The sequence below is a fragment of the Epinephelus lanceolatus genome, chromosome 1, assembly GCF_041903045.1.
Source record: "Epinephelus lanceolatus isolate andai-2023 chromosome 1, ASM4190304v1, whole genome shotgun sequence".
Classification (NCBI taxonomy): domain Eukaryota; kingdom Metazoa; phylum Chordata; class Actinopteri; order Perciformes; family Serranidae; genus Epinephelus; species Epinephelus lanceolatus.
Window position 1 is genome coordinate 24,117,856 of NC_135734.1, and position 107,021 is coordinate 24,224,876.

The 107,021-nt window shown below is 41.1% G+C and overlaps 2 protein-coding genes across 2 annotated transcripts; one reads left to right on the forward strand and one right to left on the reverse strand.

The window, feature by feature from the left end:
- The first annotated feature begins 12,144 nt into the window (after positions 1-12,144).
- LOC117257567 (caM kinase-like vesicle-associated protein) lies at positions 12,145-61,611 on the forward strand. The gene is made up of 11 exons (XM_033627846.2): positions 12,145-12,282; positions 49,338-49,445; positions 49,529-49,660; positions 53,851-53,925; positions 54,597-54,735; positions 56,908-57,028; positions 57,148-57,223; positions 58,430-58,566; positions 58,752-58,830; positions 59,442-59,529; positions 59,723-61,611. The coding sequence occupies exons 2-11, from the start codon at positions 49,351-49,353 to the stop codon at positions 60,068-60,070; spliced, it is 1,290 nt and encodes a 429-aa protein (XP_033483737.1). The 5' UTR covers positions 12,145-12,282; positions 49,338-49,350; the 3' UTR covers positions 60,071-61,611.
- A 9,075-nt stretch (positions 61,612-70,686) lies between these two features.
- Positions 70,687-83,258, reverse strand: pfkmb (phosphofructokinase, muscle b). The gene is made up of 22 exons (XM_033625434.2): positions 82,929-83,258; positions 81,605-81,678; positions 81,006-81,083; positions 77,943-78,132; positions 77,592-77,757; positions 77,458-77,502; positions 76,462-76,570; positions 76,264-76,359; positions 76,089-76,181; positions 75,843-75,968; positions 75,631-75,695; positions 75,472-75,535; positions 74,763-74,909; positions 74,607-74,677; positions 73,360-73,447; positions 73,071-73,223; positions 72,820-72,984; positions 72,678-72,739; positions 72,470-72,581; positions 71,480-71,579; positions 71,286-71,391; positions 70,687-70,923 (listed from the first exon to the last, which is right to left on the reverse strand). The coding sequence occupies exons 1-22, from the start codon at positions 83,011-83,013 to the stop codon at positions 70,782-70,784; spliced, it is 2,337 nt and encodes a 778-aa protein (XP_033481325.2). The 5' UTR covers positions 83,014-83,258; the 3' UTR covers positions 70,687-70,781.
- Positions 83,259-107,021: the final 23,763 nt, after the last annotated feature.

Sequence of the window (107,021 nt, forward strand, 5' to 3'; positions counted from 1 at the left end):
TCATGAAACTCTCTGCAGTTTTGTTGAAAGTATTTAAGTGATCACACGGGGTTGGTAAAGTAGATGGACTGGGGCCTGGTTACATGATCAAAACAGCAGATGATGAGAAGTAAGGGCTCATGTGTGTGTATCCAGGTGTTAACTGTGGGCATTCATGATGTTCACCTCTGATTCTGGAAGCCTTTGGTCATTCAAATGGTCACGTAAATGGACCGTGTGGTATCATTAATCAATATTGATCTTTTTTGTTAGTTATCTTATTGACGCATGAGATGTAAAGCAGCAATTTACTTTCCAATCTGTTGGTAATTGCCTCTGGAAACAGCTCTGCATGCCGTAAACAGAGGATGGTGGAGCTGATGGTGTCTAAAGCCTTCATGAGTTCAGTGAGTGAAAAAGCAATGGAATATGTGACACAAGCAAACATCTCTGTCATCGTACTTCCTCGCACACAACATGATTACAACAATGTTGGCATCCATCCAGTCTCGTGGTATGATCTCAGTCTGGCAGATGGACCCGAAGAGCTTGGCACAAGACACCGCTGATGACTTTTAGAGTAGCTCAGCAGAATTGTAGGGGAGAGTTCAAAATCTAGACGTGACTCATGTAGCCGAACATCAGGACATGGCCGGGGTCCTGGCGACGAATGGGCTTTGTACGATGAGGAGGGACAAATTGAAGTCCTGCGTGTTGCATTTGCATTCACTTTCCAATTTACAAATGCCTTTTTTAACTATAAAGTTGTAGTAAATCCATCTGAACAGTATTTTTGTTAGATGACAAAATAATATACTCCATGAAAAATCATTTTAATAATGAATTTTGTTTTGAACCACTGGCAGATACAAACAATAAAGGAAAACTGCTCTGAAAGGTAACGACTGTCATGTGTAATGTAAGCTGAAGTGACACTCAGATGCGCTCTCTCTCTCACACACACACACACACACACACACACACAGTGCAACAAACACAATCACAGTTGGAGACATGCAAATACATCTTATGATAATAAAACCATGTGAAGTACAATGTCCCTCTTTACAGTCTGTATGACCCTACATGGTAAAGAAGTCTATATTATGTGGTGCACTATATGCTTGTTACTGTATATGATGTTACTTCTAACCACATCACTGATGGACTCTGAACAGCCTCCACAGGGAGCCTGAGGTCTTTTTACAGTTGAATGCCAAACAATGACACTGCTGCAGGGCCCTCTCATAAACTTGACCACAGCTGGAGTTTGCTTCATGACGTCGTGCCAAACAGCCTGTCTGCTGTGAGTGAACCTGAGTATGCATGTATGAAGACTGAAGGATGTAAGAATTGTTCAACATTTTGGAAAATATGCACATTTGATTTCTTGGATCTTTAGTTGGATAAAGAGATGAACAGCACTCTCTTATCTGTGTGGTAGATATGAAGCTACTGCCAGCATCAAGTTAGCTTAGCTTAGCCTATAAAGTGGAAACAGTGGGTAACAGCTATCCTAACAAAATCTGCCTACCTATGTTATATCTGTTTTGCTTAATTCATACAAAAAAAAATAAGTGTAAATATGACACATTTCTGTTCTAAGGGGAGATAGGTGCTGCACTATGTCTGTGCACAGTCACTTCCTGGAGTCTCTGCTGGTTGCCTGGCAACTTCACAGTGATGACAAGATGACAAGACTGTGTATAAAATATACTATGCGAGATTTATCTAAAAAAAACCTCTCAATCATCACTTATGACCCACCTGAAGTGTGTGATGCTGCATTTATCTGCCCTCTGCCTGTATTTCCTTATTTGCATCTGATTTTCTGTGTTCAGGATGTTCATGGGCGTGTACCCCACAGAGCTCAGGTGAAGCTGAGCTTTATAAAAAGGTATAGACCAGATGCCAGACCGTAAGTAGCAGGCATCCAAGAGACGCAGTGCTGAAAAACGCAAGTAAAGCAAGGCGAAATGCCTAACCAGTGAATGTGGGATTGGCTTTTACTTTCACTTTCGCTGGCGAGCATGTTTGCAGACAGTAACTGACAATCCTGTACAGCATACCTTTAAGGTCTTTTCAGATGATGAGCGACTAAGAGCCTGCGTATTCACTTGATCACAGGAGCTCACTCAGCTGCTCATGTGAATAGACAGGTAAACAAGTGCACCTCGAGTTAACGCCAGGCACTTTACATGTGGTAACTATGGAAACAGCTTCTGTGCATGGCTGTATCAGCAGCACAACTTTATTTTCTTTACAGGCAACAACAAATGAAACCCAGTCTCAGGCTGATTTGTTGACATGGTGCAGTGGCAATCCTAGCCTTTGAGGAAAAGCCCCGACTGTTATCGCTCATTGCTGACTAGCATAGTCTTAATTCTACAACCCAGTTAAAGTTAAAACCACGCTGACGCTCTACCAATGCAAAAGCTCTCCTGTTTATGACGGGGTCATATAGCCTGTGGGGCCAAACCTGTGTTGTTTTGAAATACCTGACAAAGACCTGCAATGGTCGAAACATGTTGGCTCTTTTATGACTTAGCCACTACATTAAAGGCTATTGAATATTTCCTGGATTGCCTTCCTTTCGGCCCTCCCGTTTATGTCCCGATAATTGTTTAGAAAACATTTTTATCTATCCATCCATCCATTTTCATAACTGCTTATCCTCTTGAGGGTCGCAGGGGGGGCTGGAGCCTATCCAAGCTGACATGGGGCGAGAGGTGAGGTACACTCTGGACAGGTTGCCAGACTATTCGCACTCGCATTCACACCTATAGACAATTTAGAGTCACCAAATAACCTGATGTGCATGTCTTTGGATTGTGGGAGGAAGCCGGAGTACCCAGAGAAAACCCTGACATGGGGAGAACATGCAAACTCTGCACAGAAGGGAAATCATATCATAAAGGACAAGGATTGGTCTCACATAGAAAAAAGTTCAAGACATTTCAACTCGGGCATGTGCATGAGACGAGCATGACCGTGACCGTTTCAGTGGATTGCGCCTGCTTGTTGCTCCGCCTGTCGGATTGCCCGTGCCTCACTAACTGTCTGCTTGCCTAAATTACTGAGTGCGTCAATCACTCCCAGTTTTCAAAGACCTTTATTGAGCTTTAGAGGTGCTGGACAGAGGAAGGCTAGCTGTTTCCATCTCTGTTAAGCTAAGGTAACCAGCTGCTGGTGGTAGCTTCATATTAAACGTACAGCAGAGGGTGGTATCTATCTTCTAATTCAACTTTCAGCAAGAAAGTAAATAAGTGTTTTTCCCAAGTATTACAATTGATTTGTGATGTTATTATCATAGCTGAAGAATTTTCACCTCACTCACAGCCTTTCTCTCTTTTACAGAAGTTGCTTAAGTAACTCAGTAGAGCTTTATCACCACAGTGACCATGGGTATTCATTCATATAATCTAAACTAAGCCCTCAAAGCCTTTGACAAAAATGAGCTTACTGTGTTATTTCAGGATAGCCAGAAATAGCACAGAGAATCTTGGCAAGCACTGATATACAGTACCTGCCATAAATAAACAGACATGAAGATATTTGAACGTTGGAACAGCTTTTCCACTTGGCTGTATGCCTGCATTGAAAAATCCTCAGAGCTCGGCCAGTCAAATGTTCAATACAAACACATTCACCTGCTGGAGGGGAATCAGCTTTGCAGGAGAGGAGGGGTTAGGAGTACTCCCTTTGATCAGCTTTTCGTTTTAGCATAACAAAACTTTATCTTTTGTCACAATCTAATATTACATTTCTACACAGTCATCGTTCATCCCAAGTTAAACTCTCTTTGCTGCTGGGGAAGTATGAGATATCCTGGGATACTCTGGGATTTGTTCAGCGCTCAGAAACATTTAAGAGTTGGCATGCCTAATTCATTTGAAGGATTAAAAATATGACACAACGGCCTACATTTCTATTTTTACATTCTGACACCAGTTGCAATATAGACAACTAATCTTTGTCTTACATTGTATAAGCTGTCAATTCATAGCAGGTAAAATAATAAACATCATGCCAGCCAGTTCTACCCACAGTAACCACTCACTGTTGCTCCTGCCACGTTTTTGGCACCAAAATAGTTCAGGAGCACTCTCTCCTGATGTATTTTATAACAGAGTAAAAAAAACAGATCCTACATTTACTATCTGCAGCCTCTCCGTTGTTCTAATTTTAATTTCAATTTCACCATTGGCTATGATGCAGGATGCTAAAAAAAATCCGGCAAAGGGGAAGTGGATGGATCTGCAGGCTTTAAAGAGGCCTCTGAGTGTTGTGATGGGCTGTGATGGGAAAACATTCATCCTTCCTCTGGATGGATGTGACTCGCAATAACAATGTCAATGTCACGGAATCATATAAATTCATACATCCTTTTTACTCCCAGGAATAATGATACACGATTCTGTATGCTGGCAGAGAGGGAGAGAGAGAAGGAAGACAAAACAGCTATTGGTGAGTATGAAGCCACAAAACATGTCATGACTGAAAGCTGAGAGACAGTCATAATGTGTGTGTGACAGAGTGAGAGTGAGAGGGAGAGACTAAATTTACTGGTTAAAAACTTTCTTACATAAAGCATTGTAAAAACATGGTCTGCATGTATCTGTGCTGAAAAAGCGAAACATCTGCAACACTGGCATACATTTATCACAAATATTTTAATTTAATCCTCATATTGTTGTTGATGCCTGCAGCTCTGACCTTTAAAAGTGTCAGTAAAGTGTCAGCAGCACTCCCTCTGTAGGGGTGAAATCAAATCACGCTGTGCCCTTCATGACTTCACATCTCAGAATGGCTCCACTTGAAAAGCTTGTTTTCAGGAGATGCTGTCATGCAGTAGGGTTCTGCCAGAGGAACCATCTATTCATGGATGGTCACCAAAAGAGGAGGGTTTTATTACGGTGGTTACATCAGTTTTTCTGGCAAGTTTCCGTAATGAGGAACAGTACCGGTCTGACATTTATCACTCCAGCTTTTAAAAGACTGACGTTATGGTGCTGGAGAGCAGTGCTGGAAGAAATATTCAGATCTTTTACTTAAAGGTGCAGTGTGTAGGATTTAGAGGACATATTGACAGAAATGGAATGTAATATAGTAAGTATGTTATTTTAGTGTGTAATCACCTGAAAATAAGAAACGTGTTTTCGTTACCTTAGAATGAACCATTTATATCTACACAGGGAGCAGGGCCTAGTCCAGCAAGTCCACCATGTTGCACCACCATGTTTCTATAGCCCTTTTAGATAGGAATTGTGCAAGTTTGCAGGAAAGCCCAATCAGTCTTTTTTTCAGCATTGACAGTATAAAAACAAAATCGGGGAGTGCGGCAAAATGCTGCCTACCTAATTTTGTTTATACAGAATGCACCTTTTTCGGGGCAATGGGGGGCGTGAGCAAGTAACAAAACGTGTTGCTAAGCGTGTGACGTAAACAGAGACATGGGAGGGAAGCCGCGGCTGGTCAGTTCTTCTGCGATTCTCTTGTAAGTCAGCCCGATCTTTACCGTCCCCGTCATCTCCTGACGGTTAATGGCCTCTTCGTTTGCGAGGGCAAGGAGGGCGTGCAATTCCTTGTCTCCCCAGTTTCTCATCTTTACAGTGTCTGTCAGGTTTGTGTTTCCCTCTTGCTGCTAACTGCTCAGCTGTTTCCTGTTAATCCACCGCCAGTGGGTGACACGTGCGGCGTCATCAACAGCTCCTCCCACAAGTCATCAACAGCCCCTCCCGTTGTGGAAGTGCTGTTTAAACTAAAAGGGTTCTGCCAATATGACTACCCTACGAGGCAGAAAATTGGGCACCCTGGATCAACTTGCCAATCCAGCTCTGTGTGTCAAAACTTGCAGCTTGCCGTCAAAACGGCCCAACATTTGCGGAAAATCTGGCAGTGTGAAAGGGGCTTATGGTAGCCCAGAACAGACAAACCAGTGGCTCTGGATAGGGTCATTTACATTTTTGCATCAGCCACCATAGTTAGCATCCCCTCCACGACAAGAGCATCAGAAAAGCACTTTTTAAAAAAATGCTGCTTAAACTGCTTTATTTAGTATTTTTATTAGTTTAAATCAAAAGGTCAGTTTGTTTTGGAGAGGAACAGACCTCTGCAGATCATTCAGCTCCTGGTAAAAACCTCCTGAATGTCTGGATCTTAGGTTATCAGAGAAAATTGAGCACACATCAGCAGGTGCTGAGCTAGCGGCCCATCTTTGACATGCCAAACAGCATCACAGAAACACTTATTTGTAACATGAAACTGCTTTAATCAGTGTTTTTACTGGTTTAAATCACCTGGTGAATTTGTTTTGGAGAGGAAAAGACTTCCGCGGATAATTCGTCTCATCATTGAAACCTCCTGAACACTGAATTCTAACAGGGTGAAGACTCAGCTTGGGCTGCTCACCCAAGCTGAAACTTCTCTGTGCAGAGGTTAGCAATGTCGCCCCCCCAGCAAGAGTGTTTGGCAGGCTGTGTGGAGTTTGCATGTTCTCCCTGTGTCAGTGTCTTCACCCAAAGGTTGACTGGGGACCAGATGGTGTGAATGTGAGCGTGAAAGGTTGCCTGTCTGTATGTGTCAGACTTGTCCTGTACAGGGTGTACCCCTCCCAGTGTCAGCTGGGATAGGCTCCAGCCCCCCTCCCCCTGGTTAGTGAATAAATTAAAGAAGTTTTAGCTTAGTGAAATCTGCAGTCCTCACCACTAGGTGCCACCAAATCCCCCTAAACCTTACACTCTGTTCCTTTAATTTTATGTACAAGTACAAGTAGTGCAGTACTTATAAGTAAACACTGGAAATTCAGAATTTAAGTACATATGTGTTAGCAGCAAAATATCCTTAAAGGACCAAAAGCAAAGGTACTCATTATGCAGAATGGTCCATTTCAGAATAATTTAATATACTATATTTATAGACTATAATTGGTGATGCAATAATGTGTATCACTTTAATGTTGCAGCTGGTGAAGGCAGGGCTAATTTGAAATGCTTTATGTACTGCTGGGTGTCTCGTCCTATCATATTATACGGATTTATATTTGCATGAATAATCTCAATCTGCAAAGTAACTGGTAACTAAAGCTATCAAATGAATGTAGTGGAATAAAAATAACAATATTTGTCTCCAAATGTAGTGGTTAAATAGAAGCAGAACGCAGAATAAAATGGAAATAGTCTACTACAAATACTTCAAAATTGTACTTCAGTACAGTGCTCACAGTGTAGATGCACGTTATTACATTCCACCACTGCTGGAGAGCACCAAATGCTATCTAGCTGGTGACTGATTATAAAATCATCTTTTCCCCATCATCTCCTCAATATGTTCACAAACACAGAAAAATAACCCCTCTGATCACCCGTTGCTATAGCAACTCCAGCTTGAGCGCTGTGATGCTACAAGGCCATGGATGTCGTTGTGATATCAGGCGTTTGCAGTCAAACAGCACAGTCTGTCTGTGGCCAAAAGTACTGGGAAGACTACGGAAAAAAAAAAACATCGGGACAATGGTTGTGGACAGCAAATCATCAGAGAGACAAAGTTTTCAGGTAAAAAGATAAACAGCATGTATACACCATGTGACGTGAGTGTTGCAGGATGTGTGCATTAGTCAGATCAGAGTCTCGTGTCAATAAGAGCCATATGTCGACGCTCTGTGGCAGAACAGAGAGGAGATAAAACACATATTACAGCCAACCCTGGCAGCAAGAACTCATCATGATTCTGGAGCTTGGTGTCAATGAATTGATAACTAACTCTATCCTCTACTGTACCTCTAAGACCATGTGCCACAGAGAGTGCCCTTCAGTCACAATCAACCGCAGAGGAAGAAGTAATCAGTGAAGTCGCAGGTTGTCGATGGTACACTTGAGACACGATGAGGAACCGTGGGTCAGCCCTGAAGAACACGACATCCTGGTGACAGATCCCCAGCTGTCGCTTCTGTCCCAGATGACAGCTGAGTCGACGTTGTGCAATAACTACGGCTCGCTCCATTACATCACTGATATTGTCGTGACAGGACACCAAGTGACTGACTGTAAGTGTTGAGCACATCAGACATTGCTGAACACTTTTCAGTTGTTCCCGAGCACTTCAGCATAATCTAATCCTGTCTCGTTTCACACTTGTTAATATTCTGCCAGTCTGTTGTATATTCAAGCTTGTCTTGTGGACAGGCAGTACTGAGTGCAGTGCATTATCATAAACCTCATATAAATGACATTGTCACATCAAACATATATTCCTTTTGTTTTTTGAATCCTTCAATGTCAGCTCTTTCTATCATTGTGAAGCAGTATTCACCAAGCTCTGGACTGTTCACCCACTAAAAGGGAACATCAGCTGACAGGTTAGTTTTACACTACTGATTATGTGGTGTTGCAGTAGCAATCAGCATAAACTGCTCTGATGTATGCAAACAAATCAAAGTATGACGGTAAAGTTACTAAGCTCTCTTCGAACAGGTGAACTCAGTTGCAACTTTTGTCAAAGACTCTCTCTCCAAATTAAGACTCAATCATCAGTATTTAAAGAAACAGTTCAACAAAAGCTCTCACGCTTTCTAGCTGAAAGTAAGCTGAAAAAATTGACACACAGACCTGGGGAATTCATTCCAAGATTCAAATGGACCTGATAGTTCCCCCTATGTCAGCTTGGGTTTTCTCTGGGTACTCCAGCTTCCTCCCACAGTCCAAGGACATGTAGGTTAACTGGTGAATCTAAAATGGCCGTAGGTGTAAATGTGAGCGTGAATGGTTGTCTGTCTCTATGTGTCAGTCCTGACAAAGGTGTACAACGCCTCTCGCCCACTGTCAGCTGGGATAGAATCCAACCCCTAATAGGAAAAGCGGTTATGGAAAATTAATAAACAAATGAACAAGATAATACAGACCTGGTGCATGTCCAAGACCTCGATCTATTTTATGAACCTGACAAACCTGATTGCTACTAAAAAAGCTTTTCTACTGCTAAAATCATTTCAGACAGAAAATAATGTTTTTACCCATCTTACTCTGTGTAATGTTAAAAAAAAATGTCTGTTTTTATTTTATTTTATTGTCACTTATTTTGTTGTTGTTGTGTGAGCTGCTGTAATGCTTTCATTCTCCCAGGTTCGGAGATCAATAAACTGAGCTGACTGTCTCCTCCTCTCCTCCTTTTTGAGTTTTCTGGTAACTTCTTTTTCACCTCAGTAAAGAAGGGATCCACCTTTCCTTCGCCCTGCCTCCAGTTTGGTGGTGCTACTGTGCAACACTTTTTCTCCTCACTTTTGCCCTTGTAATTTGACCCTAAGTCAGCTTCATCATCATGGAAGTTATGCATATACAGTAGTACTTATGTGTTTATATCATGTCAGCGCAGATCACTGGTCTTGTTGGATCCACTCAGGTATCACCAGCCCATTCTCATTGCTGAATTGTCAAATACCGCCGCTTTGTCAGTGATTTTAGTGTCAGACACCAATGCAAAAAGGCACCTTTTGCAGCGGTATGATACAGCGCCGGGCGGTGTGTCATACTGCCGCAAAAGTTGTGGAAAGTCCTGGAAAGAGCTGGAATGTACTTATAGGATGGGTGGGAGAGTAGGTGATGTCATGACCTAGGGTCCGTACTGTCATTACATATGAAGCCACTGCCAGTAGCCGGTTAGCTTACCTAATCATCCTGGAAGCTGTGGGAAAAAGCTTGGCTCTGTAAAGACTGGTTTTACACTGGTTTTAAACTGGTTTCCAGTATGATAAGCTGAGCTAACCAGCTACTGTCTGTAGTTTCATATTTAGTGAAAAAGCATAAGAGTGGTATTAATCTTTTTGTCTAACTTTCAGCAAGAAAACAAAACATATTTGCAAAAGTTGAAGAACTCCTTCAAGCCCCTCAAGTAAAAAAAAAATGCGAAGACCTGCACTGTTTATCATAACTCAGCCACCAAAAGTTGGAAAACTAGTTCCCTGAACATATTTCACTGCCTTTTAGAGATGAGCAGCCCCGCTGTGCTTCGCTGCTCTTCTACCACTCCATCATGTGGAGTGACCAAGCCTGGCAAGCACATCGTGAATAGCCGCAGAAGCCTGATCCCGACTGGCAGGAGCTGTAAATGACCAGTATGGCAGCTTGGCCTCTCTCAGTGGTTGCAGATGGCACCCAGCGACACCGGGGTCAAAGCTTTGTCTGTGTCCCACCAAAAATACTCGTCCCAGGTGGGAGGCTCCATCTTCACCTGCCTCAGCAGATTTCAGCACATGTGGGTGAGGAGGCAGCAGTGTTCGGAGGAGGAGTGTTTGCTGGACGTGATGAAACAGAGACAGCTTTTACCTCTGCGCTGTTTGATGCTCAACAGGGACAAAATTTTGAATAAAAAATTAGCAATAATCATTAGAAAACCTGTTTCCAGTTTCTCTCATAACAACTGGATTCTTTTGACCTTTGATTTCATCGTTCTGAACATATGTGGGGCATCGTACAGTATCTGTCACAATGCGGAATAAACCATCTGCTCCCCACTGTCTCAATCCATGAGCATCCACTGTTTTCACTTCTTAGTTTTATCTATATGCTTCTCCTTATGCTTCATTTATGATGTGTGTGGACATGTGGCCCCTTGAGGGTTTGGATAAATCGCAGAATGTTAGAGCGTGATTTCATCTCCAAGAACAGAGGCAAGCTGCCCGTGCGTGATTTAAAGGGTTGATTCACCAAAACTACAGAAAAACATATTTCTCACATACTGCTAGGATATTCGCCATGCTGATTTTGGTTTTATTTGCGCAGCGCTGAGATATCCATCACTGAGATTTCTTCTGCCACAACAGCACAGGCTGTAACTGGACCATTTCCTCTGAGAAAATAGTACCTATAAAAACAGTTGACAGCTTGGTCTATGTATTATCCAGACTAACATTTCAGACACCTTTTCTGGAAGGAGATGTTGCAGCTGATTTCTTAAAATACATTTTTCCAAAGCTGCAAGCACCAAGTCAGGGTGATCTGTCTCATCAGTCTTACAGGAAACAGTCCTACAAACACATTTCTGCATTCATCTAAAACTCATAAACAGATCAGCTCGAGGAAACAAGCTTACAAAGATGATTGCATTGGCCAATTAGATAAATGAAGATAAATTAATTCTTCAGGTGCAGCCTAGAGAGCAGCAGCATATGATTGGCCAGCTGCTTTTTGGCAGTTGTCTGGTTCTGCAAACACATTGGCTAACAGCGTCACCTTGGCCTGAAAAATACCAACTAATGTTCCTGCCCTCCTCTTTACCTCCCCATTTTGCAAACCTCGTTTGCCTTTTTTAATGGAACATGTTATTGCACTCCCTTCATTCTTGTTATGAATAAGTGTTACTGTTACTGCATATTGTGAGAGGGAAAAATAGGGCACTGTAACAGCTCTGCCAGCGCCAGTCTTGTGTTGAGCTGCTTTTGGTCAACCTCCAGAGCTGCTTTTATGTCCACTTGAAGCAGGCTACAGTGGAATGAGTCTATATAATTGCAGGCATGTTAATTAAAACTAAACAAAACATTTTTTCTTAATTATATAGAGCCATATGTGCAAAGTTGCAGTGCAAGGTGCTTTACAGTACAACAATACAATAAAAATACAATAAAGCAGTGCAGGGGATAAAAGGCAAGGTCATAATAGAGAGGAGCAGATTAAAAATGGATTAAGATAAGGAAGTATTTTAAGATTGTGATGCCCTCAGCTCTTACTACAGGCAAATTGTTATGTCCAATTTGTGCAAACATTAATATTATACAATATTTTTCCTTTAAGGTTTGAGTCTTACAATTTGATTCATAGTGCGAACAACCTCTAAACTATATTTTTGCCGCACGGGTTGAAATGGTGGGTATAAAGTGACGGTGAGCGCAGGTGCATCCTCCACTATATGCTGGTTCCTCACTCAGAGCCCACAGGCTGCACATCGCACGCTGCTTGTGTACAGTATAAAATACGGTGCATGTTGAGGACGTGAGGATTTGAACGCGCTCAGTTTGTCTCTGACCCTTCTCCTCCTGTGTGCGCCGTCCTATCCGCTGTGCGCTCCGGACACTAAACTCCCTCCCCTCCCTCGCCTCTCCTCCTCACCGCGCAGAGCTCGACGCGCACAGGCACAACAGATGGTACAGTACTACAGGCTGCAGGCGCGCAAGAATTTCATGTAGAAGTACTTTTATTTCTCCAAACTTCACAGGAACGTTTAGCTTCACAGGAGTAGGGGGGGTTCTCCGAGGACAAACTCGACTTTGACAGTCACTGGATCCTACGTTTAGAGGCGGAATTTGGTGCCAAGGTAAGTTGTGATGTTTTCTGAATAGACGATCAGATTTCGGAATGAACTCAAAGCAGAATAAAACCTAAACAAAAGCACAAAGTGCGATCACTTGAAATGTATTTTCTCCGTTATCGATGTATCTAAATCAATTTATAACACTAACTATGTCAATTTAAGTTTGTTACATAATATTTGTACTGAATGAAGAACAATGGATTGATGAAATAGCGCTTAGGCGTCAATTAACCCACCATTGGATGTAATGCCCTGGACAAACATCTGAATGGAATTTACACCATTTGAAAAATCTGTTTTTAGATGTCGTTGCGTTACAGATTTTCACTCTATTGCAACAAAATGTTCTAAAACTAATTTAAAAATACCCATAAAAGAAAAAATGAAATAAAACTGAGAGTAATTGACACCAGTGAGATGCTTTTTGGCAAACTTTACAGCTGCAGCATTAATATGGTCATGAATTCAGGATGAATATAAAACGTCAGACCTCTTCATTATCCTGACTTCTTACAGCAGAATAAGTCCTATAGTTATTTCAGGAGTTCAGTGGCTCCACAGGCACACATCTGTGTAGATGCTGATGTTGCAGCTCTGTGGGGATGCTGCTGATGCCACAACATTCAAACGCACAAGGATCATTTTTAGTGACTTATGCTGAGCCTCCCACAGGGCCAACTTTTATTGTGAAAAACCGTACAGACACCACCATGTGAAAGGTCAGAGATGTTCTCTCGCATTGTCTATATGGTGGTTTTTCATGTCTTGTGAGAAGTGGCTGGGGTTAAAGATGGCTTAAAACAGGGCTACCTCAGGCGTGTTAGTATTACTCAACAGTGGCTGATGATACATTTCCTCTAAATATGAATGCAAGAAATCTAATTATGACTTTTACAAAAAAAATGAGTCCTATTCTCATTCTGCTGAAATGTGTAATGAGATAAAAAAAAAAACAAAAAAAACATTTTTTGAGGTTAATGCTTATCAAATAACCAACCACATACAAAAATGTAATTTTTTGTTATGCAAAACACAAGCACTGATGACCTTTGTAGACATTAAAATTAATTAGCTTTTTGGAAATGTGCCATAATTTCTGTTTTGCATTCTGCAAAGGCTCCAGTTCATGCTACCATCAGCATGCAGTGAACAGATAAGGTTTTACTGTAACAGCCTGTGAGACACTGACACTAATCTCTTTGAACTCTCGTATGCTCCCTTCCTCAGAAGAACATTAGAGAGCAGACACTCTGACATTTAGGATTTAATAAGACTTAGAATGATCAAGTCTCAATCTGCCTCTTGACATTCATTATTATTAATCAGCTGTTTAGACAGAACTTCAGGTCTGTACCTTTGGCAGTCTAGTAAACCAGCTGAGCCACACACTCAGATTTACACAGGAGAAAAAACCCTATTGTGGCAGCATTTCTGTCAGAGGTTAATGCCAGTCATCCATATGTCACATCCTAAAGGCTCTATAAGATGGGGGATGTGAACTGGGTCACCAGTGAGCTGTATGTAATGATTTTTTCAGTCCAAGAAGAGGTCCAGACCTGCGGTGGACCCCAGGTGGCCCCGTGGCAGCAGCAGCCACAGGGAAGCGCAGCACATTACCACATAGCCTTGCAATTTGCACACAATTAGATCTCCAGGGAGGGACTCTCAAACTTTGTGTTGCATCTGTTCTTGGTTCTGTGTGAGCTGCTGGCACGATAGAGAACTGTGGAGATGTGAGGATTGCTTTGAAAATGCGTCTAGATGTGCTGATAGTGGTGAAATAATTATGGTGAAGGTGATGTTTTAAATGAATGGGAAAAACTGGGAGGACAGTGGAGTAGGTTCTGCTGTATAAATAGCTGCGGGATCAATTTCTTGAAGTCTGCTCATTCAGATCTATCCTTTCTCTAGAAGTACTGCACCAAATACAATCCAATATACAATGTTTTTATTTCTTTCTGCTATTACAAGTCCTGTGGTTCATGTTGTACTGTGTATATGTATCCTTTGTATCTCAGATATTGCACATATATTTTCTTTTTCCTTGCATGTGGCTTTATTTCTGCTCATTAAAATTTTTATGGGACCTTTGAGAGTCCTCAGCCACTAATGTTCCTGTGCAGGAGCAACACGACAAACTAACTTTACCATGTGTGCTCTTACATGGTCAAGAGGTGTACTACGCTGCGTACTTGTACTAGATTGAAACCCACACTGAGCAGCAATATTGGGGCATAAATTGGTATATGCTGCAGCACAGATATGTGAAGGGCCAGTGAGATTATCCAATATCCGAGGTACTCTACTTTTCATTTGTCAAAAACACTCTAACAAGCGCAGACTGTGCATCCAGTGATGCTGTTTGTTTGCCTAACTTTAATGTGCGAGCCTGAGTGGGCAGGGTCATTTTCTCTTTGGAGAGTGAAGTGCACATTTTGACACTAAAGCACAGGAATTGTCGCTGGGAGGAGGCACTGCTGCTGACATTATTGGAGTGCCAGAGATGCTCCCAATGTGATATTTCATTATATTGTCGCCAGAGTTGTGAGAAAATAAGAATAGCGGGCCTCTGAGTATGAGTGAGGGACCTGTATTATACAAGGGACTGGAGTTTAATGACTTAAGTCAGAGACAACATCCCTCAAGTGTGGAAGGGTTAGATCTAAAGTAATAAGATAGGACTGGCTCTCTTTATGAGAACTGTAGTATGTGGACTGCAAGTGTAGTCTCTCGCTTTGAAGAGAAGAATCAAAAGCGTGTGGATACTCCGCCACTGCAGAGGCTGACTGTTGTATTGACTTAACATAACCCTCATAAATACAGATTTTTGCCATATAAACTGTAGATTTTTTATGACTCAAACAGCCGAACATATAAAATGCTACACTGAAGCGCAGAGGAAATTGAATAACGTGGTACATGCTTACTCATTTCCAAACAGCCTGCAGATGTACTCTGTTTCATAATTATGATGTCATGCAAATGTGAATATGTTGCCTTAAAGTGGAAATTGTTTTGTCTTAATGAAGTTAATGTTGATTGCACAGTGTAATGGCTATAGAATATGAATACAACAGCATTTAGATTGGTTCTCCATGAGCAGTATTTGTTAATTTGTAATGGGGAGAGGGGGGGCAGCTCATATTATGACACATAGTATTTTTGAACTGCCCATGGGAAGGATGATCATGTAAGAGCCCGTCCATTCTTGATGAAAAGCTCTGTTTTCACTGTCTACTTCACTCTCTTCAGGACACGCCATGAGAAATTACTGTGCTCAGACTCTTATTTCTTGACTGCTGTCTCTCGTCTCGTCCCTCCCTTGTGTGAATATCTCATATTCATTTCGCAGTATTGGCTCCTTTGAGTTGCTACATGTAAATGTATCGAACATTTTGAGTTTTGATACTTTTTGGAAAAAATACGGCATCAGTTTCTCAGTGACATTCCATCAAAGTATATTACTAGTGTAATGTAAAAGTTTACATTAATAAAGATAAAATATTCATTTTCATTTCTCGGCGCTGATACACCATCCCACTTGTGTGTCGGTAGGCAATGTAAGCTCAATATGATGTTACAAAAATGTCACAGACAAACAATCTGTCGCTGTTGAGGAGAAGGTAGACTTTCAGTTACCACCGCAGCCTTGTGATGCATTCATGTGGTGTCAGAATAATATGAAGAATATAAGGTCCACATCAAATTCCATAGCTCACCTTTGCCCTTTTATATCACCATGTTTTTTAATGCTCTGAGCAATAAAACAACACATCTCCTTCGTAGCATCCACGTTGTTTCCAAATCTCAACTTAGGGTGCTTTCACACCTGCCCTGTTTGGTTCGGTTCAATCGAACTCAAATTCGTTTGCTCCCTAAGTGCGGTTCGTTTGGGCAGGCATGAATGCAGCAATCGCACTCGGGTGCGCCCGAAAACAACTGGACTGAGACCTTCTCGAAGAGGTGGTTTCAGTCCCGTTACAACCAAACTCTGGTGCTTTTCATTTGTGGTGAGAACGTTTTCCAACCTCAATCTGAACCAACTGCATTTGCATTAATCATTGTTTGAGTTAAACAAGCATGAGCATGTTACAGTCCTGGAGGATTATTAATGTGCGCCTCCCCCTGTGCTGCCTTAATATGCACATTCAGCACATCCAATGCATCAAAACATTGTTTTTCTAGTTGGAGCCGCACCTCGTTTTCACACTGTATGGTTTGCCTTAAATGCAAGCAATATAGTCCACGATGACCAGCACTAAAGTCAGCCTGCATAGTTGTCCCTCCATTATGACATTAGAGAGAGTCGCATTCATCTTGCAAGTGTACTCTTCTTCAACGTTTTGTTTACTTCCTGGATTTTTCCCACATGGAAATTCTGACCAATCAAGAGCAGCTTTCTCGTGCAAGGCATTTGATCTGGTCAGCTTGTAAATTCTGCCGTGAGAACACGAACCAACTCTCGGCAATTACACAACTTTATAATAAAATTCATCCCTGATTCGGACCAAAGCAAGGCAACTCTAGGTCTGAAAGCACTCTTAAAGCCCCTAAACACACCAAAGTTAGAACAACCGCTATCTGAGGAGCATGTGAATGCTGCATTGACCTTGGCTGGCAGAGGTCTCAACTCAAACTGGGATTCATGAGCACTTGGACACTTGACAGGCTGACCTGATACTTACTGGGTGCTAAAAAGAGTCATTCAAAAACATTTGCTCGTTCATATTTGCCCATCACCTCTTATCACGCCTCAGACTGCCACCAGTTACAATCTCCTTGGAGAATGAAGGCTCAATTTGCATCACAAAGGAAGTGCATCAACCATTGCGCAACAGTGCAAAGAGGATAGGACTTTTATTTTTCCTGGTAGCTGTCAGTAGCTATTCCCAGTTATCAAATAGTATCAATAAAGTTATTTGCAGTTTCTATGCCCAGTAGTGGGCATGTTGAAGTAACTTGGAAAACAAAATACAAAGTGTTGTTGGTAGTTTCTAGGCGATCTGGTTGTGTTTGCGACAGTGGCGCCGACAGTAACACCACTTGAACACACAAAAGTGTCAGTTTCCACTTTAAATATCAAACAACATCCTGTAAACTGTCAAAATAAATCATGTAGACATTCAATACTTCATATGTGAAATGCTACCACCATTATCTCTGAATCAGTGTGGCATATTTTTGTTAATGGGCTCCATTTGATGCTTCTCCAATTTCACTGCTTCTGCTGTCCACCCATCAAACCCAGGCCAACGCTGTCCTCACATGACTCAAGCAGCCAAGCAAAAATAAGTGACGCCATGAAGCCAGAGACTAACTGCAGCAACACGTGTTATTTTTTTGTAGCCATGCATGCGCTCCTTCCATTTACAGAGGATCAATACCGTGCTGTGAGAAGTGAGTGAGAGTAAAATGAAGAGGATACCACAGTGAATAAATCCTGCCGTGATACCTGTAGCAGTTGCTGAGCGGTCGTGCCGCGTAACATCTGACATTAAGCTGTTAATCTCAACATGAAAGAGAAGACGCTCCCATTTGTGACAGAAATGATGGATGCATTAACAGTGGACACATTAAACATACAGCATTTGTATACATTTCTGGTTGCTTGTCAGCATCCTTGTTATAAGAGCTCAATCATGCACATACTGACTTGTTGTCTGCCCGTGTTGTATTAATCATTAAGTGTCAGCTAATGTCACTGCTTCAACACAAGCCATCACTCATCTTCTATCTGTTAACACACCTCACAACAGTTTATTATAAATATTATCAAGATTTTACTTGGTCTGTGGCGGTGTTTAGGTGGAGCCTGTCACCCAAGGTTTCCCAGCAGAACATTGTGTTGTAATAAGATGATCAATGTTATTAACTTCATCTGTCAGTGGTTTTAATGTTTTGGCTGATCTGTGTGTAACTGTATACACACAGTACGCATCTGGAAACTCAGTTTCTGGCTACATCTCAGCCTCCACAGACCACTGACTGTTCGGTACATCATTGTTGACTGTGGCCTGTTTGTTTCTCTCTTGGTTTTGCAGCTCCGCTGGTTCATTGCAGATTTGCCAAGTGTGTTTTGCCATTCAGTGTTGGTGAAGGAGGTGGTATCGTGAAAAAGTGATGTCAGTGAATATCCTCTGTTGGAGGGTCAGTCTCTCAGCTGTGTTATTCTGTTCTGGCTGGCTCCTTCTTGCCACAAGCGTCTGGGAACAAGTTGCTTAAATTGACGCCATTGTCAGTCATTATGGGTTTTATTCAACAGCAGTTATATTTTAATGGTATGAGGCACAGCCTGTACAGTTTATGAGGGGGAAAATTAGTGTCAATTAAAAAAATCAATGTAATCAATCTTTATTCAAGCAGTGGAACCACTAAAAAAATCAAACAGAAGGAGTGTTTTCTGCCCTCAAACCCTTATCTTTAGTGAAAGGGTTACTTGGCACCATGCAGCTTCAAAGAGCCACCCTGCCTAGCATCCACAAATAGAAAATTTGAAGGGGAATTTTAAATGGAAGTAGATTAATATTTCACCTCAACATTGATTCATGCTGCCACTGTAGACATTCTCTTCTGCGAGCAAGTTGCTTATGCAAAGGATGCAGTGACGATACCGCAGTCTTGATCTGGCACATCCTCTCCTTTCCACTGTGCATTAGAAGTAATGGGCCTCCTATGTGGAGCATTGCTGTCATCACCACTTAGTTCGTCACCCCAGCAGCCTACTCTGTCATTTTATCATTCACAACAGTAGCAGAGGTAACAGGAGTAGACACAATGAAGGCTGTTGATGGACGGAAGGTATAATTATTGATTTGTGGTGTTTGCCGACTGCGTCCTGAAGAAATAAGATGGCATTTTCCATGATATTTAGAGTGCGCAAGGTAATTTCTCAGGTGACATTTTATTCATTGACTCTACAGCATAGTTCTGCTCTATGCAAGACACTGATGAAATGTGTTGAAATTTCCAGTGCCATCTTCTGTTACCACCTAAAATCAAGACAAAAAAATACACTCAAGCTCCTTGAGAGGTAATGGAGGAGATCAGATTATTTTCTGAGGGAAAAATAGAAATGAAGCCTCCAGGTTCTGTTTGTCATGTTCCACGTGTCAGTCCCTGTTATTGAATTCTTGCTGCTGTTTAATATAGTCTAATCTAAATGTTATACCAGGCTCTACTTCATGTTGCACAGGTGAAGGACAGGGGAAATCTATTTTCATTAAAGTTGCATGACGGACCTTGAAGACAACCAGCAGCTGCATGACTACAATCGATGCTGCTCCCTTGTGCTCTGGTAGCTTGTCACCGTGGTGACACAGAGGAGATGTGCTTTGAGTTGACCCTTGATTCGTGACTTAATGGTGCTTTGGAAACAGCATGCAGAAATAGACTGCTGCTCTGTTAATCACCACCTTGATAGGGAAGCGTGTTTTCTGTTTTTGAGCTGTATTTTAAGCACAATGACAAGCTCAGCTTTGTCAGTTTGCAATTTGGAAAGGTACAGCAGTGCAGTTTTGGCTTCTGGCAAAACAGGAGGAGGAGGAGGAGGACGGGGAGCAGGGGCTTGGTAACAGAGCAGGCAACTATTGTGCAGACAGTATGCAATTAAATCTGAAATCTTAAAGGTCTGCTTCACTAGAGGGAGCAAAGAGTAGTAATTTTTTTTTTTTCTAAAGAACACAAATGAGTCATGTGTGCCCAGCAGGCTTGATCCCTAAGACTACATTGTATATTGCAAATTCGTGATTTACAAGTGAAAATGATGATTTAACTGTTTAATTAATGTGTAAGCCCACAACATAGAGGGTTAATGGGCATCTGCCACTAAGTTTATTGCCTCAGTAAAACAGGGCATTAAAACTAACTATTTTTGGCCGTTTGGGGGCAACAGAATAAGTTAACATATCTTCGCCTTTTAAAGTTGATATGGTGAAGTTGTGAGCAAACATTTGCTCACCTACACATCCAGTTAGTTCTAGTCTAGGTATGGAGGAATTGTTCATGTTTCTGTCCACCTGATGAATGTTTGTCCAATATTTACTGTCTTTTTGCTCTAGTTTTGTTGTGTCGTGGGTTTCTAAATCTTTCTCTTTTGGAGCTGCACACCCCACTCTTTGTCTCTCTCTCTCTCTCTCTCTCTCTCTCTCTCTCTCTCTCTCTCTCTCTCTCTCTCTCACAAACACACTGGTTGAGTTTATAAATACTTACTCAAAAACTCACTCAGAGCACACTTTGGCACAAACTGGTCAATTTGTTATTTCTGTTGGAATATATACCGTCTGATTATTCAGAGCACCACAATGTGTAGAGTGTAGACCAGAGCAGCAGAGCGCCAGCGCAGTGAAAGTGAAACTAAAGTGTTTGTTGATTGATATAGAAACATAACGCTTTATATCAACAGTGCTCTCATTTCAGTGTAGACACACACATTGACAACCACTGTCTATTGCTTTTCCAACGTACTCTAGATAAAACCAAGAGTCAGCCTCCGGAGCTGATAACCGAAGCCAACATGGAAAGGTGAAAAACTGCAGTTCTTTGAATGGCCACTTGAGGCTGGCTCCAGACGCAAGTCAATCCTCATAGACCCCCATGTTAAAATGCCCAACTCTACAGCAGAAATAAACATGTTTACAGCCTGGTACAAAAACAGTTTTGGTCTTTGTAGCTAATTTCTCTATTCATGACAACATACTGGGCTTGAATTTTTGTATGTATACTCACTCGTTTCCATTTAACTAAGGCTTAAGTTATACATAATCAAATGCAGGACCACTTTGAGTCTGTCTGTGAGGCATCACCTCACGTTCTCAGCTCCAACCTCTTATTCAAATATAGTCACTTCTGGCTTAAAAAAAGCCTGGTACACCAGGCTCCACTATGTATAGAAACTAAATTCTGTAGGAAGCAGTGCAGGTGGTTGTAAGCTTTTGTTGCCTCTGTCTGTCCCACACCTGAGTCCTCTGGTAGCCTGGAAAGATTAACAGTGTACATTACAGTAATACAGTAAACTGTGCTAAAGCCCTGGGCGCATTCTCACTATGTCTGCTCTTGTGTGTGTTGTGACAGAGGGAAGATATTGTTTGGGGAGGATATTGTTTATCAGAACCAGAAGAAGACGTTTTTGTTTCTCCCCTTAAGGTGATTCATTGATTAGACTAAAATGTGCCTTAATAAGATGCAGCAATATCGCACTGAATGAGATCCACTTTGTAAAATTTCTGTCAACAGATAAGGAGGAGGGAAACTGGGCTGAGGGAACAGGTGGTAGACATTAATGAGCTCATCCAATAAAAATCATTCAAAACAACTGTTCCTACTCCTCTTGTGTGAAAGACACACTAGTAACACTCATTCACGCAGTAATGAACATGAATGTTTTTCTCCCTGCTTGCTGTTCGAAGACATAAACACACCTCTTGGACCTCCAAAAGACAAACAAGAGAAAAAAAAAATCTCTAAATTTAGCGCCTTACAACATGCATCCTCCTCCAAAGCAAATGATGCTTCTCTCTGCATTGAGCAGAAACAGTACTGTACTATGATGCCACACTGAAGGACTGTGTAACCAAGGCAACTAACAACAGGCGCAGAGAATGGTCAGATTAGCCGGTGAAGTGTGAAGAGGAAGCATTTCACATTTTACATAAAGCAAAAGAAGCCAAGCTGCCGTACATCAAGGCAATGTATTAAAAGCTGAAATAAACCATTTCACCTTGGTAGGCATTACTTGTAGCCTCTGTGGTGCTTGTGGGGAGATTTCATGCTGAGCACAGATTCACAGAGGAATATTTTAACACCAGGCTCAAAGGCTGAAGGCATGTAGCTGAACACAGGGCAGGAGATGAGCTAATCACATACTTCAGTAAAAGAGCTCGGTGGAGGTGGATGCCTCCATTAGCAACAAGGATTCACACCTCAGTCATTCATCTCACCACCTCCCACCGCACTGACCCCCTGTCACATGTTCTGAGTCACCTGGCTCCTCGCCATTCCTCCCGTCTTGTTCTCTCAGCGTGGTACGTGAGCTTCTTTCTCTCTCTCCCTCTCTCCTCATAAAGCACACCAACACACCGAGAGCAGATTAACTGTATCACTGCCTAGACAAAGCAAGAAAACAGAGGAAAGTATATTTAGGTACAGACTGCTACTATTGACTGGAGGAAGGCCTCAGAGACGGGCTTTTTTCATTCACGTGGGACGAAAAGAAGCATGTGGTGGATAGTAGTTTTTTTGTAGAGCAGTGAGCCTGGTCTTCCAGCCACGTCACCTTATACGAGAAGGGCCAAGCATGCAGGGGACCAAACCCATAGGCTCTTTATGTTACAACCAATTTTCTCAGCAGGCATTCATGTTATGGACATAGATTTAAATGAGTCAGTCAGTTCAGACTGGCTTCATTGTGCCCGCACAGTTGCATGTTACTTCTGCCAGGAACATTGTCGTCATGTAGATAAAATCAGAACAGAGCCACATGTCACATATGAAATATGAGGCTGGCTCCAAAAGTGAGTCACTCCCCTTAGACCCCCATGTTAAAATGCCCGACTTTAAAACAGAAATAAACATGTTTACAGCCTGGTACAAAAAAAGAAAAAAAAGGTTTGGGTCTCTATAGCTAATTTCAATATTCATGACAACTGTACGGGGGTGAATTTTTAAATAACTCACCCGATAACATTTTATTAAAGCTTAAAGTTACACATATGAAAGAGCGGGGCTGCTTGAGCAACAGGCTGTCTGCGAGGACTCGCTAAGCTCAGTGAGTCAGATCCACCTCTTGCTCCTCCACAGCTTCAATCTCTCATCCAAATATGGTCACTTTTGGCTCCAAAAACACAAGATGGCAACGGCCGAAATGTCAAACTTAAAGCTTTTAAACAGGAGTTTACAAACCAGTGGATGACGTCACAGTAGCTATGTCTATTATTTATTTGGTCTATGGTTTTCTCCTGCAGGGCTCTAGTCAGCCTCAGTATTAATCCTCTTGGCATAACTAATGTCGGTACAAAATTTCATGGTAATCCATTCAATGGTTATTGAGACATTTTACTCGAAACCAAAATTATCAACCCAATGGTGGCACCAGAGGAAATTTCAGGCACCGGCTGTTGCCAGAGTCCGTACGATTCATTCTCTGAGGACCATGACTGTATCACGTTTGTAACATTTAGTCGCTTAGTCATTCTGGACCAAACTGGTGTGCTGACATCTGGACCAACAGACCAATATTGTGATCTTTGAAAGGAAAATTTTAACAGTAGGACAACTGGACAAACTGTACTTAATGGACCTTGTTATGTTTATCTTCTTTATTAAATATTTAATACAATTATGTGTTTTCAATATGCCATATATGAAAATATATGCACTCATGGCTAAAGTGACCATCTGGCAGACTGGGCTCTTTTTAGTAAGGTCGAAATGCCTTTTGGTCGGACACAACTGTCTTTTTTTTTCTTTTTTCTCATCTGACCGGCTCATAAACCAGGAAGATCGACCCCTTTTTTAAATTGACACTGGGCTGGTCCAATTACAACTTTAAACCCCTCCCCCTTTGGGCTCAGTGCCTTCATTAAGCAGCGCATCTGCAAAAAAGAGTGCCAAACAGGTAAGACAAGATGCAAGGGAGGCGTGGAGAACTTGCAGGCCAGAAAACACAGCTTCAGGCAGATCAGCGGCGTTGTTTGTCCTGCCACCTGGGCATCTGAGGCTATAGCCCTTAAGGGTTCATAAATAGCCCTGCACTTTTCAGATGCTTTTAGGGACTCGCTGCTCAGAGTAATCTTAGTCAGTGACTCCTGTGGTAGCAGAGTCGCTCCTTTTCCTCTCTCGCTGTGCGCACGCAGGCAGGAGTGAGTTACTATGGTTACTGCAGTCAGCGTTTCCAGGTCATTTTGTTGTTAGACTGTCACAGCCTGTCAAAATACATGCAGGTTTGAGTATGTGTGTGTGTGTGTTTGTGTGTGTGTGACTGATGGTCACAGGGGACACGTCCTCCTAAATATTTAGAATGTGCATTTGTCCCCCATTTGTTTCCTCCATTAAAAACATGAAAGTGACAGAGGTCTTTTATTTTGACAAACTGCTAAAACGCAACTTGTAGACGCATCAGTGCCTCCAGTTAAGTAGGTGGTGGCAGTGTGCAACCTCAAAAGCAACGGGTGCAATCTGCCATAAAACACAAAAGATGAGACAACTATGCATAATTCAATCAGGAAGTATCATGAATAAATTGATACAGGAAAGACAAAAAGCAGTCCGTAAAAATTAACCAGAATGCAGGAAATGCTCAAAATTTCTTGGAGGAGAGCCCCCAGACCCTCCACTGAATGAGTACCACCAAATGATTAAAACTTAGCGCCCAAGTATAACATAATATATGACTTACATCTGTGTGATTAGCTGTGGTTGGTGGGTCTGGGCCAAAATGCCAGGGGAGATTTTGTTGTACCAGTCCAGCCCTGTGTGTAATAAAACCTTATAGAAAACATAGGTACATGATAATATGGTATGAAATGGATATAAACATCACGTAAAACAAAATTAATACAGGATATTCATGTTAATTTCAGAAGTATGTGTGATTTACACGTGCTGCCTTAATTTTGCTGAGTGAATATAAAATAGTAGCCGCAGCAAGCGACTCTATAGCCCAGGGAGGACTAAAGTTGGGATCGAGGTCAAGTGTGTGTGTTTGTGTTCCTGCCAATTGGCTGAAGGGGGCGTGGTCATGGGAGTGGCCTAAAAAGACAATTAACTTCCAAACAGACTCACAGACTTGCCCAAGATTTTGTGGAAAGAGTGGTTATGAGCCAAAGACGAACTGATCATGGTATTGGGCAAAAAGGGGCAACACATGGATACATGTGGGTACATGGTTGCAGCTATTGAGAATTTGCCCATTTTCTCTCTCTTCCCACTACTTTCCTGGTCTTAAGGATGATTTCCCCCCAAAATTCTGAGTCCTAAAAGTAAGTTCTTTTGGCTCTAGCTAAATGTGAAAGAAAATTTACCTCATGGATTTATTAGAAAACATCCATAGCCACATACAAGACAGTAAGTAGGACTGAGTTGGAGTGCAGCACAGAACCAGTAAAGGTTTGGACCATGTTCTCTTCCCCTTTAACAAGGACAAATGTGATCACACTGAGGGTGTGAATCATGCATGGATGCCTAAAACAATTAAAGCATTGGCTGTAATACAAACTAGATGATGTTTTTTGGGCGGTTTGGTGTTTGCATGTGTGCAACAGGAAATGTAGCCAGCATGGGGAAAGGCTTTGCTTGGCTCTGCTGAGGAGCAGGTGGGGCAGACTGGTGGACAGGCGGTGCTGTGATTCCACTGGGACCATCAAGGCCATATGCAGGACAGCTCACCACCATTCATTGGCTCTATGCTTACAGTGGGCTGCAGCACAGGCACTGTACTCAACCTTGTCTGGAAACGTGTGGCAAGTAAAGTTCTTTCAAGTATATGTCACCTCTTAGAGATAGAGGCAGTCCTCTTCTGCTGTTTCACACATGACCACTGTTAAACCATAGAGTGGGCTGTTATCATGCATTTATAATCATTTGAAACGTTAAAGCCACTGCAGTGTTAGTCAGTCTTTATTCAGTTATGATTTTTTTACAAGCTACTCAACAACATCTGTTTACCTGAACACAACAAGACATACAGCTGTTCCACTCTACTGTAATTTGTAAAGCAGCTAGAAATTCAGTGCAAGCTGGCTTCTCTTCCCTAGTATCCAAAAGCACACAGCAGTGACACGGACCTAATTTTCATGAACATTCTGTCAAGAGAGATTACGCTTCCCTCATCCTGCTGGGTTTTCTCCCCCAGAGAAAATAGCTTGTAAATATAAAGAGGCTGTGGAGACTTACATCACATATTAAGCTAAGGTTAAAATGAAGCTCACTAACCTCTTTATGTTCTTGACAAAAATAGACAAAATCAGAATTATAATGTCCAAATTTTAAGGACTGCACTGGTGTGGTTATTAATCCTACAGGAGCTTTTTTTTTTGCAGCCAAAGCTTTATAAGCGATGCATAAAAATGAAGGGAGTTTTTATTCTCAAATATGACACAAGCAGTGAATTAACCTGCTCTCACTGCACTGCACATGTCTGAAATCATCAGGGTATGACAGCGTTTTAAAAACCTCTGCAAACATCTTGAATATTTATGCCTGCAGCATTCTTTCTGCGGGGCGTCTGTCAGGTCGTGTCTGATCTAATTAATGACTTTGCAGCAGTTTACCAATGGCTCATTTGCACACGGCTACTCAAGCCCGCACGTCATAGTTTGTGATGAATGGCTAACTTTGTTTATTCATTCAGTTAAATCACAGCCAGCATTTTGTTTGAGCAGCACAGATGAAAATTCTCACTAAGCTCCATCCTGGGAATTTACAGTACATCCATGATGGCAACCCCGCCTCTCCGCCCCACCCCCACAGCACACACACACAAAAACCGAGGAACCACTTATTTGATGCTTATTTGTGATGCTTTCTTGTACTCACAGTTGTGCCAGGGGAGAGTGTGGCTGTCAGATCAAGGTACTGTACTTTACACAGTTATTTCAAATTCTGTCGGCAACACATGCATACTGATCAGCCTCCAGTATTCCCTTTTAAAGAGAACTATGTCAATGGAAATCCTTAGAGAAAGAGATATTTAAAAAAAAAAAAAAATTTAAAATAACTTTGGACCTTATACTACATTCAGCCTATAAACTACATTACTGTACATGTATGTTTTATATTTTCCAGAAAACATATAATTCTATTTATTCCAGCACACGCTAATGCACTAAAGGTTTAGAGGGGTCGAGGTTATTTTAGTTTCTTTTTATTGGTTTTTAACCTTTTTTTATGTTTAGTTTAAAAACCTTTTCTATTTTTTTGTTTTTTCCTGACTTTTAAAAATGACTTTTTACTGTATTTTTGAAACTTATTGCAGCTTTGTTACACACTGCAGTATACACACTCGCACACAGACCATTGTAAGCAGTCCACTCATATTCTTTAGCTGATTAATTTTAAAAATTGCTGACTAGTAATGAGTTTGTTTTTGCTTCAGTTTTTCATTAGTTAAAATCAAAGATCTAACACCTTTTGTGTGGACACAAAAGATTTATTTATTTCTCTCAAATTCATTTAATCAATGTTAGTGATCACTTGCACATTTGCCCAGATGATCCATCCACCTGGCAGGTGTTGCATATCAAGATGCTCATTCACTAACATCGTTACTACACAGATGTGCCTTGGGATGATCACACAACACAATGCCACACATGTTGCAAGTTTTGATGGAACGTGCCGTTGACTTCCTAATGATAGGAATGTCCACTAGAGCTGTTGCCCATGAACTGAATGTTCATTTCACTACTGTAATCCGCCTCCAGTGTTGTTTCTGTGAATTTGGCAGTACATCCAACCAGCCACACAACTGCAGATCACATGTAACGACATTTACCCAAGAACTCCACATCCAGCGTCTTCACCTGCAAGATCATCTGAGACCAGCCACCGGAACAGCTGATGCAACAATTGACCCTTCACTTGGTCCCTCTACACACACACTGCAATGACACATCTGGTTGAATATTTGCGAAGTTTCCCTCTATATTCACTGTCCTCTGTCTGGATTGCCAGTAATGTGGCGTTTAACTTTTCTGTAGCCTGTAGTTAGTCTTCAGCTTCTACCTTTCTTTATCATTTTAACCTGTGCATATTGTAGAACCACTTTTTGCTTTTCCAAAAATTTGACATTTCTTCAGGGAGTTACAGTGTCGGTTCCATGCTTTCTCTGACAGCTTGACAGATTATCACAAAGGGGCAGGGCTAAGCAAAGGGTTCATGGATTTGCACAATGGAGGAATGTCTGCACAAACTGTCCCAAACCAGCCTCCTCAGGAAAGCTTTTCTGCGTGCTCGTCATCCTCAGCTGGTTCTTGACTTGAGAGCACTTCATTGTCATGAGTGTCTTGAATGGGCAACAGTTCACCTTTGATGGTGTCTTACACTTTAGAGAAGGGTTCTCTTCACAGATGAGTCCTGGTTTCCCCTGTTAACAAGGTTGTGAACAGAGTCCTCCATGATGGCAGTGCAGTTGTGATTGGGGTTGGCATAAATGAAGACAGGTGGTGGTTACATCAGATAACAAATGATTCTTAACCAAAAATGCATTTCTTTAGACCCACGCCTTTTTTCAAAATAAAATTATCCATTTTGGAGAGGCCGTTTATTGTGACCATCCTAGGACACACCTGTGTAATGATGTTTATTGTGGTAAAGATGCAAGTGCTCACTTGCATGCACAGAAGAAGTATTCAATCTTTTATTTGAACTCATGAAAAACAGGAACAAAAAAAGTGTGTTCCGATATTTTTGTTTTGATAGTGTCAACCCAGACACATGCAGCCATAAGAAATAAATGACTTGGTGCATTGAAATGTGGGGGCTGTGAAGCATTTCTACCAAAACAAATGCACTGAAAAGATCCCTCTGAAGAAATGTGAACTCTCCACAATGATTTATATTGATCAACACCCCCCTGATACACAGTGTATTGGCACTTGATACAACAATGCAATAAAACATGACTGATTATTCCTTAAAAGCAGAACAAGAATTCCCTGAATGTGAACAAAAAACACGCTGTTTCACAAGAGTTTGCCTCACCACTGGCAACAAGTGCAGCAATAAGGCAATTTAATCTCAATACAGTCAATACAATACTCAATACAATATGAGCTTGCAGAGCGTAGACAGTTACAAAATGTACATACAGTTCATAGATTTTTCATTCCCAGTGGCAAGTGAGGGGAAAAATTTAAGGAAGGATTAATAAAGGACATGATCTGACTGCTTTAGATTTCCATCCTTAACTGGGCTGCAGCATAAATTAAAACAGGAGAGAGAGTTGAGACCAGCATCACATTAACTAACACGAACTGATACAGTATCATTGTTCTGTTTTCTAGGCTTCTCTCCAAAGCAGCAAGCATTAGAGAGAAACTTCTCTTTGATTTCACACCAAGCCCTTAGACAACAACAGCTCTGCAGCAGTCCAACCCATCAGTTTCTATCCCCTCCAAGAACCTCGTACAGTACCATACTTCTAACAAGCAGCGGCATGGTGCCCTGGCCATGAAGTCTCTTCATGCTGTTGAGTTTTATTTGCTCTCTTGGAATATGAGAGAATTTAAATGAACATGCGGATGGCCTTCACAACTGGACTTGGATGCAGAGCTGAGAAAATCTAAAACTGGTTAGCTTGTGGACAATGAGGAGGCCTGTGTACAAGATTGAATCACTACCTCTTACTGCTTTTCATCTGTTTCTCTTCACTGTGCTGATCTGATGCTGGTTTCAGCTGGAGAAAAAAGGGTGGAGTGAGCCAGGTCGAATTCATACACATGAGTTTGCCCTGCACAACAACGTTAAACCTTCCACTGCAGTATTCCTGTTTTTGCTGACTCACTGGTTTAGTTGAATATCAAAATCTATTCCACCAGAGCTGGAGTTATGGCAGTTAGTCACAGGACCAAGAACAGCAGATCTGTACTGCACTGTACTGTAAAACATTCGCTTCACGCCGGATGTTATTGACCTGACTTAAATTAAGAATTCTCACAATTATATATTATTGTTAGCTTGCTTTTTCTTGTGCATATTTAAATACGTGTCAGCATAATTTGATCTTTCACATAACATGTTTTGAAGTATTTTGCTAAAAAGTGCAGCCTTTGCACTGCCCCACTCCCTGCAGATTGAGGCTATTTCATTAGCAAAAGCACATCACATGGAATGAATCTAAACCATACAGATACCCACATCTTCATCACACATGCATTGCCTTTAAGCAGTGTATTCATCATAGCGCATTCGGTTTCAGTTGTGCTGGACTTCAGACAAAACCCTCCAGATCTGCCTTGTTTTAAACATCAGGCTCCGGGTGCAGCAGCAGCAGCAGCCTCAGCCCCCCACCCCCCCCTCTGTCAAAGGCATTTTCATGCTCTGAACTTCCTATTTTCAGTTCAGTGAAACGATGATATAAGAAGCCTCCTCTCCCTGGTGGAGAATAGAGCTGTTCAAACTGAATGAGAAGAGAGAATAAAAGATGGAGCCAGCACGCAATGCTACGCAGAGATACAGCGGAAACTAATGAGAGCATTAGACACAATCTATTTACTTTACAGAGGGGAGGGAAAACACAACAGACTGTGTGAGAGCATGAAGAGGACGGTGCTGGGAAGAATTTGTTGTCACATTAAGAGTTAAGGGAAAATGTGGTCTATTTTGGTGTCTGCAGAAAAGACCTTGGTCTGTTTGCCAGAGAGATGATGTCAGCCTTGTATGGCTGTCTCTTTCTCTCTCATGAGACCGTGTTGCATTTTTATGGATTGCACCGTCGGCCCGTCTGTCAGTCGTTCAGTGGATTGATTGGTCCACCACTTTAGTCCAAACTGCAGTATATTAGCTATTTGTTTGATCACTATGACCTTTTATGCATTCATGGTTCTCAGAATGAATCCTGATGACTTTAATGATGCTCTGTCTTTTTATGTTGCGCCACATCCAGGTCCAAATTTTCACTTATCCACTGAAATATCTCAACATCTACTTGATGGATTAGCACCACATTTTATACAAACATTGAAGGTGTCCGGATGAATTCCACTGACTGTGGTAACCACCTGAAATTTCCTCCAGTGCTACCATGAGGTTTACATTTTGTCTTTTTTTGTGAAATATCTCGACAACTATTGGATGGGTTGTCATGTATTTTATACAACATTCATTCGTCCCCCCAAAAAAAGTTATTGCAAGTTTAAGCTTTGTTCAGAGAGAACGCTGAATCATTTTTTGCCTTCAGTTATTTGTGTCGTCTATTTGTGCAGTTAGTGTTTGTTCCCCACAAATATACAATATACCAACTGTGTAGGCATTAACTATACCCTTAGACTTTGACTCATTTCAGAATTAACTACAAAAGTGCTTTCAATAGGGTGCAGATCCCCACTAGGCGGCTGCCCAGGCTGATCACAGACATTCAGATAAATCTTGTAATTCCAGCAGATGCTCCCAGAGCTGATAGAAATAGGCTACACTCCTTGTCTATTTTTGACGGAGCCACGGCATGTTGATTGATTTCTCCTGCTAACAGGCACTGTATGTGAAATATAGATAGCCTACAATGTAATTATGAGGATGAATATATTTTTATACTAAAACACAGCCACAAATTATTGATTTATGTCATTCATTACAGGGTGTGTAATATTATTAACTTTATATGTAGGCTACAGCACAACAAAGTAGTGAAGAACAATAAACACAATTGAGATTGCCAAAAAATAAACCATTTAACTAAATGTCAAGGAAAAATCACCCAATCAACAAAATCCACAAGTCAACAAATCGGGCAGGCAAAACACTCCACTTTTGAAAAGCTCACGGTGTGGTATGAAGCTGTGCGGCAGATGGAACAAAGCTGGGTTGCAGCCAGACCGCGAGGAGCTCTGGTCAGTGGAATTGTCCCTCCTTACAGTCTACATGGCAGTGAGGATGAAGATTTATTCATCTCGTAACGTGCCTTAGTTTAGTGGATCATAAAATATCAGGGATGGAATCAAACTGCAGATGCTTTGGTTCAAAATGAGACCAAATTTTTCTATTAATGTCAATTTTGAGCCAAAGGCCAATACGTGGCCTGCAATAGATGGTAAGGCTTGTTGTTTTTGACCGAGACGATTTCTGGAAAACTTGTGGCCCTCTCCAGTCGGTTAGAAGAAATGAGAGGTCAATGACAGTATAAAGCAGTCAATGAAACAGGTCCCATGAGAGGACCTTGAGCATACAGTCATACATGTGCACACAAAATATTATTCTGATTGGCCCAGTAGTGTCCAAGATTAGCTGCAGACAGACAGATACATACACTCACACACGCACGCTTGCACACATGCACACATGCACACACGCACGCCCAAACACATGATCCTCTCCAGGCTTAGACCTGACAGATAAAACCAGAACTTCAATTATTTCTTTTATTTTCTGCCTCCTTTTTCCTCTTAGCAGATTCATAAAGCCAAGGGATAAGTGCAAATCTTTTGCCACAGTTGAAACATTTTCCCAGGTGCAGCTACTGGAGCTCACAAAGCAGTGACATCCTAGACTTGAGCTCTTCTCCTTGCTGGGCTATCACGGCTGAGACTAGGAAAAGCAGATAAGATTAGAGTCAAAGGTTGCTGTTGCTGCAGATGAAGACTTGATGGAACCCAAGAGTGTGAGACAAAGGCATACAGTATGACTGCTGTAAGAGTTTCTCCATTCAGCTGGCGTGGTTTTACATCTTCCCAACATCAAGAGAGATTAATCATGGTAATATTATCGCAGACTGAAAACTGGTGATTTGAAATCTCTTAAACATGCTCTTCCTCTTGCATAAAGTGCAATGTGACTATCATTTGGAAATCTCGCTGCGTTAATAACCTAGAAGATGTATCTGCACTCTTTACACCCTCCACACACACTATTAAACAGGGACTCAGGGTGGATGTCATTAAAATGACTGAGACTTTATTGTACAACGAGTCTAACAAGACAATTATGTAATACCAGATGTGATATAGAAATGTCATGAATGTGAGCTTGTACGTACATGTTGGATGATATGGCGATGGACTACTGCACTGGAGGCTACGGTTGCCTTCTTCTGCAGTTCAGCTACAGTTCAACACAATTTCCCTCAAGATTATTGAAGGAGTAATGTTCATCCCACAATGGGGATTCATTCATGGTGGTGTAGTATTGTTTGCTTTCAATTTACAGTCTCCTCCTGTCCGTTTCAGTGATGGGCCGTCGTGAATTTACTGCTCATAATTCGTGTAGCTTTTGTGCTATCAATTTCACAGTCAGCATTCTGAGGGGACTTTCAATTAGTGTGAGCTCGACATTTAAACTGAGCCCGCCTTATTTATCCCTGGCTTTAGATGATAATATTTCATGTAATGTCGATTTTATGCGTAGCAATTAAAGTTTCTGTCCACTGAAGCAGCATGGAGGAACTGAGAGCTAATAAGACTGGCAGTGCTGCAACACTGGGTCTCCTCATGTAAACAAGAGACCTGTTTTTTGAAGTCAAGACAACATTGTGCTCCCTTTACATTACGGTTGTGTTAAAGACACACAGTGAAACTCAGCTGATCATGAGACTAATGCAAGAATTCACATGTTGGTTTATAACTGCCTGTCATAACATAAAATATAGCTGTTAACCTTTAGGGTGGCAATCTGAAAGATTTTAGTCCTAGTTGATTTGGTGTGTAACAGCAAACAGGTGACAGAGTTCTGGGGGTGGCAAAACAAGCTACTGTTGTTTTAGCAAAGGTTTCAGGCAATAATTTTTCAATCATTCTGTGAGAAACTGTGACCCTGCACAGTGAAAGGAGGTTACATTGCTAAGTTGGAGGTGTGTACATCTCTTCATCCAACAGCTCACTGTGGCTCCTCCTGACTGCTCCATAACTCCGTGTTTCAAACGAATCCGCTGTCAAAAACTTTTGTTTCGTAGATGAATTTTTGATAAACAACAGTAGTTATGCAAAGCTCACTAAAAAACACATTGCATTTCCCATAAGTGCCTCATAATAATGGTCAACTCATATTTGCCAGATAAATACTTTTAATGTGAAGCTGCAGCTGTAGGGAATGTTAGGTTTGCATTAGCAAATACCTATTGCAGCATGGTTTCCATGGATGTCATCCTTGACACCCAGTTAACTTCAAATATAATGCAATACTTTCATGAGTGCGTCATGGGCTCAGTCATCATTGTGTGACCTCATTCAGCAATCGATAGTAACTTAACATTAATTTCAATGCAAATCTTCAAGATTATTACTCTAATAGTTTCAAACATCACAACAGCATCTTTATATATATAAAGAATGCACCTTTACAACCACTATATAAATTAACTTTGATATGATTATAACATTTTTTAATATGTTGTAATGGTATATTTTTGTATGTAGAAAATGAGACGGTGACAGTCAGAATTGGAGCAGCCTGTGTTACTTTAAGCCCATTCATCTCAGTGTCCAAAGTTTGAAATGTTCAGATTTTATTGGCACATTTGGCTGCTCTGAGTCAAACTACGCCACATTGATTTGTGTTTCCATTACCAGATTAAACGCGCCAATTGGGCCAAGTCACGCTCAAGGTGGACCAAGTGACGTCAGATGGGCCTCCTCATCATTTCGGGACAATTCAGTGTCAGCTTTCAATAATGATTCAGCAATATCCCATCCCTGTTTTTCAAGTAATAAATGGTACATGCCAAGCAAAATTGTAACGACAGCCCTCAAATTCTCGATGATATGTTTGCTGGCTACTAACAACTGCTGCACAGTTCAGTGGTAAACATCTCTAAAGAGGGCACTGCTTTTAAACTTTACTGACTCAGGTGCCTCATCAGTTAAAGACACACCTTAAAGTGGGTGTATGGAGATGCATATTCCCACTGTGTTGGGATGACACACGATGACACACTCATATGAGACAGCTGTCACCTGCTTCTCACTTCTAATTAGCTAATTATTTTTGCATGAAAATGAATACATTAGCTCCAAGATGTTTAACTATCAGTATATTCACTTTACACTTAAAATCACAAATACAGCAAAAATCACAGAGTAGCTTCTTAACATTTCTTTTTATGCATTCTATATGAAACCACATGTACTCCCCTAGAAATATATAAACAACACAGCAGAAGTGATAACCTGTTGTTGTATCGAGTATTCAGGTTTAAACTTTTGGTGCCTGTATGACATCTGAGGATTCTCAGGTCTCCTGTTGTTTACAGTGCACAAGTAATGGAGGCACCATGCATGGTAAATGATGTTAGTGTAACAATGTGGACAATCTGTCTGTGTGGATGTTTGCCTATTTGCAGACATGTTGAGGTTATGTACAGTGCTGTCAGGCAGACATGAAACCAGGCCTCTCAGCAGAGCTATGGTGTCAGGTTGGTAGACACTTCCATCCTCCCTAACCCTGCCTTCAACATACGTTCTCTGAGTTGTATCTGTAATTAGGGCATTCAGAATCTGCTCTCACCACCTTATGTTGCGATTCACAACACTCACACCAACACTCCTGCATCGGGCTAAAAATGACATAAAGGTACAGGAGTTTTGACAGCAGAGACATTTCTTGGGCTAAAATTAGAAATAGTGGCCATATCCGTTGCAAATAGGAAAGGACAGAAGTGTTCATAGTAAAGTGCAGTATATAGATTCACACTGTAATGCACACATGCATGTGTGCATTCAGGCATGGACTAATGTCCATGCACTCAGACACACTGTTCTCCCTCAGGATGGATTGTCTGTAGCTGTTTTATCAAAACAAGCTCACATTTGTTCTCACACACTCTCTCTATAGGGAAAACACTTAGAAGCAATCTTACCTGGACAGTAATAAACTGTATATAGAGGCTATCCAGGTCACACTGAAGCACCCTCAGGCAGCCATATTGGGGGTCAAAAGTGGCCATGCAGCCGTGGGTGGACTGCAATTCTAAACCTACAATTTGCCGTTTCAGCAGGATTCAGTTGTCACAGTGATTTACGTTGTCCTGCTTCTGCTGAGTAACTGATTACTTTGGTATTTAATCAGTTTCTTTGCTTGTAAGCTGTTTGCTCAGTTTACTAGAACTGTTGCCATTAGTGTTGTTTTTGGCGGCCTGTTTTAATTTTAGTTTTAGTCTAGTCTTTGTGTCGAACTGTCATTTTAGTTTTTATTAGTTTTAGTCACGTTCATACTCTTTTTTGTCTAGTCAAGTTTCAGTCAACTAAAAGTCTGAGCATTTTAGTCTTATTTTAGTCAGAATAATCCATGACTATTTTTGTCTCGTTTTAGTCGATGAAAACTGATGACATTTTAGTCTAGTTTTAGTCAATGAAAATTGTATTTTAGTCTCTTTTTAGTAATTATACCCAGTCAATATAGTCTAAGTACCCAGTATAGTATAACCAAACCAAAATTTTCTTTTCTAAATTAGCTCCTAGTTAGAGCTAAATCAATCTGGAAATCCATTGGTAAAAAAAAAACAAAACAAAAAAAAACAACAAAAAAAACCAACAACTTTTTTTTGTGTGTGTGTTTTGTGTTAGAAATAGTGGCCGTATCCGTGTGTGTTTTTAGTGTGGGCAGTCACTGAGGCTAAGCTAAAGTTAGCAGCTGGATGGTCAGTAAATCCCAAGTGGTAACCTGCAGGGCTCAAAAATAAAGCCAACACAGGAAAGGCAAAAATCTGCAGCTCCTCAAATGGCCACTTGAGGCTGGCTGTCGACAAGTCACCTCAGCTATATCAAGTCACTCATCTAATTATGGTCACTTATTGCTCCAAATATCCAAGGTGATGACGGCCAAAATGCCAAACTCCGCTTCAGCACTGGAGTCCACAAACCAATGAACTAGTAAAGTCAGCAGTAAATCCCTACAAACTACATTCTACCTTGTTAAACTACAATGTCTCGTTGTCCATTCCTGCAAATTAAATACAAAAGATGAGACTTGTAGGTGTGGATGATTTGTTGTTGTTTAAAGGAACCTTTGATGGAGCTGGGTTGAGTTACAAAAGTTAAGTCATGAGTAATGTAACCTTCGCTACGGAGAATAATAAATTAATGTCATTTCTTTTTAAAGTGTTCAAGTATCTTGCCCAGCACTGGTAATAACCCAGACATACTGCTGTGCATTTACAATTATTCTCATCTCATGGACACACTTCCTGCTTTGCTCTTTAATGTTCTGATTTATCTAGACCTACTTGTTTTTTTTTTTTAAAAATATATTTGTAAAAGGAGCACAAGTCATGAAAAAAAAATCTAGAACAAATGCCAAAAATCTCCATACAGCACATTTAAGATGCAGGAAATGAAACCTGTCCCCCAGCAAACCAAGCCAAGCCCACATTTACTATTCAAGCACTAGTAGCAGCGTCAGCTTATCCACTAGTTTGAATCAGTTTGAGCATCTTATATTCAAATTGTCTTCATGACTTGCAAGTTAAACAGACAAAATGGAGCAAACAGTATTACAGTTCACAGTGAGGTGCCTCTGCTGGGTTATACAACCTTTGTGTGGTACAGACAGATGCTGTTGGTGCTGACAGGATTAACGAAGACACCAAAGACAGGTACAGTCATAGGTACACAGTAGACAACTGTGTTCCAAATTGTGAAGTAATTTCTAGTCAGCTGTTTGCAAGTACTTATTCTGTGATTATTGTCCAAGAATACTGAGCCAAAAGACTCACAAAGCTGCCAGCGCATGTTGCCGTCCTGCTAGTCAGCTCTGAGACAATGTTTCTTCAGGTTTCAATGCACACAGGCTCTGAGCAGCTGTTCACTGGCTTTGTAATCACATGAGTATAGTTGATAACAAAAGTTCCTGTGTACTGCCCTGCCTAATTAAGGCTGTGTTTTTTGTGTCCCTGCTCTGGAGCAAAGAAATAATGGTATGGTGGGCAGCATGTGCACAAAGGCCAGTCTGCCAGTCCTGGGAAGGCGGCCGACATACCAACTAGGGGAACTGAGACTGTACAGTATGTGCGACAAGATCCTGCAGTCTCGCCTCCCCTATAAAAGCTGTTGTAAGAGGCAGCTGTAATTTTCCCTGTGATTGTTGCAAAGAGGAATAGTAAACCCGTTGTGGTGTTGGTGCAAGTGATTCGCCAATGAGGGACTCCAAGTGTGAATGTGAGAAAGTCATGGCACAGGAAGACAGAAGGAAGTGGAGAGGAAGCAAAGCCGAGAGGAGTGAGGGTTTTTCCTCAAGCTCTCTCTCTACTGCTGAAGAAGCCACTGCAGTGTTTTCTCATTCAGTGAAGAGTGCAGCAATATGAGTCAGATACAGATCCTTGTTTTAAATGAATGACAGCACATAAGAGTGTGATTGTGATCATTTTCTAAAGGTGACCAAATGATTGGGATCCCTGGCCTTGAATAAGTCCTATAAAAAAAAGTAGATTGCAGAGCCTCCAATCCTCCATGATGTCTAGCACACAAATGTAATGGATTCTTGAGAGATTCGATGTGTGTGAGGCTGACGAGGACACCGACAAGCAGTGCAGTGCACTGAACTGGGATTAGAGAAAGGCTGAGGAGAGAGGGCTGGTATTTATTACAGCACTGCCAGAGCTGGCATGCTTCTGCTCCTAGCACACTGTTAAGCAAGCGCCCCGGGACACAGTGATTCCTCGATACAAGAAAGACACGAACCGCAGGCCCAGTGAGACACACTGTGGAAAAGAAGACTGTCAGCCATGAATAATTAATTCAATTGTATACGCGCCCACTTTTAAAAAACCTTTGCCACCATTCATATGCTGCACGCTGCCAATTGATGCAACTCTCCCTCTCTCTATTTATTTCCTCACTGCTGTTGTCTCCCTGCTCGTCTCCCCTCATTACTGACCTCTCAGCTCCATGCTCCTGTGCTGGACCTGCAAAGGTTGAAACAGCGAGACTAATATGCTGCAATGCAACTTTAATTAGTGCGGTTAAACCCCTCCGAGAGAGAGCATGCAAACTTTTATGTCAACATTTCCAAGAAGCCATTTCCCCTTAAAGTCAAATGTAAGAAGACATAATTCTTGTGAGTTGCAGTAATGAGGCAGTGCGGTGATGTTGCAGAATGTTTCCTCTTCCCCAGTGAGTTTCTGAGAGGTGCTTCCATGAATACATTGAATCGCCACTGAATTAATGCAGTTTATGCTGTTTACCGTGAACTAATATACATTAAATAACTTTGATTTGGTCTTCTCATCCATTTCTGTTGATTGTATAGAAATGTTCAGGGAACAGTGCAGCCTTGTCAGAGGCAATGCCAGGGTCATGCACCGACAGATTTAGATTTATTGCATAACATCAATATTGCACCTTGAGTGTAGCATTCATAGAGAAAATCTCAGCACTAATGGATTCTCTTGGCCCTTGGGTCAACCCTTCATCCATAAAAGTTCACTCAGAGTCCGACAGCTTTGACGTTAATGGGATTTTACTGTTACTGTACAGAAAGCAATAACAGTCATTAGCACATTCATATTTGCTTGTTGTTGTACACTTGGAGCTTAATAGTTACAAAGTACAAAAATAAAACCATCTAAATAAATGAGATGGTTTTGTATAGGGACTTTATTGTAGCAGAGTTATTTGCAAATCTGTGCGGAGAGTTGTCTAACTGTATCTCAGTTCATATGTGCATAATCAGATTTGTAACTAAAAAAAATCTCTAAAACTGTATTCACATTTGAAAGTGTACTGAGATTTTTAAATACATAGATGGATATGTAAATGTGTACGTAGATATTAATTTATGACTAAGAGCTGGAAATACAGACAACTCACTCAAGCTTCTCAGTTGCAGGGGTCGCATTAACCGGATATTCTCGGTCATTGACTGGTTTTTTACAACAATGACCGGAAAATCTGAAGGCCGTCGGTCATTTTGACCGGTTGCAATTACCATCCCTGCCCACTTGGCTGCAGAGTGCACAGTACTGCAGAGAAAAAGTCATTCATCTGCTTCATGTAGCGTTGTTGACATAACGCCCTGGACACACCGGACGCGGAACTGAGGTACGGCGCCCAACAGCGGAGGCAGTTTTCAGTCAGCGCCCATGTTAACCTATCTGACTGTCCATACAGGCCGCTGAGCAGAGCGGAGCGCCCGCAGAGTAGAGGCAGCGCTTCAGTTCGGCGTCTATTTTTCACGGGAGCCGCGAGCGCTTCTGTCAAGCTGGATCGAGCGGATCGTACCAAACAGGAAGTCGGACACAGAAAAGACGAGAGAATCTGGCCAATTTTCAAAATAAAATAACAACAGCACGCATTGAGGAACGTGAGGAGAAAATACCGTGTTTATAATTTAAAATAACACAACAGTGCATAACCGAACACATTTTTCAATACCCTAATCACTTCATTACAATTTTAATTTTGTGTCACCGAGCCTACAGGCATAACTACATAACGCCCTGGACACACCGGACGCGTTAGTGCCGTCCGGTGTGTCCAGGGCGAAGCCTAATGGCTCGGGTGTGTGGATGTCTGTTCATCTTTTTGTTCATGTCCTTATTAATGCACACGTTATAACTTGCTTGTTGGATTTATTATAAACGAACGAATGAAACCTAAATGTCTTTGAATAGGCTATCTTTATTATCATTTAAAAACGAAAATTAAAATGACCGGTAAAAATAGATTATGACCGGATTTTTATGACCCTGTCGGTCAAAATGGCCGGCGACGAAAAAGTCTAGCACAACGTCTGCTCAGTTGTCTCTCTTTTTAAACCTGACTGTTGCTGCACTTCTGTCGTGGCAGCGATCTGCACATGTGTGTGAAGATACCACCAGTTGGCAGTAGCATCCAGTGATTTTAAGTGTGACATTGCCGGGCCATTGACATAGCGTATATGCACTGATGCCGCATTCACTGCTTTGATGTGATACTTCAATGTCGCTGCCATACCGCATTGGGCAGGACTGGATAAAAGCACTTTAATGTTGACATTTCTCAACTGATTTCAACAAGTTGATTTTATACTCAGCAGTTTATACTCAACATCTCCTTGCTGCCCGTGTATCAATGTGTAATTTGGGCTTACATTAGCTGAATTACATAAGTGGTGAAAAATAATGCTTGGACATAAACTGTATATAAAGATGGACGACATGACAGGTCCCTAAAAATGAAGCCAAAATATTTTGATCACCCCCTAGTGGCTGACTGCAGTATAGGTCATCATTAAACCTGGCCCCTCCATAGCAGATAGAGGATGCGCCATGGGCCAAACAAAAACTCAAAGTACACATCAAATTCATTTTTCCAAAAGACCACTTCTTTAATTTTATGTAGTTATGATCACGGTGAGGTTTGTTCAAATGTACATTTTTTAGATAAGTTTGGTCATAACTAGTTATTTGATGCTATACAAAGAGGGGTTTCATGTCATGATTGACAGCTTGTGCTGATTGGTGTGGCCTATCACTGGCGCTGCTCAGGATTGGTTAGGCAGGTGTATGGGCAACAAGTTGATATCACAGAGATCATTACAGTGCAGACTCCAGCACGAGGTGGCATCTGGGACATTTTGGCTTTATTTTTGTACTGCAGAAGTAAGGGGAGACGTTTCATCCACCTAGATTTACAGTCTATGTGCTTGGACTAGTGCAGTGACATGGTGGTGGTTTAGCAGTTAAAAACATATTAACATGATGTTGGAAAATAGTAAAAATATAGCACAGTATAAATAGTACAGAATATATAACAAGGTTAAGCTTAAAATCACTGGTTACTACTGAGAAATGGTGCTTTGTGGGCTGTATAGCTACTCAGGCACAGTACAGGCAGAGACTAGTGCGGTAGAGACTAATCCCCACACACATTAGCAGATCTCTGTCATGACAGAAATGTGGCATAAGTTGCATGTAAAAAGGCAGCAAATTTAGAGGCCCATCTGAGTTGTAGGTTTCAGCCCATGGAGCCATTAATACCTTTGTACACATACAGGTTTGTACACACACTTGCAAATCTTAAAACAGATTTCAATTTTTTTGTTATGAATTGACAAATCTGATTACACACACACACACACACACACACACACACACACAAATTCTGAATACACAATGGCAGATTCTTGCACAAATTCACAAACCTCAGTGCACATTTAGAGATTCTTGTAAGTCTGATTATGTGCACATGGACTGAGATACAATTACAGAACCACTTTTAGTTGTATGAGCATCACTGCTGTGCTGCCTCCGTGTTATTTAAATCACCTACCTTGGACTGTGGATTAATTCCCTGCCCCGTGAATGCCCTTCACACCCAACACTTCTTTCTGGGAACACTTGATGTCAAAATAATTTGTTTACCAATTAATGGTGTCTTTAATATCACGACTCCGAAATGTCATGCTCGTACCTGAAGCTGTTTTCTTTTGGCACATTTGGTTTATCACATATATAACACAAAAGCAAGTCATGTCAGATGAGCTTGTGTCTGAATTGCTATTCAAATGACATCTCTGACATTGCAGCTCAGTCTGACCTCTCAGCTCAGGGTCAAGTGTTGTTATTTTTTTACCCCACGCTGAAGAGATGCTACAAGCACACACTCAAGACAAGGTTAATCATGAGTTTTCACTTCTGCTTAATTAGCTGAAAATATGTGAAGTACAACCAGGAAATGTCATTAACGGCCCTCCATGTAGCTAGAATTTAAAATGAATCTTGGAAAATCAGATTTCAAAGCACAGGTGGAAGCTGTCTGCTGTCTGAACACAGTGCCAGCTTTCTGTTCATGGTCGGAATCAAAATCAGACTGCAGAGCCCATTTGAGTCTGTTGCATAAACATCCTGGTGCGATTGAAACATTACTGAAACTTAAAGTGTAACTGTAGCCCATGTATTATTTAAAAGCTCTATTACTTGACCCTAGTTTCCTTCAGCATTGCCTAAGTAAAAGGCTTTCAAGTCAAGACAGAGCTGATGTGCAGAAGCCCGAAAAGAAGTTGTTTTCTTGTTTTCCATCATCCTGCGGTCCTCATGTTTGCTTCCGCTTTAATAAGCATAGCTTCCTTGCACCCTTCCCTCACAACTTTTCTCACAGGAAGAGATAGCGGGAGGCAACCGTTTGAGCATCTTTCTCACCCTGATCTCTGTTAAGACTTACAGAATTGTCACCATGCCCATCTGTGTTGACCTTATCGCCTCCTTTCAGCTGAAGGCAAAGTGCTATCGCAGTCTCTTGGGCAATTCCAGGAGATCAGCAGGGATGAAAGAAAATGAATGTCAAAGATGTTTATTTCCTAATAGCTGGCAAGTTTGTCCTTGTGGCTCTGAGGCTCCAACCAATCCCCAGGAACTGAGGGTGAGCACAGAGAGGCAGAGATGGTATTTTAGATGGCTGAGCTGAGCCTTGTCAAAACAACATTACCAGTTTGTTCAAAAACACTCAAGAGTGGAGTGTGCTCAGGGGAATCAACACACTGCAGTACTATGAAAACATGCTCACTTTTACCAATTATTACATACAGTTGGTCTGGCAGAGCTTTTTACCTGAAAACAGCTGCCTGAACCAAAACAGTAAAGTTTTGGGCTGTCAGAGGCAGAGCAGTGAGGCTTCAGGTGCTCCAGCCCCAAAGGTTTCCTCAAAAGCCCAGAATCTTTGCTATTCCCTAAATTACTCTAATATAACTCAGTAAATGTTCTTCTATTGGCCTAATATTCAGTTCAGACTACACATTTAATACATTGTTGGGGATCCTTGATTTGCAATTATAGTAGCTTAGATTGTTATGCTATGGATTCAAATTAAGGAGATTTATCAGCTAACGTTCATTCTCTGAACTCCAGCACAGTATTACAACAAAAGGTTTCAGGACTAGTGACTGTTTAAGCCATATTTCTTCTCTACCTACATTATGTAACTTGAAAATAATAACATCAAGCATTTTTTCCTCTTTTTAGGGTGCAGGAGTGAACATAATTCATTCTAATATTTGTAGTGTTTTGGTTTTGTGAAGAATGATAAAGACAGTTGGAGAACAATTAGATGCAAAATAGGATGTAGGATTTAGAGGATGTTTTTTTCTTTGGCAACTTTCATGTTTGCCTCAAATTATGTACTGATTTGTTGACATTCTATTTTCTCAAATGACTTGATAAATAGTGCATATAGCAGCTATTGATGGAGGGGAAATCTCCTTGGGGGAACATGCCCTTTGCCCCCCCCCCCCCCCCCCCCCATAGGTTTGGGCTGAGCCCTGAATGTTTACAACATCTGGCTCCACCCCTGGGTACTGTAAAACCAAAACAGTGAGCTGAAAGATCCTAAAGTGCCCCACAGAGCTACGGGGAAACTACGGAGTTGGATGATCATCTCTGCACGTCAGAGTGAGTTACACCAGAACATTTATCATTTTTTTACGAATGAAGCTGAATGCCGGCTGCAGTCAGAATTTTGTGACACCAGGCTGTGGGTGTCATACCGCTTCAACCAAAGAGGGCACTATAGTCAACGAAAACGTAAAGTTCCGCACAGCTGCTTTAACCAACTTTACCCAACAGGCAGGAGGCTGGCTATCATATCATCATCACACTATCTCGATTGGAACCCAAGCAGCGTCAGTCCTTCAAAATGCATTTATCAAGGCAAATTAGTCTGAGGTTTTCACTTAAAGCTGGAGTGCGGAGCTTTTGTCTCCCTCCTTTGGTAGTGGCAGTAATTGCATTAACATTGTCTACGCATGCTTGTAAAGAATGAAGGTGAACTTGCTGCATCTCCCATGCCCCCAGGGGTGCTCTCTTCAAGTCTTTTTTTTTAATTTAATCCTTCCTCTTAATGCTGAGTTTCTTTTTTTATCTGGAATATCCACTTCAGAAACTTTTCTTCAGCGCTTATAGGTTATTCAGATATAGCTTCCACCGAATTATAATAATTTCAAACTGTCAGCATAGACAGATAAAAAAAACATACGAAGCATTGTGGAAAAAAAGCAGTGCCAACCAAAACAAACTTCCTGTGCACCTGCGTGGGAAAGTTGGCAAAGACCGCAAACAACAAAACTCTGGACTACTGGGAAATACAGAGAGCTTTCCCTCTGGCAGTAGGCTCAGGCAGCATTGTGTGAACACTCGTTTAACAAGGGCTGTCCCGCACTCAGTGGTACCTTAGGATGAAGAACATGAAGTGAAAACTGGTCATCCATCAAAATGATGTGCTGTACAATTACTACAGCATATTTTATTTGATCGCATTTTTTATCCTGCTCTGGTGAATGTTGTATGTAAAATATAGTTTGTACATAACTGTTGAGGCTCAGCACTGCTTAGGTTCACTTCAGTGAATCTGTAATGGCTTACAGTCAGCACAACTGTGATACATGGGGTCTGATCTGCCCTGTGCATCCTCATTTAGTAGCTGCTGAGCCAGAGGGGGAGCACGGGGGGGGGGGGGGGGGGGGAGGGGGGGGGGGGGAGCCAAAAACTAAACCAGTAAATGAAAGATTTCCAAAAAAACAGGGAACCACTTCTCTGCCTCAGAAGTATTTCATGGTGGGATTAGTTCAAACAGCTGCTAACTAAAGGCTTACCATACCAAACAGATACCAGTAACTTCTCCGAGGTGTAGCCCAACATTACACCATAGCAGCAGGTAAAATAATCCCCTTTACTGCTGCGTTAAAAAGTCTTGACACAGTGCACATAAGCACTGCATTCAGCCTAATCCTGAGCTTCACCCAGACACAAGCCCGACAGGAATTTCTCATCGATTTCAACGGACACAAGGAAAACCTCATTTGCTCATCAGCTCGCCTGGCTGGAGGAGACGCTGCGCTCGTCTATTAAGCCCAAGATCTTTATCACTATTCATCTCCCGTCCTGTAAATCTTCCCTGCATCTGCAGAAAATCAGTGGTGATAGAGCACAGTGGCCTAAGCCGGCCCAACTGGCAGACCCAGGTCACACACTGGGCCATAAAGCACCGCGGGCCATCGATTGGTGCTCTCGCAGGGCAGATAACAGTCAGAATATGGGGTGATAATGCTTGAATGTTGCTGATGGTGGTCAGCCCAAATGGGCCCATTATGCAGAGCCTCTGTTATACGATCCTGCCAGCATCCTGCTCTTTCCACTTGAAATGCTTCGCAAATTCTTCATCCATTACAGCAAGTCACACTTTTTTTTTTAAAAAAAAGAAAAGGGAGCGGCTGACAGATACTCTGCACTTTTAGATTTCTGATGAACTAATCTGGCTTTGGATCTCTGTGTGAATGTTCGTGTCTCCATCGTCTGCTTCTTATTTTATATAGATTCTTCATGAACCTGTAAAATAAAGGTCTCCACTGAGTGGGCTCAGAAAGCTTTTCCAAAACCACAAAGGCTCTGTTATCAGCTGGATTTCTTCATTAGATTTATTAGATTTCATCATCATTAGAAGGGCTCTTTCACTTTCTTTTCCCTCAGCCTATTTCCCCCCTCTCCACAATGCAATGACTCTCTTGTGGACTGTTATAGCTACTTGCAGAATATAAATGTTTTCTAGTGTGATATAGATTTTTCCTGACAGGCTTCCTAATGCCTTGCTTCTGCCAGACTTACTCAGAATTACCTCCATTTAAGCCACTGGCCCTGCAGAACCTTCCTTTCTTCTTTGCTGCATAACTTCACTGAGCCAATGCACTTACCACAGACAGACATGTACAGTATATTAAGAGTGAGAGCACAGCCAGGAAAGGTCAGCCCCTCTCCTCACACTGACTACACAACACAGTATCAGATGAGAAAGGGAAGTTCAGAGAGAGCACGGTTTTCTCTTGGCAATTTGAGACGTCTCTGTGCTGAGCCTCATTCATTTAGACTGGATTACAAGTCGGTTCGTGGAGCTACAGTGAACAGATTGCCTTTCTTACACATAATGCTATACTTCTTATACTGGCTGCTCTCATTTACATGTTGACATCCATCACCCAAACTGTTGGCGCAGATGGATGTTGTGTGCTTGGGAAATAAATATTTTTTACCCTTTATTCATCTGGATAAATGTTGCTGTGCAGTCGTTCAGCACGCTGAGCTGAACTGCTTTACCTTCACGCAGCTTCACATATAGATATTTACACCATTTCAGAGCCCGTCAGTGAGGCTGCAGTGTTGTACTGTCGGCCCCTGAGTGACGTTACTGGCTTAGTGCCTTTTACAAGGACACATTAGTGGTAGTGGTTGAGAGATGCAACAACTGTTTTCCCTCCAGTTTTTCCAAATCTGTCCAGGGATTTGAACCAGAAGAACATTTAATCACACACTCCCTTGTTGTAACAGATCACACATGTTTTTTTTTTTCTTTCTGCCTTGTTTCATTTTTGCAACCGATTTCCTTCCAAAACAATTTACTCACATTCAGATGCCAGCTATTGCGAGAGCATTCAGTAATAAATCACCTTTTTGTTTGGTGTTGAATCTCATGATGATGAAGGTTGGACAATATTAAGATGCTCTTGTCAAGAGAGGTGTAAAAAGATTTAGCCATCTGTACCAAGATGAATATCACTTGAATATGTAGTAGTAGTATTAGGCCATTGTAGACAGTATTGTATCAGTGAGCAGGTCTGTTTTATATATATGGCATTGCTGGATATGCAGGGTTGTTGTGTCAGTGTGATAAAGTACCTTCATTTGTCAGGTATTAAAATGCACTGAATTAGCCAAAAACAGACAGTTATCTATAAATGATTTTTCAGTTGCAAGATTGCATGAGTTTATCAGTGTCTCCCAACCCTACTGATCTAATGATGACGTGTGTGATGTTAAGTGTGATTAGTTAAACAGTAAGTGTGTTTGAGATCAGACTTAAATCTATTAATGAAACAAAAATGATGTGTACTGTAGAGCCTGAAAAAAATTGCTGTGCAGATACGCGAAAGAAATGTCAAAGTTTAAACCTCTTCACTGGAAGTAGCTAAAGAAATAGCTCAAGATTTGCTCTCTGGCATTGTATATTTGGAACAATTTATTTGGCATGTGGTTTGATATTTTAGTTTGGCCCATCTCCCATCCACTAACATAAAGGGGGAGGGGTTTATGGGCTGTACTGCAGCCAGCCACCAGGGGGCGACCAAGATATTTGGTTTCACTTTTACGGAGCTGTCATGCCGTCCATACAGTCATTGATGCTGACCAGACTGCTCTGCCCCAGAAGGTTTCAGGTTTCTTTGTCGGGGTTGTGATGACTTTTGTTCTCCTGTTGGATAGTGTTTTTCCATATTAGATAGTGATTGACTTTCCTTTCAGTGACTTGCCTAATCTACGTAGTATCTAGCTTGTCTGGTGTTTGTTTGAATCTCAGATTTTAGGGAAGTGCGTAGACATCGCCCCCTTCAGTAAAGGAATGTGAATATATTTCTCTAGTGACAAATTTTGAACGAATACTTTGAGAAAAAAATGGAGCTATTCACAAACATCTTTTTCAATCGACCACAAAACAAAGTATGTGGAATTTTCCAGCTATAGTATATGGACAAGATTCAAGGTTTTACCCAAACACATACACACACAAATACACACTGCAGGTAACCATTAATGTTTTATTGTTGCACACTCCAAAAACTGCTACTTGCCTGCTTGTTTTGTTGTCTCTGTTCTGGACTCTACAGCACAGGGACAGGAAAACAAAAATAAAGAAACTTTTCCTTTCCCTTGAAACACAAAAATAACGACTCCAACCAAGCTGAATATAAAACCTTTAATTCTTGGTCTCAAATTTCACTCCATGCTATCTGAGAGACACACAGTGAGGCTGCACAATTAGGTGTTAAAGTGTTGGTGCAAAGCGAGTAAAGTACTTTAAATCCTCTCAGAGTCCTGGGGTGCTGTGTCTGTAATTACTGGCTCCTATTCTTGATTGGAAGAGCCTCACATGTTGCTGTGGTTGCCTCCCTGGGCTCTTGGACCATATTAGCTGCTTTACTCGGGCTCCCTGACCCCTATGGTTTGCAACTTTCACCCCACAGAGAAGCAATGGCACATCCAGTCCAAACTTTTGCTTCACAGCAAAAAACATTCCCCTCACTGTTTTATTACTTACATAAGTAAGATATTAGCATGAAGCTGAGCCTGTGCAGCAGACTCCTCTATGGCTCTGCCCTTAAAAATTGCTAGATCATGAAAGGCTCTGTTACAGTGAGTCAAACAATGCACTGCAATGATACCGCCTCTGGTGGCTCCTTAGCTTTAACTTTTGAAAGGCTTCCTCAGCATTACTGGAGCAATTCTTTATGTCTGAGGGAGGGCCGTGTTTTTTGCCAAGTCATCATGGAGTGTAATATTATGGCACAGTGTGACGCCAAATTGTAGAGAAATTATCAGCTAGGTGGGACGCCAGGACACAACACCCTGATACACTGATGTAAGAGTTATTATTCATTTCACTCTCTCCCTCTTCTGTCTCTACCCACAGGTCAGGAGTGGCCATGCCATTTGGCTGTTTAACAATCGGGGAGAAGAAGGATTATAACAATCCTTCGGATGTGACAGATAAATATGACCTGGGTCAGATTGTCAAATCGTGAGTATCTCAACTGCTTCCTGACTTTTGATCTGTGTTTCTATCCCTGTAAATAAACCTCAAATGCCTTTTTTTGTTTTCAGGGAGGAGTTCTGTGAGATATTCAGGGCCAAGGACAAAACTACGATGAAAATGTATACATGTAAAAAGTTCCTGAAAAAGGATGGAAGAAAAGTTCGCAAGGCTGCGAAAAATGAGATCCTTATCTTAAAGATGTAAGTTATTCATCATGGTTAATGTTCTCTGGAGTGTCAATTTCTGTGGTAAATAGTGCATGATCAGTTTTGTGATGAGACTGTCAGGTTCTTTGCTTTTTTGTTTTCCCTGTTTATCTTCTTAAACATAAATTTCACAGACAGTTTTTGAAACAAAAATACAAAAGGGAAAACAAATTGTGGTGCTCGCTTTAATAAGGAAATGCAAACAAACCTCATTTTGCTGAGCGATCACACGCAGCAGCTCTTTCTAAGAGCCTCGTTTATCTCAACTTCTCTGTGATTATCTAACTTTCAGGTAAAACCCACATTAGCATAACCTGGCCCTTATCAAACAATTTGTCGCTGACAGCAGAGGCAGTGGAGCAGGATGAATACGAAAGTGTGATTTCTTTATAAGAAGTCTTTCAAGACATGAACTCATATTCCTCTGAAAATTACACTTCAGACACCTCAGTAACAGAGATGTGCACTGCTCCTGTTTTTAATGGTTTAATCATCAGTGGGGGGTTTGAGTGAATAATCAGATATGATGACATGTCAAAGGCTGAAAATAATTGCGGGCAAAACATCAAATGCAGTATTGAATATAAAATGCTTGAATATAGACATTAGAAAAGAGGTGCTTATTCAAGTATTAATCTCGATACATTTTTTATTGTTGTTACTCAGAATGAACCAAAAAAATCCTGCAAACTGTCAGTCATTTGTACGATTTGGTTCTTCATCTGCTGAGTTTTTCTTATCACTGATTTAAAGTTACCCCCCTCTCTTAACTTATCGTTCATCTGGATGTTGTGCATGTGCTGAATTTGACACTGGGAAGCTGTTTTCATGTTTATCTGCTGATGAGAGAGGTTTTTCTGGGCTCTACTTAAATCTGAATTGAATTCATAGATATGCATAGTAAAGCACATAATTTTGAGAATATTTAATGAAGTAATTGAACTTTTTTGTGGAAAATAATATGAGACACTTTTTTTCCCGACGCCGAGGATTTTCATGTCTCAACGCAATACTTCACCAACAAAATTACCATTTGCATATGAATAAGTCATGGCGTAGTACTATGAATTTGTGAGGAAAACCAGCAAAACTATATCAAAACACCTGATTATAAACTCTCCCACAACATGTGCATATTAATCCAAGTCTCATTTATCCAGTCATATCCTTAGTACTCCCCAAACACATGCATATTTGCGGAAAAAAACCTTAGTATTGGAGTCTGGCTGCAAAAACACAAGTTTCACTTGAAATTTTAGATAACAACTTTTTAGTAGAAGTACATGTCTTTGGGTAGTACTGATCAGTGTTGGGTAAGGGTTACTTTAAAAGTAATCAAAGTACGTTACTGTGTTACTTTTTAAAAAGTAACCAGTTACTTTACTGCGTTACTCCCTGAGTAAAGTAACTCAATTACTTTAAAAGTACTTCCAACATTACTCCTTGAGAAAAGTAACTCAAGCACTTTTAAAGTACTTTTGAGTATTCTACATTTCCTATTGGGCAATGGACCACAGGGTGCTAAGCCTACATTTTTTTGTCTCCAAAATTAAAGTTATGGACCACTTGCCCTTCACTGAGATCCAATTCTCCCATCACAGCCGTCACTTTGACCAGTAGAAACACAGAACGATCTGCTGCCGTAGACAACTGTATGACAACAACACCCCAGCGTTTTTAATATTTCCTCTAGGGATGTTACCACACAGAGTAAAAGGGGGAAATGATGGTGTGAAACAGCAGAGGCACTTTGTCAACCCGCTGAGTTAACGTTATTGTCATTAGCATCAAGCTAGCAAACAATGGTGCATCCTTTTACGTATGGCGCTTCAAATGTAGCTCCTGCCATCTGCTGACGCTTTTAGGTGACTACAACAACATGTCAGTTGGCACATGAACAGACAGTGACTCAAATAATAGTGAAAGTGATAAAAATAGGACAAGAATAACCCGATGACATCACACACGCCGTGAAAGACGGCCGGGGATAATTGGTGAGTACCAGCGTGTAGCGTGTACCAGGCATAATGCAAGTCCTGAGTCTGACCTGTCTGTCAGCAAGTCCTACTCCACCTATTTAGACTCCACCGTAGACAACGGCAGCATTTCTCCGACCACGTAGTGAGCCACAAGCTCTGTGGCTTCTTTCAGACTGATAGGTTTAACGTTATCTCCGTTATTAGAACCAAGCGACAGCCGTTGCTGTTTTGGAGCTGAAGGACCAGCATTCTAAAAGTAACGGAAGAAACTGATGTCTTGTTTGACAATGTACTGAAGTATTTGATTACTCAAACAGCAAACTAACGCGTTAGGTTACTCGTTACTGCAAAAACTAATCAAAGTACTTTGTAACGCATTATACCCAACTTTGGTGCTATGCACGAGTTGTGTGAGAGTTTGTAAACAGATGTTTTGATATAGTTTTGCTGTTGTTAAACCTGGTCCAGAGTCAGTCAATAAATCAATATATTGATTCAATTTTGCTGGCATGCGAAAAAAATCATGTGCAAGTTTTGTTTTTATTCTGGCAACACATAAATTAACAGACCAATCCTTAGGGAAAGTATAAAAAGTTTTTATAACAGATGCTTGCCAATGCATGCAGTACACTCAAATTTCTGAGTATGCAAAAATGATGCTCCTCATCTTTCTATTACAACAACAGGTGGTGGCAGATAATTACCCCTGATTTGTTGTCAAGAAACAATATTATTGTCCACATAAAGCTGTGGTAAGCAAAGATACTGTGGGTCAGCCAGTAGAGCCAACGTGTTCTCATCCCAACTCGTGAAACACCGACACATTGTGGACCTAAACATCAAAATATGACGCGTTAGGTACCCTACTGCTTTGGTTTTAGATGCTAATAGATGACGCCTAATTTGATGCTTGTAACATGCATTGTGTCTTTTCAAAATACATTTCTGTTTTCAAAGGAAATGTACAGTTTATGTATGTTACATGGATATAGTCTTTTTCAAAATAAACTTACAATGTAGGTAAAACACTTCATTTTTGCGTTTTTTTTTTTTACTTAAGTTTAGGCAACAAAAGTCCCTGGTTAACTTTAGAGAAAACATCATGGTTTGGCTTAAAATAAGGATGGGTCTTACTAACGTAATGTAACACCACATGACGTCATATGACATAGGTTATTACGCTAGCATGCTACACATACTAGCATACTACGGTGTTAATAAAATAACTCTGAACAGCTGAAATGAACAGTGACATGTCAAAGTGTCCTTGGGCAAGATACTGAACCCCAGATTGCGCCTGTCAGTGTGTAAGAGCATGTAAATGGTTAACTGAGTAGGAGTTGGCGCCGTGTAGGTAGCCTCGGCCACCAGTGTACGAATGTGTGAGTGAACGCACTACATGAATGTGACAAGTAGTGTAAAAGCATTTTGAGTGGTATGAGGACTAGAGAGGTACTATACAAGTGCAAGTCCATTTACCATTCACCATCCATTTAATGTATGTCCAAAATCTCTCCCCATTTGCTACCGCCCGAACTACATTTACTTTCTGCCATTTTATTTCCGTGTCCAAATTTTGTTGAAAGGACATGCACTACTATTTGTGAAAAATCCCATAATGCAATGCTTGTCCTTGGCTCCTGATGTAACAGACATGTAAATTACAGTTATGCAACACTGCACCTGTCAGTGGTGACACAAAATGATAATGATGCGTAAGTGTCCAAATCTCAGTTTTCCATTCACTAAGTAACTTAGTGACTCCTGTATGAATAACGAACCAATTTCACAGACCCAGCTTTATTCGGACACTGTTACATATTCAGGAATAATCGTGAAAGCAAGACAAGGTTTTTTCCCAACTTCCTGCAGAATTGACAAGCAAACACTCTGTAGCATCAAATATTGTACCTTGATGGCTTGTGCTGTGGTTGTGGAGCTGCTCATCACCATGCTGGTTGTTTTTATGCCCACATGGATGCATCAGATTACAGACATCTGGTTATTTATGGATGGGCAGCTGAACATGTAAATCTCAGTGTTGTGAAGTAAAGTTAACTGATCACGCTGCCTCTCTCCAGCTCTGTGAAGACTGCAGTGTGTTATTCATGAGCAGACATCATCTCCGATACAACTCCTGACATCGCTCGCTGTCTCTTTTTGTGTTTCTCTCTCTGTCTTGTGCTTTGTGACACATCTCCTCAGGGTGAAGCATCCCAATATTCTCCAACTGGTGGACGTCTTTGAGACCAAAAAAGAGTACTTCCTCTTCCTTGAACTGTGAGTTCAGATGTCTGATGAGCTGGGGGAAAAGGCTCTCTGCCTGTCTTTGCGGTAGCTTGGGCCTGCTGAACTGTATATGTTGATTATACACTCGTGGGGAATGAGCTGTTGTAGCCTGAGGCCCTGTAGATATGAGAACAGCTCTGAACTCCACTCATTTGGTATTCAGATATGATTGCCTGCTAGCTGCTCCATTCTCATCAGCATGTGTTCTTGGGGAATTTGATGCATTTCCATGGGTATACTAAATGCTAGATACTCGTCTTGTCCTTCGAGGACACTTGATTTGTGGGTTTAGGAATTCTGGTGAGAAAGAAAGTGATGAAACACAAGAGAAATGTCTGTGGGGAAATTATTAAAACCATTTCTTTTTGACAGGTGGGGTGTGTTGAGTAATCTTGACAAAAAAAACCCTGTTGTTCTTGGAATAATTAATATTTCATTATAAATATGCAATGTAAAATTACAATTAGATGTCTCTATATCACCAGATCTCTTTATTTCTTGCCTTTGCCTGGGTAGCTGTAGCAGTAGAAAGCAGATGAAAACATGGGAAGAGAGTGGGGGATGACAGAAAGGTTCCCAGTGAGATTTAAACTGATAACATTTCAGTGCAAATCTTCATATGCTGAGACATGTTACTCATTATGGACCTTCCTCTTCCACAGTGCAACAGGCAGAGAGGTATTTGACTGGATCCTGGACCAAGGCTACTACTCAGAGCGGGACACCAGCAACGTGGTGCGCCAGGTGTTGGAGGCTGTCGCGTACCTCCACTCCCTGCATATCGTTCACAGAAACCTCAAGGTAACAAGCTACAGTAGTGCAGGACTTGTACGCAGAAGTAAACAAGACATTTCACTCTTAAAGATACAGTTGGTAAATTTTATAATAATAACTTTTCGTCAAAATTGCTGAAACTTTTACTATATTCTGAAAGAAGTACGTGAGACAATTAAATTTAGTCCAGTTCTAGCAGATAGTTAGAAATGTCTTTCCATCTGAAAACCACCAAAACCCATCCTACTGTTCTGCAGTAGAATCCACAAGACTCCGCTCTATGAAATTAATTTCACTTCAACCAAACAACCTGCCTGTACTACACACAGCCGATTGTCTAGATCAACGGAGCAGTGCTGGTGTCACACTGTGATGGCTGCGTAAAGTGTGCTGTTGTCAGCTGACAGATCTCTTACTAGCTGGACCAAAATTTCACTTTTTCAATGTCATGAGTTTGGCATTTTTATTAAACAGTGTGTTTCATCTGATTATACTGCAAGGAATTATTGTCTGAAGGGTTATTAATTTAAGATCATAAACTGGCAGACAATGATGGCTCACACAGCGCTTCCAGTAAAGTTCGGACAGAAGAGTTACGTTATGTTATTTTTAGCCATGATATATCTGAGCTCATTTTCATTTTTATGGATGGCGATGTCAGTCTGTCTGTCAGTCCACTTTGGTCCAGACTGTAATATCTCAACAACTATTGGATGAATTGCTATGGAATTTTACACAGACATACATGGTCCCTAGAGAATGAATCTGACTTTAGTGATCTCTTGACTTTTCCACTAATAACAGAAATAAGAACAAAATAGTGTTTCTTCAAAAATCCTAATTTATTCGTAGATCATTATCACTAATTATGTTGTTGTAATATGAAGAATAAAGAGGCAATTATTTTGTTCCCAGTGCAATTATTATGGCGAGTGAAACAGTGTAATCCAACTGAATGAAAAATTAGTTGAGAAATAAAAGAAATAAAACATAAAGGGACTCGTAAATATTTTTAATTTTAATTTTACTGTATGCCACTGAAGAGGTTTTGAAAGCACAGATGGATATTGCATGCATCATTGTGATGAATAAAGTGACATAACATTGCTTACTATTACATATGGAAAACATAATGACCGTAGGATATTCAACATGTCTAAAAAAGTGAATCCAGTTTTAAAAGAGACACAGTCCTGCTGCTGAATTCTGAATTCATTTGGAACTCTGCACATAACAGACAACACTTAGTTTGCTCTGAGGAAAGCACTCTACAATTCATAAACTGTTAGTGAGTCATGTTGCGTGGAGCTTGATAGTAGTAGTGTAGAGGTACGGTTGGATTACTGAACAGGCCTAGGGGCCCACAGTGTCACAGGGCCCCCTGGACTTCACTTCACTCAGGAAGAGACTCAAAATGATCACAAAGAGAATAAAAAACCACAAGAAGATGCATAATGACTACAAATAGAAGCTGAATACCCGTGTGCAGGAGAGGCAGCAGGGCCCTTTGCATATCTTTGCCCAGGGGCTCTTTATCTCATAATTCACTCACGTGTAGAAGTAGTAAATGTTATTGGCCATGACTGTCACAACCTCTAACACACATACCTGTAATATAGGATAATATTTTCTTTATAATCCCCAAATTCAAATGTGCCACATGGTGCACCAGGGGAGCTTGCCAAAAGTATGCTTGGCACATCCCCAGCACACTGGGCAGGACACGCCTGACTGTGATCTGCACTGCCACGTCACAGGGTTCACGCAGATATAACCCTCAGTACAGATTCAAGATGACAAACTAGTGTTGGAGGAAAAGGTCATTGTCATATGATTACTATTAATGGCAAAAACTGGATTAGCCTCTCCACCTTGCTGCTGAGGGATGGGATGGGACTGTCAGCTTACATGAAAACTAATGCATTAATTGTCAGACTTGTTTGAAGTATTTCGTTTTTGTCCAATCACTTTACAATGACAAAATTACACTGAATGTCTCTCGTTTTATTTCTTTTATTCTTCAGTGGATAATTAAACTTTTAGATGTCTTCAGTCTTCTCATTATATTTCTGTCAGAAAATGACCTCACAACTGAAATTCAACCTCCTAAACGGTCACCAGATGATTAACTCTGAAAATCAAAGACCGTAATTATGAATATTATATTAAGTGCTCTCATTGTAATATGCTACTTTATAGTTGGAGAACTTGGTTTACTACAACCGCCTGAAGCACTCTAAAATAGTCATCAGCGACTTCCATCTTGCCAAGCTGGAGAACGGACTAATCAAAGACCCCTGTGGGACGCCAGAGTACCTGGGTGAGAACAGAAATTTACTAAGTGGCAAATAAGACATTGTGGAGAATAGGATGTGGCAGCTTGTTGTGGCTTTCAGACTCACAGAGATTTTGATGATGTTTTTCTCTACCCGTGTGCAGCTCCAGAGGTGGTTGGCAGACAGCGATATGGCCGGCCTGTGGACTGCTGGGCAACAGGGGTCATCATGTACATACTGTAAGTTGTGACATAAAACATACAGAGAGGAGATCAGTATTCTAAACATAAGATAAGGTTGTTTTCCCTAATGCTCTACATCACTGGCTCCCAACTGGTGGGTCTCTGTCTAAAAGTGGGACTCAAGTGACTTGCAAATGTGTCAAGTTTGTATAAAACACACTTTATTTTTAAGTACAGTGAATTTCTGGCACAGAGCTTTCATTTTAAAGTGTGGATATTCTCATTCATCCAGGTCATAGTTATCTCAAGGCAATTGAATCGAACGCAACTGGACTTGGTCTTGTCTTAGAAGACGTTTCACCTCTTATCCAAGAGGCTTCATCAGTTCATGCTTGTCTGACTAGGCTGGAACTAGTCTGACAAACTGGTGTGGAAGCACCCAGGTATTTAACCTCTGGGGAGGTCTTCACAAGGCCAATGATGTCACTGGTTCGTTAGTGCTCCAATGGTGTGTCAACGACAGTCGGTGAAACTCCTGCTGCAACGGTTGTCACTGGAGTCGTTAGAGTCACAAAGGACCTATAATGCTGTCCTTTCATCCTTGCCCAGGAGGCTTAACAACTTAACCTCTAAAAACAACGGTCGTTCACAAATGGCCTCATGTGACTCTAACGACTCCAGTGACAACCGTTGCAGCAGGAGTTTCAACGACTGTCGTTGACACACCATTGGAGCACTAACGAACCAGTGACATCATTGGCCTTGTGAAGACCTCCCCAGAGGTTAAATACCTGGGTGCTTCCACACCAGTTTGTCAGACTAGTTCCAGCCTAGTCAGACAAGCATGAACTGATGAAGCTTCTTGGATAAGAGGTGAAACGTCTTCTAAGACAAAACCAAGTCCAGTTGCGTTCGATTCAATTGCCTTGAGATTTCATTTTAAAGTGCCGTCTCCTGTTGTAGAGTGAATGAATAACAGACAGCTACTTGGCAGAGACAGCAAACTAGCTTGACAACACGGCCAACACAAGTATGACGCTGGATGTATTTAATTGTGTGGACCTGGAACTAATGACCAAGGAGAAATTTTGGACCCCACGGCTGGACCAGTTGGGAACCACTGTGCTACATGTTATTTAAAGTCACTTGGTGGCTTCAGACTGATAGCTGATATTGGTAAAGACTGTACATTACATAGTAGGCCTTGTTTAAATATGTAGATTTTTTTGACTCCTGATGTTCTTTTTTCCTTTGCTACCTAAGGCTGTCAGGCAACCCTCCTTTCTATGATGAAACTGACGACGATGATTATGAAAACCATGACAAGAACCTTTTCCGAAAGATCCTGGCAGGCGATTATGAGTTTGACTCTCCATACTGGGATGAAATCTCCGATTCAGGTAGCTTTAAGGATAAAGTCAACACTGTGAATGAACACAATGACAGCTCGCTGGGTAAACATTTCAAAATCAAAGGAGTCCCTCCTTTCTTACCCGTAGAGTGGCCTCACACATCATATTTATATCCATCAGGAGAACAAACCCTTTTTTGTTGAGTTTCTTCTGTGTGATTTTTCTCTTGACAGCCAAGAGTCTGGTTGCTCGTCTGATGGAGGTGGATCAAGACCAGAGACTGACAGCCCAGGAGGCTATAAACCATGAATGGTGAGCCATGGAGCTTTGATATATTGTGCAGACTATTTAAACCAGAGCAGTGTGATCAGACTGTATTCATGTGATCAAACCAACTGCAACAGGGCAGACTTTAACTCTTGCTTGATATGTCTCTTAAAATCATGTTTACACGCACAAAAAAATAAAGTTTTTGCCCTTATTCTGAAAAGACAAACTTCCTACCAAGCTGTTCACATGGCTAATAAAAATGAATATTCCACCAATGCAGCCCTGCATCTTGATTCAGTTGGGCGGGGATGGTCACCTCTTGGCAATGCCACTGTTAAAAAGACACGTGTTAATCACTTTCTCAGTTTGACTGTTGGCACTGCCTAGGTGCTACTGACAGAGGCACTTCCAGCAAACTATACATTTTGAACATGCATCGTTTCTCACGGGGACAAAAACTAAGAGGGAAAAGGCCCACGCTGAAAAATAATCAGAATAATCCTTAAAGGTTAAACAGTTCCTGCAGAAGTTTGCCAGTCAATAAAATGAACAACAAATTGAGCAATATTGTGTGCAGCAGCCTATGGCACTCAAAGATAGGGGAAGCATAAAGCTCTGTTGTGAAGTTGTATTTTTCCCATTTCCTACAACAGGATCTCTGGCGGTGCAGCTTCAGATAAGAACATCAAGGAAAATGTGTGTGCACAAATAGAAAAGAACTTTGCCAGAGCTAAATGGAAGGTAAGCCCTTTTGTTCTCTCTTCCAGGAAGGTCTTCTTCACAACGTTGAACAACGGTTGTCCTTGAATGTGGAAGTATACTAGTGCAGTGTTGCATAACAGTTAAGGCAGTTCAATAAGAGTTGATGTTCCCTGAGCAAGTTTTCTGGTTACAGCACCTGTTTGACTTCAGTCTGTTCTTTCTCCTCCTACAGAAAGCTGTGCGGGTCACCACCATCATGAAGAGACTGAGAGCACCTGAGCAGAAGGACTCGAGGGCAACCAGCCCCGCAGACACCACAGCTCCCCAGGCTGCCACCAACCCTTCTGCACCCTCATCTGCCGCAACACCCGAGGAAGTGCCTGCTGCCGTCACAGAGCTCCCTGCTGGGGCGGAGATAAGCCAACCGGCGCCGGAGGCTGGAGCTGGGGCAGCAGCCTTGGTTGCAGAGCCACAGCAGCCGAGCCCTGCCCCACAGGAGGCAGAGCCTACATCGCGTTGTAACGGAGAAGCTTCAGCTGCTCTCCATGCAGCCACTGAGGCCGGGGACGAGCAGGGTTAGACCCCACCACCCCTCCCCATGTGACCTCTGCAGTCCCCACCAACTCCTGCACACTGTACATTAGCTGCTAGCATGGTGACACTGACTCTGCTTCTCTTTCACTTGCAGCATTAGTATCATCTCATGGAGGCTGTGTGCTACCTTTCCTGAGTGCTGCGTTGCATTGGCTTTCTTTGTACATGTATTGTGTCTTTTTTCACTGACCCTCCGGCATTTTGTGTCAGATTATAGAAACCAAGTCTATCTCTGCACACTTGAGTTTTAGGGGCAAAAACAGATTTGCTGTCAAGCTGTGGCTTACAGCTAAAGTCATCTTTCTTAGTCTTCTCTTCGCGATAAGAGAATATAGGAAGACATAATTGTGCTGAAAATGGCTTTGATTCCGTTTTAATGAGCCGACTTGGGAAACTTCTCTCTGCCAGTCTTGCAATTAAAAGTATTTGTTCTTAGAATCAGTAGAAAAGTTTTGCTTCTGAAATTTTGACCTTGTACCGTGATACTCAGTAAGTGCTGGTTCTCGCACATGGAGATGATCACATATTCCTGCCACAGGGGAAATATGGTCCTTATCTGTTCTTGTCTACACTAACCAGTTATTGTACGTCAAACAATGCTGAGATTGGTGACTGGGAGTTATTACGCCCAGTACTGTGTTTTGAACTTGGCAGCTTCACACATAAGCACACACACCGACACTATGTTCCTTTGCTAACTTCCTGCTCAGGAAAGAACCTCATAGCTGTAAGTGTAAAGATTCTGTATATAGAGACCTTTGTAGAAGTAGCCAAAACAGCATGCATTCTCACTTTCTGCTGTTCATTTTACATTTACAGCCACTTGGTGGATAAAGACGCGTTGCCGCCAAACTTCGTATTATCACAGGCCACAGCACCCTTGCCTCTTGCCATAAGCCACGCCGAGGCTAATGTTCTTTTCAAAAGCACACAAGACATTATGCTGTCTAGTACCACCCTTCATTTAGCACCCCTGCTGTCAGTGTAAGTTGTACGAAAACAATAACAGTCTTCATCACATAGCGGTTCTATGCATCCAAATTAATTTGTAGCTTTTCTTTTTTAGAAACTTCATGACATTTTTATTCATCGCGTTTTATTTATTGATTTACTCATTTATTTTTGCTGTATATCGGTCTACTTGTATCTGCTCTGGTTCAATGTCCTTTCTGTTAAGATATCGACTCAAAATGCCACATATGTCTTAATATTTGGTTGTAATTGTAAAACAAAATGTGCATTAACTGACCACATGCAGCTTTCAAGGGAAGATATGCTTTATTTTGACTTTGTGGTAACTAGGGTCATCTTCAACAATTCAGCTTTGTTGACCTGTATTGAACTGAAAAATGTATAAAGCATATATCTGACATTTCTTAACTTATTTATTTATTTATATTTTTTATTGCCGTATCTCTTTGCTTTCTGTTTTGTTGCTGTTTTTTAATGTGTTTATTCCATAGATTTTCCTCCTTATGCTTGATAAACAGTAATAACAATCTTTCCTTTCCTGTCACTGGTCCCCTCGAGCATTAATAATGAGCTACAGACAGAGTTCTCTGTAATCACTCTAGAGGAAATTGAGCAATATTCGAACGGCTGCAGAAACTGTGATTCCTGGTGTCCTTTCAATAAAGTCCATGTCCCTGTAAGTAGAAGTCTATAGTCCTCGCCAGCTGTCAGGCCCATCAGGGCTGCTCAACAAACACACGGCTGCTGTCAGATAAGTGTGTGTGTGTGTGTGTGTGTGTTGGGGGAAGGGTGAATACATCATATTTGCTCTTCTGGCCTGTGAGTCCCCACACGACTGCCTGTGCTACTGAATCTCGAGTTTTCATCCCCTGGTCACATAAAGCAACCCTGTGTCTTAGAAATTACATTTATATGTCACTAAACTGCTTAATTAATTATGTTAAATGGTAGTAAGTCACAACAAGTGGATGCTGTATTGTAAGATTGCCTATTTTGATGGAGCACACTTTCATCCACTGAAATTTGCAGAAACGTAGCTGGCCAATAGGGACGTGCCTACCTGAATGTGTGCGGAGCCCACAGTATATATAGGAGCCACTATCCTACACCCTCCTCAGCGAGCAGCATAGGAGACTACATAGACTACAGTTACAATGTTGTAAATTTTGTTTTATCTCACGCATGCCCCACCCTCTATGGGTACATTTGGTTGCGACATAACATTGACCCACCCAGCCACACTGATACCGACCAGCTAAAGGTTAGCCGCCTACTTCTTTGTAACCTAGGCCACCTCAGTGAGGAAGTAGAGAGCCCTAGCCAACTCAGGTGGTTAACAACCAAGGTGATTGGAGCCATGGCCCAGCCTTGCAGAGGTCAACAGACAGTGAGCAGTCGCTGTAACTGAAGACTTAAAAGGAAAGCAGATACTCTTCCTATGTATACTGGGGGCTTGGCACATATTCGAGTGGGCATGTCCTGATTGGCTGGATACATTTATGCAAATTTCAGTGGGCAGATGTGTGCTTGGGATTGGAGGAGAATATTTCCAATAGAGTTCAGTAGAGGACGGAGCATTTTAGCGAATTGCCAGATACGTTTATGAGCAACATTTCCTCATAATGTTGATAGAAACCATAATTAGTTGTATATAAACTTAATTTCTAGGAGACGGGGCTGCATAAAGACAGCAGCCACATTGTCGATGCGATTATTAGATGATAAAATAAAAGTATAATATGTTATGGCTCGTGCACGGCCACTTTGTCTGACTCTTCCCAATCTGTTGTCAGGAGTTAACTGTGAACACCTGTGAATTTATATGAAAATGTGCATTTCCGATAAAAAAAAAGGGGCTTTGGAGAAAACTGATTTATAATCCGTAGAATCTCAAGTTTGACTTTGTTGTCACAGAGTCTTTTATTTGTACATGTTTCTCCTTTTAATTTGTGCTAAGGTAGATTGGTAGACACACCAATCATTCAGATTATATCACTATATCATTTCTTACATTGTTTAAGATGAATATTTTAATGAGAGGCTTAAACATATTATCAGAGATTTTTATGTGAATAAATTATTTCATGTAGTCTGTTCTCTTTGTTTAGATGGCAAATAAATACTGTTTGAAACACTGTTACACAGTTTAAAGCAATGCTTTTTTCCAATACATTTCTCACTGTATTTAGTATTCCATGTCTGTTCATTTTGCCATGCACTTACAGGTGTATTTGTAGATGTGATGTTTGCCAGGACCAGTGGTCACCTGTAGGTCCTGTCTTGCATTTGTGAGCTCTGTACCGTTCTTCTTGACTGAGTTGATGACTTTGATGGTAATAAAATTCGAATTCATCTGTAATCCTCATCATTTTCTCTTCTTCATAGACAGTCTGTGGACAGAGGGCGTGTAGCGTCCTTCAAAAAATGATGGCTCTATTGACGATCGCCAGGATTATTTAGAGAAAATGTGGGAAACAGCCTGCGTCATCACACTCTGCTTTCCCCCTAACCCGGAGGAGAGCATCTGTGTTGCACGCTCTCAATTAGCACAAGCTTAGCAACCATCCTGTTGGGGTGTGAACTCGTGTTTGAAAAATCCCAGCAGTGCCATTTGGTGACACTTTCCAAGACACTTGAATTGCGTCTTGTTAGAATACTAAAGCAGAGAGCTCACTTTCTGGGATCTCTGGGGGTTTCAATAGGCTCTCCTCCTGGGAGATATTCTCTTTTTTATGCCTATTGTACAATGGTATGCAGCCATCCATACACTCATCGGGGCTCAGGGGGATCTTAACTTTGTTACTGGATGACTTCATTAAGAATGGTAGGGTTGGAGGAGTGTCAGTTTCCTGTTTCTCTCAACCAGCAATCCAGAGATGAAAGGCTACTGATCAGAGCCTGTCCTTGCCGGGAGGAAAAGAGAGTTTTACAAAATATCACATCCTCCTGGCAAAAGCAAACTCACACACTAACTGAACTAAAGTAGACACATTGTGGACTGAGTTATGTAGTAAAATCGATACAGAAATACTTGAGCAACAGCAAGCAAGAATGGATCTACTTACACATCTCATTGAGTTTAACACAGCTCTGCTTGTAAAATGTGTTTCCATACACTTCTATTGATGTTTCTAACCCAATCAGACATCAGATGCAGAGTGATGACAATGTTCCAGGAGAAGAATTATGACAGTGATGAATGGATGTAGTGTGTGTGGCATTGATTAATTGGCGATGTAGCAATCAGTCACAGCAATTCCCCTCATCAGTTTACTGCCTCAGCTGACTGCCTGCCTGCAGAAAACACATGCCTTTAATGTTGCAGTTTCTTCAGTAATTAACTGTGATCAGTGTCAGTGTAAGCGGCTGTGAGCTTCACCAATATTGAAACATGTCAGAAAATCCAGAAGCATCAATAATGAAATCAGCCTACAGTAATTAAGTTTTGTATTTTAAGACAGGTTGGTTTATAGAAGGTCAGTGACAGGAGACATGATACGCATTAGAATGCTGGAAAATGGTTTTTACATACAGTGTAATTATAGTAAACTGTGGAAATGAAACATTTCCCAAACACAAAACAAAACCTTTTAGTAGGCTATTTGATAGTTGACTGTAACACCTAGGTCCAGTGTAAAGTAATGAATTACAATAACTCAAGTACTGTACTTTGTGGTATAATGTATCAAAGTAATAATACTTTGAACAGTTTCTTAAGTATTTTTTGGGCGTATCTGTACTTGAGTTTTTAATGCATACTTTTACTCCAGTACATTTTCTCTAAGCATCTTTCTTACTACAAAATAGGGAAGTTAGACAGGAGTAAGGGACAGACGGACAAATGAAGAAATGGGAGGGGAGGAAAAACTGGATTTTGTTCTTTAAACCAGTACAGTATGAGTCAATCACTGTAAGACTTTACTCAAGAAATATTCTGATAAATGACTTTAAATTTCACCGAAATCATTTTAAGGTAAGAAATCTGTACTTTTATTCAAGTATGGCTTTCAGGTACTTCATCCACCACTGAGTACACTTTTAAGGTTCATGAACATGAGTATGTATATCCATCCATCCATTTTCGTAACCGCTTATCCTCTTGGGGGTCGTGGGGGGGCTGAAGCCTATCCCAGCTGAGATTGGGTGAGAGGCGGGATACACCCTGGACAGGTCGCCAGACTATTACATGGCTGACACAAAAGGCCCGTTTCCACTGAAGAAGTTCCTGGTACTATTTGGGGGGCAGGAACTACTACAGGAACGTCCTCTCGCTCGGCCCTCTCAATCGCCGTGTCTCCACTGAGAGAGCGGAGTAGGAGGAAGGTTCCTGTAAAGTTACCAGGCTCTGGATGTGACGTAATTGGTGCGGGACCATTTTGACCAGGGCGATGTAGGGCCGTAGGGACACCGTTAGCTGTTAGCGGTGTCTGTAATAACTCCGGTCACGGTCCGTGAAAAAAATATTTTTTCCAGTGGATGTCTTAGTTACAATATGATTGAGCTAACTGGAGTAGCTTCATGTCGTATCCGACAACCGGAGGCTTTTAACAGATGACGTCCTGATGTTAGCTTTGCTGCTGCTGTTAGCTGATGCTTTCTTGACATCGTGATTTCCCAAAACTGAATAAATACCACACATATCAACACAAAACTGCTTTGCTAGTTCAATCATGTTGTAACTAAGATATCCACTGGAAAAAAAATTTTTTTCATGGACCGTTTATTGAGTTATTACAGACACCGCTAACAGCTAACAGTTAGCCTAGCTAAACTATGATAACCATGTTGTTATTTAAAAAACGTCACATCCCATCACATCCCGCCTCCAATCAGCACCAAGTAATCCCCAAGCCCCAGCCAGGAGTTTCTCGGGGGCCGTTCTGAGTACCTACTCCGACTTGTTTAGCCCCTGTAAAAGTTCCGGAACTCTGTCCTTCGGGGGTGGTTCCTGTGGTGGAGACACGCAGCAGCGGCCCCGGGCCCGGCCCCGTAAAATTACCCCTAAGTTCCTGCGGTGGAAATGGGCCTAAAGAGACAGACAACCTTTCACACTCACATTCACACCTACGGCCAATTTAGAGTAACCAACCTAACCTGCATGTCTTTGGACTGTGGGAGGAAGCCAGAGTACCCAGAGAAAACCCACGACACGAAGAGAATTTGTAAGCTCCGCACAGAAGGGCTGCCTCCTGGGAACCCTCTTGCTGCAAGGTGACAGTGCTAACCACCACACCACCGTGCTGCCCTATGAGTATGTCCATTTTATGCAATTTTATATTTCTACTGTGCTACAATTTGGGGGAAATACTTTACTTTTTACTCTACCACATATATTATTTACAGGTTAGTGCTTAGATAAAGATTTTACATACACATTTGAATACAAAACAAGCAAACAAAAAACCCAAGCCATTGTTGAAGTTGAAATCAGTTTCAATGTTTTTGGTTTGTGGCAATGTACAAAACATTTTGAGGCCACTTCTTACATTTTAGATGAGTTGTTACCAGCTCCACCAATGAGAGATTTCCCCTCTAAACTGCTCAGATAGTTTCCTCTATACAACTGCTCAAAGAGACCCAGAGAGTTAAAATTATTATCAAAATTTCTGTCGGAAGATTAAAGAAAAGTCCAAAATCATCTCATGACCGCCATACTTATTTTGAGACCCTTTGGGGGGGCCTGAACCTTAGGTTGGGAACTACTGTAAAGAAGTAAAAAATAGTTTGTTAGTTAAAACAGTAAAATATTACTACTCAGTATAAAACTAATAATGGCTTATTAAATGACACATCAGTCACAGGAGTATTTAAAGGTTTAGTGTGTTGGATTTAGCAGCATGTAGCCTTGAGGTTAACTTAACCTTCTCCTGTGTGCCAAGCATGTAGGAGAACTATGGTGGCCGATGCCAAAATAGGAATGGTCCCAGAGCCTGTTTGATCTGTCCATTCTGAGCTAAACAACACAGTGGAGTCTATGTAAGAGGACCTGCTCTGTATGTAGATATAAATGGCTCATTTGCAGGTAACGAAAAAACAACATTTCTTATTTTCAGGTGATTAATAACTAATGAAAACATAGTCTTTATGTTATATTCCATTTCTGCCAAAATATCCTCCTAAATTCTACACAGTGGACCTTCAATGCAGTTCTATAATTGATTATTTTTACAATTTTATATATTTGTACTTTTATTTAACTAAACTAAAACATCTGAGTACTTATTCCAGCACTAACTATTTCCATATATTAACACATTATAATAAATTGTCACAGCTTCATATTCGAGGGCCTATTTATTGTTCATGTTTGCAAATGGGCGTTTTGTTTGCATAGTAATTCTCAGTAGAATAGACTGACTATTGCACACATGAGCAGTCCAGTATACACTGTTGCATCCTGCCATCTGCTGGTTGACACTGTGTAATGCAGCTCTGAACAGGACTCCTGTTGTGACCGCATGGAGGCGACAGAGAGCAGTGTTGCTGCCTCTCCCCTCTGCTTCTCTAAAGAAGGCGCCCGTGGTTGACAGTGACTGTTTCACACTTTGAGTCTCATCTACATTTAGTTACTGCACGAGAAAGTCTGACAACATGAGAACTGGGAGCTCATCAAGGTCAGAATATGATGTGATGCATCACTCAAAGAGCTAAACTCTGTAACCTAGTTTGTGACAAATCCTAGGTTCCTAGGCATTAAATTAATGTCAGTTCATCATGTCTGCAAAGGACTGGGTGTACTATTTAAAAGCGGCCAGGTCTTCAGAAGGATGCCTGTGAGCCAGTTTCTAGGCATGCCAAACGTCTGCCTCTCACAGTCCAACTTTTGAGTGTCTCTGCTCCAACAATGCAGTAAGTGTCCGACAGCTCTCACTGTGAGAGACCAAACAGATGACCAGATAATGCCACGGCTGCCTCTGAGCCATCAAGCACCGGATTTGACTCAGTGATAACACAGAGCTGGATTCAACATCTGAAAAGTCACTTCAATGATGTCAGTGATGTTGTTGCTTGGCGTCATGTAATATGCCACTGTGGAGATAATACCCCACAGAAATACACCTCTGTTGTGTTGGGAAGAGTGGTGTACAGAAAGGTCTGATAAGATTCAGGTGGGTCAACCTTTGTTGAATTTCCAAAATGTGGATCAGCCTCATGTTGTGGTGATGGTGCAGATATAACTTTAACATCCAGCGGGAGGGAAGGCTGATCCTGAATATTATTGTCTTCTATTCAGAACTCCCTCCCTGACTTTCCTCGTCTGTCCTGCTGTTCCCTGGCATCAGAAAAGTCAAGGGAACAGAGCTATGGGGAGGAACAAAAAAAGGGGACAACAGATCTCTAAAGCCCAGATGTCATCTGATGCCTGGAATGCCCTGTGATGGTTTTCCAAACCATCTGGCACCTTCCTGCCTTGTCCTGAAACAAACCCACACTAGGCGGGAACAGGTGTCTCCAGACATGTTCTCATCTCCACTTTTTACAGTATGTCCTAACCTTTGTCATGTGCACAGAACACGAAAAGCACACTCAGATCCCCAAAGAAGGAGTTACATGTTGTCCATGTAGTGCACATACATGTGAAGCCACAGTCAAATACAAGAACACAGGAGAAAATGCTACCTGCATTTGCATCTGGTTTTATTTATAATTCATGCAAATAAAACAAAAAAAAAACAAAACATGATTTGCGTCACTGCTTCCTCTGCTTTGCTTATAATGTTTAAACTTCCATGAATTATGAAGTATCTGAGTTCGTCTTACAACCGTGCGTTTACTGGGTTGAATTTCATTCAATTTTCATTACCTTTGTGGCACAATAGAGACACTAACACTGTCAAAGGTGTGCCATGGAGCACTGGTTTCCAAACTATTTTTTGCATGTTACCCATTAATATGAAAGCATGTTTACTGCGGACCCCTCCATACTTAGAGAGAGGATGTTTATGAATTATGAACAGGTCAGTTGAAGACTGTTAAGAATGTTTTGAGGCCAGTAGAGATTAAATGAAACAGTAAAACAGAGAAAGAGAAAAATCAGAAAAACTAATACGATTTTGTGAAGCAAGATTTTGTTTTTCTTACTTCCCAGTCATACTTCCCAGTTCATTGTCTTGTGTTTGTTGTCTCCTCTATTTGTATTTTATCTATTTATCTGCTGTCTCCTCCATTTGTATTTTATCTATTTATTTATTTATTTATTTATTTATTTATTAGGGACTACCGATGCAAATTAGCAGCTTTGCTACAATCCGGCATGTTTACAGAGATGTATGATCGATGTTCATTAATGTGAACTGTCTCTATCCAAATAAAGAGAGAATAGAATATGTGAATAAAAATGGAGGCACATCCTTGATGAAGTGAAGACCACGTTTACAGCAGGTCATGGGGGGGCTGGAGCCTATCCCAGCTGACATTGGGCAACAGGCGGGGTACATCCTGGGCAGGTCACCAGACTATCACAGGGCTGACACATAGAGACAGACAACCATTCATGCTCACATTCACACCTATGAGCAATTTAGAGTCACCAGCTAACCTAACCTGCATGTCTTTGGATGGTGAGTACCCAGAAAGAGTCCATGCTGACACAGGGAGAACATGCAAGCTCCGCACAGACAGTTCCCCCACCCCGGGGTTCCAACCAGGAGCCCTCTTGCTGTCAGAGGACAATGATAACCACTCTACCACTGTGCCTCCCCCTTTTCATTCTACACGAAATTACTTCTTTACTGCTGTCACATGAACACAACCAAGTGTAAGTAGTTGCTTTTTAATCACCTGGATTAGTTTTGATACGGCAGAAAACATTTGAATCTGATTATGAGCCAAGATCTGGTGTTTTTTATATGATTTTAAACTGACTGATGGATAAATCTAGGCTATGGAAATCCTAAAACCACTGAGTAAGTTATGGGATTTTGACTGAGTTATGATTCTGGAAACAATGGGTGTGATGTTTGGGGCAAATTGTGTCAGCTGGATTTGGATGCTATCTGACCAGAGCACATTATCTGCCTTGTATCTTCACAGTCCTTTATATCCCTAAATGCAACACTATTAATGCCTTAGAGGACACACAAAAGTGTGTACCATTTCCTCATTGGTGCAGTTCTTCCTCTTTGTGATGTAGGGCTTTGAGTTTATTCGGTACAGGTATAAACATCTTTGCCTTGGATGTTAGTTTGCTTCAAGTATACAGTGGCCTTTAGATTCTCCCAATGACCCCTAGCTTGGAGAGGCTAACAGTATCTTTTATATTCTAACATTTCTTTGATGAAACCAAGGTATTGCAATTAATGCTGCATATCAGCATGTTTCAGTATAGTTTTGTGTATGCATTTTATCTGTAGCAACATAAGGATGTTTTGTGTTTCAAACCACTTAGCCCTGGATTCAGTAATGACATGAGGTTGTCCTCTTACAGTCTTTATGTAACCCGCCTCCTGTGCTCTTCCCCATTCCTTCTTTTTCTCTCTTCTCCTCTGTCACTTTATAACTGACCTCGATTGTTGTGGGAGAATGTGAGTCACTCTTGGGCCGATCTGGGGTCAACCCAAGGCTTTTATGACCCTGATGGACTTCACACAGTGTAAATATTTTAATATATATTTAGTAATGTCCCGTGCATTTTGGTGATAAAATGATGATCTTTATTTGTATTGCACTTTTCAGAGACAGATTTACAAAGTGCTTTTAAGAGAAGATGTTCAGGCATAGAAAAGCTACTTTGGAACAACGCCTCTCTTCTTGATGACGTGCTCCATCGCAGTCTTTTCAGAGGTGTCCAGGTTGATCTTGTACTTGGCCAGGATTTTCAGGATGGGCCTCAGCTTTAGCCACCACTGTACCTTTGGAATACGGTGACTGTGGAGGACAAAATTTGTCAATGCACAGAGGAAAGTGAAAACAAAAAGTCTATTAAAGTCTATATAGCCAAAAAATGTATCCAAGATATTTAAATATAAGATAAATTAAGTCTTTCTCTTTTTTTTGAGGCAGAACGACTCCAAACTCCCAACGTGGAGATTTTGACTTTAAAGCTAACACGTTAACATTCACAGGTCTATAAATACACAGTCCACTTGTCGTTATTCCCTTCCTGGTCCTCGTTAGCTCTCAACTCAAAAATAACATTTACTCAAGTTTTAACCCTGGTAAATACAAAACAATGCAGAAGAGAAGAAGAAGCAAGAAAATAAATTGACAGGATAGAAATAAAATCTTACTCAAAGTCAGTCTCATCTTTAAGTTCTGCCAGAGGCTGGAAGACCAAAGATCTCTTCCTCATGCCCAGCATACAGGCTGTATCTGGAGAGTTGGCAAAGATACGACCTGGAGGTTTGGGATTAAAGATAAAGCACACATTAGCACAAGTAGCACGGGATCCATTACACCACAATTGTGTACAACATGTCCTCACCATGTCTGTAGCATTCCTTCAGCTTCTCGGTCAACCATAACACAGACTTGATGCCCATCTTGGTGCCAAAATTCCTGTCGAAGGGACTGGGCGTTCCACCCTAATAACACAGGATAGGTTTCCTTATGTTTGTAAAAACTGAAACTGGAGGCAAATATACAGTCTGCACTAGAGGTCTTCATGGGCCTTCCCATACCCTAGAGCCCGAGACCCAACTTGGGTAAGGGTTCACATTTGAATGGTCAATCAAGTCCAGGTGAGGTCCCACATTATTACTGCTGGTCCTGGGACTGTTTATCATAATGTGTTATACCCAAGTGGATTAGAGAAGACTCGTGGTCAGTGCTGATCATGGGAGAAACACATGAGTACCGTGTGTGTATCTTGGTGATGATTAGGCTGATTTCGGATCAGATCACAAGAGCTAAAGTAAAGTGAAGAAACGTTGAGGAGCAGCGCCACTGAGTTGGAGACAGAGCGGAGGAAAGATGAATAGTGAGCCTGACAGTATTCACAACTTGGATTATTTTACAAAAGACCCTTTTGATTCTATTGATTGTATTGTGATGTATTGTTACTGACTTAAGGAATATAAATGATGAAGGAATGAACACATATTCAGACTTAATGATGTCTTCAAAAGTAGAGGGTCACCATCTTTTTTTTCCAGATACATTAAGATGTTGTATCTGTCATGAAAAACATGTATAGCAGCAACAGTATTTGTCGTAGTACTTTAATTACAGGGTTTGTCAGGTCCATAAAACAGACAGCAGATGCGTCCTGGGCCTCTCTCTTCTCGGACATGCACCAGGTCAGGTCTCTAATATCTCAGGCAAAAACAGGTCGGGTAAATATATATTTTTAAGTTTAAAAAAATTCAGTTGGATCTTTTCCAGGGTCCAATAGGGTTCAGGTCTGACTGTTATGGACCCGTGAAGACCTCTAGCGTGCTCTCAACAAATAGAAGAGCTGTATCTAGTAGCTCACCTGCTGCATATGTCCAAGTACATTCTTCCTGCAGTCAAACACACCCTTGCCCTCCTCTGAGTACAGGTTGAAGATAAAGTCTGTGGTGTAGTTGGCATTGCATTTCTCATTTCTGAAACAGACATAGAATATTGGATGAGGTGAAGCGATAATGAGCTGCAGAGTGTTAATTGTACTAAGAGTAGTGAAGACAGCAGTTCCCACAAACCTCAGAATCAGTCCTCTCTTCACTGTGGTCTTCATCTTCTCCACCAGATGTTCCACATTCACCTACAAACAAATCAACCATCAGACCGCTGATGTATGTCATCAATAAGCTTCCTCCCTTCTGAACATTCATAAGTACAGACCTCCAGGTCATGAATGTTGAAATGATCCTCGTAAATGTAAGCAGCATCAGCTCCGGATGCCAAGCCAGCCATGGTTGCCAGGTAGCCGCAGTATCCGCCCATAGTCTCAACAATGAACACTCTTCTCTTGGTGCCGGCAGAGGACTGTTTGATCCTGTCACATGTCTGGGAAAGGAGAGAGAGGGGAAGAAGAATATAATGATGGTTTTTGAATTGTCTGATGTTTGTTTTGTATTCCATAAGAGTTTTACCATGGTTATAGTGTTAAGTGCAGTGTCGGCGCCGATACTGAAGTCAGATCCGGGAACATTGTTGGAAACAGTAGCAGGAATAATGACAAGTGGAATACAAAGCTCCTCGTACTTCTCTCTAGCCTGGACCATTTCCATACCCCCAACAAATGCCTAATGAAGACAGGATGGAAGAAGGAAGTTAGAAAAATGTCATCTGCAGGCCATGTTTTAGTATAAGGGCTGTGCTAAGATAGGAGTTTTACACCAATACAAAAGAAAACAAAGCCTATGTAATTCAGCTGCTCACCTCAAAGCCTCCAATAATGATCATCGCATGAATGTTGAACTTAGTGATGCTCAGACTGATCTCCTCCATAAACTTACTTGGCAGGCCCCTTTATAAAAGGGAAAGAAATAGAATCATGGTAAAGTCCACATGCTGAATGCAACAAAGGCAACTGTTGCATTGCCTCACATTGCCTATGTCTTTGCAAAAAAGTTGTACTTGAACACACAGCAAAGACTACAGCCAAGAGAAATAACTCTTTATACCAGCAGGTGGCGGTAGACTGTATGTCATTAAAAAAGGGAAACTGGAAGACAGGACGGAATCAAGACACTAGTTAGCTAATTAGCACATCAACAACACAACTTGATGTTGGAAGAACAAAAGACATTTATTGTGCGCTAGCAAACAGTAACGCCAACGCTTACAAACCATTTCTGCCAAACAGCTCAGTGGCTAAAAATATAATATAGCAAGCTTGTTTTGATGTCAAGCCATCTTGACTTTAGCAGTTTGTTTGCTTTCCTTACTTCTGTTACTCTTCTCATGCACCGAGCTGAAATGCCAGTCAGAGTGATTTTACTCACAAATAGGCTCTGCCATCTCTGAAGCCGATTCAACATGGTGAATCAGCCAAAAAAAAAAAAGCTGATGAGGGCCAACGAGGGCCGACTGGTGCCTACGGTGCGGGACACACCGCAAAAACTAGGGCAACAGATGCTCACCGGCGGTCTGACATTGACTGACAGCTGACAGTCGGCTTAGTATGTCAGGGCCCTTACAGGAGCTGTATGCAACATTCAGAGCATATCTATGAATTTGAAAGGTGGGTGAGCTGCCAGACGGTGCTAACTCAAAAACACTGCGAACAATGGCAGCAATGCTGAAAGAGCTAATGGTGTTAGTGGTGGAAATTGAGGGGTGGGTGCTATGCTTCTGTGACGACACTGTCCTTGTACCAGAAGTAACTCTGTATGGGGTAGCCAGTGGGATACACATGCTGGACTCACATACACTAACATGCACATACGGCCAGCACCACAACCGCAGCAACTAGAGGAGCTCGAATTGCAATACACACAGAGGGAGCGTGACTTTATTCTCTGCTCAGGATGCCATTACTCCACCAACCATATCTTTACACAGCCAAAAGTGCTTTGCTGCTATATTAATGTTCTAAATGTTGCATATCGAACCTTTAAAAACACTGAAAACAATGTACTGTTATTATTACTGTACCAATCAATAGGTTTATTGAAGTATCTCACCTCTTTGTGCCCAGGAAGGAGCCCCCCTTTCCAGTCCATCCTGCCACTCCTGACCAACCGATAGGCTCAATCTGTGCAGGGACAGAGTGCGTGCTCTATCAAACTCTGAAAGTAAAAGCGTTCTTGTCTGTTTATGTCTAAATAAGGAGAATTTACCATTCCTTGAGCCAAGCCCTCAAAGCCGTCGTGCACTGCCAGCATCTGGTGGCCCTGGAGGATCCCGATCCTGACAGCCGAACGGACTGCAGCATTCATTCCAGCACACGGAGCTCCCACATTTAATATGGCAATGTTGATATTACTCTGGCATGGGCACATTCACAGAGACATTTTTAAGGAGAAATGTATTTTCCACTTGGAGTTGTTGACTACGAGACAGTTAAAGGGACCTTTTATGCTTTTCCTTATTGTTTTGTCTTATATTGCTCATTATATAGTGTTTTATTTCATTTCAAACCTTTTTATAAGACTTTGGAAATCAGCTGAGGGAGAACCTCATTTTCAATTATGCCAAGCATAAACAAAGACCTAAAAAACAATCATCAAGGAAACCCCTAAACCAATATCTTTACATATGTAAGCAAAGATGCTGAGATACGGAAGACCCAGAATAGCTGTCCAATCAAAGCAGACTGTGCTTTTTTAGAGAGGGCCTTAAAGAGACAAGCACTAAAACGTAGCATCTTAGACAGAGGGTGAATACAGGTGTTCCTGCACAGACAGTATGAGGAAAATGAAGTGTTTTTGAACATTAAAGCATGTAAATGTGTTATAGTATAAACCCAACATAAGAGTATGAACCTGAAAATGAGTATAATAGGTCCCCTTTAATGTACAATAAGACAGTACAACTGCAGTTCCTGACCTTTGTGTCTGGGAGGTGCACGTGAGCCAGCATTTTGTAAGTGTTCCAGTTGTTCTCAAAGCTCCTATTGCCCAGAAGAAAGCAGAAATGTACAGCTTTTTAAAACTCAATAGAGAACTTGGGAATGTCAAATGAATAATGCAAAAGTGCCTGCCTCACTTTCCCCTGAGCTTCACAGCATCTTCAAACCTCCTTTCAGCCATGGCTATAGTGACGTCTTTAGTCTGATATGAGAGAGGGTGAAAAGACAATAAGGAAACTAAGAATTGAATCAGACCAAAGTGTCACTTGTTGAAGTAACGTTCATTTGTCCATGTTGTACAAACTGAAGACAGAGGACTTGTTTGGTATTTGGAAAATATTTAGCTCACCACTTGCACACACTCCATGAGAGGCAGCCTGACAGCCATGTTTCCAGACAAACTGACCACACATGCGGGAGTGTCTGGTGTGGCCTCCAGCAGGGCCATCACAGCCTCCACACCCATCCTGCTGGCCTGAATCATGACAATCAAAGAACAGACACTTGGAGAAGCAGGTAAACTTGTATATAGTTATAAATAAGATTAACTGTTGAATATTTAAGATGTTTATATATGGGACAGTGGTCGTATTACCAGGATTCTGTCAAAGGCAGAGGGGGTTCCTCCTCTCTGGACGTGGCCCAAGATGGTGGTGCGGGTGTCAAAGCCTAACTTCGTTGCTACCAGCTGGACAGAGAGATTATAATCGTATTTCTCATGTGAAGAGTCTGTGTGCGTACTGGTATATTAGAGATCTGCTATTACTGACCTTTTTGACGTCTTCACATGTGATAGCTTTACCGTTTTTGTCAATCGCTCCCTCTGCAACAATGATAATATTCAAACGGGAGCCGCGGCCTCTTTGCTGAGAAGAACAGAGAATACCTTTAAGATGAACAAGCCGACTGTTTTTTAAGAGCTAGATTGGGATTCAGTCATTGAAGAGGATGCAGGACAAAACACTTACATCCATCAGTCTTCTGCACAAATGCTCCTCCCATCCGTCATCTGGGGGCATCTCTGGGATGAACACCCAGTCAGCGCCACAGGCCAGAGCTGTCACTAAAGCCAGGTAACTGTAAGTAAAGCATCATACATTGGCATCTCTTGCAAAACTAAAACGTATTCAAAGATTTCAAATCAGAAATTTGACTTTTGTCATAAAATGAATTCTTGGTAGGATGAATAATCCTCTGAAGTAACATTTAGACCATGGACAATAACACAGTAAATATGTCATCAAACAAACTGCATCATTTCATGATAAGCACCATCTCAGAGGTGGGGCAGAATATTTTTTTTAGGACCAAACGGAGGTGCCATTTGCAGGTAAGTTTAAAGCCTCCTGCTGCTTAAGTGACCAGCTAATTTGCTGATTGTCTAGCTTGATAACTGACGTTAGTAGTGCATTTTCACTGGCTAATGTTTGGTCCCTTGTTCAACAAGCTGAGGTGAAAGACAAGACGTGTTTATGTTTAAGTTGGCTAAATAACAAAGAGACTTTGGTGTTCAAAGTTTGTGGCTCTTGTGTTGTGTATCAGGCTGCTGATACACAGATACGGCAGAGATTTTGACTTTATGCCTGCTCCTGACTAGATGTAGTCTGGACTTATTGAGAAGGCTTAACACCAGATGGTGCAACGGCATAACTATGAGGTCAGACTCAGAACGCCAAGTTATGATTGATTTTACTTTAAGACCAAGTGGAAGCCCTGTTGGTGCCAAAGCATTTTAGCATTGTTATTGTTAACATGTTAGTATGTTGCTGTTAGCATGGCTACGGACTCTTCATCTTTTGAGCTTGAGATTTCAATGTAGTAAATAGGGACATTTCACTTGTTCCTCCCTAGATAGTAGTGTATAACCAGCGGTTTAGCAACTGTATCATATTATTTTACAACCACATACATAAATGAACCTCTATTCCATACCTGCTCACAAAACATACACAGGCTGGACTCACCCACAGTGCCTGCCCATCACCTCCAGGATGAAGGTCCTCTGGTGACTACAGGACAACAGATATCACGTTAAGACTCTTAAAATGACACGGCAAGTCTATCCAATAAATAAATGCATAAACAGTTACATGCATACCTCTGTGCTGTGGTGGTGATGGCATCCACTATTTCTATTATGCGATGCAGTGCAGAGTCCGTGCCGATGGTCATGTCGGTGCCACAGAAGTCATTGTCGATTGAGCCCACCATGCCAACAATATTGAGATGGGAGGAATTCTTGGCCTCAATTGCCGTGATCCTACCTGAGATCACAGGTTAAAATGACAACTCAAATTGGGGCTGAGGTCCGAATTACCAGCATGCCTAGACCAACATTAACTTGTAATATACAGTACGTCAGTACAGAAAGGCAGATATGTGCAAAGAGATATTTTTTATTTGAGGTTGTGTTACTTAGAAAAGTAAATTTTGGGCTCATGTGTCTCACCAGTTTTGACCAGATCTGCCAGCAGCTCACTCCACTCAGTTCTGAACTGGTTGGCACCCGTCAGACTGCCATCACCTCCAATCACACACAGGTTGGTGATGCCCAGCTTGACCAAGTTACAGGCGGCCTTGGTGCGTCCCTCCTTTGTGCGGAAATCCTGACAGCGGGCACTTCCAATAACAGTCCCACCCTGATGTCAGGCAAGAAGGCAGGGTTTCAAACAAGGATCACAAGGGGGCAGATAAGGAGAAGGGGTAGGATTATCTGAAACTTAGGACTGGAGTGGCCATCTGGCAGACTGGGCACTTACCCAGTGGGCGGATGTACCTTTTGGGCTGACACCACTGTCTTTTTTTTGTGTTTTTTGTCTGACTGGCCAATAAAACAGGGGAAACAGACCATTATTTTTATCTAAACTGATACTGGACTGGCAAAAAAGGAGTGCCAAAACGGACAGGCAAAAGACAGGCACGTCAGGCAGGATGGTGTTGTTAGGCCTGGGTGTCCAAAGCTACAGCCCTGAATGTTTTATGAATAGCCTTGGGCCTCTAAAGACCCTTTCAGTTACTTGCTGCTCAGATTAATCTCACTTAGCGGCTTTTGTGGTAGTAACAAAGCGTCTACCCCTCTCCTCTCTTGTCATGCACTTATAGGTAGGAATGTGAGAATGTACATGAGAGAATGTACATACAGATCTATGTGTGTGCATTTGTGTGTATAGATACATACAGTACAGGCCAAAAGTTTGGACACACCTTCTCATTCAATGCGTTTTCTTTATTTTCATGACTATTTACATTGTAGATTCTCACTGAAGGCATCAAAACTATGAATGAACACATGTGGAGTTATGTACTTAACAAAAAAAAGGTGAAATAACTGAAAACATGTTTTATATTCTAGTTTCTTCAAAATAGCCACCCTTTGCTCTGATTACTGCTTTGCACACTCTTGGCATTCTCTCGATGAGCTTCAAGAGGTAGTCACCTGAAATGGTTTCCACTTCACAGGTGTGCCTTATCAGGGTTAATTAGTGGAATTTCTTGCTTTATCAATGGGGTTGGGACCATCAGTTGTGTTGTGCAGAAGTCAGGTTAATACACAGCCGACAGCCCTATTGGACAACTGTTAAAATTCATATTATGGCAAGAACCAATCAGCTAACTAAAGAAAAACGAGTGGCCATCATTACTTTAAGAAATGAAGGTCAGTCAGTCTGGAAAATTGCAAAAACTTTAAATGTGTCCCCAAGTGGAGTCGCAAAAACCATCAAGCGCTACAACGAAACTGGCACACATGAGGACCGACCCAGGAAAGGAAGACCAAGAGTCACCTCTGCTTCTGAGGATAAGTTCATCCGAGTCACCAGCCTCAGAAATCGCAAGTTAACAGCAGCTCAGATCAGAGACCAGATGAATGCCACACAGAGTTCTAGCAGCAGACCCATCTCTAGAACAACTGTTAAGAGGAGACTGCGCGAATCAGGCCTTCATGGTCAAATAGCTGCTAGGAAACCACTGCTAAGGAGAGGCAACAAGCAGAAGAGATTTGTTTGGGCCAAGAAACACAAGGAATGGACATTAGACCGGTGGAAATCTGTGCTTTGGTCTGATGAGTCCAAATTTGAGATCTTTGGTTCCAACCGCCGTGTCTTTGTGAGACGCAGAAAAGGTGAACGGATGGATTCCACATGCCTGGTTCCCACTGTGAAGCATGGAGGAGGAGGTGTGATGGTGTGGGGGTGTTTTGCTGGTGACACTGTTGGGGATTTATTCAAAATTGAAGGCACACTGAACCAGCATGGCTACCACAGCATCCTGCAGCGACATGCCATCCCATCCGGTTTGCGTTTAGTTGGACCATCATTTATTTTTCAACAGGACAATGACCCCAAACACACCTCCAGGCTGTGTAAGGGCTATTTGACCAAGAAGGAGAGTGATGGAGTGCTGTGGCAGATGACCTGGCCTCCACAGTCACCGGACCTGAACCCAATCGAGATGGTTTGGGGTGAGCTGGACCGCAGAGTGAAGGCAAAGGGGCCAACAAGTGCTAAACACCTCTGGGAACTCCTTCAAGACTGTTGGAAAACCATTTCAGGTGACTACCTCTTGAAGCTCATCGAGAGAATGTCAAGAGTGTGCAAAGCAGTAATCAGAGCAAAGGGTGGCTATTTTGAAGAAACTAGAATATAAAACATGTTTTCAGTTATTTCACCTTTTTTTGTTAAGTACATAACTCCACATGTGTTCATTCATAGTTTTGATGCCTTCAGTGAGAATCTACAATGTAAATAGTCATGAAAATAAAGAAAACGCATTGAATGAGAAGGTGTGTCCAAACTTTTGGCCTGTACTGTACATGTATACAGTACATATTTTTATTATATATAATATCATAGGAATAGATTTTGGGGGACACAGGGAAAAGGATATTTAGACTATGTGCATTTTCCCCCTAATAAAAACGTAAAAGTAGCAGAGGACTTTTGTTTCAACTGACTGCTAAAGCGCAACCTGAAAAGCAACGGTTACAATCTGCATGAATTTAAAGACAAAGCAACGATGCACAGTTGAAAATGAAATTACATCTCCACCATTACTTGATGAGTAAAGGGCACAAATCGGTGTTTAAAAATTCACCAGAATGCAGGAAATGAAATGTTTGATGTTCAAAATCTCTCCCAGACCCCCTGCTTAATATGTGCCCCCCAAATGTAAAAGAAAATAATATATGATTGACATTTATGTGATCTCACATTTGTGTGATTGATTGTGAAAGCCCAGGCTGGGCCAAAATACCAGGGCCAATTTTTTCTCCAAGTCCAGGCCTGCTGAAACCTAAGCACTCATGTCTGTTAAGTGTTAAGCTATTTAAATGAACTTTAGCATTCAAGTGACCTTTTATGACACTAATCTGACCTACAGAACTGCAGTGTAAAGGTTTAAGAGCTGCTAAATTTACACGGATCATCCACCCCCTTCACTGATCATAAGTTAAAAACAGAGTCGTGTTAAAGAACATGCAGATTATATGTTTTTGCATCTTTGTGCTTGTTCTCACCAGTTGTAGCATCATTGACACACTCTCCCAAGTAGCAGGGCAAATATGGTCTCCTCCATCCACCAGACCCTGGTAACCCTGTCAACAAAAACAAAATACCACCTCCTTGAACAGGGGTCATTGCTGGGAAGAAGCTCCAGGCTTAATTATCCGGGCATATTTATACTCTGACATGTGCATGTTATTTCAGTCCAACAAGTGGTGTGTTAATTATATTGGGGATTTGCTGATTATTTATAGGCAATGTGGATTTTGTGTGATTGGCAGAGGAATACTGCTGAAAACAATTGGTTGGTCAAAAGAAAATCGTGTGACTGATGAATTGCTTACACAAAAATGGCAAACATTTACTGGTTCCAGCCTCTCAGCTGTGCGTATTTGTCATTTTTTCTGTTCATATTATTGTAATTTGAAGAACTGTTGGGGTTTTGGATTGTCGGACAGACAGTTCATGCAAACACAAGATAGCACCTGGAGCTGTGGCAACTTGATGGTGGGCATGATGGTGACCTTTTTTTTTGTTTGTTTCAGTTTTGACATTGTTCAGATTAAATGATTTATTGCATAATCAAAACAAAAAATTCAAGAGCAGCACTTACCTCATGGACGAAATACACCTTGGCTCCAGTGTAAAGTCCCACTCGAACTGTGGCCCTCACAGCTGCGTTCATACCTGTAGGCATAGTGTGTGTGTGCACATTAGCCTTTATAATTATATGAGGACCTCACACAGGTGGAGAAAGAGTGATTGAATGGAATAATGGGAAAATGGTGGTAAAGTTGTCAAACAGTACTTTATTTTATTTGACTGAACGTTCATTGTTGGTAAGAGTTAAGTTGTCAGTGATAGTGGGGAGCTTGTATTGCAAGAAAGGAAACTGGGCTTCTGCCTGCAGTCTGAACAGCAAGTGGGTCGCTTAAAGGACAAGATGTGGATAGATTAACCTTCATGGTGCCAAAAGCATCTCCACTTACAGTGTAAAGAAGGAGAAGGGAGAGAGGAAGTAAAGGAAGACCCTCTCAGTCTCACCTCACTACTTTACAAATACATGACGGAAAGGTCATGCCTCTAAAATTAGCCCTCGTGGCAGCATTAGAGAGAGGAATAAGGAACAGAGGAAGAAATTTGGACTAAAGGACTAATAGATATCAAGGAGACTAACAAGGTAAGGTTTAATCAGAACTATGTATTTTGGAGAGGAGAAAAAGAAGAAGGGTGGAGGTTAGCAAGCTGTGCAGTTTTGTATTTACACACTTGCCCTTAAGTCTCATAAAGTTCAGAGAGGCAGAAAAACAGACAGATAGATAGCTCACTGTCTCACATGCTCGGACTCCAGGGTTGTGTGGGGTCAGTGAAAGGTCACGGTGGAGTTATTCCTCATCAAGTTAAAGGTCAGAGGAGAGGCTGTCTCAGTCTGTGGTCGTAGCAGCTTTAGCTGAAGGAATTCATGCTGCCCTTTTCCATAAGTTAGCTCAATGAGATAGATAGCTGAGATAGCTCTATCGCAAGAACGAGGTCATTAAAGTATTATGATCACTAATGAAATAAAAATCAAGAGTTGTCAAATTTGATATAAACAGGAGCTGCAATCATGCATGACTGAAAATGACAGTGAAAAGGGGCTAGACTTCTGGCAAAAAGCAGGAGTTACTTCAGGTGCAAAAAGAATTTTAGCACAGATCCTACACAGTGGAGATATATGTATGCACTTTTCCAAGACAACCACTGACTATTCAAGAGACATCAAATCCAGTATTTCTAGGTTTCTGACTCACTACACGTCAAACCCTGCTGTTGAGTTACTAAGTAGTGGCTTCCCACACACCAGATCCTCTCAACCACCTGCTGAGGCAAACAAACAGCAGACACGCTCTGACTTGGCAGTCCACACCCACATACCACCCTGGAAACACTTCACATACCCTGAGCATCGCCTCCCGAGGTCAGCACGGCGATCGCCCGACCCACTCCCATCTTGGTGGGGTCGATGGTAGCCGTTTGTGCCATGGTCCTGGAGCTGAAGCCGGCTGGGGGAAAGAGGCCTTGAGAGTAAAAATCCTGCTGTACTGTGTGGAGTACGAGCAGCGTCTCACCTCTAACTCAGCCTGCCTGTTACGGAAAGTAATACCAGTTGCAGAGTGCACTGCATAACTACCCTCTTGGCAGACATGAAGACACACATAGTTGCACATACATATTTAGATGCATGCACGTACGCACGTACGCACACACACACACACACACACACACACGTGTGCACAGTGCCTATTAAAAGTATTCAACGCCCCTCATCTCCCACCTCCTCTGTCATTTTTCATATTTTATTTTACAAGATTGAATCAGAGTGGATATTATTAGGCTTTTTCACACTTCTCACAAATGCAAATATCTAGAAATTTATATAAATGAAGTTCAAATAAAATGCACTGCACTGAATTATAGACTATGAAGATTTTAAGATGCATGGGGACCATAGGTGAACAGCAGTCCACAGTGACCATTGCAGGGCATTAATATTGCTATTTTTAATCCTCCCCCATTTATCTTATGAGCTTTACATTTGGGGACTTTGTCATGCTGGAAAATGAATCTTCCTGATTCAACTTGTCTTGAAGCAGCAGGTTTCCTCCTGGATTTCTATGACTCTATCTGTTTCAGGAAAATAACCTGCTCTTGATTTTCACGAAAGGACATGAAAGGTGCTATATATATATTTTCAAATATAAAAAAGTGTACTTAAATTTTGTTACATCTTCGTCCTTGGTATGTTTTGGTATCTTTATCACAGGTTTGTTTAAAATCTTTCCTCATCTTCATTATGTGCTCTTTGCCAAAAAATAAGTGGCTGTTGGACCTTTTAGATGAAGCTGTTGAAGCACATGTCATAACTTGGTTGCACCTCCATTCAGGGACATCAAATGGTTGTCGTGGTGGTGAGTGTGTGTGTGTGTGTGTGTGTGTGTGTGTGTGTGTGTGCTGTATGTTTGCATGTGTGTGGTGGGGCCCTTGTCTCCATTCTGCATGCTTAAAACAATGGATCGATTTAGATGTGTCATAGTGAAGCGGGTGAACACTTATGCAATACATTGTGTTTTGTAGCACTTCAGTTCCATTTTATTTTTAACATGAAAGTGGGTTTTTGGATGATCGGCATCACAATTTTTTATTAACATCCACTGTGATTTAGTGCTGTAGCTATATCTCTGTTATCTGTACTTTACTATCTGTCACAGCTACTGCAGATACAAATCAAACAAATATAAACATGCTTTTTGGCAGCATTATTAATTAAATTATGGTGAGATAATGACTTTTAGGTCCTCTCCTACCACTGGCCTCATGGGGACACTACATATTCAAACTGATAGCAATAGTCGAGCAGCCGAGCTTACCAGCATCCCTCGGTGGATTAGAGCTCATGGTCGTCTTGTTTTCACGTTCAGATGCAGAGAGGTCATCACCACCTGAGGAGCGAGAACCATGACACATTACCCAGCATGTGGCTCAACTGTACTGTTATGTGACCATGCTGTGATACATCAGCTTTTATTACAGAAAACCTTTCATAAGGCACTCCACTGTACAAAGCAACTCACTCACATGATGGACCTTTTCTACAAAAGACAGCGTGCTCAAGCATTATTCCTCAGCATTTTCAAGCATCTGTGATCGCCATGTAACATCCTCTGTCTGTACATGGCAGGTTAATTTACTCCCACTGGCCTTGTCGTGTTTTTTGCTGTGAACTGCAGCTAATAGGCTGGTGACTGAGGTATACATACAGAGGAAAAAGCACATAACCATACTCTTTATTCTAACAAAGAAACAAACAGTCTCCTCTGACTCCAGCAGGTCACATATACGTCCAGCTCAATAAAGATAAATGCATTTCTCACTAAAAGATGAAATTGGCTGCACACAAACAAGACTGCTGGGTATTGTAAATGGATGCCTCCTGCTCACAAAGCCTATAATTCAGACAACTATTTGTACTTGTTTGTAATTTCTTCATGTAAGTAATTTGTGTATGGAGGAAAATCTAACCCCCATGATGCAACTGTCAGTTACTTTTTAATTGACTCCCCGTCCAATAGCAGGCACATTATACTGTGTTAGTCCGCTATTCATGTCTGGAATTATGAATCAGTTGAGTAATTAGATACAGCAGTACTACACCTCGATGTGGGTATGAGCCTGTGTGTGTGTCTGGAGGGTTTTGTGACTATTAAAGTATTTGTACAGTCACTGCAAATGAAGCTGATTTAATTTAAGTGCCAGCAATGTAGAAGTAATTACTTTATTTTCTGTCTCCTAATCAAGTATATCAGTGCATATTATAGTAGCAGCTGAACATAAACAATATAAAATCAAATTTAGGTAACAGCACAATGTGGTCATTAATTGATAATATGTCTGTATAAGTTGATTAAAAATGGAAAAAAGAATCAATGGGACAGCAGTGCGGGTGGGAGGCGTGTCGGTTGTAGGCAGCTCACTGGAGTTGTCTTTAAATAGATACAAGATGTCTGGATGCAGACACATTGCTGCTATCTATAAAACACACAGGAGCCCCTCCCCTTTTTTACCGCCATTACTGTGAAACTGCAGAGTCATCCCAACAACTGGCCATGTAAAATTGGTCATAACTGTGTGTTTAAGACCTCTTAAATATACAGTATGACAACTAACCAACAAAAAGGGCATGGTGCAGTAAAAGTTTCCATAAGCAAATGCAACTTGTTGACAACAGGGACAATAACATTCAAATATAAAAGGTGCACAGACCGAAATGACTCATCACAAACAAACACACAAATACCCACACTGAATTCATACCTTGATTTTTCTTCCTGAGCCAGAGCAGCAGGCAGACCAGCAGTGTGACAGAGAGGAGCCACTGGGCTGAGAGGACGCCCGGGTACCACATCTCTCCTCTGTAGGAACCATTCTGCATCTGATCTATATTAATAGCTTTGATATCACTGTTGCATTGTGCATCGCTAAACCATGGCGGGTAATCAGATACAATCCACCAGTGTCTGTACTAATCGGAGAGCAGTAGTGCTGAGGGATGTGACACAGCAAACTGAACCTCTAAACTGTAATAGTACAGTATTGTAAGTGGTGTTGATATTTAAGATTTTGGACTCATTTAAAAGCACATGCCCTGCCCACAGCACTGACAGTCCTTATAACTTGGTGCAGGTGATGGCAGTCTAAATAAAAAGAAGAAGCAATTCATCTTGTTTGTGGTGCATCTACTTATTTACCACTGAAGATTTTGGCTTTATGTGACACAGTGAAACACAACATACCTACACCTTGTCCTCAATTACACATCACCAATATTTTTATTACTATGGGAATAGTAGTATCATAAGTAGTAAATCTAACACTATTTTATTTTCAGTTGTTTTACTTATATCACGATACTATATTTCTATACTGCTTTTATTGTGCTTTTCTTTATTCATTTTTTCTTATGAAGCTCAGCGTAACTTCAATCAGGAAGATTTTCTTTGTGCTCATTCACTCACAACTCTCTCTCACTCCATCCCACTCCCACTGCTTCCTCTAATCAGCTGACTATGGGTGTTCACTCTTCTAGTTATCCAATCAAACTCTCTTTTCTGCTGCTGTCAGCCATCATTTTAGGCAGAATCTTGCCCTCCTCTACCCCGTTCACCTCCAGCCATTGTATCCAGAGTCCAGGACAAGCTCTACTCATTCAGATCATCAGCATTTCTCCAACTTCCTCTCATCGCATCTTCACCACCTCTACCACCACCAGCGTCTAGACCCCAGGGGGGTTCCCTATTTGACTTTGGATTCATCACCCTCCTTAAATCAATCTCTCAATCTCCACGGGGTCTAATCCAATCTAATTCTGTCTTTTCCTTTAGGAGCCCCTGAAATTTGGTGAGGCCTTCTCAGGCTGCAGTTCAACTCACATCTTTACATTAGTGATACTTGTGTGTTTTTTGCACATCTGACCAAGATGGACTACACCATTTCACAATACCAATGGGGAGTGGAAGCATTAGATGGCATGTGAAAATATTATATACTTTGTTATATTATTATGTATACTATGTCTATAGTATAAGATATTGAAATGTATATGATGTAATGTATAAAGTTTTGATTTACATTCATTCATTAATGGCTGTATTTGTCCATACAATCAAATATACAAATATACACAAATATATATATATTTTTTCAATACTTTATTTTTTTCCACCCAGTGTTTATACATACAGAGGGTAAAACGGACAAACAGACAAACAAACAAACAGAAAAAAAAATAAAAAATAAAAAATAAGATAAAAATAAAGCAAAATTACAACGGCTGCAACAACCACATCTTAATTCATCCCTGTGTCATAATAGCTTGACCGCTTATGCCATCTTTTTTCAAATACACAAATATAATTGGCAGACATATGATCAGGCTAAATTTACCATGAGTGGTCTTTGTATTATTCCCATATCAGTCTGTCATATTCAAGGAATAAGTAACCCCCTAAAAAAACATTTGTATATCAGTTACTCACCCTTTGTTACGTTGAACTTGTGAAGAAAACATATTTCTCGCCTGCCTCCGTGGTGAATGAAGAATTAAAACATGGGAGAAATTCATGACTGTATAAACTATATCAAAATATCCATTGACAAACTCTCACACAACTTGTGCACTATACCAGTTGTATGATTGATCAGTACTTCCCAAACAGACGGCCCTTATCGACAGGGAACTTAAGTAAAAATGAAACCTTATCTATGCTCTCATCAAAGCCAGACTCTACTGACAAAAGCAGTAATTTTACCTTGCTGAACATGAGAGCTGTTGGTCTCTGCCTCAGTCTATAATTGGCTTCTACTATTGTGTGACTTTGGTGTTTTAAAGGGCTAGATCATATTTCGCAAAGTCACATAATGAGACATGACACACATACTGTAATGATCAATTGGGGTTTGAAGTATATCGTTAACACTCCCTACTGTTTATTCATCTATGATTTATTAACACTATGCCTCACGACTATATTATCAGCTTTTGTTAAAAAATGATGTGAACTCCACTACTGTATCTCTCCACAAACAGTGAGCGTGACAGTATACATGTGGCTGTGTGACATGATATGGGGTCAGTGTTTATTTAAATCGCTGCTGAGTCACACTGCAGCCACTCCACAGCCACTCCACAGACAGTCAGCAGACTGTCAGCTATGTGGCAGCGTGGCTCTGGCACTGGAGTGACTATAATGCCAGAGCAGGCTGAGATTACAATGCTGAGGCACAGGCAGCCTGACAATGTGGAAGCACACAGACACTTCTTGCACGCTATATACACACATTTACAGTATATCTGAGTGCAAGAACCCTCACTGACAAAATGCACAGCTGAGGCCCTAATCTTTAACGTGGACCTACATGTACCATGCATGTAAAGGAAATGAAATCTACAGAGCGGTGCAATCATTTCTAAGATTGCCTGTTGATATTAGACTTGTCATGACCTGGACTGGAACTCAACAGCAGAGTAAGGAGAAAAATGTAATTCTGCAAACAATGGATCCTCTGGGTCTTTATAAAAGTCAGAATCATATCAACACATAAAAAGTATTATACTGACCATCTAATGGAATAAAATACAAGATTGAAATTGATGAGTCATAGTAGGTACTAGGGTTGAAAGCTCTGTCCAATCTCTTCCTCTAACTTTAACCTGTTTGGAGGTGGAAATAGTTGGTGGTTAGAGCTCTTTCACCATTAATATGACCTTTGACCTCTTCCCTAATCCTAAACTGTTTGGATATGGTAACAGTCAACTGTTGGAGCTCTTTCACTCTAACCTTAACTGAGACTTCTTCTCATGATTTTAACCTGTTTAGAGAGCTCGGTCTCACTCCGAAGTCATCAAAAACCAACGAAAAAAGGCGTTCTTTAACGTCGGCATAATATGTGACCAGTTGCCAGCGCCTGGTGGCAGCACGGGGTAACACGGCAGGACAAGGATGAAAGTTAAGACGATGAAAGTCTGAGTGGGACAGGTGGAGGGGTGGTGGATGGGTCCAGCCAACACTGATTTTCACCTGAGAGAGCGGTGTCCGTATCCGGTAAGATTATAAAGCCAAACGTTGTTCTTTTTTCATAAAGCTAACCACGTGTGTTTGTTGTTGAAGGAAAAAAAAAAGTAAATTCACCGTGTTGTACTGACGTAGTGCCTTTATTTTGAAAGAGACTGTATGTAAATAGTAAATTTCCTGTGAAAACAGAAGTGTGTCTTGAAAGAAGACAATGCATGTAACAGGCAGAACTTGACACGGTGTCCTAGAACGTCAACAACCAACGCACCCAGGGAACGTTGTATGTGGACATGGAGAGTCCATTACCAAACATAATACGTGACAAGGCCGAAGTGAGAATGTGTTGGTTTAGAGATGGTAACAGTCAAAAACTACTGACTTCCTAATCCTACAATGTTTTTCTTTTATATTCTTTTACTGGCTTAAATATTTACTTGACTAATTTTCATGATTTAATTATTTTTATATATTTACTGCTGAGATATGTTTAAGATTTGTTCTTCATACAAAAAGACTATCATCATCCAGATTAAGACCTGTGACAGTACGATTGCATGACTCACAGTCATGATTGCAGTCCCCTAACCTAACACCAAATCTTAACTCTCAAGCTGCCCTTTGACAAAGTGAGAACTGGTCAGTGTCCTCACTCACCAGGTCTAACATTAAAATTGGTCCTCACAGGGAAAGAGTGCATAAGTGGAAGAAGTATTCGGATCCTTTATTTAAGTGAAAGTACAAATAACATCCATTCATCCATTATCTGTAACTACTTATCCTTTACAGGGCTGTGTACTGCGATACTGGGCGAGAGACAGGGTATAAATTCAAGAGGTCAACAGCCAATCACAGGGTTAATACTACCACACTGTAAAAATACTCCACTATAGGTGGAAGTCCTGCATTCAAAACCTTACTTTAATAAATAAGTATCTAAGTATCACCAGCAACATGTACCTCTGTACTTGCATCATATTCTATAAGAGTGGCATATGTTTGTAGAGTGGCTGTCCTGTGAGAACCATGTAGCTATATCTAAAAAAAAAAATCAGCTTTTCATGGTGTCAGAAAAACAGCCCTGTTTTCAGCTTTGTGACGATGCATTTTCCATCTGATCCAAGAGGGTTGTAGGGAGATGGTTTTGACTCAGTAGCAAGGGTATGAAAAATAATAATATAAAAAAGTTGCTGAAGCTGTGGGACAAATGTAGTTCAGTTAAAAATACAATATTTACCATTGAGCTGAATAAAAGTAGAAAAATAAAACTGAACCTTGAATTTGTACCTAAGTACAGCACTTGAATAAATGTACTTAGTTACATTCCTCCACTGTATACACCCAAACAAGCACTAGCATCGTGATAGTTAAAAGGCTTTGCTATTGGTGTGATTCATCAGCTCGTGTCATGACTCTCCGTTAACACCACCCTTTCCCACCAGCAGAATGACCTCTGGAGCAGATACATCACTGTGGACAAAGGGCAGCATGTCATAAACACACGTCTCAGGTGGGGTTTGTTTGTGCAGCATCTTTCCAATACTGTGTGCCCCTGGTGGGGTTGAGCGACGTGTAGCCCTCTCTTGAGGCAAACCCCTGATCGATAGCACCATTTCCAGGTAATCCCCCCTCCTGTCTTCCCGGACAGTATCAAGTAACACTCGCACAGCCTGTAATAAACCATATGGATCAATACAACACCAGTTCAACACAAAACACTTCCACCTCAGCTAATGCAGTGAAATGTGGACTGGATATTGTTACAATCTGACCCCTCGCTGTCTCCAATTATGTGACACATACAGTAAGTAATTAGATCATGCTGTGTGAAAGAGAATGGGGTTGTAAGACAATGACTTATGGCAACACAGTTCTCAATGATTGCAAAATGGTTTCCATTGGGAACGTGTAATTCAAATTTGCATAAAGAAACTGCTGTGACATTTAGAATATGAAGCTGCATATTTAACATTACATTACAAAACCTTTTTCTAATGACTTCTACACTTCTTTGTCTTCCTCTTTCTACCTACTTAACAAACTGTTACAAGTGTTTTCTGTCCTTTCCTCACTTTTCCTTGCCAGTCCTCCTCACACATGCACTCTAACACACAATTGCACACAGACTACATGACTACATGGTTTTGTGCAGAGATAATTTCAACTCCCTTTATTGTTAAGGTGAGGTTTCTTAAATAAATTCATTTGCCAGTTCTTTCTTAATTCCCTATTTATGTTTTATTCCACATGCTACAACTTGGGAGAGTCACATGCTATGGCTGCAGCAGACAGTTGTGAGTTAGTATCTCAGTCTCTTTAAAAATCGCTAAGACAGAATGATTATACTGGATCACCTTGGTGCGTAAATTCAGTCTAGGACAGGGTTGCACAACGTGGTTTTTCAGGAGGGCACATTTGTAAAATGACAGGAGGCCACCAGTCAGTTAATAATCAATATATAATATATAATATACAATATAAAATGATGAGCCCAGAGCTCTGTCAAGAAGTCCACAGGACCCCCCTTGCCACCCAGGAACCTACTGCAGGCCAGATTTGTCCCAGATGGCCGTAAATCACTGGTCTAGGATCTTTGTCTAAGAGCTGAATTAGTAGCTATTGATTAGTTGATTAAATAAAAGATCAATTGCATGATTTTTCATATAATTCCAACTTCTCGAATATGAAAATTTACCGTCTTCTGTGACAGTAAAGTGAATATCTTAAAACAAGCAGTTTGAATACGCCACCATGGGCTTTATAGACCCAACAATCAATGTATTAATCACTCAGCAGCTCAGCACTCTGTAAAGTGTGCAACAATTTATTCATTTATTTATTTCATGTGTAATAATTTGAGGCATTCAAGGCATATGTTGGCACTGCTTGTGCTGCGTATGTGTGAATGCGTGTACGTGCAGTGTGTGTGTGTGTGTGTGTGTGTGTGTGTGTGTGTTTAGAGTATAGATGAATGATAACCTATCCCCTCTTTATTCTGTGCATCGAATTTCATTGTATTTATTTACAATGACAATAAAAAGGAATTGAATTGACAATGACTGACAGAATATTCCATAATGAGAATATAGTAGGTTCTTAGTTCTGTCTAAGACTAACTATATAATAAAGCCAAAATGCCAATTTGACTAAAAATTAATTAATAATATTATTAAACACATTGCAACATAAATGCCATTGTACAAGTGGAAACTGAAAAACAGTTATGAAATCCATTATTTTGCTGAAGATCTCAATTTAAAATACCAAAAAGATATCAACATTACAAGAATAAATAAAACAAGTCTGTTCTGACTTGGCATTGCTTCCATGGGACTAAAACTGATGTTAAAAAGTAATCAGAATCTTCAATACAAATTCTGACTAAACCTCCTTCAGCTCACAGTCAGCCAGCAGGTGGCAGCATCTGATCTTTCCCCTCTCTGTGTTTATCGGGGTTGGAGAGGCATATGCAAAGCCCTGGCCATAATAAATCATGCACTGAAAGTGTCAGTGCAAATTTTCTTAGATTTTATTGCAGTTTAATCATCTCAATGAATGTTTTAATAGGCTGATATTTCAGAGAGCGAATGGCAATGCAGTGATAAATTGTGTGGGGTGCCTTACCTCTCCCCCTCTCTCGCCTTTTCGCTGCAGAGAATCACTAATGTAGACCTGCACAGCTATTTGTCCACTTATTGCAGGGGAGTCTTGTGTGATATAATTAGATTATTCATATTCATTTGAGAACAAACAGAATAATCTGTAATTGGCCAGCAAAGCTATAAGAGCTACTGGTTCTGATTTTTCTCACTGGTAGCGCTCCAACTTTTCCCTTTTTCTTATTTTAGTTTTGCATTTTCTTATTGTTTTGCTTTCCTTCTCTTTCCTCTGAAGACATTTTATGAATTCATCAGGTTGGACCAACGTGCTCCACCTTACTCACAGGCCTCCCACACCATTTAACATGTCCTTACCCCTCCTCCTCTCTCTGAGGATTGCTCTATTTCTCCATTTGTCATCCCCCTATCCCCCTTTACCATTATGTACATATCTTAATCGGCCCACTTTCCTCCTCTCCTCGATTTCATCCATTCCCTGTTTTAGGTTTTTTCTAGTTCTTCCTTTGACCTTCAGTTCCCTGGCTTCATTACTCTCCCCCAATTTCTGTTTTTCCTCCCTGTTTTCCTGACCATAAGGTGGTAATGGAATGCAGAATCAACATGGCTGTGACATTTTGGGCACCGATCCTCGCCCCCCTCCTCAGGCGTTGTCTCATATATACTGTTGTCCTCTGCCAGCCTGGATGTATGATGTGTGATATGACTCTTCTAATAAGGACATGGATGAGAGAATGGAGTAGGCTGGGGGCTGTAATTAAAGACTGAAGGGTCCCCGTGAATACGTAGGGAGGGAGGGGAGGTAAAACGTTGGCTATCTGCTGCTGGAACAATAAATCAACCTGCCCCTTTAGCCGCCCTCAACACAATATCACGACACACCATTCAGCCCCCCTCTTTGCAAAAGCAATTCCGTCATGTCTTGTTAGCTCATTCGTCTTCATCAGCACCAGTGGGAGGTTTGGACCCCCCATAACCCCCCCCCCCCCCCCCCCCAACTCACCTCCAGCCGCCCCCCCTCCCAATGCCAGGCGCCATTGATCAAAGCAGAACCAACATCAGCATGGGCATGGGTGTCATATCATTCTAAAACACACACACACACACACACACACACAGTGCAGTGCAACAGCTGAAGTGGTAACAACAGTTAAACTAATCTTAGCTTGGCCATGCAGATCCGGGTCGCGCAGTAATGTTATTAATGAACGCATGGTTAACACACACAGCGCGCTAATGGCATTCAGGGCCAATTAAGGGATGACTAATTAATGAGACATTTCCTATAAGGCTTATTGATATGTTAATTTGCAGTCATATAAATCACAGTCTTAATTGTACTGCCTTCAGATAATAAGATTTTCATTACACATAATGATGAATTGTTAAACCAGCTGAGTGGTTTATTCACCAAATGATTTTTTTTCTTTTTTTTTTTTTTTTGAAGAAACAGAGCAATCCTACATGACAATATGAAAAACATATTTTTGATTGTATTGTTTGAGGTTATTATTTGTTACTTTGTTTTATTATTTGAGCCAATAAATAAGTTAAAACTAAACTGAACTGACAGCACACTTCTGCTGTCTCCCTCACATTTTTTTCACGACTGGGTGGTTCCCAGTGTGAACAGTCTGTTTCTGTGGCTGGGTTTTAGTGTTTCGGTTCAAGTGCACCTCCACAGTAGCTGTCAAGGGAGGGGAGGGCATCATTTTTCCCATCCTCATTTTCCCAGATGATCCAGGGACTCAAACTGGGAACTTTCCCATTACACGTTTTCATCTTTAACCTTGAAGGCTTCTCTAAAGCTGAAGGTTTGATATGAGGAATGTGTGGACAAAAGCTTGAGGGCAAAAGGTGTGCATCAGTTATATATGCATCTGGAGCACACAAACAGTATCTTAGATCGTGCTTACAAGATTTAATTCATGACAGCAGTTTTTGATATTTTTTACAGCCCTCTGTGATGTGGTGCATGGTGAGGGGCAAGACAAGGTCAGAGTGGATGTAATTTACTATAAAAGTAGCTACCACTTTGAGCTCATTGAAGCATAAGAATTTAGATATTCTGACAGTTTTTAAGATTAGAAATTTGTCCAAATGCAGGATAAAGGCCCTTTTTTTTAACCAGTGGTGGGTTATAACTACGTACATACTCAAATACTGCATTTGAGTATAGTTTTAGAGTACTAGAGTATTTCTATTCTAAGATACTTTATACCTCTACTTCACTACTTTTTACAATATTAATTTAACAGTAATAATTACTAGTTACTTTTAAGATGAAGATTTCATACAGAGAAATGTGATCAGTTTACAAAGCACAGTTGTATCTAATTGCCGAACAGTATATACAGTTGGTAAAATTAGCTTCATCTTGACATAAAATGCTGATGACATGTTAAAGAATCAGACCAATCAATCAAATTCCACAAATATATTTATGATAAATGAGATGTTCTAAAATGGCTCTTTTCGCATCATGAGTACTTTTGCTTTTGATAGCCTACTAACACTAATGTACCTTTATGTAAGTGAGATTTTTAATTTACTTGTTATGGAGTGGACATGGAGTTTTAACTAGTGCTGGAATATAGCTAAGTACATTTACGCAAGTACTGTACTTAATTACAGTTTTGCCGTACTTGTACTTCTCATTTTATTCTACTTTGTAGTTCTACGCAAATCTTAGCGGTGATATTGTACTTTTTACTGCACTACATTTATGCGAGCAAGAGCTTTAGTTACTAGTTACTTTGCAGATTTAGACCACAAATACATTAAATCAACTAATAAATTTGGATATATTATCACAGGTTAATCAACCCAGCAATATATAAAGTATTTCAAATGAACCCCACCTGTACCAGCTGCAACATTAAACTGATAAATACATTAATGCATCAATAATTATAACTGAATGCATTCTGCATAATGCATACTTTTGGTATTGTAAGTACATATTAACAGTTTTGTACTCTTGCTTAAGTGGAAATTTAACTGCAGGGCTTTTTCTTGTAGCATTTTTACACTACTATTATTAGTAGTGTATACATATTATTATTAGTATTATAGAATATACAGTGCAGTATATCATATATATTTAGTACTTTTACTGAGGTAGAAGAAGTGAGTCCTTCTTCTACCACTGGTTTTAACATTGTGGCATTGATACTTCTTCCTGCATTCTGCATTATGGTCGAGGGTATCTGTTACACTGGTGTAATTTACAGAACATACTGTTCATTTTGAGTGTAGTTTTTATTGCTAAATTTAGATCCAATCTACATATTTTAAGCCATGATGCTCTAGTAGAGAAATACTGTAATAAGGTTGGGATTTTTTCTTCCCGCCTTACACGACAGGGTCACAGAGTTCAGCCATTAATTCATCCACACAGCTGCAGAATATGACACGAGTCCCATCCTGGCTGCCATAAATAGAGGGGTTTGATCTGAATGCTATGTCATTAGTGGTTTGGTGGCAATGGAGAATAATAATGCAGATAAACAATAGATGTGTCTGCTCCCACACAACAAAGACAGGCGAGCTGAGAAATCCTCGCTGCTTTGCTCTTTTGCCACCGGCTACAAAACATTCAAATGTCTGGAAATGTTTGTCTTACTTGATAACACAACACAGGAGGCGTGTTTAAATGAACAGAGCTCCTGAGCTGAATCTCACCTGACTGACTTTAATGACTGCTCCGTCATTAGGATGTTAATCACACAAGTCTAATTAAGCTGAAGAGATACTTAACATCACATTGTTTTTATACGACACATGTGTAAACAATGAAAGTGATGAATATTAAGATTTTTTTTACAGAAATATCAGAGACAATGAATCCCTACAAGCCTGAATAATGAGCCTTAACAAAAATAAATTTAACTTTAATAACTCTGATATTAAAGGAGTATATTATTGATGAGTGTAAACACACACGCACAAACATAGTGACTGTCTATCAATGCTTCACCCTGTCACAACACAGCCCAGACAATTGACTGACAGCTGTCAATCCAGCTGATGAGAGCTGACGGAAGGGGTCAGCCATGGTACCAGGGGACCGTCATCAGACGTGTCATCAGAGAGGGACGGGGTGGGAGGGGGATGGAAATAGACAAGGTCTGTCGTGGTCCACTGGGCTCTCCTCTGCCCCACCCCAGAGGGACAGGCTGGTCAGGGGGCAAGATAGATAGAGAAACACACAAAGAGACACAGAGAGAGAATACGAAGCCTTCTGGGTTACTACATGTTCAGCAAGAGATAGTCACAGCTATGGATATGCGTGAATGTAGACACCTGACACATGCACTCCACTCAGGATCATTGTGTATGAAAACTCAGACTTAAATGTCTCTAAAATATCTGTCTGTCCATTAGTCTGATGGATAGAAGACGGAGAAGGGAAAGAAGATGATAAAGAGGCAAATACATTAAGTAATAAGTTAGGAGGAGAATGCACCTCACGTCCCTGTTCTTACCAGGCGGATATAAATGAGTAAAAGAAAGGGAGAGAAATGAAAGGAGACATGGGACGAGAGAAAAGCTAAATGGCTGCAGGGAGGCATACAAGCATGCTTTTTTTTTTTTTATAAATAAGACTGTATATTTTGGTGACCGTCTCTGTGGAGGCGAGAGGAAGGGAGACAAGACGAGGGGAGAGGGTTTATAAAGCAGCGGGAGAAAGTGTCAAAAACAGACAGCTACATAGACAAAAGCAGGATGCTGAAAGTATTCACCTTTATAAGGGTAAGGAGGGGAAAAAAGCAAACAGACAGTCAGAGAAAAGACCGCTGGTGTTGACAGACGCTATTAACAGTCGGACGGTACGCTGAAAGACTCAAAGGAGAAATGGAGGGATCAGGCTGTATTCACAATGAAAATGGAGAGCGACAAAGAGGAGCTGGAGTGCAGAGAGAAAGGCAAGGAAATGTGCAAAGAGAGGTGAGGAAACGTAATGAAGGAGAGGAAGCCAAGCTGTCAGTGGTCTTTGGTCCATGCTAACCAAACTCTCCAACATGGCTGCTGGTCACACACACACAGACACACACACACACACACACACACACACACACACACACACACAGATTCATTCCTTTTGCAGACTGTCTGATCCTCTCTCCTCAGGGAGGTGTTAAACTAGAGGAATCTGAGGGGCTTCCTTTGGACACCAAAGTGAGGGGAGTAATAATTCTGTCCCCCTAGCACTCAACACAGACACACCCTTCCAACCAAAACACACACACTTACACACACAGCAAACCACCCACAGGCAGAGGTGACTGTTAGATTGAATACAGCACAGGTGAGTGTGAAGCAATGAGTGTTATCACGGTGGTCAGCTCTCATATCAGATCCAACACAAATCCCTCTGCTCTTCACCCGAAACCCAGAGTTGACAAACAACAGTGCCACGAGGAGGAAGGCTGCTGAAAAAGGACAGAATTAGAGGTCAGTTACAAACAGATTTTTTAAAACAATATAAAGACATTTAAGTATTGATTTGAAGAAAAGATTGGAACATGACAGCCAGGAGACAGAAGTAAACATTAGCACAAAACTTGATAAAGAAAATAACAAGACCAAAGGCCTTCCAAGCTGGTCATCAACGCGGTTAGAGGTTGGTATTTGGTTGAATTTAGGTTGACATCAGGTGACCACAATGTCAGAATACATCAAATGCCAATGTCCATTTGATTTAGAATACTGGTGACAGATGATGTTGGTATTTTGTTGGTTTTAAGTTGTGTTGTTAAGTAATCAAAATCCAATGTCTTCCAGTCATCATAACGTGTACGTCTACACAACATGAAATTCTGTCATGATCCAAGATTTTTTCTTTTCTTTTCTCTAGGATTGTGTTGGGTTTCCTGTTTGCATTCTTCCTTGTTTCATGTTTGTTCATGTTTAAGCTGTTTCCTGTTTTATTTTGTCGATTCACTCCTTATGTGTCATGTCTGCTTTAACTTCCTGTCTTTGTGTGTCTTAGCCTTTGTCAGCCCCGCCCTGTTTAGTGTCACTCATCTGTTCTTACTCCCCCAATCAGTGCATTTGTTTCATTTACCCAGCTACACACTTGCCCTGCGTTAGCCTCATTAGTTCTTCCTGCTCCTGAGTTTTTCCCAGCCAATCAGCTCCCTGCCTGTTCTTCTGCTTCATCACTTGATTCCCTTCACCTGAGCTTCTCCGCCTTTTATCTCCACCTGCACTACATCCCCTCATCAGGCTAGTGTGTAGGCTATTTAAGTCCTGGGTTTCAGTTCAGTCTTTGCTGGATACTTGGAGGCCGTTTACACGTACACGGTGATTTTGATAAACGGAGACATCTTCCTTCGTTTGTGCCCTTCGTTTACACGCAAACGGAGATTCTCCTCTGAAAACGAGTCTTTCTAAAAACTCCGGCCAGAGTGGAGATTTTGGAAAACTCCGGTTGCGCGTTTGCATGTAAACTGAGATAAACGGAGATAAACAGAGTTATAGGCAGCCGACGTCACAGTATGCGCCGGAACTTGCGCCTGTGTCAAAAGTGCGACCTATGTTGCTATGGTGACAATGGATACATGGAAGGCTTGAGCCTCTCGTTACACTGCCACCTACAGGTTTGGCATGCTCTTGTGTATATATACACGGGTAAGTGTAAACGAAGATCTTTTTGAAAACGGAGATGGTGAAATGTCCGTTTATGAAAATAGCCGGCGACGTGTAAACGGCCTCTTGATTTTGGTTTGTGATGTTCAGTTGCTGTATCCGTGAACTAAAGCATGATCTTTTTTTGAGCCGCTGTGGTCTGCTGTCTCCCGCATTTGGGTCCACCTTCTCCACGCCACATAACACTGACATTGTTAGACATTTAAAATTAAGACATAAAAAAAAAACTAAATTTAACATCTGTCCAACATAAGAGCCCAATATCTTTCACACTGACGTCCAGTGCCAGCTTGACTTACACATTAAGTCTGTATTTTTTGTATGTGTTCTTTAGTTCGTTATCTAATGATAATAATTACATACAAACACCGCACACCAAGTCTGACGCATTTTATTCTTCTGTTTCTTTCGAAAATTTGCAATACAAGACAAAATGGAGTCGTCAAGCAGTCAGGATGATCTTGTGGTCCTCTCATTTCTTTAAAGTAGATAAAAAAGGAAATGATGGAATGACAATGAAATGAGTTGGCATGTGAACATAACTGACACAATGTGAGGTCATATTTATTTTTAACGTGCATCAATTTCCTCTACATTTTGCTAAATCTAAATCGCAGTGGCAACAGTAGTCCAGAGTCTCCCCAGTTTAGCTAGCAATGCAAAAAAGAAAAGTTTTGGAAGAAAATAGAATTTAATTGTGCACGATGAGATACGTTTGCTTTCACTGCCAACTCTGCAAAGTTAACATTCCAAATAATCATAAAACCTCAACTGCAGTGCCACCTGGTTAGTTCTAATAGGCTGTGTTACCTTCATTATAAGGCCTAATATGTTTTGCGACTCCAGACAGATTCTTTAAAATAATTTTTGGTCAAAAATAGCTCTTTTGACAGTGAATGTCGCCAACCCCTCACGTAGGCTCTGCAGTTTGAGCTATAGGCTAACTTTAGCATGGTAACATGGTCACAGTGACTATACCAAAGTTGGGGAATTGTGCACTCTTGAATCCAGGCTTTTCAAAAGCTAGTGTCAGGTAGGTGTGGCCAAAATCGACTAGAGTTGGCTCTAAAGATGCAACGAGTACTGATTTATTCCATGTGTAGAAGGTGACACAATGTTAAGCAATATGACAAGAGGTGTTGTTACTACAACTTTCAGAAAATATAGTTCTATATACACAAACAGTCTATCAGACAGTAATGACCTATCAGGAGAAGGCAGGTGACACATTACCTGATTTTCTCATCTGGAAGGAATACTTTTTCACCAACACCCCAGTAATAATTACAGCCGTAACTGTCTCTTTGCATAGCCTCACCCCTTTGTTGTTAGCAGCTGCTACTCTGTCAAACTGTTGGAGCGAGCACGGGGTCCACACTGTCACTAACTGAAGAAATATTAATTTTGTAAAACAAAAAAGTGATTTCAGAGATAAGCAGACAGAAGAGTCTATGGTCTGTATTTGAAGGATTTGTCCAGGATGTCAAACTGATTCAGCAACAAAAACAGGTCAAAAGATAAAGACAGAAGCTTGAGTCTACAGATCACAGTGTAAAAGTGAACCATCACGTCAACTGGCGATCGAGACAGAAGACAGTGAAACTGAGGAGCAACACCATTCCTGTAGAGCAGGCTGAGTCTCTACTCACTGTTACAATCATCAAAAGCAGCATGTGTATACATTCAGTATAACAGTATAGTACCTTCAACAGCTAGCATAGCATACAAGTGTTAAGTTAGTGACGTAACCTTTAACGTATATCTCCTTACATTGTCAGTGGGTAACAAGTATCATTATTACAGGACAACCTCAAAAACCACAATACCAGCCTGAAAATGAAATAAATCTGAGACGATTGCACGGGAGTCTACGGAGCACAGACATAAAGTTGTTCGACCCTGGTCTGAGCTGGCTGATGCTATGCCATGATTGACCAGTCTGCATTTGAGGGTGGGACTTAGTGAAGGGTCAGTTGCTTATATGATTCCTGAGTAAACTCTCTGGTTCTCCTGTATTTCAAAATCCCCAGAGTGGATCTGCTTGTCCATGACATATCAAAACATATACCAACATATAGGCCCATTTGGGAACAGTTTTGACTACGGATTAAAAAGAACTGGTTTTATCTTTTTAGCCCTGTTTTTATTTCCATTTCGCCAAATCTGAACCGTTCATGTTATGCCTAATGAACTATTAGTTGCTGTTAATTTATAGATGTTTATTTGCGGTGGACATCAGAGATAATTATATCCTCTGTTAGTGTAAGTCACACAAAATAATATCAACATGTGTATCGTGTCTGTGTATAAAGATCTGAGGAGACAAAGCAGGAGCATTAGTTTGACTCAGATTCACCTCACGCAGTCTTTTTACCTCATGTCTCTCCCTCTGGCCCCCCGGGAAGGTTTTCGACTTTCTTGTTTGGCTTTTTCCTGTGAAATGTCCGTGCCTATTATACACCATATCCTTTATTGGTTAAAAAAAAAATGCAGTCTGTAAGGATGAGTTAAATTCCAAGTGAATATTTGATTCTCTACCTCTCCCTGCAATGTTAATCCTGTCTGCATGGGGATACAGACAATGTGCATGCATTCAAAAAGTACTCAGACCCCTTCACTTTATTCACGCTTTGTTATGACTGATATTTCATCTTTTTCTTTTTAATAAATGTGCAGAAATGTTGAAAATCTGTGCATCCCTATAATAACTTTAATAATATTGACTTTTCAAACCAGGGTTACAAAGTGCTTCACAGGTTACACAAAATTACTCCCCAACCAACCACATATCTCTCTCTCCTCATAGACACAACCAGAATGCTAACATGCTAATGTAAAGCAGGGATAAGGTGTACCGTGTTCACCTAAGTGTGTTAACATGCTTAAATAAGCTAATAAGCACAAAACAGCTGTGTCTGGTGGTATTGTCAAATACAAATATAACATTGGTGGTTTGCAGAAACAAACAATTCCAGCATTTTCCTCTGGCGACTGAGCTGGATAGCTGGATATGCTCTGAGTGTCATACACAACTCTTTTCAAAGTAAGTCAATAAAAGGTAAATCCGAGCGGAGTGACTTGGACATAGATTTTAAAAAAGAAGCTGCAAGGTTGAGACAGAAAAAAGAAAATACTGGAGTGTGTGTGTGTGTGTGTGTATGTGTGTGTGTGTGTGTGTGTGTGTGTGGCCCGATCAATATCAAACAGTGCTGTGATACCACATTCAGCCTGGGGGCCTATCAGAGAGAATGTCAGCACTCTCTGGTGAGATGATCCCACCAACCATCGCCACCAAACATACACACACACACACACACACACACACACACACACACACACACACAGTCCCTGCGTCACCTTTTTCCCAATTCATTATTATCACGCTCGCTGGGCCTCATTAGCAGCAGGCCAAACAATGCTGCTTCCACAAACAAAACAAAATGCTCCACAACAGTAATTGCCTTCTCCCTCCATGTCTCCGCCTCCAAGCCTCCTTCTTCAGCTGACACCTGCTGTGGAGAAGTTTAGCAGGAAACAAGTCCACATGCACGTGCGCGCACACACACACACACACACACACACCAACCAGAGCTGCCTCTCTAGGACCACTCTTTCTCTCCTTACAATTTTGTTCCTACTTTCTTAAGTTAATCCCACAATGACTACAAAACAATAACAACCAAATCAATAATGGTCTTGAATAATAGTTTCTCAATATTTCTTAGAGGACAGGGGGTGTTAAACACGCACACTCTACACTTTCAGTCCCTTGGATTCTGCCACACCCTTTACCATTTCTTCTCTGTTTGCTTCCTTTCCCATCTCCATACTCTGTACACTGCAAGCTGTGGACTTTAATTTTTTTCTCCTTCTGAAGGTCTTTCTCTGCAACATCCTTAACAAAAACCAAGCGTGCTTAAAGGGATAAAGTAAAACAGAAAGTATGAAAAACATAAAGACGAAAACAGGAAAAGAGGGATGAGCGAGAGAGGGACAGCAGGAGAAACAACAAAAATAGGTAAAATAGACAGAAGGGATGCTCCACTGCTTGGCTGACACACATGGGGTCTCTGCAGACTGAGAGGATGCTAGGAGAGGAAGGGGAAAGAGAGAAAGAGAGCTGTGTGGTGTGGTGAGCAGCATCCACTCCCCTCCTCCCTCACTTCAAGCCTCCACCTCCCTCCACCCCCACAGTGGAACTGTATGCTTGGCTTCTCCCGGTTTCTTTAGCATTCCTCCCCATCCTCTCCCAAAGCCTGGGAGAGGACCGAGGCAGACAGCAGGGCTTGTCATAGTCACAGGCCTAGGTCCAAGCAGTGTGTGTGTGTCTGTCTGAGTCTCTGTATGTGTGTGCGCGCGTGTGTGTGTGTGTGTGTGTAGGTGCATATGAATCTGTACTGTATATAAATGTGTTTGAACATTTGTATGTGTGCATGTGTAATGTGCTTCTTTATGCATGCCTGCCTGAAGGCAGATCTCACTGGTATTTCTTAATTATTTGTCTGGAAAGAAATGTCAGGTTTACAGGTGGACACACAATAACTATCTCAACTAAAATCATTTACCATAACCTAAACCAATCCTTACCAAACATACCAAAAACAAAACAAGATGTAGAGCCCCAGCTTCTTCATAGAGATGTCACAGCAATTTAATATTTGACAAAAATACCAGTATGCAGTCACTTGTATGTTTATGCATGATATCACAAGAAAATATGTGCATGTGCCTAATCACGGATGACTGTAGAAAACTGTTTATATACAGTAATAATAACTTGCAACAGCAAATACATTCAGAGGTATATGTAATGCCAGCCACCTCAGTTTGTTATGTTTTTCATCAGCATAGTGAGAAATGATTTTGATTAATCTGAGTGGAGTGTTTCGAAATGTTCATACAAAATCTATCTGTACACTAACAATATTTCATTTACTTTCCCCCGTAATATTTACCTCTTGCAGGACAATATCTGCCCATAGCAACAAAAGCATTGTTAACATTTTTATGGTTATGTTTAGGCACTCTTATCACTTATCTAAAAAGTTTTAAAGTGATTTAAAATGCAAAACAGTGCATGTTTAGCAGGATTTATACTTCTGCATCGAATCAATGCCATACTTAAAGCATACCCTACACCATAGCCTGACGTGCACCTCCCCAGAAATATAATTACACGTTGTAGCAATGCAGACCTCCTGTCTATTTTTGTAAGCTGAAACTATACAAACACATCACACTGTGTGATTTATCCTAGCTTCAAATGACCAGGGGAAATCTCCACTTGTTGCTAGGCTAATTTATACAGTGTAGTGACTTGTGCTAATAACGTTAGCATGTTGTATTTGTTTGGAAAATGTGTTTAGACAGTTGTTTTGTTGGTGAACTTTGTGAGTTGTAATGTTACCTTTGTTAAATGTTGCTGTTGCCCCTGGCTTCATATGAATACAGGAAAATTCCACTAGCCACTAGGCTAATTTATACAATGTAAAATGCCATAGGCTTGTGCTAAAAACATTAGCATGTTGTATTTGTGGAGAAAATGTGTCCAGATAAAGACAAATGTAAATATAATGAAGAAAATTTGTGCACTCGTGTTTGAAATTGTCGCTATTTAGCCATGTTAAAAGTGTGTTTTGGGTGTGTTTTGAATCAATTAAACTTTACAGCACTTCACAGAAAAAACGCTGACTACTAGTGTTGGGGAGGTGTGACTGCAGAGTGACACATAGTGAGTATAAGTGCTCACAATGGCATAGGCCACGTGTGTAAGCTACAGCGTAGGCTCTGCATAGAGCTGACACACAAGTATAAATCCCACTTAAACTTTAATAACATGCAACATAAACCACAATCTACAAAAAGTACCGCTTGTTCCATTGAAAAACAAACAAAATCCAGGTAGCACTTACATTTTCCTCAACAACAAACACGAGTATATAAATGTAATTTCTACAGGGAACAACATTTTAATGTGTCTATATGTTTGTGAATGTCTTTTTTTCATGTGTAAGCACACATGTCTGACTCAGCACAGTATGTGTGTGACTATATATATCCACATTGTGTGTGTGTGTGGCCTGTCAGTGTAAATGAACAGGAGATCTTAGCTGCATGGTGGACAGTACTGGCACTAAGACCCCAATGACTTTTGAAAGCTTAAATCTCACACCAGGGACTTTGGGCTGGACGCACACATCCTCTGCCAACTATCTTCTCTCCAATATCTATAAATTATTCACCAAGCCCCGATTGACCGGGCAGAGATCCTAATGAGAAACATGTTGCAGGGAGACACTCAGCCGTGTCAGTGCGTGCACGTGAGTGTGTGTAAAGTGTAAATAGACACCATGTCATTACATATGTAGAGGGTGTGTGCTTGAAAAGTACGTGTAAGGGTGTGCAGGGTGCGTACAGAGAAACTAATTAGCATCAGTGCTGCCGGACAAGAGGAATGATTAAGTCTCTGTGTAATTAAGTCATGGTGGAATAGGAGAAATTCACTCAGATCTTTAACACTCACAGTCTTTAACGGGGTAGATCACACTGATGCATAAAGAGTAAGCAAAATTTCTTTGGGTCTTATATATGCAAATTTTAGCTGCTGCTTACATGCAAAAAGTTTCCAGCTAGCTTAAAGCTGTAATGGTAACAGTGGTAAACGGCTCTCTCCAAAGTTAAAAAGTACGCCTTCCAACAATTCAAGCTCGGAAAGTAACACATTAAAATGTTTGATTTTAGAGGGGCAGTGTTCCTATGTTTTGGCTAACAACAGCAGACTGAAAGCGTCACATGCCATATGCATTAAGAGAGAGTTACTGTGATCATTTACTCCTGTTCACACTGGCAGTAAGAATAGAGGACAATCAGTCCACAGTCCCTGTAATGTGCAAAGGAATTCTAATGTTCAGCTTTAGAAAGAGATCATTTTATTGTCAGTATAAAGAATGACATAATTACAGTAACCTATAACTAGATCAACGTGCATGTGGGTATGTGTGTATTGTTTTAAGACCTACTTGAAAAAAAATCCAAATTTATCTTTAACACACAGACATAAGATGAGTGCCACGTTTTATTTGTTGAACTTTATTTTTTTTAATGCAAGCTCTTGCTTGCAAACAGTTTTGCAGTGGGATGCAACAAAGCAAACAGACAGAGGAGCAGATGACACAAATACATTGAAGTTTCTATCTCCCCTACCTGTCGACTTTCTCCTTCTCCTCCCAACAACCCTGCACACCTCGCGCTGTCTCTCTCTCTGTTACCTTGGAGTCTGGCCGTCATGCTCCTGTGGCTCCACTCTAAAGGTTACGCTGTGTACCCACCGTCACTGCCTGTCACTCCCCCACCACCAGCCACACACACACACACACACTCACACACACACACACACACACACTCCATCAGTCCCAGGCCCTGTCAACGATATACTGTCCATAGAATCAGCAACTTACCCACTGTATACCTTTGCAAAGAGGACGTTGCAGTGAAAAGAGTTAGACAGGTTGCAGGTTAACAGCTCTGGTGATGGAGTAGGTGGAGTGTTTGTTGTTGTATTAAGAATATCAGACAGATAAACTGAGAGACCGAAGGAATGTGCATATAAAAATATGAGAGTGTGCTTGTGTGTGCCTGTCCATCTGCAGTCTGC

Excerpts from the sequence above, each read along its gene's own strand:
- LOC117257567 (XM_033627846.2), top strand. The coding sequence starts at position 49,351 with ATGCCATTTGGCTGTTTAACAATCGGGGAGAAGAAGGATTATAACAAT. Across the intron at positions 53,926-54,596 it reads TACTTCCTCTTCCTTGAACT|TGCAACAGGCAGAGAGGTAT; the intron begins GTGAGTTCAGAT and ends CCTCTTCCACAG. Across the intron at positions 58,567-58,751 it reads GGATGAAATCTCCGATTCAG|CCAAGAGTCTGGTTGCTCGT; the intron begins GTAGCTTTAAGG and ends TTCTCTTGACAG.
- pfkmb (XM_033625434.2), bottom strand. The coding sequence starts at position 83,013 with ATGGCACAAACGGCTACCATCGACCCCACCAAGATGGGAGTGGGTCGG. Across the intron at positions 77,758-77,942 it reads GGCAGATCTGGTCAAAACTG|GTAGGATCACGGCAATTGAG; the intron begins GTGAGACACATG and ends CTGTGATCTCAG. Across the intron at positions 76,571-77,457 it reads GTGATGGGCAGGCACTGTGG|TTACCTGGCTTTAGTGACAG; the intron begins GTGAGTCCAGCC and ends CTTTACTTACAG.